The sequence below is a fragment of the Spermophilus citellus genome, assembly GCF_964194105.1.
Source record: "Spermophilus citellus genome assembly, chromosome: 17".
Lineage (NCBI taxonomy): Eukaryota > Metazoa > Chordata > Mammalia > Rodentia > Sciuridae > Spermophilus > Spermophilus citellus.
In genome coordinates, this window is record NC_138199.1 from 2,206,673 (window position 1) to 2,328,568 (window position 121,896).

Sequence of the window (121,896 nt, forward strand, 5' to 3'; positions counted from 1 at the left end):
TTGCCCATTTTTTAAATCAGATTATTTGATTCTTGTTTACCATTGTAGGAGTTCTTTGTCTATTTTTCCACAAGAGCCCTTTATCTGATACATGAGTTGCAAATATCTCACCCATCCTGCAGAACGCCACTGGGCGTATATGTACCCCAAATTTAACCCCATCATGCTCTTGGTGCCAAACATTCTTATCCATCCTCACTTTCAGATTGGCTACTTGAGCCCCGTCACGGTCATCAGGTTGATAAATCTCCCCCAGTTTACAAACCAACTCCCTTCTCTGCCTGCGGATCCCTTATCAAGAAAAACTCAAAGCCACCTGGTGGTCATCGTGGCACCAAGTTCAGTGTCAACCTGCTGCCCTATCTGCTAGCAGAACCATCTACTTCCCACTCCCAAACGGGGCATCCTGACTCCGCTCGGTGGCACCTCCGATTATGAGAACAGGGTGCGCACAATAAACGGGTGGCTCCGTGGGCATCACAGTGAGAGGAACTGGCTTTATCTCCATCCATTGGTTTTTGGAACGTTGCATTCCAACATTGGGAGGCCGAGTACCATAATCCACAGCACCGTTTTTTACACCTGAGGCTGTGGGACTGAAGCGTCTGAGACCTTGAGCCGAAACAGATCTCCCCTCCACGTGGACCTCCTTAGGTGACGGAAATCTCACCCAACATTATCTTTTTGCCTCCTTTGCCAGAGGACTGATAGATCAAGTCTCCATTAGTGATGGCCCTGTGGTCAGAGGCTTCCAGCCCTGGTTTGCTGGAGAGGAGCATCTGGCTGACATCCGCAGGACAAATCGTCCTGTCCACCAGCTTGCCCAGGGCCTCCCCAGCAGCGAAGGCTTTGGGCTGGGTCTCTGTGGGTGAGACCCACACTTAGTGCCCACTCCTGTAGGTCCAGCTCCTGTTGTTACGTGGAATACGGGGCTAGTACTGGTGACTGGGGATTTGGTTTTGTTTTTAAGAAGCTGGAAATTGAAGGGTTTTTTTTTTTTTTTTTTTTTTGGTAAAAATCTATTTGTTTAAAACTGTCTCAGCCAAATAGTACGTGCCTTTGACCTGGCTTAATGACCTCTGGACTTTGCCCTGCTTAGGGCTGTACCCGAATCTCCAGTGACACTCACCAACTGGCTGTCCAAATCAGGTTGAGGAATGTAAGTGTGGCTCAGTGATAGAGCCTAACCTGCCCAAGGCCCTGGGTTCGGTCCCATCTCAGGACCAGAATGCCAGCAATAACACCAAAAAAAAAAAAAAAATGTAATGCTCTTGGGGCTGAGGTTGTGGCTCAGTGGTAGAGCGCTTGCCTTGCATGCGTGGGGCACTGGGTTCAATCCTCAGCACCACATAAGTAGATAAAATAAAAGTATTTTTAAAAAAAGCTTAATGCAAAAAAAATTTTAAAAAATAAGAAAAATAAAAAGCTTAATGTTCTTTTCTGTAATTGGAACTATTTTTCTCTAAAACTTACTTTTGCTCATAATAAATCCCTTCCCCACTCTTTCTCCCTCGGCCTGTTGGACCCCAGTTTCCCATTTTAAAACTTAAAATTTGAGTTTTATGCGGTAGCCCAACTTTTGGGAAACTGTTTTGGAATTCTAATGGCTTGTTTTTGTTTTGGAAATCCAGAAAGAAAAAAAAAACAAAACACAAAACTGTGCCCTTTGATGTGATTTCTAATCTTCCTTTCCTTGTATGTGGCTGTGTGTTTAGTCTGTAAACTCACCTGGTAGGAAGGGTGCTTGAGTTTCTGTTTTGGACAGTGCACGAAATGCCCTTCAAAGTCCTGCCAATTGCCAGGGAACGTAAACACAACTGTGACTGTAGCCAGGGAGAGGTAGAGGAGGGTGGTATCCCTTTCCAGTGTGTAGGGGGGTAGTGGGGATTTAACCCAGGGGCACTCAATCCGCGAGTCACATCCCCAACCCTTGTTATTTTTTTTATTTCAAGACAGGGTCTCCCTAAGTTGCTTGGGGGCCTCGCTAAATTGCCGAGGCTGGCCTCGAATTTGCAATCCTCCTCCCTCAGCCTCCAGAGTCACTGGGATTACGGGTGTGTGCCCTGGCACCCGGCTCCAGGGACTTCTTGGGATGATACCACATTGCCTACTGGTTGTTTAGTGTAGAAGAAAGAGTATTAAACAAGGACCGGTCTAGTTCCTACTTCTGCACAACAGAAGCCGGTCAGACAGGAAGGCAACATGAAGGGGCAGCCCCTTCTTTCTGTGCATGCCCCTTCCCACTGACCAATGGCACGGAGCCCCCCCCCCCCCCAGGTTGGCCGTGCTGAAGGTCTCACCAGCAGCAACTCTCAGCCGAGGTGGGTGTGGCACAACGTGTGCCTGAGTGTATAGGCAGCTGCAGTTAATTTTGAAAATTGAATGCCTTTTCCTTTTGGCAAAACAGAGATGGCTAAGATAGTGAATAAGTCTTCCTTTTTAGAAAGTTTAGGGGACCTCAAATGAGATTGCAGACAACTCGAAAACTAGGAATCCCACAGGGCGTACTGGCCCAGCCTCTGAAGTCCTGGCTGCCCTAGAGGCTGGGACCGGAGGACCCCTTGAGGCCAGGTGTTCAGGGCCAGCCTTGGGGAACATAGTGAGACAAATCCCACAGGAAGTGAGAAAAGGCTTCATTTCAACTCTAAAAATAATCCTTGAGGGATATTTACTTAGAAATTGGATATTTTTAATCTTTGACTTTGTTGAAGTTCCTGCTTTTTATTGAGAACCATTTTGTAAATAAATATGAATCTACATTCTCAGCAAAGTATTAAAGAGAGATTAATGGAAATCTGTAAGAGCTTATGATGAAGCACAATGATCCCAAATTTGCCTTAAAATCACATAAACATCTAAAATGTAGAAGATAGACAGCAAATGTTAGACACTGATACTTGTAGTTGGTAAAGAAAGTTCTTATTTTCTTTAGTGTGCTTTTTTTTACACTTTTTTCTTTTCTTTTCTTTTCTTGGTACCAGGGATTGAACTCAGGGGCACTCAACCACTGAGCCACATCCCCAGCCCTATTTTGTATTTTATTTAGAGACAGGGTCTCATTGAGTTGCTTAGCACTTCATCATTGCTGAGGCTGGCTTTGAACTTGAGATCCTCCTGCCTCAGCCTCCCTAGCTGCTGAGATTACAAATGTGCACCACGGTACCCAGCTTTTTCTGCACTTTCTTAAAAAAATAATAATGATAATCCTATGTTGATCATGTGGAGATTTTTTTGGTACATCGACTTAAAATAACAAATATCATTTTTATAAGTTAAATGAATTATTGAGGACACCTCTCACTCCCTTCTGTAATCCTTCAGGAAATTATTAAAGATGCATTTGAGGGCTAACAATAGAAGGGGCCTTTTCTCACTTAATAAGCTGAGAATCTGGCCGGGGTGACTCTTTAATAATGCTGTTAAGAGACTCCAGTTTTTTCTCTAATTCTATCTTGCCCCTTCTGCACACTTCTGTGGCCTCGTGGTCTCAAAATGGCTGTGCATCTCCGATCATCACATTCACAATCCATCAAGAAAGAAAGGAGGAGGTAGCAGCCCCAGCCATGCTCTTTTTTTTTTTTTGTTTCCTACAAGAATGAAAGTTTTTCTTCATTCAACACATTTCTGCTATCGTTGGCTAGATCTTCTGGCCACTTCTAGCTAGAGCAGTCGCTAGCCAAGGTGAAGGCTAGGATCATGTTCCGCTCGGTCACATTTCATTTCCTAAGGCTGGAGTGAAGTTTGGGTAGGCAAACAATGACATTTGAAATCTAAAATTTAAAGAGTCAGAAATGTCCCGATGGCACTATAGATTATTTCTATCTCGGCTCCCATCTGCTCCCCCGCCCCCATGCCAACGTGTCTCATGAATGCCCCCGTGCCGGCTGATTTTGGGGGGAAGGATTACTGAACAGCAACTATCTCTGCCTGCAATTTGCTTTTTTAGAGATTTTACTGTGGGGTGGTGGGACCCATCTGGATCTCTGGTTGGCTGCTGGAGGACTTTGTTTGGTCTCCCTGTGAGACATGCAGCGGGTGGGACAGTCACCTTGGCTAAACCAGCAAGTCTCACCATTCGTGCAACGTTATGCTCTTCCCACGAGGATGCAAAGCTTCCCAAGTCCAACCACTCCTTCTACCCCTCGCATCCTCCGGACACCTAATAACACAGCCTCGCCCAGCACAGGGCTCTGCAAATAGTTATTACCGTCTTCACCTTCCATCCTAGAACAGGGTCAAGACTGACGACGGTGGCATGGTGAGTCCGATCGCATACGACACCAAAACAAGATGCAAAACTGATTCCTCTTTGCTGGAACTTAGCTCTGACGGTCTCTCTGGCTAATTTGGAACCGCGTGTGGGGACAACTCCAAGATGTGGGAAACACCAGACATAGGAGGAAAGGATGAGAAGCCGCCTGAGGGAATGAGCAGAATTCACACCTTTAACTCAGTAACCAGATGGCACCTGGTGCTGCCCAAACAAGCCCTGTGGTCCCTGCGGAGGACCCTGAGCTGGGAGTAGAATCAACCCGGTTTGGTTGCTCAGGTACTTAGGTATAAGGTCACTGCTATGGTTTGCAGCTTAAATGTCCCCCAGAGGCTCACGGGCTATAGGCTTGGTCACCAGCCTGTGGAAATATTAGAAGATGGTGGAACTTGCAGGAGGTGGAGCCTGTTGGGAAGAAATTAGGTCAAGGGGATACTGGGACCCCTGGCTCCTCTTCTTCCTCTCTGTTTGCATCTGCTCCCATCATGAAGTTTGGTGCCAACAAAGGCAATTTGCCCAAGTGACCATGGACTGAAACCTCTGAAACCGTGAGCCACAATCAATCTCTTCTTTTTTTATTCCTTATTTTTTATTAGTACATTATAATTATGCATAACAATGGGATTCGTTTTTATCAATCTCTCCTTCTTCTAAGTTGATTTTTCTCAGCTAAAATGTTATAGTCACGCCAAGCTGACTGTGCCGTCACAGAGCTGGCACATGGCAGATGTATACGGTGCACTTCTCCCAGTCGGTCCCTTAGGGATAGGATTCAAGGCAGAGGTCAAGTGATGAGGGGCCACCCCGTTACTGGTTTCACTGTGTGACTTTGGGGCTTCCTCCTACTGCTTCTGGGTGACATTGAACCTTTACTCCTTCCCCAGACAGATACTATGAAAAAACTTCGACGCATACCTACAAAACTACTGTCTGGGTCCCTTTGTTCTGCTACAACAAAAGGCCACGCACTGGGCGGCTTATCAACAATGGAAATTTATTGCTCACGGTCTGAAGGCTGGAAGTCCAAGATCAAGAATGAGCCTGACTCCTGGTTCAAAGACCTGCCTTGTCACTGTGTCCTGGGAGAAGGGACAAAAGAGCTTCCTTGGGCCTGTTTTACAGGGACATCAATTCAGTCTTAGAAGTGGAACCCGCATGACCCAATCACCTCCTAAAGTCCCTTCCCCTAATGCCATCACCTCGAGGATCAGGATTGCAACACACGAATTTGCAAGGGAGGCATAAATATTCCGACCATAAGCAACTAGCAGGGCTCCAATGCACAGACTCAGGCCAACTTGGAGGTTGCTACTGTCTCCTGGGAGCACTGGGCCGGCTGCTGGCTTTTCCCTCTCTTTGCTTCTGGGTGACCATTAGTTGGAGGCGGTCACCACAGAGCCACAAGCTTGACTGCCAGAGAGTTTTCGAAAGAAGCCCATGAATTTCCCTCCAGGAAGCTCCTCATTCCCTCTGCGGGGGACGGCTCTTCCCACACTTTTTTCTCTCCCTAGACTTGCAGCCATCCCCCCCCCCCCCCCCGTCAGCCTGCAAGTTACATAAGCAGTCCCCTTGCCAACTGTCACCAAGGCCACCTGGAAAATCGAGACACATGCAGACCCATAATAGCTTGCTGGCCGCTCGGCTGAAGCTTGCTTTGAGCCCTGTCATTACTCCCAGGGTTGGATTTTTCCAAAACAGGAAAAATAGCAACATGTATTCTCTGCAAAATTTAAAACAATTTGAGAGGCTCGAGGAGGGTTGGCATACAGGGTAGAACAACAACGTTACCCTGAACTGGCCTGCCCCCGCTGGATCTCGGGTTTCTCCCTAAGGTCAGGATCAGGGGCTTCTTTCCTGTTTCCACACCCCAACTCTTCCATCAGCCCTGGGGGAGGGCTTAGCCTTCTGAAGTCTGCTGTTTTCTCATCTGCAAAATACGGGAGACATCACCAGTGACACATCCTCCTGAAATGATAATCTGGAATGCAGGGGGTACCTTCCCAAGCCCCCCAAATTCTAGCTAAATCCTTTATGGATTAGTTCTTGGTCTAATTCCCTTGCAGTGTCCCCAGGAGAGGAGCAAGAAGGTGTCAGTATCCTCAGATCTGGAGGGGAGAAAAGTGCATCGTTAAGAGAAGTGACGTGGCCTAGTATTGCAGTGTCCTGGATCGGGACAAGGGGTTTCCTCCACTCAACACACTTGAAGGAAGGGGTATGAGGCCGGGCACCTGCTTCTGCACCACTCCATCAGCTGATGCCTGGGTTCACCCTCTTAGACCAACACCTCTGCTCCAGACACCCCAGTTGCCAGGAAGCTGAGCTGCTCCCAATCCTGGTGTCTGTCCCCACACCTCCAAGCTACCTGGATCCACCTAGAGAGAGAGAGAGAGAAGAGGGCAGGCAGCACTCCTGCCCGAAAGCTGAGAAGACCAGTGAGTGTGCAAGGAAAGGCCCAGGACTCGGTGGCTCAGATCTGAGAACACAGGCACGTGCCATCGAGAGAGGGGGTCCACCTGCGTCTCAGGGTCCTCCTCTGCCAGGCAGGGTAGTAGATATTTCAGAGTTGTATAGGAAGGATGTGAGCCTATGCAAAACGTCCTCCACAAGGCTGGGCTGTAAGCAACCATCGCTCTCTCTGCGCTCCTCTGACATTCAGGATGTAGACAGGAGCCTTGTCCCAGTGAGCCATAACCCCAGCCCCAGAGGGCAGAGTCTTTCCAAGTTACTGAGAATCCTGCAAAGATTGCCGAGGCTGGGCCTTGAACTTGCAATCCTCTCACCTCAGCCTCCTGAGTCACTGGGGTTAAAGGCGTACCCCACGACCCCTGCCTTCATTTTTATTTTTATTTATTCATTTATTTAGGTATCAGGGATCAAATCCAGGAGGACCTCATGCATCCTAAGCATGTTCTACCACTGAGTTGCATTCCCCAGCTCTATCATTTTTAGCTCTAATTTTGAGACTGGGGTTCATAAACAAGAGTGGAAAGATTTACAATAAATCTAATAAGGTAAAGCCGAGTAACTTCTAGAAAAGCTGAAGAGTGAGGGCGGGGGGGGGGGGGAGAAACAATGGGGTAAAGGGAATTTCTGAAGAAGGATTAACAGAAGGGGTGAGGGTCCAAGGCTTGTAGGAAACAGCTGGTAGACAGAAAAAAAAATTTTTAAAAAAAACCCTAACAAATAATTTGAATGAAGATTACTTGGTAAAGACATCAGAAAGAATATATGGTGTTGGATCAGTCACGAGCCATCTGAGACCAACGCTGTTTCCTAGAAAGGATGGCCTCTCACTTGTATTATATCAAAAGCTGTTTGGTGATTGAAAGGGTAGCTGGTGGCAGTCTGGTTTAAAAAAAAAAAAACACACAGAAAGAAGGAATGAGGACTCAAAGAAAATCCTCTGTGTCTGAAAGAAATATATATATATATATATATGGTCTTGATTTGTATCTGAAATGCCCCAGAATGAGTGCTTCTGAGAAATGAGTCCACGAACAGGGAGTTGAGAAATTGGGCATAATGGAGTCTCTTTCAGCAAGGAGAGGGCGATTGAAAGGGGGAAGAAAAAAAAAGAAAAGAAAAATCAAATGGAATTCAGAGAGAGAAGAAAGGCTGGGTAGAAGGGAGAAAAGGGCTTTTGTCTGAGGTTGAAGCCACGAATGTGGCTTAGGAGGCTGACTCCTGGTGTACAGTGCGCTGTGTTTAGCTTGAACAGCAGTGGCTGCCTTTTTCTTTATTATTTTTTTTTTAACTCACAAAAAAATCAAAGTATTGTATAGCTTTTCCAACCTGCCTGAGGCTCTAGGTGATAAAAAAGAAAAAGGATGAATCATATGTTAAGAATATAGCTTGGATGAAAAAAAAAATATCCCCCAATGACACAATGACATGATTGGTTTAACAAGTCCCCAGTGTTTGTCTCACGGAGAAATGACTATTTTTGGAATTTCACGAAGCAGAAATAAATCACAAGCCTGTTCAGGGATTTGTGATGTGGGGTCCGCTTTGAACATCTGAAAGCTGGATTCTTGGATGTCGTCTTGTGTTTGTGTTTGTTCTCCGTGGAGCAGTTTAAAACTGAAATCGTGTTTACTGGGTGCCTGGCCCTGTTCAGAGCCTTTATGTGCATCCACGCCAGTGATCCTTAGGGCAGCCCTAAGAGGTGGGTTCTATTATTACTCTATATTTCAGATGAGGAAACCGAGGTGCAGAGAGGTTAAATAATTTGCCCAAGGTCATGCAGCCAGAAATGGGCAGAGCCTGGAATCCATGTACTAATTCCCCTTGCACTTACCTCTGTGTGCAGCAATGGTCCAAATTTGTCCTAGGCACTTCTTCCTTAAGAAAGAAAACACCACATAGAAAGTTCCTATGCCTGTTGTATTTCGATTCTGTGTTCCATCCCCTGTCCCATGGATGCAGGGTGCACCCTCTAATTCCTTTTTCAAATGTAAGTCCTTTTATCTTCTTCTCTTCGGCTTTCTGGCCATGAGGAGAGCAGTTCTGCTATACCTTGCATTTCTTACCATGATGTGCTACCTCATCACAGGCCCAAAAGCCACAGGTCAACCAGCCAGAGACTGAAAACTCAAAAACTGTAAGCCAAAAGAAGAACTTTCCTCCTGTTGATTATGTCAGGTAATTTGTTACAGTAATGGAAAGCTAACACATGTAAGTTATATTACTTTAAAATAGTTCCCTTTGGGCCACTTGTTTTTTCTCTCCATTTCTGCCACAACAATTGTGAACACCTGTGTTGACATGTATTTTTTTTATTTATTTTTTGGTGGACACAACATCTTTATTTTTATTTTTATGTGGTGCTGAGGATTGAACCCAGCGCCCCACGCATGCCAGGCAAGCGCGCTACCGCTTGAGCCACATCCCCAGACCTGTTGACTTGTATTGATCTCTTTTAACTCACAAAGTGGTTGTGTAGCCACTGGCCACATTTGGTTCCTAAGCACTTGAAATGTGGCTAGTTGAAATGGAGATGGCTCTGCTGTAAGTGTAAAAAACACATCAGATTTCAGAGACAGTTTGAAAAAGTTAATCAGTTAATGATTTTGAGTGTTGATTACATGTTGAAATGACAATCTTTTGAATATATTGGGTTAAAATATTAAAATTAACTTCTCTTGTTTTTTTATTTTGTTAATGTGACCACTAGAAAACTGAACATGGCTTGTGGCTCAGTTTTATGGCTAATATTGTATTTCTATTGGAAAGAGATCCTTCTTTTTAAAATGATATTCTAGTTTAATAATAATAATCTTTAAGATGATGTTTTAGTTTCATTAATTGAAGATGTACTTTTTAAATGGCTGTCGGCCTATTTGTTAATTGATGAAGGGGGAAACCCTAAATCTGAATAATAAAAATTGATATTTATGGATCATAAATTGATATTCATTGATTATTATTATTTTTTAATTTTTTAGTTGTAGATGGACACAATATCTTTATTTATTTTTATGTGGTGCTGAGGATTGAACCCAGGGCTTTGCACGTGCTAGGCAAGTGCCCTACCGCTGAGCCACAACCCCAGCCCTTCATTGATTCTTGATACTCACTTATTCTGGGTGACATGCTTCTTAGTCCAGTGTGTGATCTGTAACAGGATGCTGCAGATTGGGTAATCTGTAATTCACAAATTAATACGATTCACAGTTTCAGAGGCTGGGAAGGCCAAGGTCATCTGGTGAGGCCCTTCTTGCTCTGTCATAACCTGGTAGAGGCATCACATGAAAGAGGTGAGAAAGCCCAACTTGCTTTCACAACACACTCACCCTCTGGATCCCTAATCCACTCCTGTGATAACATCAATCCATTCATGAGGACAGATCCCTGGTGACTAATCACCACCTAAATGTCCCACCTCTCAACCTTGGGGGATTAAGCTTCTAATACATGAAGTTTACCAATTACAATATGTAATAATCCATTCCGTCCTTCCCTGAGGTCGCGCAGGGCTGCACAAAGCGAGGTGAGGCAATTGTCTAACATCACAACGACTTCAAAGAGGCTGAGTTGGGACCCAAGTCAGGCTGGCTGGCTTCAGAGCCACCCTTTTAACCACTAATTCCACAGGACAAAGCCTTACAAGGAATAGTGTAAATCCATCTGAGAAAGCAATGGCCAAATCATTTCAGTTGGTGAAATCTCTAGTACATTCTTACATATCAATGAAGCATCTGGCTTTTTTTTTTTTTTTTTTGACTTTTAAAGAGCGGCTATAAACAGACATGCATTTTTTTGCAGCAATTTCAGCTTTAATGAAACCAGCACAGGCAGTGTTTTTCTGACATCTGCTTGCAATGTTATGAAGTTAGCTTTTACTCTTTGCCACTAATTATATTAACTATTTTTAGGGCAAATTGTCAACGCACCATACTTATTCATGCTGCCTACGTTTCCAATTTGTTTTTCTTTAGCCATGACTATTTATACCTGAAGTGTTGTGTTGTGTTTTTTATTTTTGTTTTGTTTTTTTTTTTTAGAGACATTCTCATTATTCTGTCAATGGTAAAGTTGGGGCTTGTAATTAAGTTATAAAACAGACTGGGAGGGGAAAGATGACGTGTGGTTGCCATGGGGATATTATTGATAACTATTGGATTGCTTCTCAAGTGGTGAATAAAAGCCCACTTTAACGTTTCAAATCATACAGTTGAAGAGGAGGGAGGAATCTGAGGTCACCTAAGGGTCTGTTGAGAAACAAGCACAGGGTGTCAGGCAAGCTTCATAACCATGTGACCCTGTGGCCAGTCTTGTAGCCATCGTAAGCCTCAGTTTCCCCATCTATGATATGGGGATACTAACATCCACCTTCCCTGGTGAATTAAATGAGATAGTGATTGTAACTTCGATCTTTAAAGCTACTTGTATCGCATGGTAGTTTGGGTAATGACTATCATTATTCTCCAGATGCCTCCAAGGCTGTACAGTGTATTCGAGCACCATCTGGCCCTATTCCAACAGGCATTTTTCTCTTCCAATCTCTACCATGACTCTTGACTCTTCACTTACATGAAGGGGTACAAGGATAGAAAGAAGGAAAAACCGTGAAGTCCCCTCCTTCTATGTGCTCTCTTTCTCTCTCTCTCTGGGTCACTTTGGGCAGCTCTGGCTATAGAAAGGTGTGCTGAGGCTCATAATGAAAGATCTCTACAGCACACCTCCAACATCCACTTCCCCAAGGATCTGTGTGTCCACACGCCCCTCCCACTGCACCTGAAAGTATCGACATCCATTCCCTCCTTGAAATCATCCATCTTGGATGTAAGTGCAGCTGTTCACCCTGCTTCCTGAATGGAAGGTTTCTTACCTCCCTTTCCTTCCATGATGGTGGATGAGGAAGGATGGACTCCAGTTGATAGCTTTCCTAGCTCAAGTTCTCATCATCCAACAATGTTTTTTAATGCAGCCCCCATATATCATACTTGTATGGAGAAGAATAAACCCAAACCTATCAGCTATCCCCCCTCTTGGGCTCAGGAGGGAGGCTTCTCATGCAAAGAAAACTTCTCAGGGTCAACCACATAGGTGAAGCTAGAATTTAGTTGGGCCCCTGCCGTGTTTCTGGACCAAATAAGATTTTAGAGGGAGGGCAACTGGGACCTAGTGCTTAAGGAGCTGGCCCAAAGGTACTGACAGTATCTGAGGCAGCCTTTCTTCCAGGTTATATTTTTTTCCTTGGGATGAATATGTCTGCCTTGTATTGAAAGTCTGGACAGACTTCCTCAACTACATACACCCACAGCCAGCAGGTCCAGGCGCATACTTAATGTCTATTGAGTTGAATTATTAGTGTCTCTCTCAGCAGCCATGAGAAGGGACCACAATTTCTTTGCTTCTGCATCCTTTGTTCTTTGCATGGGGGCAGGCACAGTGGGTTCAGTCCCCAGGTTTCTGCTCCTCCTCTCGGAGGTGTGCATGGTGTAGGCGCTTAGGTCCTTCCTTTCTGGACTTTGTGTGAGCCCAGGCCTCATCTAGATGCTCCCCTAGGAGCTCTTCCTGCTGTTCCAATTGGTTCCTGGAGAGACCCAAGGGCTAAACCAAGCTGAGCCTTTATTTCTGGGCTTCCTGTGTTTTTGCTTTTGTGCCCACTTCGTCATATAGATAGGACTATAGGCCATTATTTCTGAAATGCATCTCCTATTCCCTAAATTATTCCTTCAATCATTCAGCTATTGAGTCACAAGCACATCCAGGCCACCCCAGACCCGCCCACGCCGGCCTCCTAGCAACAGTCTGCCCCGCCCCCCGTGCCTTTGCTCCGCCCCGTTTCCAGTGCGCACGCTCAGAGCCTCCCTCAGAGCCCCGCCCTGGCCGGGTGCACAAGAGTGACGTAACAGTCCGCGACGCTCTCGGAAGGTAGATTCCTGGGGGGGCGGGGGGTTCCTACCGATTGTTACTTCCTGACCCAGCCGCGCCGCTATGGCTTCCGCCGGGGTGGCCGCGGGGCGACAAACCGAGGATGCGTTACCGCCCCCGTCCGAGCCGCAGCTGCCTGAGACCAAGCCGCTGCCGCCTCCTCAGCCGCCGCCTCCGGTCGCTGCGCCCCAGACGCAGCCGTCGCCGGCACCGCGGCCTCAGTCACCCGCGGGCGTGAAGGAGGAGAACTACTCCTTTTTGCCTTTGGTGCACAACATCATCAAATGGTAAGGGCCTAGGAGAGGACGAGCCCCCCGCACTCCCTCTCGCGTCCGGTCTCGCCTGTTCAGAGCTGCGAGAGGCCTGGGCGCGCTGGGTGGCCTCTGTGTCCAGAGATGAGGAAACCGCGACCCCGGACCGGAAGCGGCCTTCGCTGAGACCACCCAGAGTTACTGCAGAGTTGAGCGATGGGCTTAGAAAGAAGCCGACTTATTGACTCAGTGCACAGGCTCTGGGGTCCAGGTGCTCAAGTTTGCCCCTTTGCCATCTTGAGCAAGTTAAGCTCTCAGCCCTAACACGGTTCATACAGGTTGCAGATCCCTTATCCGAAATGCTAGGGATCAGAAGTGTTTCCTACTTTGCATATTTTAAGGATGATGAAGTGTTTGCATATACCTCATGAGATATTTGGGGGGGATGGGACCCAAGTTCCCAAAAGTAATATATAAATATATATTATATAAGTATAAAAAGTAATTTTATATGATATTTTTTAGTTCACCTGTGTTTTGATTGCAACCTGCCACAAGAATTCGAGTGTGGAATTTTCCGCTTGTGGCATCGTGGAGGCAGCCAATTTTTTGCATTTTGATGCATTTCGGATTTGGGGCTTTTGGATTCTCCATTTGGTTCCTGTTTTCAACATATACACATCATCTCACCCCAAATTCTATGAGTATACACAGTAAAAGGGACCAACTTTTTAACTCCACAGGGCTTACCATTAGAAGGAAAGATATGAATGTGGATAACCTATAATTTAAAAAAAATGAGAGAGGAAGAGTGTCACAGGAAACATTATAGAAAAAAGAGACACATACCTTGCCCTAAATGATTAGATTCCTGTACTAACTTTGTTCTAAGATGGTACCAAAGGATGCGGTCATTATCCTTTTGATCAAAAAATCTCTCTTATCCCCATGTTTGCCTAGGTTATTTTTTACGTCATTCTTTTGCACTTCATTTAAAAAAATATGTATTTTTTTAGTTGTTGATGAACCTTTATTTTATTTATTTGTATGTGGTGCTGAGAATTGAACTCAGTGCCTCACTCATGCTAGGCAAGCACGCTACCAATGAGCCACAACCCCAGCCCTAAAAAATATGTATTTTTTTAGTTGTAGGTGGACACAATACCTTTATTTTGTTTTTATGTAGTGCTGAGGATCAAACCCAGTTCCTCACACGTGCCAGGTGAGTGCTCCACCGCTGAGCCCCAGCCAGAAGACTTCACATACAGTCTTGTTGCTTAAGGATGGGGACATATTCAGAGGACATAACATGCACTTTGATATTTTGCTGAAATGGAATTGCCTTTTGCCACCTGAAAATCTTGAGTGTTAATGCGCCAGCTTCTTTAAGGTTTAGGTAGCCTGGATTCACTTGCTGTGAGATGGCCTGATGCTCTCCCCCCACAACTGTAAAGCCTTTGTTTTCACATACATCCTCACTTTATTTGGCTTCACTTGGAGTGAAAATATCCATAGGGTAAGGCAGACTGTTCTGTTTTCATCAACATGTGGCAGTGAAGTAGCATTTCTCAGCAGCAGTGAGTTCGAAGCAGAGTACAGATGCAAACCCACCAGTCTCAGATCAGTGCTGTATTATCCAGCCAGAGACTATAGTGCATACCTGTCATCCCAGCTATTGAGGAGGCTGAGGCGGGAGGATTGCAAGTTCAAGGTCAGCCTTGACAACTTAATGAAACCCTATCTCAAAATATAAAGTGCTGGGGATGTAGCTCAGTGGTAGAGTGCTTGGGTCCAACCCCAAAGAGGGGGGTTATCCAGATTAACCTAAATACACTGGTTAAGAAAAATATGGAAAAACAGAAGCACAAAAGCTATGCATTTACAGAGATAGCTCTTGGGCCCCCTAAGCATATATATATATATATATATATATATTTTTTTTTTTTTTTTTTGAGACAGGGTCTTGCTAACAGGGTCTCATTAAATTGCTGAGGCTGGCTTTGAACTTGCAGTTCTCCTGCCTCAGCCTCCCCAGTTGCTGGGATGACAGGCATATGCCACCACAACCAGCCCTAAGTGTGTATTCTTGAGCTCAGGTAGAGCAGTTGAGTTGGACTGACATTAAAAAGGGAGCAGTAAAATATACTAGAGAGAGCAGATTTTGAAGTTAGATAGTCCTGGAGTCAAGTCTGTGTGCTGACACTTGCTTGCCTGATCATCTTGGTAAATAATCTTCCCAGGCTAAAATTTTTCTATCTTTAATATGTCAATAATGGATTTCAAACAGTGGATTCAAATTAATAGCTCTGTAATGTACTATGTGGGTTACTTTCAGCAGACAACTCCTCTGATCCCCTTTTTTGCCTGTGAAATAGGAACAGTAATACTTAAGTCATAGAATTGTTGTAAGATATACTCAAGAGTGTACCTGGGAAAGATGGTGGGTTCGTCACATGTCGTTTTGTGTAAAAGGACAGTAAAGGGACTTTTTTAAAAAGCATAAAATCAAAAAGAACAGGACAGGAGGTGATTGCCACAAAACAGATGGTTAAGGGCTAACTCACCTACAATTCTGAAGCAGCTGTCTTTGACCATGGCTTTCTCCCAGATCCCAGAAACTGACTGTGCCAGCAGTCTCTGGAAATTGGACATTAAGGAGGAGACTAAGGATAGGAGGATTACTTAGGAGTCTAGAATATTCGGCCACCCCAAGCAGCCAAGAGACTACTTCCCATCTTGGCAGACAATTAAAAGGATTGCTTTTCCCCAAGATTTATTCTCCAGAAGGAATAACACAGGAGTACCTGGATTGAGAGGCATCTGGCATATTGCAGGGGTAGGGAGTAGCGAGCCATCCTGAAAATAGAGAAAGTTCACCCCCTCAATAGTAACACATCGCTACCCTTTTTCTCTAAACCTGGCTTTTAGCTTGGACAGCCAAAGAGAAAGAGGTTCCTCCTATGAGATGTCTGACCAGCCCCAGTGAAAAGACATTGCAGAAGAAAAACACAGAGGAAAAGACTCTTTCTCCCACCAAAAAGCCGATCAGTTCATTTGAAGAAAGAGACTGTCACTATGGGAAGAAACTAGGATTCAGTCTGGAAGCCTTTGGTGTGTTACGTATTTGAGTTTATGGGCTAATGAGGGAAGGGGATGTGAACTGTGGTGAGGGCAGGGGAGCCAGGGCCAGGAGACCTCAGAAAGCCTGGAGGAGCCAGAGGCTTACAGAGGATGATGCCAATGATAAGTCTGAAATGAGAGGGAGGAAGGGTGGCATAGGAAGAGCGTGGAGGTGGGAAATGAGGCCAAGAAATAGCGTGGACTCTTGGAGCTGACTCTCCAATTTGGTGGCACTGAACATAATCCAAGCTAGAAGGGAGTCAGGATGGAGAGCTGAAAAAGAGGGAGGAGCCAGGGTATACTATAGCACATCTTCTGTAGGAAGCAGGACTTTGTCCTATGAGGTTTGCTTGGAAGCCAGGTGGGACATGGGCCTGGCAGGCCTGGCCCTAGGTGATGAGGGCTGGGACCAGACCTAGTCACCCAGGGTGGCTCTCCAAGGTCCTTCAACTCTTCGTTTTTCAAACTTCCCCAACAGTCCATTCTTGAGGGATGAATAAGGAAGTAAACAAAGTAGCAAATATAGCCTTTCCTGTTCTTCTAAAGAATTCAGCTGATTATATCAGTCTTTTCTTTTAATTATTTCCTAAGTCACAGTTGCACAGTCAGAAGCACAGACAGATATAACTGCTATGAATACTTAAGCTTCCTTCCAGGGATTATATGTGTTTGCCTTTTCAAATATGTACACAAATGGAGACCATGTGCTTTGTACTGTGCCTTTTCACTCATTAGTCTGCTGTGGGCACCTTTCTGTACTGCATATAGAGATCTGCCTCATTACGGCCACTGCAGAGAATTCCGTCTCATGGATGTACCATAACTTATGTAACTAGTCTGCATGTCTGCTTTTAGGTGCTTTCTAATTTTTGCTGTTGCCAGCATTTCTGGGGTAAGTAAGCGTCCTTTTGTTTCTCTACGTTTATGGTGAGGTAAATCCTGAGCAGTGGAATTGCTAGAGCAGAGAAGGGCACATGCATTTTTTATTTTGATAGCTACTACTTGGTTTACAGTGCTACATCATTTAGCTTAACTCCTCCAAAGCTCAGTCCTGTAGACGGGGCTGCTTCAATTAACTTAAGAATTCTTTTAACCAAAAGTGGCCCATAAATCTGCCACCCCAAAAGCATTAAAAAAAAAAATTAAAGTGGTAGATGGATTCCAAGAGTACATATAGATACGAGATGAAAGTGATCCTTCCCCTCGGCTCCACCCAGCTTCCTCCCTCATCCCCAAACTCATACTGGTCCATCTTATGAACATGCCATCACTTGTTAACCTGTTCTTCCCTCAAGGACACTCGTTGTGCCCGGGCTTGTGTGTTGGCCTCCAGTACTGCAGTTGGCCTCTTTGTCATCCTGTGATCCTCAGGAGTCTCTGCAGGGGAAAGTTCTAGCAATGGGATATACAAATTTAAAATTTGATCACTATTAGGAAATTCAGAAACATTGTGTCAGTTTGTGCTTCCAAACTGTACTTGTGTCTTCTCCCACACCACTGCTGTCACCATCCAACTTTTAACTTTAGCTGATTTGACAGGTCAGAAATTATAGACTGATCTCTTTCTTATGTTAATTTAGAAAAAAATCTTTTAATATGCAATTTTATGTATCATTTGTACTTTCCCCTCTTTTTGACTTTTGTACAGTAAGGAAGTGATGCCTTTGTCAGATATTACAGATGCCTTTGTCAAGTTGTTGCTTCTTTTTCCATCTTTGTTCACAATCTTTTTTTTTTCTTGTGTTTTATTTCATTCATGTTGCATAATTTCATGTAGTCAGAGTTGTTAAGCTTTTCCTTTCTGGCTTCTGATTTTGGCCTTCTTAGGCCTTAAGTCTAGGGATGTGGTTGGTGGTAGAGCTTGCCTGGCATGCATGAGATCCTGGGTCTGATCCTCAGCACCACAAAAAAAAAAAAAAAAAAAAAGGAAAAGGAAAAAGATAAAAGGCCTTGACACTCTAAAATGATAAATATTAATTCCCTTTTCCTAAGACTTTTATGATTGTGGTATATACTTTGAATTTTTGGTGCTTCTGGAACTTGTTTTGGTGGAGAGTAGGGAGCCAGCTCGTCACCTCTTCCCACAGCCATTTAGTGGATATTCCTTATTGTGCCTGCTGGGGCTGCTGCCCTTATTATATATTGATTTCCCATATGTTTTCTGGTGTACTTCTCAACACTCTGTTCTCTAGTACCAAACTGTTTTAGTCCTAAAATCCTCATGGTACCTTTACTTCCCATTTAAGGTGTACTTGTCCCCCCCCCCCTTGTTCTTGCCTGGTTTCCCCTACAACGTCTCTTACCTTCCCAGCCCAGTTTCCTAGTAATGTATCGAGATGGCAATTCTTTTGATTTTGTGGACCATTTTTGTCTTGAACCTGCTCACTTACTCTCAAACCTGTTGAGACCATTCATCAGCTAGACCTAATCTGATTTTTTAGATCTAATAATCACTTCTTAATTAATCTCTTTGCCTTTAAACTCTCTTCTCTAATTCATCCTGTGCATGCTATCAAGTTAGTTTTTCTCTACTCAGAATCCCCTAGGTTCTCCCTCCTCATCCCAAATGGAGCCCAGACCTTTAGCCCTCCACTCAGGGATCCCAGAAGACCACCTCACTTGTCGTGCCTGGACCACCCATTGCAAAACCCAGAACAGGGACTTTTCCGCTGCAACTGCCTTTAGGGGGATGAAGTCCTCATGGGAATGCTGCATGTTCTTTAGGGGCTTTCTCAGAGGCCACCTCCTGTGCTTGGAGAACTCTGTAAGCCAGACCTCCCCTGTACCCCAGGACCCTGCCTGGCTCCCAGCATCTCCACCTGGGACCACCCTGCTTGGAGTGGGAACTCTTGTTCCACCTGGCATCTTCCCATAGTTGAATGAACAACTGAAACTCTACATTTATTTCATTTTTAAAGAATAAGGAGCCAGAATCAGTGGCACATGCCAGTAATCCCAGCAGTTCAGGAGGCTGAGGCAGGAGAGTCCCAACTTCAGCAATTTAGTGAGACCCTGTGTCAAAATAAAAATTTAAAAAGGCTCTATCCCTATAAGACAGTGCTAGAATGCCCAAGTTCAGTCCCCAAAAATAGATAAAAAGAAAAGAATAATGCGTGTAAGAAATATAAATACCAAGTCTTTTGAGACCTTTCTCTGTATATATAAAAGCTCTATAATAAAAGGAGATAACATAGTAAAAGAAGCAAGAAATGAGATAAGTGAGACCAGGGAAAGATACAATGACTTTTCCTTTAAATTTACCAAATCTCATCTGAGTCTGGAACTGTGTGTCCCAGCCTAGAATTCTGAGTTGTGCTGGTCCTGCCTGCCTGCGGGTTCAGCCCACCCGGTTAGAGTAGTCTGTCGTTAGGGGTACTTTCAAACATTTTCCTTTAAAATGTCTGAGGTTGCTAGGTGGGTACAGGGGAGCCATCCTTGGCCCCATAGAGGGCATTCAAGTGATGGCACACCAAGCTGTCCCTCCCAGCTGACCAAGCTTTTGAAACAAGTCCTCTTGGAGTGGCAGGTCACCGAGACCTCAGAGCCCCAGCAGAACCTCCTCCATGGGAACACGGTGTTATTGACCTGCCTCTTCCCACACAAGGTCTGTTTTGATCCTCCCGCCCTCCACACCAGCTGAGGCCTGCTCCAGGGCTGAGCCATGGCCCCTCCACACTTCTGCAGAGGAGCAGGGCACGCCCACACCAGCGAGGTCTGGGCGCAGCTCCTGCAGCCTGTGCTTCACACCCTTGTCCTTCAGCCCTGTCCCAGGGAAGAGGATGAGTGCTCAGACAGAAAGGGTTGGGTCCTGCTTGGAAGAGTCGCTTCCTGGCCAGCTTGAAGCCTCTTCACTCCTCTGCCACTTCATTTCTGTCCCTTTGATATCACTGACCCAGAAGACCGCAGGCCCCCTGAAGTCAGCCCTCCTGGCCAGCGCTTACTTAGCACAGTGGGAGAAATGCTGGGGGCGAAGGGGAGGGGCAGTTCTGGGAAGAGTGGGAAGCCGAGCCTTGAGCCTTGAAGGCTAGAAGCACTTGTGGGTAGCAGTGGTGGTCCCCTCACAGTTCAAACTTGCCCAGCGGGTGTTTTCTGGGAGCTGAGGGCAGCTGGAATTTTTAATCAGCAGTGATCTATGCAGGCAGGTGAGGCAGAGGGCCTGGAGGGGAGGACTCAGTGTCCAGGAAGGCAGTGGCAGTGGGCAGTCTGCAGGGTCTCTGGAAGGTAGAGTGGGGGGACACAGAGCAAGTCTGAGAGGACAGCCTCGAGTTCACCAGTGGCATGGGTGTGGCCCACTTTGGATGTTATGGGTTCCCAGACTCCAGGGAGGAGATCATCAATGACAACGGGAAGGAGGAAGCTAGAGGCAGGTAGGAGGGCTGGCGGGGAGGTGCTCTCCGCATCCACAGAGCTGGGAGTGGCTATCAAGTCCAAGGGCATTTGGTAGAGCAGCTTTTTTTTCCAAAAAAACCTTTTTCAGCAGCACAACCTTTTGTTGTTACTCCCTGAAGAGAATGCAACATGAAGCAGGAGTGTGAGGCTCCCGGGCTGTTTGGGGGCTGGCCAAACTGGGGCAGAGGAACACAGCTGCTAGGGAAGGAACAGCCAGCACACCAGGAGGATGGTGTGCAGGGAGTGTACTCATTACAGCTTTTCTGGGGGTTGTTTTGTTATATTTTTTTCTTTGACATGGAGTCCAAGTTGCCCAGGCTGGTCTTGAACTTTCCATCCTCCAGGTCAGTCCCCTACCCCCAGTAGCGGGGATTACCGGTATACCACCTCACCCAGCTGAGAGGGCAGTTTGGTGATATTTGTCAAAAATCACAGAACTTTTGACCCAGGTTTTTCACTGGTGGGAAATTATCTTACCAAAATACTTGCACAATACATAAAGGTGTAGGTATAAAGTGCTCATTGCCATTCTGATAAATTGCAGGCATTCCAAACACATCAACAAATAGTTAGCTGTATGATTTATATATGTTAATACAGAAAGATCTCCAAAGGTGCATTGTTAAGTGGGGGGGAAATTAGAACCAACTATGGCCACATTTCTGTCAAAGTACAGAAGAAGGGTATGCATGTATTTTTATACTGTGTTTTAAAGTGATCTGAAATAGTATGCATTACCTACCAACACAGGTTCCCTCTGGGACCTGAGATTAAAGGGGTTTCCTTTTTCTAAGTCTTTGTGCCTATCACTTTTGAATTTTTTCCTTCAAGCACTTATTAATATTAAAAAATAAATAAAAGTTTTGGAAGGATGAAGCTACCGAAGTTAACGTAGTAGGAGGAGAGGCTGGAGCAGAAGAGAGCTCAGGACACTGGTCTACAGTGGAGCCACTGGAACAAGGCAGGGTTGCGTAGCTGAGAGTGATGGAGGTTTTGAAGGAGGATAGGAGAAACCAGGTCACATGCCACCCAGAGGTCAAAAGAAGTGACCATCAAGTTTGAGAGGAGGTTGGCTTCAGTTGATCCCATGGATTTCTTTTGCTTCTAACTTGCCAGTGGACACACTATCCTGTTGTTGTTCTTTTGCATCTGTGCTATAAAAGAAATCAAAGAACAAAGAAAATGAAGTTGTGATTCTTAGAAGTGTCCACCTAAACCTGTGGTTTTTATGAGTTTGGAGATACATATCCAGATAGCTCTGTGGCCTGCTGGAAGGACACTCCGAGTACCACCTCAGCAGTAATATTTTTGTCCACTCTTTTAAAAAGCATAGTAGGTGGGACCAAAGTGCCCCTACTTTGCCCTTGTTTGTGTGATTATTATCCTTCTTGACCTAGTCTCGCTCTCTCTTTTTTTTAACCTTCTAAAGTTGGATGATGACTAACATTGAGGACAAAGGCAGGCCCACTTAGAGCTTTCTGCTTTTATTCACTCGATATTTGGGCCTGCTCCTTTTCTTTGGGCCTGGGTATTTCACAGTCATTCTGGCTTGGCAGGTTCCCACTTGGTTCGAGCCAGTTCTCGAATAATAGCATGTGAATAGCGTGTTTTCCTCGCCCCGGGACTTGTGTGCTATTTACTGCACCAACTAGGGCAGGTGAGCAGCTCACAGAGGGGCCCTCTTTCAGCTCCACTCCCCTCTAGGCAGCTTTTTCTGAAGACCTTCTCCTCTCCTATAAGTTTACTGGATAAAAAATGGGAAACCCTGGAGATTTGGGGGTTTTCAGAAATAAGCATCTTAAACATGGCCCACTTCAGAATTTTCTTTTGGGCCAGATTAGGCCCTAAAGCTTAGTTTTGCTTCAACAACTGGATTACCATGACTTTCTTCCACATTTTAATCTCATGTATTTTTAATTTGTTTTGTTTTTACTGTTTTGGAAAGTTTTATGTGATATGAATCAGTTTTCTTAAAGCTGAATTTTAATTTCCAAAATTTCCTTGGGACTTAAATTCGTAACAGTGTGTTAGCTCACATGCCATCCAAGTATAATGCTTTCAAGATTCCGGATGGTTTCTATCTGGATTGTGGATTTGAGCTGAGAGTTAAAAGATGCTCCCTGGCTGGGAGTATAGTTGAGTGGTAGAGTGCTTGCCTAGCTTGCAGGAGGCCCTGGATTCCATCCCCAGCACCACAGAAGAGTATTGCTCCCTGTTTGCTTCCTTCCAAACCATTTGCGGTCCTGATGAGCTCCAGTTACCCCTCCCTAGCAGCTGAATTAAGGTCTAGGAGCAGGGGAGAGCTTAGGACACTAGCTCTAAATTTCTAAACTGAGGGCATCTAACCACAGCAAGAAACATTGGCTTGGCCACTCATTCCCTAATAGAGATGATTGATTCTCTAAGTTTCACCTGAATTTAGACCTGTTGATAAATAATGAGCAGATCCTGGGGGCCATCTGATTCGCAAGGTGTGAGAAGTAGCTGGTGGATCTGCAGGAAAGATAGGTATTCTGTCTGCGTAAGCAGAGAAATGATGAATAATAAACATGAATTAGCACCATCTGGGTTGAAATTCCCCACCAGGGATGAATGTTTATTAAAAAATACATGATCATTGACAGTTTCCCCCACGCGTCTGTGTCTTCCTTTTAGAGAACAGCTTATGGAATTGGCGTTTCGTTTTTAGTCTCAATTGCTTTTGCCAAAACTCATCCACTAACTTCTGGGAAATGCATAGGTGCCACTGGTGGGCCATTTCTCTGATGTAAGTTGAGGGTTTTCATCCTTGTTTTGCTTTAATTTGGTAGTGACAGGGAAGGTGGGTCTCTGTGCAACCAATAATAGCTGGGAGATGAAGTGAACGATCAGCCTTCACAATGAGCTTGACCCTGAGGGCCAGGAGTTTGCATTGCTGTGGTAGGAGAAAGCCTGAATCTGCTGAAAATTTCCAGTATTTGTAACTGATGTAAAATTTATGAATAGCTCTGTGGAAATTAGTCTTTATATTAACAGGTTCAAGTGAGCATCAAACCTTGGCTAACATTAGCTGTTGCTAGCTGCAAAGTCTCCGATTGGCTAGAAATGGCTCAAGTTAGACAAAATGTGGTATATCAGCATTTTGGTTTGACATGAATCAGTCGATGATTGGTAATGGTTTATTTGTTCAACATAAATTTATGAACTTATTTGCCAAGCACGCATTTCAACAAATACTTCTTGAGAGCCTGTGAGGTCCAGTGGTCAGGGATGGGGAGACAACTGTGGATGAGGCAGACGCATTCCCTGACCTCAGAGGGCTGGTGGTGGACTGAAGAGCAGGATTCAGCATCTGACTTTGGGAGTGTGCTGGACAAGGGGGTGTTGTAAGAGAGAACTGGTCCCTGCCTTCTGGGGTGCTCGGCCTCATTGGGTCAACAGACACATCACACACGTGTTCAAAAAAATATCATAGGATGCAGCCCAGGGAAGCCAGGTGTGGGTGTGAACTGTGAGTGCTAATGACTGTCTTCTGCCCTCCACAGCATGGACAAGGACAGCCCAGATGTGCACCAGGACCTGAATGCCCTCAAAACCAAGTTCCAGGAGATGCGGAAGCTCATCAGCACCATGCCGGGCATCCACCTGAGCCCTGAGCAGCAGCAGCAGCAGCTGCACAGCCTCCGGGAGCAGGTCAGGACCAAGAACGAGCTCCTGCAGAAGTACAAGAGCCTCTGCATGTTCGAGATCCCCAAGGAGTAGAGGCCGCCAGTGTCCAGGACCCAGGGGAAGGCAGGGGAGGCAGCCGGCTTCCTTACCCACATTTCCCCTGGACTCCGGCTCTGAGCCCGGCCTCACCAGCCACAAGCTGTACATACCCATGTGGCTAAGGCATGCCGACTTGAGCGTCTGCCACTGGAAGCCAGAGGATTCCTGAGGCAGGGGGGAAGGGCTGCCCTGCACTGGGGAGGGGCCATCTGCTGTGTGTCTGGGTCCCTCTTGCAGATCTGAAGAGCACAGTAGGAAAGGAGGCGGCTCCTCCTTGCTTCCTGCCCTCCCGCTCCTCCCACCTCCGATACAATCAGCATGTACCAGGTACATATTGTTCCAGTTAGCAGCCTTTTGGTGAAACATTTGCATAGAATTCACTGGACAAATTAGGCCTGGACTCATATGGCATGGGTTTAATATAATTAAAGAAGACTGTGAGAGAAGGAGCCTTGTTCTCAAAGGCCAGAGGGTGGGTGGCTTTCTCTCCCCTCTCCAAAACAGTTTGGTTCCTTTTATGTTTGAGCCAGTGAGCGGGGGTGTCCCCTCAGAGCCCCCCCACCCCAGGCTGCCCCTGACTCCAGGCTCCCTCTTCCTTTCCATTTGGCTCTTGCTGCCATGTCTTCTGTCACCTTCAGTCAGTGATGGAGAAGAGCCAACTTTCCACAGCCACAGTGCCTCTTCAGGGATGGAGAGGGCCGGACCTTGGCTTGCAGGCTCAAATAGAGTTTTAGATCCCAGAGCAGATCTCCCTGTGATACCCATTGACCCAGCTCAAACCATTATTTCCCCTCTGGGCTTCTCACCACAGACAGCCCTGTTGGCTGTCCCGCAAACAAAAGGGTTCACAGTGCACTTTTTGTTGAGAGGGGGGCTCTCAGTGGCAATGGGGATGTCCCCTCAGCCAGGTGTGACAAGGGAGCTCGGGATCGGTTCTGATGGGATGGGCGGGCTAGGTCTAGAGTTACAAGGCCAAGTTCTAGTTCTTACATGTTTATAAACAGCCCTCACCCCCCCAGCTCCATGATTTTTTTCTGATGGGCACTATGTGTGCTCTCCCCTTCTCCGCAGGGGGTATGACAGCAGCTCTTCCCCTGACTCTTAAGAGTGAGGTGAGAAGTAACTGAATATTGATTGCATCTCGAAATGGGCACACAATCTGCTGACCAGCTCAGGGGCTTAGCAGGTGCCCGTTGACTGGCCTCGTTGGCAGAAGTACTGGTTGGAGATGCTTTTAGCAGGGGCTCTAGTGGTGTCAGCCTGCAGCCATCTGTCAGAAGATGGCTGGCCTATTGGGAACCTGGGACTGTGCAGAGGAGGATATCAGGTTTCAAAGACAGGCTTTGGCCAGAAGAGTAGGCTCTGAGTTTAAGTGGGTGGCCACCTATTGGACCAGTTCTATCTTGGGACTGTTATTTAACTGAATCAGTTATTCTTAAAGTTTCAAAGTAGCAGGTGGGCCAATTTTAAGGCTCTGACCAAATACCTTGAAACATGAAGCACGTAAAAATACAAGACCTTCAGGGCCTTTCTGGAGTCTGAAATGGAGATGGTGTGTGTGGGGGGGAAATGAACTTCTCTGTTTTCCATGATTTGACTTGTGATATTTTTCCAATGTATGATTAAAAGTACTTATTGCTCTATTGCCGGGACACCCCGTTTTTTTGTGTTTCTTTTGCAGTGCTGGGGGGTCAAACCCAGGGGATCATGGTTTTTTATGCCCAGGAATTCATGGTGTATCTTGCATAGTTGAGAGGAAAGTATTCACTTTGCTGAGACAAAGAATAAAATGTGAACACCCTGTGCTCCTTGCCCCTCTCCTTGTAGTGCAGTTAAACAACATGGAAACAGTAATTGCTGGGCACAGTGGTACTTGCCTGTAACCCCAATTACTCTGGAGGCTGAGAGACAGATGGCCATCCAGGGCAACTTCGTAAGACCTGTCTCAAGATAAATGAAAAAAGATCTGGGGATGTAGCTCAGTGGTAAGGTACCCTGGTTTCAATCTCCAGTACCAAAAAAAAAAAAAAAAAAAGAAGAAGAAGAAGAACTCTTCCTCAAGAGCAGCATCTGTCCCACAGGTGAATGGGCCTGTGTGAGCCACCTCTGGGCCATCCCTCCTCCCAGGGAGGTGGGCGGGGGGGGGGGTTGTTTGGTAACTTTTGGTAATTTGAGGAGGTCTAGTACTGGCAGGGAGTGGCCCTCACCAGAGCAGGGCTCAAGTCCCTTCCCTAGGACAGTTTTGAGTCTCCTTCACAGGGAGCTGAGCACCCTCTAAGAAGCCACCAGTTGTGTGGTTACTGGGTGGCAGGCACTTGTACTACTTGTGTCCAATTGAATCCCCACAGCTACTCCATGTGGAGGGCCTTCTCTGTATTTCTCAGGTGATGAATCTGAGCTTTAGCAGGTGTCACTTGCTTCAAGCTTACACAGAGCTGGGTCACGAGTTACAAGCAGATGGCCTTAACCACTGAGGGACACAGCAAGATGCAGAGGTCTGCTGGACCCCACCCAGGGCAGCAAGTGCCTTTGGAAGCTACAGGGGCAGCTGGAGGCGGTGGGGATCTTAACTATCTCTAGTCATGTAACCCTGGGGCAAGAGGACAAGGGTCCAGCACAAGCCTGCTCCCCATGGGTCTCTCTGGTTCCATTTCTTATTTGTGACAGCCAGGCCCGAGGTCAAACAGTCTGCATTTCAAGTTTGACCAGCTTCTGTAGCTTGGGTCTGCCCTGTGATGAGTGAGAAATCAGAGTGTTCACTCAGAACACCAGGCCCAAGGTGACCGGGCCAAAGGAGAATAAGCAGGTAGATGGCTAGAAAGATTTTTTAGGGGGATCCCTGAAATCCTTGTCTGTCCTGATTTTCTAGAAGCCCCTTCAAATGGAAGTTTTCTTGGTTTCCTCCCCCATGAGGCTTGAAGCTGTTTCCAGAAGGGCAGGGTTATTTTCCTGTTCTGGAGAAGGTGATGTCCAAAGTCATGGCAGCCAAAACCCAGCCTCCTCCCTTCTCCCCCAACCCCTTCTAGAAGCAAAGAAAGCCACGTTTTCCATGTTAAATTATTTTATTTTATATTAAAAAACAACAACAATAACTTTAGAGTTTCACACACACAGTATAAACACCTGGATAGGATTTTGTTCATGTCCATGTTGACAGCGGAACTACTATTAAAGTGCAAGTTTTCTGTTTTGTTTTTCCTTTGTGCAACTTCACACACACACATGTAAACAAGTCTCTTGGCTATGACTTGACCCACGCACCCCCGACAGTTTTTTCTGGAGGACAGAGGCCTTTGCCAGCTGTTACCAGCGATGGGGAATCACAGACAAGATAATGCCCCCAGGGTCCTGACCCTCAGGCCAAAGCCAGGCAGGACCGGTTACTTGATGCCCAACAGTGGCTGGGGAACTTCACCCCCTCCCTACTCTCTGGTCTCTGATTAAAAAAAAAAAAAAAAAGACAAATGCCCCCTCTGCTGGGCCACCATCCACGTTGTGAGGGTGGGAGACGCCAACAGAGAGGCTCAAAGGTGGGGGAGTCCAGGTCTTTGCCAGTTCTCCTTCCTTCCGGAGCCGATGACCGTCCCTTCTCTGTTTGGTGGCGCCTTCACAGTGCGCCAGGCCGGGTTTCGCGGAGGGAAGACACCAGTCCGCATGCACTCGCGGCCCGGGGCGCGCCCAGGCTGGCCCAGGCGTCGAATTTGACTTACACAAAAAAAGTCCTCCTTGGATTGTGTCGCCGGCGCGGTGGGGGGCTCCTAGCTAATGACGCAGCGCTCCTTGTCCTTGGCCTGGCCGCCGCCGCTGGCCTTCTCGCGGATGTACATGAGGTCGCTGTGCACGCTGGGCCTGCGCGCGAAGGGCGCCACGATGCCGAAGGCGTCCCCCGGGTCGCCGCCGCCCCCGCTGCCGGCCCGCAGCAGCTTCTTGTTCCGCAGCGCCTTTTTGTGCAGCACGTCGCAGTACTGCACCGACACCTTGCGGTGCAGGTCGGGGCTCATCTCGCTCGGCAGCTTGGCCATGGCGAAGAGCGCGCGGAACATCTGGTCTAGGCTGCTGTTCTTCTTGGCTGAAATCTCGAAGTAGGCGCAGCGCTGGGGGTCGTCGCCCACCAGCTGCTCGATCTCGCGCTGCTCCACCTCGCGGTAGAAGTCCCGGTCCCCCTTGTTCCCGCAGATGACCAGAGGCACGTCCACGTTCTCCTTAGTTTTGTTCTTGAGGCAAGACTTGGTGTCCAAGATCTGCTGCTTGAGCCTCTGCACCTCCTCGAAGGAGTCGCGGTTGTCCAGGCTGAACACCAGGATGAAAACGTCTCCTGCAGAGCGGGGACAAGGGACGGAGAGGTGAGGGCGGCTGCCAAGGGGCTCCCGCAGCCGCGCGAGGCGCGCGGTGCGCTTAAGCGCCAAGCTCAGCGCGCAGAAGTGGGACCCGCCCGCCCGCGCCACCAGCCCGCCCTCGCAGGTTAGCCTGGACCGGTCTCCACGCCCTCCCGCCCGCGCCCGCGCCCGCCGTCCGCTCCGGCTCCCCGCAGCTCACCTGTGAGGATGGAGAGGCGCCGCATGGCTGGGAACGGGTGGTTGCCGGACGTGTCCAGGATGTCGAGCTGGTAGACCTCGCCGCGGATGGAGTAGAACTTGCGGTGGAAGTCCTCGATCGTGGGTGTGTAGGCATCCTCGAAGCGCCCGGTGAGGAAGCGCGACACGATGGCCGTCTTGCCCACCTTGGACGAACCGAGGATGACCATGCGGTAGCAGTTCTTGGCCGGGATACTCAGCTCCGAGTCGGTCGGACACATCTTCTTGATCATCGCCGCCAGTTTCATTGGGTGGAGGGGCCGCAGGGCGGATGCGGGGCCGAGAGAAGTGCTGAGGGCTACCGAGGGCGCGAGGGTGGACACGCCGGAGCGGCAGGGGACTCTGCTCGGGCTCAACTCGCCTGCAGATCGTCTCTGGCTCAGGATAGGGCTCTGGACAGGGCTCGGACTCAGGCTAACTCTGGAACACAGGCAGCTCGCACTGGCTCTGCTCGTCCCGCCGCCGCCTTTATATGCAGCCGGTGGGGGCCGCCCCGCCCCGCGCCACCCTGCGCCCTCCCAGCCTCAGTGCGTCACGCCCCGCGGGCGCCCTCCTCTGCTTCCCCGCACCCGCTCCTGCCCGCGACCTCAGCAGCTGCACTGCTGCTTGCTGCCCAGTGGGCGCGCGAAGGAAACCGAGTCCCGGCTGGGGGCTAAGGGCGCGCGAACCCACCGCACAGGGCACAGCGGCTGCAAGGGGCGTCCTGGTCCTGGTCCTGGCTGTGCCTGACTTGGTGACTTCGGGCTAGGACCCCCAACACCCCCGCCCTACTTAGTTTTTCTTTAGGCCTCAGTTTCCCCAGAAAATAACGACAATAATCCAGCAAGAGCAGCGTTTTCGGGCTTCGGGTGAGAGCCCCTAACGCCAGACCCTTCCCCTTGGGCGAGCGCTTGTTCCTTGTGGGTAGTGGCCCAGCGGTGGTGGCTTTTGCAGGCTTCCTGAGCTGAGGCCCGCGCTGTACTCTCCGGCCGCCAGAGGGCAGCAGAGGACCCCGCCCGCAGCACGGGGAGCCGGCAGGTGGGTCGCAGGGCTGTAGAGCCTACGAGGGGCTGTAGGTGGGGACCGAAGGGAGCAAGGGGGCGCGAAAATTGGGGCGCAGTGCTGAGGCCCAGCAAGAGCCGACCCTACTCCAGCGCTCTACTGAAGATCTCAGCCTGTTCCTTTCTCCCAACCAGAGACACTCTGTGGCCTGGAGGGGGTCCTCAGCCAGGGGCAGTCCCCACCGTTTTCTGGTCCTTGACCCCAAAGATCCAGACTCACCTTTCCTTGGTCCGCCCTAGGTCAGCGTCGTAGCCCCTACCCCATGGCACTTTGGGCTTTTGCAGTCCTGCAGACTAACATTCCCTTTTGGTAGTGGAGGGACCCGGGGCACAAAGCCACAGAAGCGGCCTCCGAGCACTGCCAACCTCCTGTCCTCTCTGGGCCTCAGTTTCCTCTTGTGGAAGATGGTGGTTCTGACTGGGGGGCGGGTGGGGGGCATGCAAACACTCCAGGAGGGCAGGACCCGATCAAAACAATAACAATGTGTAGTCAATGGCCCGTGAGTCCCGGTGAGTGGAGACTGGCAGCTTCTGGCAGGTTGATCAGTAACCAGAAGTGGGCTGGCTCTCCTGCAAGGCCCAGAGCAGGCTGTCTTGGGCCAACTGCAGCCCGGAGATCCTGGAGGGACGGCCACTCTGGCTAAGATAGGTGAGGCTGCGCTCTTTCAGTCTTGCATCTGATTTGGGAGAGACCCAGGAAGTATCAACCATCCCAGCACCCAACAATGGGGCTCTGGGTGCCAGCCCCACGCGCCCAGCTCTTCACCGAGTGCCAGTGGAGGGGCTTTCAAAGGCCATCGCGCAGACCCACGCCCTCCTCTGCTGAACCAGGATTCCATTCCCATCTCACCATCTCTGCGGAATGGTGCAGGACGTCCACCCCCAGGGCTTACGCAGAGCCTGGAGTGTTTCTTCGGGGTCCAGCCCTGTTCTAAATGATGCTGCCCTTCCTCCGAGCAGCCTTGAGTGGTAGGACTATTAATCTCTCCATTTCACAGGAGAAGTGAGATGCTCAGTCCCAAAGCTACTAACTATGGCGGGCTTACACCCACCAGCGCAGAGGCCTGTCGCTCTGCCCGTCCCTGTTCCTCCGCAATGGCTCCAGCTCCAGGGCTACTACCAATGTCCAGTCAGTTCTCAGCCCAGCAGGGTACCCACCCTCAGAGAATCCCCAGGCTTCCCTCCCAGGTCTCACTTTTGACGTCAGATGTTTCCAGCAGACACCACAAAGTGGACACCCACCCACGGACTCGTCAGCCAGATCTAGGGAACGTCCACAGCCCCTGGCCTGGGTCTGATGCCTGGTGCCGTCTATGCAGGAGGTGGCTGACTGGCCAGCTGGGGCTGGTTCCCCACCACGATTCTTAGTTCTTGTCCCTGTTGGGGCTTCCTCTTCCTCCACCCCCCCCCATCTGGAGTGTGTCCTCTCAAGCTTGTGAGAAGGAGCCGCACCCGTGCCGAGCTGCAGGACGTTCACTGCAAAAAGGGGCTCGTTGAGGTGCGAGTGGGAACTGTCCTCTGCTGGTCCCTGACTCAGGATGACTGGCCAGGGTTTGGAGCCATTTTCCCGAGTCTCCAGTCCTAGGAGTGTCCATTTGATAAGAGCGGAGGGTCCAAGAGGGGCAGGACCCAGGATCTGACCCAGCTGCCACCACGGAGACCCAGGAAGCAGGGCCCAACCTAGATCTAGAGCCTCCCTCCCTTCCCTGTGACAAGGCTGAGCCTGAGGGCAGGCCCCCCCAGTCCCTTCTAACTGGAAAGGACCGTGGTGGGTCCTGAGCAATCATGTGATTCTTGGTGGCTTTTGGACCCAACACCCCACCCCCCGTGGTGCTCAGTTATGGGGGGCCCCTTCCTCTAGATGAGCGAGTTCCCCCAGCGGAGCCCTCTGCCCCTCCCCTTCCGAGTGCCCAGAGCCCCCGTCCCACTCCCCAGAAGCAGGTGGGCACAGACGGCTCCTTTCCTTTTTTTAAAAAAAAGACGATCTCTCCCAAACCATTTCAGAGAGAACCAGAGAGGGACAGGAAAGGCAAGGCCCCTTGTGCCACACTCCAGGGAACCCATCTGTCAAAGTCACTTACTGGCACTACAGCCACTTTCCTGCTCTGAATGGAAGGGGAACTGTTAGCCTACCACCAGAATGTTGGGGGTGGCCATGGGGGTGAGATGGCCCTCCAGGCAGGAAATGTTGGCCACACAGCCTGATCTGTTAGTGCCTCAGGGGCCCCAAACCCTGGCCTCTCCCCCCAAGGGACCAGGTGCACAGTGGTTGACACCCCTTAATAGCTCAGAGCTGTTGCTTTGGGGCACCCCAAAGCAATTCTCACCTCAGGGCCTTTGCACTTGCCATTTCCAGAAGCCTGGAGAGCTCTCCCTTCAGTTTGCTGCCTCTGGCTTTTAGGTGTTAGGTCAAATGTCACCTCCTCCTCAGGGAGACCCGGCCTGAGCACCATGGCTAAAGCAACACCTCCACTATCTTAGGTTGGGGGTGCGGTGTACTCTGCTGTCTGATCATTCTTTTTTTCTTTCTTGGTCAGTTACTATTCAGTCTGTCCAATTTTCTCTCACAGATTTGAAGTCTTAGTTTGAATCATATGATAATACTGTCTATTAGACACGGCCTAATGTGGGCAATTCTGCAGGGTTCCACTTGACATGACTTAACAGAACTCTGACGTCAGTGGCTTCAAGACAGCCCGCTGACCCGGGAGCTGTGACTCCGCCACGTCTTGTGCTCCCACCAGACAACCCGGCTCCCAGCTAAGCTGGCTCTGCCCATCACAGGACATGCATCCATCCACACGTCAGCCACATGTTCCTCGGAGCGTCCCTCGTTACTCCTGGATCTGGAATGTCCCTCAAAGATCCACGTGTTGAAGGCTCGGTCTCCATCTGGCCCAAGGTGCTATTAGGAGGTAGTCGGACCTTTAGGAGGTGGGTCCTGGTGGAGGTTGGGTCCCTGGGAATGTGTCTTTGAAGGGGATATTGGGTCCCTGGTCTCCTCTTCACAGGCTCCTGCCATGACACACTGGGCCACCCCGTAGTACAGACAAGTGAGATCATGAATCAAAATAAACCTTTTCTTCTTTTAGAATGATCACCTCAGGTACTTTGCTACAGTGACGGAGAGCTGATTAACACAACCCCCACTGATTGTGCCAAGCGCAAAGTTAGTCCCAATGAAACCCCTCATGATAGGAGAGGTTGAAGGCTCGGTCTCCATCCAGCCTTTTAAAGAAGTTATCACTGAGGGAGGGAGGAAGTGCTGGGGAGTGATATTTGCCAAATTATTTTGTTCTCTTGTGTGCGTGTCTGAATACGTAACAACAAATCCTATCATTATGCACCAATAAAAAATTCCCACTGAGATGGAAATGTAGAGTGACTCAGACAACTATGAGAAACAGTCTAGAAGTTAATCAGATTGTCAGAGTTACTGTATTATCCAGAAATTCCATCCCTAGGTATAAACCCAGGAGAAATGAAAACATACATCCGTATGAAACTGGACACTAATGTTCAGTGTTATTTATGTGGCTTACAGGTGCGTACAGCCCAAGTGTCCATCAACCCATGCATGGATAGACAAAATGTCTGTCCACAGAATGAAATATGTTCAGAAATTAAAAGGAAAGAGGTATCAGTACAGTTAGAATGCCACATCAAAGACTTGCTGAAATTTAATCCGTATTGGGGGGTATTGAGGGCAGAAACTTAATTCAACTAGGTTCATGGACTAGAACCTCCAAAACTGTGAGCCACAATCAACCTTTTCTCTTTATAAGTTGATTATCTTGTGTATTCTATTACAGTGATGGAAAGCTGGCTAGTACACCATCCAATATTGAGCTTCCCAGCCTGAGCCACATAAATCTTCATTCTTTATAAATTAGTCTGTGGTATTCAGATTTAGCAATTTTAAAAAACCATACACAAAGACAAATAATGACACATGAGACAACATAGACAGACTTCAAAGTCAGACACAAAAGGACAAATCTTGTGATTCATTTGTATGAAATGTCCAAAAGAAGCAAATCCAGACAGAGAAAGCACATGGGTGCTTCACTGATGCAGAAGAGCACCCTGGGCTGACAGCGAAGGGCACAGGGGCTTCTTCTTGGAGTGATGAAATGTTTCACAGTGACTGTGGCCAGGGTTTGCACAACCCTGTGTGTAAACTAAAAGCCATCGAATAGCCCACACTGAACAGGTGAGCTGTCCGTATGTACAGGAATCCTGTCCATCAGGAGGCTAGGGTCGGCCATGGATGGCCTCCTCCTCACCCTGTAGACCTGCTCCCACCCAGCAGCCAGAGGGACCCTGCCACCTGCTATTCAAACCCCCCTGTGTGGCTGCAGAACCTGAGCCCCCCGCCCCCAGGCTTTGGGGCCTTGGCACACACTGTTCCCAGGGCTGGGAAGCTCCTGGCCCCTCACCCAACTTCCCCGCCCTCAGACCTCACCCCACCCGCAAGAGGGCTCCCCAGAGATTGAGGATGTGGTAGCAATGAGTGTCCCCAGGGGAAGCATGCCCCGCAGGGCAGGGCCTACAAACTGTCCCTTGCCTGGTTCATAGAGAAGCTCCTATTACTGGATGGGTGTGTGGGAGGGGGTACCAGGGCAGGGGTGGCGGTGACCTGGGAGCTGAGGGACTCTGTGGAGGGGAAGGGCTGCAGCAGGCTGGGCCCTGGCCCAGGACTCCTGCCAAGGGGAGGCCCTGCACCCACCCTGACCCTGGGGAGGAGGCCCAGGCCTCCTGGAGGGTGTCCACTGCGGCCCTGTGTGCACGGTGGGATTCTGGGTCCCTCGCACTTTCTAAGTGCCCAACCAAGCCATGACCTCGGGGCCTGGAGGACAGTAACTGGGGATGTCAGGAAAGGACAGCCCTTAGACCCTGTCCCGTGCAGTCCCTGAGCCTGACAGAGGGCCTGAGGTCACAGATGGAGGGTGGGGGTGAACAGCCACAGGCCCCCTCAGAGCCCTGATCCCACCAGCCCTTCTGGGGCCCTCACGGGGGCCAACAGAGACCCTGCAGAGGAACGGATGTCGGTTTCATGCTGAAGGGCTGAGGGTGTCCGGCACCCTGGGATGTTCACCTGTTGGGTCTGGGTCCTGATGTCCAGGGGGCCAGCTGTAGGACAGGAGGTGGCCACACTGGTGCCAGGAGGGGTGGAGGAGGAGGGTTCCCCTGTGGCCACCTCTGTAGTCCTTGCAGCCACTCCTGACCCCACACTCAGGGTCACCTGAGCCCTACCTGGCACCTGCCCCACCCTTACAGGGCCTGCCGGTCACCCGTTTGGTTGGCAGCTCATGTGGACACCCCCTGTGGACACTGCGTGTCCAGTGGCTAGGTGGCAACTCTGGGGGATGGCAATGTCTTCTCCCCAACCAGACTGGGGTGGCCAGGGGCACGCCCACACAGCACCACCCTCAGGTCTGCAGACTCCGGCTGGACCCAGCAGAGGGAAGGGACAGCGAGGAGTGTCCTGGGAGTGCGGGGATCGGGGGAGGTGCCCAGGGGGAGGCTGTGGCCACAGCCGGAGAACCACTGAGTGCCTTTCCCGCGAGGCCTGGACAGCGGTGGACCTCAGCACTGGGACGAGCCAGAGGAAGGGCCTGCCTGGCCGGGATCCTCAAGGGATATCCAGGCCCCGCCCCGCCCTCCAGGAGCCCGGAGCCTGCTCCTTCCCCATGAGGACGAGGATGAGGGTGGAAAGAGACCTGGAGGGGTGCTGGGGCCAGGGAGTCTTTATTGGTGAGTGTGGGCACAGTGGGGACGGAGGGGCGGGGGCTCAGTGGCCACACGGCAGCATGTCCAGGGCCCCCGGGGCAGTGTTTCCAAGGCACTGAAGCAGCCCACACTGGGCACAGCAGGAGCAGGGGCCCAGCACCACGCTCCCAGAGCGGGCTGTGTCCTCGCAGTGGGCAGGCCCTTGGCAAAGCTGCTGGGGACCGTCAGCTCCTCCGGTGAGACCTGGAGGCCTTCTGCCGGTAGATCTCCGCGGTGAACGGCCTGTGGAGCAGGGAGGGCTTCAGTCGGCCGGCCAGGTCGAGGACCCCGCGCCAGGCACCGGAGCCCTGCCCCAGCCTGCCCCAGCAGAGCTGGAACTGCCCTGCCCCCATGCCCATGGGACCCGGTCCTTACTGTCACCCAGAGCTGCTGGGAGCCTTCAGAGTGAGGGAGAAGCCACATGGGGCCAGAGTCGCCTGCCCATGTGCCTGGGTCTCGCCGGCCCTGGACCTGTCCCCTGAGCTTCCCAACCTGTGACTGGCGTGGCCCAGGGGGCAGAAGCTGCAGAGCTTGCCTGGCCACAGGGAAAGGCCGATCACACTGACCCCTGCCCTGCCGGCCCCGACTCACTCCTCATACAGGACGGCCACCACGTAGACGAGGGCCACCATCACCGTCAGCAGCAGACCCGTGGGACTGGCGTGTCTGTGGGGACAGAGGCGTGGTCAGTGGGGGCTGACACTGGGACAATCAAGCTGAGCTATTTCTGAGCCCAGCTTTCTGAGCTGGACTTCCCAGTGCCCCATCCTCAGTGTCCTGAGTCCTGACCGAGTCTCCATCGGCCTGTCCTGGATGGCTGGGTCCTCCTGGGGCGGAGCCGGCACCCCTTCCTTGTCTCAGGCCAGGCTGGAGCTCAGGACACCGGGGGAGCCTCTCTCCTGTGCCCAGGAGACTCTTCTGGGGGAGAAAATGCCCCCCTGCCTACCAGGGTCAATGTTCTTAAGAAAGAATTTTCTAGAAAGCTTTGGTGCTTCATTGATACAATGCAATTGATCATTAATATGCTGAGTCTTCTTTAAAATGTTGGCTCAGCACCAAAATAAATGAAAATTCACTTCTCAAAAAATAAAGAAAGAAAGCCAGTCTGGGCCCTCCAGAACACACAGCCCCTGGGCAGTTCCTGCCACCTGAGCCCCAGGCCCTGCCCACAGGTGCAGCCCCCACAGCCACCGCCCTGAATGCTCTGGCTATGGGGGGGGAGTCTCCACTTCCTCCCCACCCCGAGCCCTGGCCAGGCCGCCTGGGTGGTGGGTACGCAGCCTTGCCCGCTCAGGCCCAGCTGAAGCCCTCCACCCTGGCCCAGAGGTTGTAAAGCCCCAGGCAACGCGTGCAGTGGGCCCAGGCCTGGCCAGAGCATCTGTCACGGGCTCTCTGCTGGTGACCAGCCTCTGACCTTGCTGTGCCGGCCCGCGCTGGCAGCTTGTTAGTGACGACATTGCGGAGCCTCTGAGCATCTGCCTCAGGTTTCCAGAAATAGCTGGTGTCAAGCTGTCCCCCAGGCTATTTCTACAGTTCCCTCTGATCCCACCAGCTCCCCCAGGGGCCGGACTGCTGCGTCCAGATCAGCGGGAGAGAGATGAGGGCTTGCTGGTGGGGCACAGTCGGGGCCCAGGAGGAGGCGGCGGGCAACACGAGCCAGGCCTCAGGCTCTCCTTGGCTGCCCTCCAGCCAGCCAACATGGGCTCCCTGGGCAGGGGCAGCCCCAAAGCAGAGGTCCCTGCAGGGACCCTCTGCCCTTCCCACTCCCTGGCACCTGGACCTCACAAGTCTGTCCGTCTGGGAGCTCTGGGAGGAGACAGAGCAGATGCAGATACAACAAAATCCTGAGCCCAGGGTCCAGCGGCCTTGCACAACATGGAATGAGAAGCCTGCCTGACCCCACAGCTCAGCCCCCACCTCTGCCATTATCCCTAGAGTGGGCTCACTGCCACATGGAGATGTGACACCAGAGACATTTTCGGGGTAGACATGGAGTCTGCCCACCTGGGCTTCCCTCCACGCCCCACTACGGTCTTCTAGAACCAACAGAGCCTTTCAGCAGGCACCAGGCATCCCGGGGAAGGGGGAGGCTGGCAGGAGCAGGCTGGCCGGCCCCAGGGCACACCTCTGGTGGCCCTAAGCTTGTGGTATCCCCAGTGACCGAGAGTGGATGTGGCCTGGCAGCTCCTGTGAGCAGCGGGTCCCTGAGCTGAACTCTCTAATCTCAGCTTGTGTCTTCCCAGAGAACCAGGTCCCCAGAGGTCAGCTGGGCTCTAAGCTGGGACACTTCGTCTCCTCTGCCCCACCACTCACAGAGGACGTTTTTGGGGTTCAGACTTGGAACTTGGAATGGTGGAAGGCCCAGGGGCTAGAGTTCAGCCCTCCTCATCCTAGCAGGGGTGGCTTTTCGGCCTCTCTGGCACTGTGAGAGGGCCACAGGGAGCCCTGTGATGGTCACCTGCTCCTCCTGGCTGAAGAGCCACTGTCTCCTGCTAGGCTCAGGGAGAAACCTGGTCCTGGGCCATGGTCCCCATCTCAGGGGGTCCTACAGGCCGTGATTGACTCTGGAGGGGAGGGCCAGCTGGCTGGTATGACCCCAGGTGGACCTGCCTTGGCCAAGTCTCCTTGCCTGTGGACAAGCCCAGGCTCATTCACATGAGTCACCCGTTTGGGGCTCAGCCCACAGGAAAGCTCTCCCCTGCCCACCAGCTGGCTGCAAGCCACCACAGGAGGGTCCACGGTTCCCTCCTGTTGCTCTGTGGCCAGGGCCGGGCCTGCCCTCGGTCTGTCTCCCCACCTGTTGTGGGAGGGGCTGGACTGATCCATCTTCACTTCCTTCCATGACTCCAAAATGAAACAGACCCCAGTACCCAAAGGAGTCACTGGAGTGGCCCCAGGGAGGGACTTGGAAAGCCCTTTAAGAGCCTTCCCCAGCCTCAAGACCCTGGGGAGAAGGTCCCCCGGCAGCCACTGCACCCAGCACAGAGGCAGGTGGGACACCCCGACTCTGCACCTCAGACCTGCAGTGTGAGCAGGATGCCACCCCTCCTCAGACCTCAGCCAGCACCCCAAAACACGCCCCCACCACCCCCAGGGCAGAGATCTGATGGCCCCAGGGCCTGTGGGTGGAGTGGGGAAGGGTGTGGTGGGATTTGGAGGGTGGGACAGTCCCGTTAGCCCAGATGGAGAAAGATATGCACTCTTAAACCCCTTCTTCTTCTCATCAACACCAAACTTTCCCATCGGAGGCCACCTAGGTCCAGCTTGGCCTCGTGACACCGTAACGTGGAGATCATCCTGCTCTGCAGATGAGGACACACAGGGCGCAGAGGAACCCAGCCCCTGCTGGAGGGTGCTGAGATGGCGGCCTGGAGAGAACAGGGGCTCTACACCATGTCCAGCCTCTCGTCCCTCAGGAACCCCTCATCCTGGTCCACCAGGTGCCATGCCTGGGTGCTCAGCCATGGGGCCCTGGTGGAGGGAGGGGCTGTGGGCGTCCTGGAAGCGGCCCTGCTGGGCCCTCGTCTGCAGATGGGTAATGGCTCGTCTCTGATGAGCCCTTGCCTCTCCTCAAGGCGGTGTGGCCAGCGTCCTTGGAGGCAGCTCTCAGGTGTCCTGTTCCAGGGTGACTTTCACTCTGGGCCCCAGACAGCTGGGGACATGCATGGGTGCTTCCCCTGGAGAGAGGGGCCACTGAGTGCTAACTCCAGCACAGGGGGTCTGGAGAACAGAGGGGGCCCCACGGGCCAGGAGGTCTCCCTAGCAGAGGGAGCACCTTAAGGTGGGTTTGGAAGGCCTGACCAGGGGTGGAGTGGGGGATCTGGGCAGGAGCGGCAGTGTGTGTGTGTGCACGCGCGCTGGCCCTAGAGGGGTGTCGGTGTGCCAGGGAATCGGGAGGCTGCCAGCAGGACCCGGGGAAGAGGGCCTGTCTCACTCTGAGCCCTCCCTCAGGGTCCTTGGATCCTCTGTGTGCTGAGTGAGTCTGGAGACAGGCACATCTGCCCCTGATCAAAGTCCACTGCCCGGGGCCAGGCAAGAGGGGCTGTGCTGAAGGCAAGTGGGAGGGACGGTCCTCAGGTGCGCTTATAGGGCTGGGGACCCTGTGGTCTGGGTGTGGGTCAGGGCAGGGTGGCTCCCAGCCAGACCCGCAAGCCCCTTCTAGCTTCTCGTCACTGACCCCAGCGGCTGTGATCTCAGGAGGGAACATCTTGCTCCTGACATCCACTCTGCGAGATCTAATCTTTTGGGGTCCTTCTGGTTTCTGAGAACACCTACAACATTCTAGACAAATAATTTTCAAATGTTAAATAAAAGCAGAAAAGATGCTTCCTACAAAAAACTCTCCTACAGAAAAAAATGGACTGATCTGAGCTGCTAGGCAGGAGCGGGGAGGGCATGGTTTGCAGAAGCAGGCAGAGGGCCCACAGTACAGCCTCCTTCACCACAGGTCTTGTTAGTGCCCACACTGACCACAGCAGACCGAGGTCCTGGGCCCACTTGCACTGGCACAAGGTGGCTCTCTGTGGGAGGAGGGCATCTGACCGCACAGGTTCGGACCAGCTCCCCTGTCAGGAGCGCCCTGGAGGACATAGGGGTCTCGCTCAGCCAGGGCTGGCTCTGGGCCCCTGGGCAGCTCCCATGGCCCCTCTGGCATGTGGGACCAGCACATTGCTTGGGGATTTCTCAGCCCTAACGTGCTAATTCATGGCTCAGCAAACACCAGCCCCAAGACAGAGGACACTTCTTACATTTTCAAACAGGTGAAAGAATCCAAAGAATATTTCATGACACATGAAAATGACCTGAAATTCCAACTTCAGTGTCCACACATGAAGCTGCGTGGCCCACACCACACTGCGCCCACGTCTCTGCACGCACTTGTGCTACAGGGCACAGCTGAGTGGCTAGGCCCTGCCTGTGGCCCTGAACTCCCGGGCCCTTTAAAAGAAAGCTCACCAAACCCTGTTCAGGGAGGTCGTTCCTGTTGTCACAGATAAGAAACTCCTAAGAAATTAGAACCAGATGCCCGGGGCTCCCGCGAATGACCCCCCTCTCCGGGGCCCAGCGGGCGGGGCAGGCAGGCTGGTACTCACAGGACGGCCCAGCCCAGGTAGTTGGCGGTGCTCCCCCAGTACATGGGGTTGTCCACGATGTTGAAGGGGAATGTGGTCACTCTTGCCTCCTTGAGGATCCCAAAGTAATCACCTGTGGATGAGCAAGGCAGGACGGGAGGGTCACCGGGCCATTTACGTCCCCTGGACTTACCATTCCTGAGGAAGGTAAGACAGGGCCCTGCCATCAGGGGGACAGGTCCGGCACACACAGTATCAGAGGGCCCCCCACCAGCCGCAGATGCTGGGAGGGTGCGAGTCCCCAGGGTCTGGGTTGCTGAGCCCCACCCCACATCAGCACCTGCTCACCCCTCTGTCTCCGAGCTCCCCCATACTGGCCTGGCCCTTCTTCCTGCCTCTGTGACTTGGCACGTGCTGTCCCCTCTCTTGGGAACATGCCTGTCCCTGCTCTTGGTATTAAGCCTGGGGCATTTCTTTTCATAGCTCCAACCCCCCCCCCCAACCCTGGCCAACTGCTCTCCCTCAGGGGAAGTCCCAGGCCACCTCAGGCTTCTTGCAGGACTGCTCTGGGCAGGAAGAAGTGACCAGGGATCACAGGCACAACAGTCATCACAGGCCCCGTCCTGCGGTTCAATAAAGGACGCCCCGCGCCCTCCCCGCCTCCTCTCAGACATCCTGCCTTTGTTTCCTGTCAGTCTGGGGAGACAGAGCTTCATCTCCGCCAGAAAGTAGGGCAGCAGCATGACAAGGAGAAGCCACCTGGAGGAGGGGCCTGGGAGGCACAGCGCAGCCCATTGTTGGGGACAAAGAGTGCAGGGGGCCTGAGGAGCCACCAGAAGACCGCTGGGAGCCTCTTTCTTCCCAGGAAGTGGGAAGCGGGGCAGTGGGGCCTGGGGGCAGGTGGCGGGGAGAGGCTCTTCGGTTCCTTCCTGGGGAAGTGACCGCCTTGGCCTACATCCAGCGCCTGTTGGGTCCCTCTAGCATTTCTAGGCCACATCTTCTGGGGAGGTCCGTCCCAAAGCTGCAGTCACCCGGCACTCTGCCTGGCTCTTCTAACTGTCCACCCACGGCAGCCTCAGGGTGTCCTTCCTCCCTCCCCAGGACTCCACCAGCCCTCGGTCTGCAGCCATCGTATCCATACCCACCCAAGCCTCAACCGCTGCGGGGTGCTGACCTCTGAACAGAGCTGCACCCCTCCTCCAGGAGCCCCAGGCGCTCCCTACCCCCAGATCCAGGCAGAGCCCTCCTGGTCTTCTGGCCCCCAGCACTGCGAGGGCCACTTCCTGACCCAGGGTTCCCAACCTCCAGTCTCAGTCCCACCAGTCCCTGCTCCTCCAGATGGGTCCCCTTCCCTGCTCCGAGCTCCCTCAGAATGACCAGGTCCTCTGCCTGACCTCCAGTCCTGCCCTGGCTGTGCCCCTCTGCAGCTGTATCCTGCTGCCCTGTCAGTCCCCCATTCCTCTGTCCTCAGGCCTGGTCTTCTCCTGCCCGCACCTGCAGACCCAGGTGCACGGCTCCCCTCTCCCAGGGTTCCCATCTCTGCTCTTCTGGGCGGCTCCCTGCAGCTCCTGCCTGGGTAGGAAGCGCAGAACCAAGGGCAGTGCTGCCCACTCCCGCTGCCCCAGCAAGGCCCTGCCTAGGCAATCAGAAAAGCAGGACTCAGGGCCACCTGATCCCTTTGGACCTAGCTGGTCCTGAACACATAAACAGTCACACAGAGTTTGGGGCTGGCTCCTGGGGACAAGGCCAAGGTGGATGGGGCACTCTGCACAGGGCAGGACCCCATGGACTGCCACGGGGCCCTGCAGAAGGCTGAGGCCCAGAGTCTGCATCTGGAGAGGGAGGAAGGACCACGTTAGGTAGAGCCTGCGGTGGGAGGAGCTCCCTGTATGGACGGGCAGCTGCCAGCCTCCCTCTGCCCCTGCCCCAGCCTCCTCCTGCTGGTTTTCCCCTCAGCTCCCAGGTTTCCAAGGAGCTGGAAGCTGCTGTTATCATGGCAGGGAGTGGATGTCTGGCCAGGCCAGCACTGGGCACCCATTCCCAAAGTACAAGAGCCATAGGGACTGGAGAAAGAAGAAGGGACACTGCCCCTCCACCCTGCACCCCACCCTAGACCTGTGCCAGCCCTACTGCTGGCCCAAACACAACAAGCCAAGACCCCATCTGGCCTGGCAGCCGAGCATTCTGGGAGCTCCCCAGGGCTAGCCGGGCATGGCTGTGACCGTGCACCCGGGAAGAGTCACCACTGCTGCTGTCCATGCCAACAGGACCCCAGGGAGAGCACAAGGTCACTGACCAGGAGTCAGATGAGACGGTAGAGCCCACCCCCACCCCCCATTTTAACCATGGACAGGCCAAACCCAGAGTTGGTGGTGGAGCTGGGAGCCAGCTGGGTCCCTGGTGCTGGGTCCCACTCATCCTTGGACCCCAGTGTACCTGCTCAAGCTCACCCAGCCCTGAGTCTTACCTAGAAAGGTTCCGGTGAATCCAAGTGCAAAGAAGCTGGACAGCACAAACAAGGTGCCCACACCCAGGAGCACCAGGCCCAAGCAGAAGGCGGCGGGGTTATCCAGGCCCTCCATCTTGGGTTGGCGCAGCATGGCCTGTGTGAAGCTGCAGGGCAGGGGACAGAGAGCACGTCACAGCACTGGGACAGGTTCCCTGACATTCTTGATTCTGCTCCATGACTCTCAGAAGGTAGTCAGCCTGGGAGTCACACACTCAGTGCCTGCTGCAGGTGGGGTCCACGCCAATTTTGAGAGTCCTGACTGCCACAAGGAGGGGACAGGAACAGGGGCCCAGGCTGTCAGAGATTTTGATTTTTCTAGAAGCCAGAAATCCTGACTTGCATATGAAATAGCCCACATTTTAGAAATAGGTCATTCATGACAACCATCTGGGACTCTGTGTGCAGACAGCTGGTTCAACCCCAGGACCACTGGTTTGCAAGCTCTGGTCCTGTCCCTGAGCAGCTTGTACTCTGGAGGAAGGTGAGACTCAAAAAAGAAAAGGTGCACGTGCCAAGCAGGTGGCCCAGCAGGCCCAGCACCTGACTGCCCTCTCCTGGCACAGGCCACATGAGGTCTTGGGCACCATTCTCCCAGCACCCACGTGCACTGAGCTGGGGTGGGCTCTGCACTGCCATTTGACTCCAAGACCGCTGCATAGGCCAGGCCACCCCCAGGCGGCTAACTTGAATTTTAGGGCACCTCAATGGCTTCTTAATGTCCTCTTCCACCCCCCCCCCCCACCCAGTTCTCCCTGTTGGCCTTCCTTTGGAGCTTACACTATTGAAGGCCTCACACAAAGGCTGTGGGATAACCAGAAAGGGGGTGGCTGTGATGGCCTGTCAGTGGGTTAGGGTGGGTTCTTCAGTTGGCCTCTCCTTTCCTGGAATGGAAGACCTGGAGCTGTGGGGAACAGGCCCCAATAGGAAGGAGTGGGCACTGGTGAGACAGAGGCACTGGACGTTAGACCAGAGGCACACCCAAAGGAAAGGATGCGTGTGGACATCCAAGTGTGGGATCCAAACCAGCATTTCCTGTTTCCCCATGATCATGACATCCAGGACAGACACGAAGATCTGCTGCTCACCCACAGCAACTTACACTCACTCTGTGCTGGACACCTTCCAGCAAGGGCAGCTCACCCCCCACCCCCATCCCTGATCCATCCATCCATCAACCACCCACCTAACCCTTCAACATCCACCCTTCCACCTAATCATATATCCACCCACCCACCCATTGACCATCCATCCATCCATCCATCCATCCATCCATCCATCCGTCCGTCAATCATCCATCCATCCATCACCCATCTATCCGCATACCTACCCACCCGTGCACTCACCCACCTACCCATCCCCCTCTGCACCCAAGCACCCATCTGTGCACTCTCGTTCACACATCACTGAGTGTCTTGCTTGCCAGGCTCTTTCGGCAGAACACATTTGCTGTCACTCACTCCAGCAGTGACAGCAGACTGCTGTGGCACTATCCTTAGGCTGCACTGCCCGCTGTCTCCCTAGACTTCTTTCCTCAGCTAGACTTTCTGGGCCCTTCTCCTTCCCTATGTCTTCTTGGCACCCAGCACAAGAAGGCACAGTAGGTGGGCCAGAGAAGAAGGGCCTGGCACCCACACCATAGCAGAGGCCTGCAGTGACCTGTGAGCAGCAGCACACGGTCAGGACAGACCCAGCCTGGTCACGCTGCCCACACCCTCACTTCTCCACCCACCACCCTTCCTCAGCCCTTCTGCTGCCCGGGCTCAGGGTCACCCTGCAGCTCCAGGCTGAGCCACCGGAATTGGTGCAGGGTCAGAGCTGCCATGGAGCCAGGAAGCATCACCCACACCCAAGGTTGTGAGGGGAGGCCTCACCCATGCCCCCCACCCTCTGGGCAGCCCTGGGACCCAGGCCCACCCTCAGCCTGCAGGCCTAGCTTCTGAGGCCACCAGGTTTTGTCACCACCAGCCTTGGCATCCCCCACATTCTCCAAGCAGACAGGAAGGGCACGGAGAAGACCAGGCACCAGCAGGACTGAGCCCTGCCTGGGTCTCCATAGGCACCCATGGGGGCCGTGGGTGATGCTAAGGGTAGGGGTTGCTCTGACCATCCAGCCTCCAGGCTCAGTCCACCCGAGCCCAGGGGCAGTGAGGCTCGTAGGGTTCGCTCTGGGCAGCCCTGGGCTGCGCGCCTTGAGTCTCTGGGGGTCACCAGTGGGCTCCTGAGAGAAGAGGGGGTGGGGCTCCAGACAGGGGAGTCCCAGCCTCTGCCTTCTCCTCTGAGACCTGGTGACCCCTCCCCTGCGTCCTGTATGACTGCCAGGGGACCGGTGAGGAGTGCTGGGAAGTTTAAGTTGCCAGAGGGCCGCGCCAGCTTGGGGCAGTGGTGTAGGGTGCAGGAGGGAAGGGACCCTGCAGCCCAGCTATGAAGGAGAAGGGGTCCCGGGGAAGAGGGTGGGCAGGGGAGCACTCCAGAGAAAGGACTGGCCGGCCGGTGCCTGGGGCTGGAGCAGACACAGGGTGGGACACGCAGAGGGGTGAGGGCCTAGTGCTGTCTGGAATGGATTCTGGACACGTGTGGTGGGAAGAGCAGCACAGACAGCAGTCAGACCACGCCACAGTGGGTGAGTCACCAGGGCAGAGTCCAGGGGGCCAGGAGGCCAGAGGGGCACTCTGGAGGGGGACCTTTCTGTGACCGTCTCCTTTCTGCCCAGGGGCAGAGAAGGAGGCCACTCACTGCTGGGCCTGCTTCACACTCTTTGTGGGTCATCTTGAAGGTCCCTCTGCCAGAACTCATCCAGGGGAAGCTTCTGAGCCAATGAATGGGCAGTGACGGGCTGCCCCAGTCCCCTCCTGAGCTGGCTAATGGTTCCTGGGCCCGTGGTTGCAGCCCAGGGCTGCCAGCAGGAAGATCAACCTCCCTTCAGATGCTGGGATGAGGCCAGAGCTCCCCACAGAGTGCCCTGGGATCACCACTCCAAGAGTCCTCAGAGCACCTGGCAGGGCCTCCCCTCAGGGGTCTAACCTTGGCTCAGCCAGCCTTGAACACACTGTGACACAAGTGGCAGGCTTACTGGAATCGATGCCCAATTAGGCGAGCGGTGTTCCAGCCCCTCCAGTAAGCCAGGAAAGCACAGTCCATCCCACCCATAGAATTAACAGAGGGACAAGGAGCTCGGTGGCTGTGCGCTCTGCGGCAGAATGGGGTAATAGGAGCAATTTCCTTTGGAAATATTCTGCACAGGGATGAGGGTGAACAGAGATTTATTCATGTGCCTTGGGTTCTATTTTTAAAACATGGATTGGGCTTCTGGTCACCAATGTGACCTGAGGCTGACTGTATTCTGCTTCCCTGAAATCCCGGAAACCTGGGGTATACATGGGAGAGGGGCATCGGGAGCCCAGGGGATCATACCAGGTCACAGGCACCTGGCCACCTAGCGTGCACAGCCCCAAGGCAGACCTGTCTCCTGTTCCCATCTGAAACTCACAAAAAACACTTCCCTAACCTCAGTCATGAAGTGGGTCTCCGTGTTCGCGTTGCCGGGTGGCATAAACTGGCACTTACTTCATATTCTCCTTTATCTCAGGGCGAGATGAACTTGCTCTTCATCCTTAGCCTAAGCAAGACTATCCATGAAATGAGCAATCTAATGCACTCATTTTCCTAAGATGTACTAAAACAAAAATGGATTTGAACATGTGGTCCCCACAAAACCACCCAGGGACTTGAATTTAAGGCCAACGTGCTACACATCTACAGATCTGAGTGACAGGGCAGCTTTTCAAAGTGTTTCCAAAACCCGCAGCAGCCCTCAGAGACTCTCATGTTACAAAAAAAGAAACAGATGGGTCGGGGCCTGGATGGCAGGAGCCCAGGTGAACGGCTTCCTCCTTCTGCCTCCCCAGACCTTCGGACAGTGCAGAACACCGGCTGCCTAGGGGTGGAGGGCAGTCCCCAGGGTGTGGGGGGCTCTCCTTCCCACCATTCCAGCTGCAGAAGGCAGGCTCTCCCTGCATCCCGGGCCCCACCTGACCCTGTCCAGGCTGGGACGCACACCCTCTTCTTTCCTGAGACCCAGGAGGTCTGACCCAGATCCCCTGTTCTCCAGCTGCCTGCAAGGAAGTCCACTGGTGACTGCCAGAAGACCCCCTGAGCTTCCTGATGCTTTAACAACACGGCTACATCTCCTCCCAAGGCCACTGGCTGCCAGGCAAGACAGGCAGGAGGAGAGGCTGCAGACTCAGCCCTGCGAAGCCAGCTGTCCACACCACCCGGACCCCACAGGCCTTCCTCAGGAGCAACACGGTGGCCCCATAGAAGGCAGTGGCTCCAGGCTACTCAGGTCTGGCTGAGGCTGGCTAACAGGGGGGAGGCCAGGGGGAAGGGGCTTCAACAGATGCCCTGAGCCCATCAGGCCTCCCTCCCGATCACGCTCCACAGCCAGAGCAAACAAACCTGCACTAATTGCCCACTTGGGTCTGGACTTAGCACCATTAGCCTCCAGATAACAAGCCAGCTCACCCTGCCCCAGCCCTCCCCAGACCACCAGCTGGTGCAGACCAGCTGACAAAGTGGCCCCTTGGGACCCACTAGCAACTACAGGGCCCTGGCCTCCCTCTGGGCGGGCAGGCAGCCGAGCTGACTGCAGAGTGCCCCTCCAGACCTCCCTGGCTGTGACCTGGAGTCAGTTCAAGTGCATGTGCGTTCTCCTCAACTCTGCGCAGCCCCCCGGAGAACAACACACCGAGAGTGTCCAGAAAAGGCCGATCCATGGAGACAGGAGGAGGATGAGCAGGGGACTGGGCAGAGGGGGCGGGTACCTGCTCATGACAATGGGGCTTTCTTTTTTTTTTTTTTTTTTTAAATATTTATTCTCAAGCTTTTAGGTGGATACAATATCTTTATTTTACATTTATGTGGTGCTGAGGATCGAACCCGGTGCCTTGTGCTTGGTAGGTGAGCACTCTACCACTGAGCCACAACCCCAGCCCTGACAATGGGGCTTTCATTCTGGAACTGTACTAAAAGAGGTGGTTGCACAATGCTGGGGACTAGTAAATGCCACCGAGCCATGTACCTTAATACGGCAAACTGTCACGAGTGCTTTACCATATATCAGAACGCATACCTCTGGGTATGGGCCAAAGTGAGGCACTGGGAGGAGCGTTGCGGGATGCAAGGGGGCAGGAGGGATCCTGAGCAGAGTTCCTCCCCAAAGCCCCCTTCCCACCCCTGCGCCACACACCAGCCAGTGTGGGGAGGGAGGAGCTGGCTGTCAATTAATGCAGCAGTGGCCAAGGAGGGGAGCAAGCAGGGTGGAAGGACAACGGGATGCTGGGTCCCACAGAAGCTGAGGGTCTTAGTGAAGATGGGGGCCTACAGCAAATGCCTGGAGGAAAACACAGAACGGAGCAAGATCCAGTGCTTCCGCTGTCTTTTGACCCAGAAAATCGGAAGAGAAAACCAGTCTGTGGCTGCTCATGCACATCTTCTCCCCTGAAATTTTCCTGGGTCCGTCGGACCAACCAGGAGAATAGTATGGACCTACCAGATGGGGACCCCAGGTTCAGCGGATGCTGACATGGAGAGGTCTGGAGAAAAGGGGGCCACAGTCTGCAAGAAACTGGATACCAAATGCCTCCTTCCCAAGAGCCCAAGTCCAAGAAAAAGGCAGACAGTCCCTGCCGGAACTTGCACGTCAGAGCTGGGCTCATGCGGGCTTCTAGCTCTCCAAGTACACACGGTGCTGTGGGGTCCTGGAGGAGGAAGGAGGATCCCAGCCGGGGGACCGGCGAAGAGGGGGTCCTTCCAGGTCTCTGCTAGCATCCCATGCTGGGAAGAAGGTGCCACATCCAGACACAGCAGTGCCCCTCCACCCACTCCTCCACGGGGACCTGCTCACATGGAGGTCACTGCACTATTTGTTGTTGTTGTTTTGATCTGTTTGTGGGTTTTTGATAGGATCTCACTATGTTGCCAGCCTCTGAGTAGCTGGGACTACAGGGGTGCACCGTGGCACTCAGCTCACTGCGCCATCAGCTGGCCCCCTCCTCGAAAGCCACTGCACACGTCTCCACCATGGCTCTCCTCAGCTTCACTGGGGGTCAGCTCCAGCCAGCTCCAAGGCCACTTCCCCAGCACCTGTGAGGTGGGACAGCCCTAGGTCCCGTATGGGCGCATGTGCACGTGTCACACTCTTTCCCATCTGGATCCTTCCTGGAAGCAACTATTCCATTTCACAGATGAGTAAACCAAGGCTCAGAGAGGTGGCATGACCTACCTGGGCCCACTAGTTCATCGAGGGCAGAGCTGAGGCTGTCTGGGCACCTGTCTCTTCCTCAGGCTGGCTCTGACTCAGCCAAGTGTGGCATCTAAACCAGGAACAGTCAGAACGGTTCAAGAAATGCACAAACCGCAGTGAGATGCCACCTCACACTCATTAGGATGGCCATGATCGAAAAGGCAGAGTAACCGTCTCGGCAAGAGTGTGGTGAAAGCTGGAATGCTTGTGGAACGTACGATGGTGCAGCCACTAGGGAAAACTAGCAGTTCCTCAAAAAAAAACTAAGCATAGTTTTACTGTATGATCCAGCACTTCCACTCCTAGGAACCGACCCAGAAGAACTTAAAATGGACCTCAAAGGTAGAAGTGACCCAAGCGTCCATCCACAGGCGAACAGAATGTGATCTATCATGATGCTGAATGCTGTTCAGACTTAAATGGAAGGAAATTCTGACGCACATTACAACACGGATACAACTTGAGGACATCAACGAAACAAGCCGCCGCTTCCACCAGGGTGGCACGACTCAGAACAGAAAGCGGAATGCAGGCGGTATTGGGTACAACTCTGTGAATATACTTAATGTCACTGAATTGCACCCTTAAAAATTTTAAAGTAAGCTGCCACCAAGGGTTGGCTGCACTCTGTCCCCTGCACACCCCGAGCCAACTGGTCCCAAAGCCATCTGTCATTGCTGAGGGATGACCAAGAGAGGCTAGAGTCAAGCACCTGGAGGTCACACTGCTGCCCTTCCCGGGCTTCTTCCTGACCCTGCTGGTGCCCCACCTGACTCAGGAACTCCTTCCTTCTCTGCCTCTGAGTCCAACTCCCATTTTGGAGCCAAGACGCCAAGATCTTATAAGTCTAGGACTCGGAATGATCCATCACTTCCTGGGTCCTGGGCAGTAGTTTGCAAAATTTGTTTAGCTACTACCAGAGAGAAGGAGCCACTAGGGTGCACCTCCTCCTTCCCTCACTCCCTCACCGAGGGCCTGGGTGTCTGCATACCCATGGGAGAGGCTTGTTTGTGGAAGAAAAGAAAGGGCAGAAACATTAAGTAGTTTTGCTGGACTTGGGCGGGCCCTCTGTGGCAGCTGGCTTCCTGAACCAGGCATCAGGTGGGGAAGGGGAGGGGGGAGGGAGCAGGTCACCGTGGTCTCCCCACCAGCAGAGCTTTCAGGGAGCAATGGGCCCCACTGGGGGAGGAGGGTCATTTGCAGCCCAGACAGCCCAAACCAGCTTGGCTGCCAGCCTGAACTGAGGACTCCCTCACCCAGGGAGCAGACACAGAGGGCCTCTGTCTGGGGTCAGCCGCTGAACTGTCCACAGCTGTCCTGGGCCCCACGGGCAGCCAGCCAGCTCCTACCCCTTCCTGTTCTCTCCCTCCCTGGCACCCTAGCAAGGCCTCCTGCAGAAGTGGGAGCACCCAACTGAAGAGTGCGGATGAGTGAGGTTCGCTCAGGGAGGCAAGGAAGCCCTTGCACACCCCAAAACCAACCGGGGCCGCCTGCTCCCAAACCTCCCACAGCTCTCTGTTCCCCACCACACTGAGGTGTAAACAGATCCCACCTTACTCACCCCAGCTCCCCCCACTCTTGGCTCAGACCACCCCCACCGAGGAACTTGGGTGAACATATGCTATGCTGTGGCATTCAGTGGACATTAACCTTCAGAGTGGCAGAGGCCTGGGAAGAACTCAAGGGACACGGGCAAAGCTGGGTGATGTTAAAGATGGCACAACCTCGCTGGGAGTGGTATGCGGAGAAGAATGAGAAGGACCTGCACGTGTTGCTATGGCACGGTCTCCACCAAGTTCTGCCCTGTGAAGCCAGCTACATGCAGGACAGCACACAGGGGTTCCAGAGGGAAGCAGATATCACCTCCTAAAGGGCAGCCAAGGCAAGGGGCCAGGATCCCTGGACAGGGAGGGGTCCGTGCTGTGCATCCCCTAGTGCTGTGGTATCAGATGGGCTGTTCTAGTACGCGGTTTCTGTTTGGCTGAGAGGCACACCCAAGGGCTGTTCATTCTTGTCCCAGCAGCAGGAAGGGACTCCATGTTCACTGCAAAACTTCTGCACTTCTAACCATGTCCTACTCCTGGGCCTCTGTGACTCCCCAGCTGTCCGGGGGTGGGGGTGGGGGGGGTCCTGGGGGTCTGCAGCGGCTGAGAGCAGTATCGTGGCAGCATTAGACCAGGATGCAGGACCGTGTTAAGCGCCTGCCGGGTGTACTGACATCAGCTACATGTCCCTAGGCTCTGCAGGGGAGGGGGCTCTCCTCCCAGGCAGCTGAGATGCAGTCGCTGTGGGAGGCAAGGCAGACTCAGGCCTGTCAGAGACTGGGCCTCTCCCCCTCGAGCTCCAGGCAGTCTCTTCCCCGGGGACCCCTGCGCCAGGGGAGGGAAAGCTGGACCCATCCAAACCCCGGTGCTAGGCACAGCTGGAGTGAGACCCAGGGGAGAGAAGGCCAGACCAGAGCAGCCAGGTAACTAGTTTACCTGTTGGGAGGTTTTAGAGAGGGTAGACCTCCAAGAGGTCACAGGTCAGCTAGGCTCAAGCCCCAGGCTTCCATACTCGCAGTGCAGGTTCCTCCACTCTGCATTTAATCTCCACTACTTCAGGATCACCTGCAGGTGAGTCCCTGGAGACACACTAGCCAACAAGAGAGGTTTGATCTTAACAGTCTGTCAAACAGGGCATTAGGTATGAAAACACATTAAAGGGACTGAGCAGGGCGTCACGGACCTGCAGGGGCTGAGCTCTGTTCAGGTAGGGTCTCTATCGTGTGCCATTGGGGACCAGTTCTCTGGCAGGTACCACAAGCCAAACCACGTGAAACCAGACAAGGCAGGGGAGTGCGGAGAGAGCCTGGCAGAGGTCCTGCCCTGGCAATGGGGCAGAGGTGGCCTGGAGTTGCAGTGCCGTGGGCAAAGAGAGCCTGTTAGGTGGGCAGGGTGTTGATGTGGTATGGGAAGGCCAGATGGGGACTGGAGTGCTATTCTTAGTGCCATGGGGGTGTTACCCAGGATGATACAGTGTGATGTTCATCCTAACCAAGTCACTCTTACAGCCATGTGGAGGCCTGGACTGAAGGCCAGGAGCCACCAAGGATACAGCTGTGTCATCCACAGAGAGGGAGGCGGTAGGAGGGTGGACAACGAGGCGTGGATCTCCAGGGCAGATCCAGGGCTGTGCAGCCACACTGAGCAGGGAGATGGTGGGAGACCATTTGGGATGTGTCCAACATTTACGGTTGGAGTAAGTTTCTCTGTACCATGATAGGGCTCAGCAGGAAGTCAGAGTTGAGCAGGACGCAGAGCACTTCCTGGGGACAGGGCTGGGTGGACAGGGCTGGGCTTGCTCCCAGCGCACCACATGCCAGCCTTGGGGCTCTTCATCTCATGAACAGGCTTAGCTGACACCACAGTTGATCATCCAGTGCCCTAGGGAGAGTTTAGCATGGCTGCCCATTCCTGGTGCTCGGTGATGACGGCTGATCTGTGGCACTGACCAGTGTTTCTGGACAGTCACACAGTCTGGCCAGCGGGCAGTGGGGTTATGTGGCCCAGGGGGCTCGGCCCACTCATGAGGAGTGCCTGATCCTAAACTGTTTCCCTAGGCTCCTTCAGCCCAATGTACTTCTCAGCCTCAGTGTCCCCGTGGGGGCTCCGTGTAGCCAATGGTGACAGTCTCCTCCCACACACCATCTGCTGGGATCTGGAGGGCCCAGGTCCCCACCATCCTGCAGATGCAGCCCATCCTCTGTACGTAGGGACACTCTGTGGGCAACCTCCCAGGTGGCAGGGCTGGGAAGAGGCCCATCTCCCTCTCCTCCTGTGAGCCCAACCCAGTGGCACCCGGCTTGCGACTGCCCCTTTCCTCTGACCTGAGTGGATCAGACCTTTGCTCACAGAGCTGTGAGACCCACTACATCTTGCCAAGCCCCACTTTCCCCACCTGCACAGTGGGCCCCCTCCCGCCTAGGGACCACAAATGTGAACGTGCTGTGGTCGGTGAGTATGCAGGCTGAGCGGGACGGAGGCCTAGAGGAGGTGTGGCCAACCCAGCCCTTGCCCTGTCACAGGGTGAGCAAGGTTTCCCTGGAGAAGCTTTTCCATGCTCAAACCAGGGCGGGTGCCATGGGACCCACTTCTTCTGAGCACCAAGACCCTTGAGATACTCACATGACTTGGAGACCATGGACACTTCAGGCCAAAGCCAGGAGGCACCAGCCAGGAGCCAAAGCAGCGGTAGAGGCTGACCCAGCAGGACCCTCCCCACCCACCCTTGTGCTCCTGGATCACAGAACAGCCCAGCCCACAACAATGGAGAGAAGACATGCAGGGTTTGCAGCTAGGGTGCCCTGCCAGCAGAGAGGGAGCCCTGGGTGACACACTCACGGTGCGTGAGTGTGAGGAGCCTGACTTGACGCCCATGCCCACTGCCCAGCTCCCTCACGCCAGTCGTGGAGCACAGAGCAGGCTGCTTCATGTGTGTGCCCTATGCCTGCAGAGCCACAGGGATAAGAAGAGTGGGAAGGACTGGGCAGCCCATGGCCTGTCTAAGCAGCTATAACTAAGCCCCCAGTGACCGGTTCCTCTGGAAATGTGGCCAGGGTCACCAGAGCTTCTGAACTGCTCTGAGTCAGACATGGGGATTCTTAGGCCACTTCCTCGTGTTTTTAAAGCACCACAGGGGCCACATTCAGCCCCTGAGCCACCAGGGTGGCTCTCGCAGAGCCCAGAAATAGGACCCCAGGCCCAGAGGCAGGGCCATGCTCCACTCAGCACAGTCCCAGTGACTCAGTCCCACCATCATCCCTGCACAGCCTGCATCCCCAGGGTACCCACAGGACAGGCACATTCAGGGATAGCAGAGAGTGGGGTGGCCTCGTGTCTGGGAGGAAGCCTTCAGTCCTGGGCCCACTGGGCTGACCTTCATCATCTAAATTCGGCTCACCCACTCTTGCCTTTCTCTTTCAAGGCAGGAGGGTAACATGTCCCAAGCCCACAGATAGACTGAGTGCTTCCGTGTGTGTGTGTGTGTGTGTGTGTGTGTGTGTGTGTGTGTGGTAACCGGGATTGAACCTAGGGCCCTCTACCACTGAGCCATATCCCCAGCCCTTTCTATTTTGAGACAGGGTCTTGCTAAGTCTCTGAAGCTGGCCTGGAGCTTGTGACCGACCCTTCTACATCAACCTTCCCGAGCCACTGGGATCACAGGCAGCTGCCACAAAACCTGGCTCTGGGTGGCCTCCTGACACGGATTCACACCTAGGCCTGGGAAAGGTCAGACTCGGACCCCTGGGGGCTCCCAGCCTGGGCATCTGCCCCCTGCCCAGCAGTTCTTGGACGGGACTCTGGGGCTACAAGCCTGGGGACCACCTGGTATGTCTCCCTCTGTTTCCCCATGTCCCAGACATGAAAATCAGACAGTGAAACAGTCTGATTCACAGTGTCTCCTTCCTGAGGTCCCTAGGATCCCTCTGCTGGCAGAGGCTGTGCTGGGGCACGAGGCCCTGGAGAGCCGAGCTCCCTGTGTGTTCAGATACAAGAGTCCCCACGTCGTAGCAGCCCCCTCCGACACAGCCCTCCAACGCTGGGGCCATGGGTTTTCACAGTGACAGTGACCTGCACAAGGCGGGCCAGCCTGGGTGGCTTACCAGTGTGAGCGCAGGACATTCAAGAGCAGGATGACGCCACCTAGGGAGTAGCAGGCCAGGTAGGGGGATCCAAAGGCCCTGCTCAGCTGGCGGGTTTTCTGTTCCCATCTTGCAACCTACATGACAGGCAGAAAGAAGGGGAACAAAGTGTGAGGGGTTTATCAGGGAGAATTCAGGGCAAGAGCATGGGGTGGGGGGCAAGTCCCCCTCTATATTCCCAGGTTCCCGAATCCCCAGTGTCAAGGAAGGAGAAGCGCGGAGGAGCACCTGCCCCCTGCCTCAGCCAGCCAGCTAGGCCTCAGCGCCAGTTTTGCAGGGTTTCTACACTCCCTTGGTCCCATTATGTACAATTCCCAAAAGGCCCAGCAGACAAGAGAAGCCAGAAGAGCCAGAGGAAGTTCTCGGAACAGTGGAAGCACCCTGGGTCCTGCTCCTGCCCTGGAGACTCCCCTGGAGTCCATCCGAGGAAGGAATGGGAAGCCCTTCCCCACCCCCCTGTGCTCTCCTGAAGGCACCGGTCCCGACTTGTGATTCTTAGCCACAGAATCCTTTTGCTTCTTCCAACCAATCACGTCTGCAACCTCAACATTCAGAAACTGACAGGGCAGGGAAGCAAGCACGGGGTTCCCCTGCCTTTCCCAGGGCCTCGCTGCTTGCCTTCCCCAAATGTCAAGGCACAGATGCTTGCTGCCCCACCTGGGCTTCTGCTGCCCGGCCACCCCAGTGCCCGGATGAATGCACAGGGTAGAAGGGAAGACCAGGGGGGGAGGTACATAGAACATGCAGAAGGGCAAATGTGCAGTCTGGGGTTCTAATTAGGTGAGAAGTCCCTTCTCTGGGTGGGGCATGAATCTCAACCCATACGTATGTGCATGTGCATGTGAAGAGGGTCCCCGGCTTGTGACACTTCAACTTAGCAATTTTCAAACTTTATGATGGTATAAAAGGGATAGTCTGTGTCTTTTCTTGGGCTATCAATGTGTGATCTGATCCTTCCTCCCGACACTGGGCAGTGGCAGTGAGCTGCAGCTCCTAGTCAGCTCTGCGATCACCAGGGGGAACAAGTGGTACCCTACGGTATTCTGTGTGACAGTCTTTTGTGGATACAGTAAATGACACAAGCTATTCAACACTTTATGATAAAATAGGTTTTGTGTGTTGGGTGATGTTGCTGACTGTAGGCTGACTGAGTGGTGGGAGCATGTTTAAGGCTGGAGAGACGGTGAGGCTGTTCGGTAGCCTAAATGCATCTTTGCCTTAACAATGTTTTCAATTTGCAATAGGTTTATCAGCACATAGCCCCTTTGTTAAGTCCAGGAACATCCATTAGGAAGGATCAAAGTCTCTGGCTGCTGATACTGCCGCCCTGGGGCGCTGTGGGCTGTGACACACCAGGGCCAGCCATCTATCACTATCCTGGCCCCACGGTGAGTCTGTTTGCTGCCTAGCTCAGCTTCCCAGATGGACCTGCCTTTCCCAGAAGCCAATCAGTTGGCAAGTGATGACTAGCTCAAGGCCCTGCCCATGAGCTGGCCCAAGGCCATGACTCCCTCTCCAGGAGGCAGCTCTAGTCCTGGGCCTGTCCTTGGAGCTCCTGGGCAGCAGGGCTGGCGGGAGGGGCATGGGCCCACATTTACGGGAAGGAGAGCGAGGTGGGAGGTTCCAGGGCCTGCCCCTCAGTCAGCTGTCAGCTCATCTGCAGTGTTCTAGAAGCTAGGCGGCCCTTTGTCCTGCCAGGGCAGAAGCCGCTGCTGAGCCAAGGGGAAGCTCAGTCCCCTCTCTAGAGGGGGTCGGGGAGATGCGCGGTGCTGGAGCGCACAGGGTGGGGGGAATGTCATAATACCTCGCAGCCGGCTGGGGCATCATGGTGCCTGGGGCCACCAATGTCACAGTCCTTAGGGCCACTTCATGTTTTCCCTTTTAGCCCCAACTGGCAACCACCACTGTGATCTCATTCCAGAACACTTCTGTCACCCCAAAGTGAACCCTGCACCCATCAGCAGTCCCTCCCATGTCCCTTCCCCATCCATCCCCTGGCAACCACCGGTCTGCTCCCCGTCTCCACAGACTTGCTGTCTGGACATTTCCTATACCACGGTCATACAACACATGGCCCTGAGTCTTGCTGCCCTTACTCGTTTTCAAGACTGACGCGTGTTACGGCACGCATGCGCACTGCATTCCTCTCAGTGGCTGAATATTATCCTGTTAAATAAAGACACCGTTTTCTGGCTATCATCAGTTGATAGACATTTGGATTTACGCTTTTTGGCTATTACAAATAATGCCACTGTGAACAAGGTTTGTGAGGGAGTGGGCTGTAGCTCAGTGGTAGAGCGTTTGCCTGGCATGTGTGAGGCACTGGGTTCGATCCTCACCACCACATAGAAATAAACAAACAAAATAAAGGCATTGTGTCCTTCTAGAACTACAAACATTAAAAAAAAAAAAAAAAAGGCTTTCGTGGACATGCGTTTTCCTTTCTTGGGTACGTAGTACCTAAGAGCAGCTTTTTATTTAGACAATCCACTTCATTTGCCTTTGAAGACTCAGCCCAACTCAATTAACCGGCAAGTGCCTACTGGTGTAGGCCAAGGTGCCAAGTGCTGTTGAAGCTCCAGAAATACATAAATGGGCCAGGCCTGCCTGGGGGAGCCGAGTCCACCGGCCAACAGAGACGAGTCTCTGCCTGTGTGTCTGCTCCTGCAGGCAGATGGCAGGACAGACAGGCCCTGAATCTGGAGGGGTGTCGGGGTAGTCTGACATCTGTGCACATGACGGGGTTCCTTCTGGAGGGCTGCGGGAGACGGGGCCACCTCCAAGGCCACAGCACGGGGGTACAGAGCAGCCCTTCCAGAGCGCCTGTCTTCACAGCATGAAGACCCTGCGAAGGGCCTGAAGTGCCCTCCCTGGGCCAGAGGAAGCAGCCTGGCTTCCAACTTGCACTGACTCAAGTCACAGTGGGAGACATGTCCAGAGAGAGGTCTGTAGGGAGCTCCAGGGAGGGGAGCAGTGTGTGCCCACCCAGGGTGAAATACCGCTAAACAATGCCACAATCACCATCAATCCAGCGTCACACAGCCAAAAAGAAGTGCAGCAGAAGAACTCTCCAGACCCCTGTCTAGACCCTTTCTATCCACCGAGGCCTGTGAGCCCATTTGCTTTTCAAATGAGTCACACTGGCACACGGTGTCCCCCTAGTACATGATCCTAAGACATGGTTTTTGAGTTCACTCGAGTTTTTCTCTCCCACAGAGAGGCCTGTGACCCTTCCTCAGGCCCTGGTGCCACAATAGTCAGGCCCTGGGTTTGGTGTCCAATTTATCCTCCACACTCTGGGAAGCCACTTTCTCTCTCAGGACTGTCATCTACAGATCAAGGAGGTGGAGGGTGGCAATCTGAGTTGCCAACTTACCATATCCAAGGAATGTGACTCCTGCCTTTCAGAAATGCAGCACCGGGAGCTGGGGTGTGGCTCAGTGGTGAAGGACCTTCCCCCCATGCAGGAGGCCCTGGGTCCCAACCCCAGTACCACCAAGAGGAAAGGACAAGGAAGGGCCTGCAGTGCCCTCCGTGACACCCCTGAAGGGATGCGCAAACTGTCCAGTGCTGGCTGGAGATGTGTGCCAGGAAGGGCCTGAGGGGACTTGTCAGGTTCACGGTGACACACGGGAACCTGCACAGGTAAAGTGTCCCTCCATAAAGCTAGTTGTTTGCAACTTTTGAAGGTGACCTCTAGGGCCAGATGAGAAGGGCTGCCAAGGTCATTTACCCCACAGGGCCACCCCTGTCCCCTGAAGGCAGGTCTTTTCTCCTGATTTAAGAGGCCTCCTAGATGTGTCCCAGGACACCCAACTGTGAAGGGGTGTGAGTGGGCAGGCCCTGGCCTGGAGCCCACAGTCCAGCACTGTGCCGACTCTCAAGTCACAGTGTCCTACAGGGCGGTGGGAGGGAAGCCTTCCTCCAGACTCAGCTCCAGGTTCCCAGGACTTTGTTCTGGTGACAAGGGCTAATCTGCTATTCTTAGCCTCGCCCCAGAGTGAGCCCCACTTTCTTCTCAGTCTAGGAAAGGGTGGGCGATGCTCTTGCAGAACAACCTAATGACAGTCAAAGACCACAAGGAAAGAGGAAGAGGAAGCGGTCAATTGGTGAATCGTGAATCCCATGAACAGCCGTCATCTGCCTCCCGGCTGGCCTGGCTGCCTTTTTATTCGATCACTATTATTTCAAGGCAATCAATAAATCACCAGCCAGTGCGACTCCTGGGTCTGAGGTTAATTTCCCTCCCTAGCCGGCAGCCCCACCATCCCCTCTTCGGACGCCCGGCTGCACACTTCATCCAATTAAGGGGCCGGAAGCAGGCAGAGAGCTGGAGACCAGAGCCAGTCATGAGGGTCGGGTGTGGGTGACGTAGGCGCTCTCAGCACGTGGCAGGAGGAGGAATGGTGGCAGGAGGAGGAATGGCGGGTGCTCTGCTGTCACTGCTCCTAGGTTTGCTCATCATCCCGATTTCCAGAACCCCATCCCATGTCCAAACTCCTTCCCTCTTTAGGACTGCCAGACAAAAACAAGCTGCCCCAGATAAATGAGAATTGCAGAAAAACAAGCAATTTTTCAGTGTGAGCTATTCTGAAAGTCACATGGAACTCATTTTGTCATACAAAAAAAAAAAATCATTTGTCGTCTACCCAAAATTTATATTTCTTGGAGATTCTAAATTTGTTTTTGCTATGGGCAGCCCTGACCAGGGGGTCCCCAGCTCAATTCCATCATGGATAAGACCCCCAGGATCTCCAAATGTGGATTCATTTTCTTTTTTCACTATTTTTCAAGTCTCTCCCACAAGCCAGGCATGGTGGCACATGCCTGTAATCCCAGCAAGTTGGGAGGCTGAGGCAAGAGTATTATAAGTTTGAGGCCAGCCTCAGCCACTTAGAAAGGTCCCAGCGGCTCAGGAGGCTGAGGCAGGAGAATAAAAACCAGCCAACTTAGTGAGGCCCCGTTTCAAAATTTAAAAAAATAAAATATAAAAAAGGGATGGGGATGTGGCTCAGTGTTTAAGCCCTGGTATCAAAACAGACAAACAAATAAAAGAATGGGGGAGGAAACTCGATGGTAAAGCACCACTGAACCAGGTTTAATCCCCAGCACAAAGGAGGAAACCTGGGATGCAGTAGAACCCAGGATACCATCCTAGTGGTGATGGCCACAGGCAGCTGAAAAGTCCACAGGCAGATCACCCAGCTGCCAGCTACTGCAAACAATTCAGGTGAAGATATGAAACACATCCTGCCCTCTTCCCAGTGTGGGGGGAGGATCAGAGCAGGCAATGGATAGAAGCACATCAGCATTTCATCCAGGCGCATGAGCATCCTGACTCTTCCTCGGTCTGTGGCTCCTAGACAGTGCCCTGTTGGCCTCTGGCCCCACTTCCATGGGGGGAGACCGTCCAGCCACGCTGATGATGCCAGCCTCAGTACCAAAAAAGGGGAGTGGGGCAGGTTGGGCGTCTTCAGTGGTAGAGCATGTGCCTCGCATGAATCAGGCCTGTGCTCCATCTCCAGCACCAGTTACGATGATGATCATAGGGCTGGGGGGTAGCTCAGTGGTAGAGCACTTGCCTAGCATACAAGAGGCCATGGGTTCAAACCCCAGCATCACAAATAATAATAATGATAAAGTCAATAAATAAATGATAAAGTCAGTAATAATGATAATGCCTGGGCACGGTGGCACACGCCTGTCATCCCAGTGGCTTGGGAGGCTGAGACAGGGGGATCGCAGGTTCAAAGCCAGCCCCAGCAATCGTGAGGCACTAAGCAACTCAGCGAGACCCTGTCTCTAAATGAAATACAAAATAGGGCTGGGGATGTGGCTCAGTGGCCAAGTGCCCCTGAGTTCAATCCCTGGTACCAATAATAATAATAAATTTTATCTAACAATTAAAACCCAGGCTTCCATCTTGTGGTGGAAATCTCTATGACAGGACCACGGTGGGCCTGCCACCCGCATGGCTGGGGATGGAGCAGAATCAGTGTCTCTGCTGTAGGGACTGTGCTCACTGCTGTAGTCTGCGACTTAAGTGTCCCTCAAAGGCCACTGTGTTCAAGGACTCGTCTGTGAAGTAGCGCTGTTGGAAGGTGGTGGAACCTTCACTAGGCGGGTGGTCTTCAGGTCACTGGAGTGTGCCCTTGAAGGAGCCCCTTCCTCTTTGGTTTCCCTGCCATGAGGGGAGTGGTTTGGCTCTGCCGCCTGTCCCTGCTGCGATGTGCCACAACAGGGACAGCTCATGGAATGAAACCTCTCAAACCGTGGGCCAAAACCAAACTTTTCTCTTTATAAGTTGATTGTCTCTTGAAGTCACAGGAAGCTGGCTGACACATTCACTGTGTGAACTGATGGGCTCATGGTGGCTCCTGAAGCTGCAGGCACATGAAGTGCCCACCAGGGAGCTGTGCCAGCCACTGCCCACACATGCCCAATGCAAACAGCACTTCAGCGGGCACAGCACAGTGACCGCACACTCCCGAGGCCTCCAGTGTGTAAGCCCTGCCTGCCATGTGCCTATCACCACACCCTGGCAGTGTGTCATTTCCCTCAGAGTCCACAGAGAAGGAGAAATCTGTCTCCAGGAAGTTGCTGGCAATGGGGGCTGGCTCTGTGATTCCCTGTGTTAGAGCCAGGAGCCGCCAGCATTGCAGGGAGACCCGCCCTTCCACAAGGACCGCTAGAGCTGCTGGTTTCATGGGAAAAGGCCCAAAGGCTACCTGTGTAAGCACAGAGTATCCTTGGATCTGGATACCCTTGGATCATGGAGCCAGTCTTTACAAATTAGGTGACCTTGGACTGTTTCCTCTGCTTGAATAACAATAACATCCATCACAGAGCGTTACCCTAGGATTACAGAAGGTGCAGAAGGTGCGCAGGATGTGCTCAGCCCAGGGCCAAGCAAGCCTCTGTAAAAGGAGCTGCTTCTATTATTCACATACTGTCGTGTCCCTGGGAGACCATTGCCCAGGGATGCTGACAACCCAGTGGTACATGGCAGAACCAGGTAGGTCTCGGGTCTGCAAGGCATCCTGTGATTTGGTGCTCACCGCCCAAAGACAAGAATCAGTCTCCAACTCAAGAAAACTGTAATAAGGATGCTCTTGTTTATATGTCATGTGTGTAATTAAATAATGATCATTAAAGCCCAAGTGTGCATCATTCATTGAAAATACCAACACCTCAGGTATCCATAAGACGCAGCAGGAACCAGGGGAGAGGCCTGGAGCTGACTTCTCCAATTCTTTGAGGGCGAGAAAAGCATCAGGGCAGCTACCTTCTGAGGACCAGCCCCTTTTCTGGAGACATCCTCTTAGTTGCTTCTCCATATCTTATATGTCCTTGAACTGAGAGCTGATGAGGGTGGATTTTTTTAAAGACCCCATTTGAAGGGAGAAAGAGTCTCCTTCACGTTCACTGAAGGAGTAACTTGAGCACCTACACTGGCACCCAGCAGGCAAGCATTTACTTCTGATTCCAAACACCTGCTCCTCTACTGTCCACACTGGGCAGCTGATCTGATCTCTCGTCCTCAGTTTCCTGGTCTGTGTAAAGTGAAGCTAACAATATACTGCCTCAGAGTGTCACCCTGAGGATAAAGGAATGACTGCATGTGTCTGGAATGTGACAGACAATCATGTGGGATAGGACCATGTTTTCATTTTAGTGTAGACAGATGAGTGGGAGCTGAAGCATGAAAAAGACCAGGCTATTGGCCAGTAACAAAAGTTTTGTGACCTAGGGTCACCAGGGAGATGACAGAAAGCCCAAGCCACACTGGGACACCAGGTGCATTCGGAGCCAGGTCCTCCCCCTTCCCAGCCACCCCTGAATGACCTCACAGAGCTCCTCCTCTCCCACTCTGCTTCCTTCTATTGCTAAATTGGCCCAAAGCCCAGCTCTAGTCCCAGGATCCCATCTGAACTCCTCAGAAAAAAGCCATGTTCCCCACAGCCAGCCTAGGGGTCCCAGCCGTGCACCTGGGGCATGCTGCACAGTCTGTGACCATCTCCAACTGAAGCCCTAGACTCCAGGCTGTGTGTCTGCAACTTTTGCTGGGGAAGAGTCTGGTCTTCATTAGCTTCGAAGCATCCATAAGAACCAAAGAGAGAGCCTGGTCCCTTCCATTCAGATGGTGCAGTCGGATTCAGCACCCCTGCTTGCTTTCTGCCTTCCTGCATTTGTCCCCAGCTCCTCCTGGCTGCAACTGGGCCTTCCCCCGTCCCCAATCCTATTCACTCACTTCCCATCCCTTGAGCTGTCCCTGAACATCCTAACAGCACCAGGCTCCAGCCAGTACCTGCTTACGCCTCTGAATGCCTGCCACACTCCCCTGGTGAATTGTGGCCATGGTTTCACAAATCAGACCCTGGTTGACACACCCTGCCTCTGTGTGCTGGAGCAGCAAATGAGGAGGGGCTTGGGGACACAGAGAGACCACAGGTTGCACATCCCAATGAGCCAGGCCTCTAGGGTGAGGTTGGCCAGGAGGAAGTGGAGACTGTTCAGGAGCCCTGAGGCCCCATGAAGAAGGGAGGGAGGAGGCCCCCAGGGAAAGGCACAGTGTGAGACTACAAGATCACAGTCCCTCCTGGGGGAGAGTGACACACAGGGGTCAGAGTGGGGGAGATCCCTTATGGGCACTTACCTGGGTCTTCTCTCTCCCACATCCCAACCCAAGCCCCCTGAAACACAGGCTCCTTTGGAGCAAGAAACTCAGGGCTCCTCTGGCAGCAGGAGGTGGGCTCTGGAGTCTGTTGGGGCCCACTGGAGGGACAGCCTAAGGCTGCCAAGGCCACCAGATGGTCCCACCAGCCCTAGAGGGCCCAGCAGCATGAGAACAGCTCATCTGAGGTGCACTTCCTGTCTCACCTGAAGCAAAGGTTGACATGACACCATCAAACACAGCAGGTGCACACAGCCAGGTGTGGGGCCCAGAGCCCGATCCCTACTGAGCTAGGTGAGCCCCTGGACTAGCAAATGAGCTCTTGCCCCATCCTCCCTCGACCACCTGCCCCCTCTCTGCTTCCACCCCAAGTAACCTCACTTCCACCTGCCCTTTCCCTGACGCCCAGGTGCACACCGTCCTTCCAGGTATACAAAAGCCGAGGCTCCCTCTCGAGGCCTGTCCCAATCTGGCCAGCATACCTCCTCCTCTTTGGAGCAGTGAGCCTGTGCCCAGCCCCCTCCAGTGCACAGTAACAGCAGCAGCCAGGACAGCATCAGTGACAATGTTCCCTGGCACACGGCTCAAGTGCCCTGTCACAGGACACAGCTCGCGAATCAATGTCCAGGTACACTCAAGGTGTCCCCCTGCAATACAGTCACATTTGCACTTGACTGCCTGAGAGAGGGTCCCAGATCACACTGGTGCAAACACCACTGCAGCAGGCACAGCACAGTGACCTCACACTCCCGAGGCCTCCAGTGTGTAAGCCCAGTGTGTCATCATTTATCTGACAAGAGACGCATATCCAGGAGATAGAAAGAATTCTTAAAACTCAATAATAACAAAATAAATGTGTTCCCACTAGAGTGGCTAAAAATAAAAAGACTAACCACACCAAGGCTGGGCAGGAGCAGAGCAACTGGAAGTCTCAGTCACTGCTGATCAAAAAGTAGAAAGGTCCAGCACTTTCAAAAGTAGTCTCTTAAAAAGCTAAACACACATCTACTAAATGGCCCAACCACTCCACTCCTGGTATTTTGCTGAAGAGTGAGGAAAGCAGCTGCCTACGCAAAGACTTGAACATGGATGTTTCCAGCAGTTTTATTCCAAACAGTCAAAAACTGGAAACAACCCAGGCGAAGGAGTAAACAAACTATACTGTATCCGTTCTGTGTATAGATACTTTGTATCCATATGATGCAACACTCTACAGAAATGAAAGGGAACTTTTTTTTTTTAAGAGAGAGAGAGAGAGAATTTTTTAATGTTTATTTTTTAGTTTTCAGCGGACACAACAACATGTTTGTATGTGGTGCTGAGGATCGAACCCGGGCCGCACACATGCCAGGGGAGCGCGCTACCACTTGAGCCACATCCCCAGCCCGAAAGGGAACTATTGATACAGTAACAGTCAATTGTTTATAAAAAGTAACAATGCAGGCCAGGCCAGATGGAGATTGCCTATAATGCCTGTGGGGAGGCTGAGGCAGGAGGATTGCAAGTTCAAAACCAGACTGGGCAATTCAGGGAGGCCCTAAGCAACTGTGTGAGACTCTGTTTCACAATACAAAACAAAAAAGGCTCAGTGGTTTAGTGCCCCTGGGTTCAATCCCTGGTTGAACATATACTGGATGATTCCATTTATAAAAAATACTTGCAAACGCAAACTACATCTATTGACAGAAAGCAGGTCAGTGGTAACTTAAGTAGGGGAGCAGGCAGGATGGAGCAAGAGGGAGGGACCACAAAGGGACTCAAAGACACTTGGGGGGCAATGAAAATGTTCACAACCCTCATGGAAAAGAGGTGGCTTCTTGGGTTAAACTCACTTCACATAGGTGCTATTTGTAATATTCTTCAACAAACCTGTTTAAAATGAAATCATTAATTTTTGAAATGTGGTAAAGTATCACAGTTGTGGTTTTTAAAGTCCTTATCTATTAGAAATTCTATATTTCAGGGCTGGGGTTGTGGCTCAGCGGTCCCTGCGCAAGGTGCTGGGTTTGATCCTCAGCACCACATAAAAACAAATAAAAAAATATAAAGGTGTTGTGTCCAACTACACACACAAATACACACACACACACACACACACACACACACACACACACACGAGGTGAAATAACATGGTGTCAGGATCTGCTTTAAAACACCCTGGCAAAAGAGAGGGGAGAGGAAGGGGGAGGAGAGAAGGGACGGTGGCCGGGGAGATGGTGCAGAGAACAGAGGAACAAGGGACACACAGCCCCAGCATGAGCTCATTCCTAACAGGCACAGTGGTGGAGGGGTCAAAATAAAAAGTGAAACAGCAATGTGGACCAGCTGTCCATTGACCACGTGAGCTTGGCCAGGTCCCCAGCTTCCTTCAGGTTAAGGTCCTCATTGAAGAGCCAGGGAGGGCTCCCCTCTTCCCTCAGGTTCTGTGTTTTATAGAAGAGCTTGCCCAAGGGCACACAGTGAGCAAATGGATTCAAACCAGGGTCTGGCTCCAGTAGTGGCCCCTCCTGGGCTTGGCCCCCAGCATTCCCAGGGACTTCTAGCTCTGAAAGGAGGGCTCTGCAGTGACCCCACCCCCACCCCCAGGACACCCTGCTGTCCACCCAGCCCCGCTTCACCTCTCAATACAGAGATGCCCACCCAGGAGGCCTGGCAGCAGCTGCACTCGGGCAGCGCCACATGACCCCAAAGCCTTCTGACGGACCAGCTGCCTGGAGGGAAGGATTGAGCAGGGACAAGCAGCCCAAGACCACACCTGATGAGCCCCATTTCCCTACCTGGTCCCAAGTCTCCGTCCTGGGCTTCACCCAACACACTCGGGCCCAGGTCAAAGGCCTCCGACACCAGCCCCCGGTACCTCAGAAGCGCCAGTGCCTCGGGTCCAAAGCACAGACAGGTGCTTCCCAACCTTTCCTCCTGGGGCTAGGAGGGCCTCAGGGTCCCACTGTCACCTCCACCAAAAATCCACACTCCACTGCTGAGGACAGAGCAGAAAGGGAGTATTCGTGGAAGCACCCCCCAACCCTGCAGTGGGCTCCTGGGATTGGGTAGAGGGATGATGGCGAGGGGCCACCCCTTCCTGACCTGGCAGGAAGTTCTCAGGGCTCACTTCCCACCACCCTCCCCTCAAGAGAGCTCTTCACCCCTGGGGGCTTCTCCTCTAGATGAGGCTCTGTCCTACAGTCTCCCTGTGGGCTGCTATAGGCCATTGCCTTGTGGGACCCAGTGTGGCTGTAGGACTCCCCTGCAGGCCAGGGAGGGCACGAACAGACAGGACGTCAGCGTGTGAGAGATGGAGGGCAGTGACGATGCACGGGACCCCTTTCCTGCTTATAAAGATACCAGTCCCTAACATTGGGCCAGTGCTGCCCTGCAAAGAAGGGAGAGAGGAGGGCACCCCGCAGACCGCCCAGACACAGAGCCCCACAGCTACCTGCCTTGCCTCCATAAAGGAACCCGTTCTGGGCCTTGGCCCTTTCCTTAATGCTGAGATCCCCCCACGAGGGCAGATCCTGTCCTTAAATGTCCCCAGGCCCACCACTACAAGAGAATCAGTGGCCCAGCGATGGCAGAAGGCTGCAGCTCCTCCCGACCACAGTCCTGGGCCCCAGAAGCCTGCAGCGAGCTCCTCCAACACTGGCCTCAGACAGGGTCACACTGTGTGGCCTGCTCTCCTGTCCACTAGCCATGCTCCACCTTGTGGCCTCTCCTCTGTTCCTGATATTTATCTTTTGGGGGAAACAGGAGGAAAGACAAGACAGGGAGGGGGAAGAGGAGAGCCAAGGGCCACACATGCCTCCAGGGACCAAAGGCCCCGCCCCAGGGCCTGGCAAGGCAGGTGAGCCTCTGACGCGTCCCCAAGCTCGGCCCTGGAGCTGGTAGAGTGGGGCGGGCAGACAGCCGGATCTAGACTGTGGTTCTGCCCCTTCCCGTGGGTGGCCTTAGATGAGTCCCTTATTCTCTCTCACTGAGTCTGGATCTCCTGGGAGGGGAATTGAGGTGGGGGTGGTGCCTGGCCCAGGCCGGCATGGGCCATTAGACAATTTGGTATCCTTCAACCACCTCACCTTCCAGAGGACTCAGGGAGCGTTGGTTGACTTTGACCTGAGTTGGGCCTTATCCTGGGTCCATCCTGCCACCTGCAGGGGATACCCAGACAGAAAGGAACCCGGAGTGGTCAGCTGGTCAACAACCTCAGGAGGGGACAGCATAGCTGCTAGAACCATGGCGTGGCCCATCCTGATTTCTGATTCCCAGCATTCAGGGACCCTCAAGTCCCCAGTGGTAGATGAAGGGTGCTAAAGAGACGGGTGCCTGTGCACACCTTGACAAGGAAGCCGTGAAGCCACCTAGAGACTCTGCCACTCCACTGATGCACTGTGGCTTCTCCAAAGCGGACAGTCTCGAGCACCCAGAGAGCCCCAGGCTAGGACAAAGGGAGGCTGGGCACGTGAGACACAGTCCTCACTGAGGCAGATCAAATAGACACTAGAAATTTCCTTAATAAATACAGTGAAGAGGACAAGAGAGATCACTGCTTTATCAAAGGATTCGCTCAGATCCATTGAAATCTGAGGGCTTTTCTACTGCGTTTATCCAGTTTGGTTTCTATGTGGCTTTTTTAGACTTTTTATTTTAAATAAAAGAAGGCCCACCTGTTCAAAGGTACTGGAAAAATAACCCAGGAGTGACTCTTCAACTATTAACCACGTGCAGGGCAAACCCCGGGTTGCCTTCTTTGGTCAATATTTACATGGACTTCAGCCTGCCTTGGAAAGGAAATTTGAAAGTATCTGGTGAGCGACAGGCTGGTTGTCTGGATACGCAGGGTCCCGATAAGCAGCCAGCAGGTTTCCAAGCAGGGCTTTATGAGCATCCCGGGGGCTCGGGCAGCAGCAGACAGTGGTCATATCAACATCATCATGCTGAGAGTGTCTACTGTCGGCAAAATGGTTTTTTTGCCCCTGAAGAAAGATTTTATTTTAGAAGAAGGGATTTTAAAATCTTTAGATCAATCCAGGCAAGGTGGCACACACCTGTAATCCCAGTGGCTCAGGAGGCTGAGACAGGAGGATCATGAGTTCAAAGCCAGCCTCAGCAAAAGCGAGGCACTGAGCAACTCAGTGAGACTGGAGCATGGGGCTCAGGGCTCAGTCTCTAAATGAAATACAAAATAGGGCGGGGATGTAGCTCAGTGGTCAAGTGACCCTGAGTTCAATCCCAGTACAAAAAAATAAAATAAAATAAAAAAATAAACTTTAGGTCAGATTTTGAGGCAAAATTTACATACAGTAAAAGTGTATGTAAGGGTGGCTGCTACCTCCCAGAACCCTGCAAAGATGTTCTTCACACATCCTTTTAAGTGTACAGTTCTGTGATTTGGACAGATTAATACCATCACATAGACAACATGATCAATACAGGGATGGATTCATCCAACCCTTTAAAAATCCCCTACACCTGAGCAGCCAGGCCCGCCCCACCCTGCCCCTGTCCTCTGTCACCACCACCCCCCTTTTTCTTTTCCAGCATGCCCAGGAAATAGAGTCATACATTCTTGACCCCTTTCCATTGCACGGTGCCCCTGCACTGTGTCCAGGGTGTGGTGTGGATCCATGGCTTTGTCCTCTAGGGGGCCATGGAAGGCCCTGTGGTGCGCATGCACCATGGTCGGCTGGGGTGGGGTTGAACACTTTGCAGGAAAGTCCACAGATGGGTTTGCACGTGGCCTCGAGTTTTCATTTCTCCCAGTGGGTGGCTGGCTGCCAGCTAATCCATGTCCAGCCCTCCACCCAAATGGCCATAGGGTGTGAGCTACTCAGAGGATTGCTGAGCAGGGCAGCTGCTGCCCTCCTTCTGGAGCTCAGAGGATGGGGCACAGCTTCATGAGGAGAAGTAGGGCACCACCTAAAGGACTGGGGGCAGGAGCGGGCACTGGGGCGTGAGGTGGGGATGAGGATGGTGGCAGGAGGCCTGGAGGGACCAGGTGGGGAGGAGAGCAGATGACCTCCCCCTCGCCAGCGAGGATGGGCAGCATGGGGGCCCATGAGGCAGACTCAAGGGAGGGTGTCCCAGGTGAGCTGTGGGTCTGCTCTAGCACCTGCCCCCGCAGCTCTGCCCGGAGCATGGGGCTCGGACACTGAATGCAGGTGGCACACATGATGTACAGCAGGAGGAGGGGTGGGTGCTTGATTGAGCCAGGACCCCCAAACCAGCAACTGAGGCCACAGCCACCTGCTGATACCAAGCAGATCCTGTCACCTGTGGTGTCTGGGCAGAGCAGGAGCTAGGGGACATTCAGAAGAGGTCCCACATCCAAGAGGGTATAGAACAAGAGGACGTGAGGCCTGGTCCCACCCTCCCCATGCCACCCCCTCACCACCTCCCTCAACAGCCCCCGCCAGCACAGCCCCTTCCCCCAGGACTCAGAAGATACAGGTGAGAGTACACCTGGAGAGCACCTCCCACCAGGAGGGCACCTGGCACAGCAAACACTCATCACTGGCAAGCAGATGAGTCTCCCCAAGTGTCCTCCTCTGAGCACCTGGAAGCATACAGGAGGCACTCGGTATATGTTCACTGATTATAAATATGAATGGGCAGGGAGAGAATCCACTGCCTTGTACTTATCTACCCACTTCCCTCTTTCCAACCCACACCTGCTGTGCCCAGATACCTGGGCAGCTGAGGAGCAGGCTCCACTGAGTCGGACAGGCCCACCGAGGGGCTTGGAGGCTGATGGTATAACTGAGTGATTATTCCAACTGACAGGATTGCTGCTGATGTCAGCAGAGCCGTGCTCAGCCTGCTGTTGTCTGGAGTGTCACGTGAGGCAGGTGCCAGGCACCAGGCTCCAGGCTGGCTGCTCCCTCCCAGAACCCTGCAAAGACGTTCTTCACACATCTGCAAGTGTGATGGCTTCCCAAGGTCACCTGGGATTGGTCAAGGCCCCTGATCCAGAGCTTGGGCTCTGCTTGCTCCCCTAGCTTCATGCATCCCCACGACCCAGGCTGCTCATCCTCTGGGGCGAGAGCAGCATGGAACCCTTTGTGGTTCACCAGGGCCTGGGCATGTGGCCGTGGAAATGCAGCTGTCTCTACTCAGCCAGGCAAGGGAAATCCAGCTCCCAGGAAAGAAGGCACAGGAGGCCCCAGGATCATCAGCCGTGGGGGTAGAGACACTCAGATGCCACAGGGCTTCATCCTCAGGGCTTGGTCCCCAGCCCCAACTTCCACAAGCCAGCAGCCACTCCCTGAGCTTGGAGTCTGGCCTGCCTGGACTGCTACATGGTGCGCACAGAGGGCTCAGGGCCTCCAGAACTAAATAGCGTGGTCTTCATTGTCCTGACAAGAACTCTCGGCTTCAGAGATGAAGCTCAAGAACGTGCAGCTACTGAGACAGGAAGGCGACTGTGCCCAGGGCACCTGCAGCAGGAAGTCCAGCTTGGTCTGCCACTGCAGAAAGTTTCCCCCCAATTCCTTCCCAGAGGAGCAAGCTGCTGGGCCTGACTCCAAGGCCAACCAGAGAGGCCATGGTCACCTGGTGCAGCCCCTGTGTACCGCCTGCCCGGCACTGCCTCCAAAAGGTCCTATGGGGCCAGCAAAGCTCCCTGGGTGTTAGCATGGGGCCCGGAGGGCACAGCTAATCTTGTTATTCTTTAAGATAAGCACTGTGCTGAGGAAAAGTGGCTGGCCTAATTGAGAGCTCTTGCAATTAATCCAGAAAGAGGCGCTAGAGCAGTGTCTGCGGGCCGCTGTCACACCAGTTCGTGGGATCCTGGCCTGGAATGGCCGGTGCCAGCTCAGGTGAGCCCGCATAAGTGCACCATGTGCTCGCAGCTTACTGCAGCCTCCTGGGATCACCTCTGGGACCTGGCCTCAGTGCCACCTCCACCCACCTGCCTGGCTGATGCTTCCCGCACTGGGCGCCCATGGGAATATCCTTGGCCTTCCAGGGGGAGCAAGCTGAGCCACAGCAAGGGCACCAAGGTCCAGAGCAGGGGCTGCCTGTGTTTTGGAAGGTTTTCTGTCATGTAAGACAGGATAGCTTGGATCTTCCAGAAAGGACGGCAACCACAATCCCAGTATCCCAGTGCTTCTCTCACTGCTGGGGCTTCTGGAACTTCTTCATATGCACAAGGCTCTGCAAGGTAGTGGGCTCAGAGCTCCCACCTCATCTCGTTGAGAAGCACACAGGCCACACAAGGGCCTGCAGGGCTGGGCCCCTCTGCTGCACCACGCAGCTGCGCTGTCAGGGTGCAGGCCGGAGGCCACCCCACAGGATGACAGGAGTGACCCCTCAGTCTCTGAGAGGCCACCTCATCTTGTGCATCCTAACACTGGAAAGAGCTTAAGATACAGTTCTGCTCTATTTTGCTGCTTCCATGGCCAGAAAGCTCTTCCAAAGAATTCCTGCTGTGGCTCTAACCTGGAGTGTCCCTTCACTCCCCAGCCCTCTGCCTCCCCTCTAGTGCCTTTCTCAGGCCCGTGGCTGCTGTGTGAGCACATTTCCGTTCTGCGAATTGAACAAGTTGAGATGACAGGGTCAGTATAGGACCTGTCCTTCCACAGTGCCCCATAGTGCCAGCCAGAGCTGCCTATGGCCCTGAAGGGGCTCACACTACCTGGAACCAGAGTGGGAGATGACTGCAAGGCCAGTTCACATGGAAAGGACAAAATCAGACCCCCAAACACAACCTGAGCTTGATCGTGCAAATGATTTTTGAGATATGACCCTAGTGACTCAGTTACCCATGTTAATGAAAATCTTTGTCAAAGAATTCCTAGATTGAGCTCCTGTTTTGAGGCATCTCAATAATACAGTCTTGCTGGAAGAAGTCTCTGTACCTCCTACGGTGACCGTTGAGGGCACAGGCATGGCTGGCGATGGGGAGCAGGGTTGGGGTCAGGATGGCTGACTTCAGTGGGTATAGAGTACTTCCCAAAATCCTCCTGGCTGCTACAAGGAAGGGACTTTCTCTTATACACAAGTGGGAGACAAAGGCACACAGAGGTTAAGTAACAAAAGCCACACAGCTGGGGCGTGGGAACACTGTGCCTGCCCCCTTTCTGCTGGCTCTTCCCAGGTCCCACACAGAGGGCTAGGGAGCTGGAAGAGCTGCCCTCACAACTGAACCAGCTCTGACTCCCCAGAGCTCCCTGAACAGAAAAGACACTTATTTCAAAACCACAGCAAAATAGGGCCTCCTCCTCCAATTCCTGACTCCATCCATGGGTGAAATTGGGGCTGAAACACCAGCATTTTAGCTACCACGCTCGTCCCAAAGCTTCCCTAGCTACAGTGCATCCACCAAGGGACTCAAGGATGGGTTTGGGGAAAGAAGGAGCAAAGATGTGTCCCAGCCATGAAAGGTGAGCCACTCCTGGCTGTCCTACTGCAGGACGAGGCCAGCGTGGGCCCCTGGCCCTCATGACCCAGACCTGGCATTTCCTGTTCCAACAGGCCACTCAGTCCCAGCTTCCCACATGGGCAGCCATTATGAGGCTGTGCGGCCTAGGGGTCCCTGTGTCTTTGCCAGGATGAACCCCTGTTGTGTCAGTCAGCTCTGAATCACAATCACAAATATCAACCACGATCGACTTACAAAGAGAAAAGGCGCTTGCTTGGTTCACAGTTTTAGGGTTTGGGGCATAGTCAGTTGCCCCATTGCTTGGGTCTGTGGTGGGACCTCATGGTGGGAGCAGGAGAAAGGTCAAAACCGCTCCTCCCATGACCAGGTAATGAAGGGGAGAGAAGGGGCTGGCGTCCTATAATACCCTCAAGGACATGCCCCCTCAGCCTGAAGACCTACCCCCTCTAAAGGCCCCACGACTTCCCAAAAGCACCAAGCTGGAGACAAAGCCTTTAACACATATGTGTTGGGGGCCACTTTTCCTGGACCTCTCCAGGGCAAATCCAGGAACTGGGGTTGTTGGGCAGGGCTGGAGCCAGGATCTCAGAGATGGAATCAGCCCACATGACATGGTGCACAACAGAGTGGGGCCATTCAGAAGCATTCTGAGGGACCCACCCACCCACGTGGTCCCCATATAAGGCCTAACAACAAACAGACCAGCCACCCCGAGCCTCCTACCATCTAGCATCCAAGCCCACCTCTGACTTGGTTTTGCTCCCCTGTGCAGCCTGGGCACCAGGCACCTCATGGTCTCGGGAACATTCCACCCACAGGAACCTGCTGCCTACCCTCTGCCTGCCTGCATCGTGCTGTGCTGCCAGGTCGGGACACCCTGCATCCACCCACCCTGGAGATCCCAGCCCCAGGACCATTTCTTGGATCAGATACTGTACACACAACCCGGCTCTTCTGTTCTGAGCCCCAGTCTCAGTTCCATTTCCTCCTCCAGACAGTGTACCTCTTGACAACAGACCCAGAGTGACTCCTCGTGTCCCTCTGAGGGCCTGGTACATCCATGACTCACTCATTCCTTCCATTCCAGAACAACCCCTACTCTTGCTGGCTTCCAAACTTTTGCTCAAAATGTTCTCTTTTGAGATAATGAAGTTGTGCTGAAGTAGGAAATGTCCTTAGTTGTAGGAATACTACACTGAAATGTTGAGGAAGGACATGTCCAGGGGTCTATGATGTCAGCAAACACAAGATGTTCTAGAAGCCCAGTGCGTAGTTTATTTTTTTCTACTTTTCTATGTGCTTCAGATCTGCCAGTTAAACCCCCCTCTGCCTGAAAAGTCATTCTTTCCCTTGCCTGGTCCTTCCTGCTTCAATCTCTCTGTCCCTCAGGGTGCCTGTCTCCTTCTATCTCTCTCTGCATCCCCCTGGCCACCCTGCCTGGGCCTCACTCCCAGCATGCCAGCTTCCGAGCTCTGCGTTCTCTGTACCCATCTCACCTCCTCAGCAGCCTGTGACCTCACTGGGAGAGGCCAGGCCTCTCACCACCTTTCTGGAAGTCTGCAGCAGTATTGACTGAATCCCTGACAAGTGAGGTGCTCAAAGCCAGTCCACTCCTGCATTTGCAAAGGACTATGATGACAGTGTTACCCGAGGCCACCAAAGTCATTACCAATGGAGTAAAACAGGAGATTTCAGCACCAGTGAAGAGCACATGCCCAGCCAGGTGGGGCATGGCCTACTATTACCACCCTGGCCTGGCAGGGCTCACCTCTTCACCACATCCCGGGGGGATGGCCAGCAGCCCTGACCCACCAGGTACAGACTCACAAGGCCTGGGCTCCCTTCCAGGGGTCCTCTCCACCCCATATTCAGAAGCAGACTTCAAACCAAAGTGAGCTTCACCTAGCCCATCCAAGGGATCAGGGCGTGACAGGATCTGAACAACCCTCAGTGCTTCTGTCTGCTAAGACCACTGAGGCCGAGGCCACCAGAGGAGGAGACAGCACCCGCAGGGCTCTGAGCCCCAGTGTGAAGCTTCTGGAAGTTGGCTTTGCCTCCCCACAACCTGACCGGCCAGCAGCCTCCCCCACGGTTCGCCCTGGAGGGAACCTGGCCTCCCCGCTCCTGCTCCATGAGCACTCTCCAGGCAGAGAAGAAGCACAGCAGGAGACGAGGGACTGGCAGGTCCTCAGTAGCCCCCCAGGGCTCTCAGCTTGGAGGCAGTCCGCCAATTTCCAATGAGCTCTGCATAATTGCTCAGATTATATGCCCAGGAAGGCGCCTCATTATCCTCACAGCTGCAGTCCCAGAGTCGCTGGGACAAGTTATTCCGTTCGCTGAGTGCTGACCCAGTCCCCTGCCCGTGGGTTTCCTTTTCCTATTATTTTAAGAGGACAGAAAAGAAAGAAGTGGCCGGGGACTAGGTTCTGCTTAAGTCCAAGTGACTGAAGGACAAACCTGCAACCAGCTAAGGACATGCCTTTCTGAAGTGCCAAGTGGCCTCCCACCCTCCACCCTTCAAGCACCCTCTTGAGCAAGGTGCCACTCCTCCTCAGGGCACCCAGTGTTCCCTATTAGCAGCTTCACTGTTGATGCAGGATAATTAAGTCAATGAGAAGTGATTCCACAGGCAAGGAGGTCCGACCTGCTATTTCACACCTGCCAAGGCAAAGCAAGACATCTGCAAACCAGTCCAGACCTGTCCATGAGCATCATGCTGTGGCCTAGGTCTTCCACACTGCAGAGCCCCCAACCCTGCACACACCTGTTCTTCGGGCCACCAGGCAGCAGCTGCCATGGGACAAACTGGGGCACTAAGGAGAACAGGCCAGGTGCCCTTGGGAGACCTCTTGTCTGCAGGGCACAGAGGCCACATTACGACCAGGGATGGGGTAATGGGAGAAAGAATAACTTGGGGTTGAGGCTGTCATGGGGGGCGATCTTCATACTCAGTCCCAATGAGTGAAAAGGAGACATCATGTAGAATACAGAAGGGCCTTCCAGGCACAGAAATGTTATAATTATGAAATGCAAAAGTCCTGGTGCAGATGGGCATGGTAGCACACACCCATTATCCCATCGACTCAGGAGGATCATAAGTTCCAGGCCAGCCTGGGTAACCTAGCAAGAAGCTGTCTCAAAATAAAAAATAAAAAGGGGTAGGGATGGGGCTCAGTGTAGAGCACACCTGGGTTCCATCCCCACACTGCAAAAAAGAAAAGAAAAAAAAAAAGTCCTGGTGCATGATGGCTGGTCCCCTACATGGTTCCCATAGCCCAGCCTGTGATCTGTGCTGGCTGGAAGGTGACACCCCCTGCCCAGTGACTCCTCCCCTGGGCGCCTGGCCTCCGGTGACCACCAGTGCAAGGGAGAGAAACTGAGAGCGGGTATCTCAGACCTCATATTTAGGGAGCAGGTGTCTCCCCATGACAGAAGCCAGAGCCCAAAGGAAGGCACCTGAGAAATCAAAATCACCCTATGGTCCACAGGGGAACTCTGAGGAAACAGAGTCACACGTGGCTCAATGACAGGGATAAATTCTGAGATGCATCAGTGGCCAATTTCTTGTGGGAACATCCCAGGTGAGATGGTACAACCTGGAACACATCTTGGCTACATGGGCTAGCCCACTGCTCCTCGGTGACGACAAACCTGAGCATCGCGTTAGTGAACTGAACCCCGAAGACCACTGAAATACCATGGTCTCTATGTCCCTAAATACATCTAAACGGTTTAGGAAAGGTGCTGCAAAAACAGCCAGCAATAAAAATTTTTTCAGCTCCATTAAAATATCATGTCGCTCTATATATGACAAAAATGTTACTGTGTGGTGCATTTCACAGTGTGACAAAGGAAAATGGGGTGTGGGGGTGGAGAGGCAGAAGGAAGGAACACGGCCGCTGAGAGCTGGGACTGGGCCAGGAGTGGGCCAGGTGGTAAGAGGCAGTTTACAGAGGGTCTCCCCTAGTCCCTCCAGGGATGAGCATGTCACGCCAGAGTCCCTGAGGGCTTTATAGTGGGTACAGGCCTTAATGAGTCAGAGGCAGGGCCTGTCTGGTCAGCAGGCTGGGGGACCACCTGGGCCATAAGATGCCCAAGCCCTGTGCCTATGTCCAGGGGCACACTCATCAGGACTCCTGCATCGGGTCTCCACCTGGGTAGTGGTGCAGACCTTGCATGGGGACAAGCAGCCACAGCAATTTTTTGAAATAATCTTTTATTCTGGAAAACTTTGAGATTTCCAGAAAAGCTGCAAAGACAACACAGGGCGCTCTCCATATGCCCCTGCCCAGTGCCCTGAGGCTAATGACTCACAACCAAGGGTCAACAGCTAGAGTCCACCGCAGAGACAATCTGCCCAGCCCAGCAGATGGGAGGCAGGTCCTCCTCAGGGCCATATGACCATTCTGAGCCCACAAGCCCAGTGGGCACCTGCACATCCACAGCACGCCCCATGCTCCCTTCCAGAGACCGTGCTGGCTGGAGAGGGAGAGGGGGCACGGGCACGGCAGAGGGCCACACACCCTGCCCGTCTTCAGAAAGAACAGAAAAGACAGCCTGCTCACAGAAACCCAATCCTCCCACCTCCTTCACACAGTGGTGCGACTGTCCCTGAAAACCCATCTGACAGGGAGAGGACAGCACAACTGGGCACAGGGACTTTCTCTCCCCTCTAGGGACAGCCTGGGTTCAAAATACCATGTTCTATGCTAATGAGGCCCCCGCACGCCCGCCGACGTCTCCCGTGACTCTGGGAGCACAGGGGTGCTCACAGTTCTCTGTCGCCCAAAGGGAGGGACAAGACAGAACAACATGATCCTCGACTGTCCCAGGGGCTGCTGAAGCTTGGGCTCCTGGGGTGGCCCTGTACGACTCCCGCGCCACCGATCAAATTGAGTTTGGAACAAGAGACCTGCATTGGCTTTGCAGATACAGGGCTGAGCCCTAATTGGGAGACTCCTGTGGCACTCGGGGGTCAAAGATCTCATGCACAAACCCCACCGGGACAGTCTGCTTCGGAATCCAGGGTCTTGCTCCTTCACAAACACACTCCTTCCCTGCAACAATCATGCCCAGAGCAATTCCAGACTAGAGGTAGGCGCTGCATGTTTCTACCCACGTGGGCTCACAGGTAAAATAAAGAGGTTTACTTTGGCACTGTTTATAGTAGTCAAAGTTGAAATCAAATGGCCATCAGTGGGAGTATGGGTACATAGATTATACCTGCATGATGGAGTATTACACAGCCATGTAAAGAGTTAAACAGATCAGTAGATGCTAAAGTGAACAACCTCTAAAAACCACTGAGAGGTGGGATGACGTTAAGGATTAGTGAAAACATCCATTAATTAGAACACTTTGGAAGCACTAATGTCAGTCACCACTATTGTTAGAAGATCATCCCAAAGGAAAATCCAGAGAATGCCATGCTGCCACTCAGGGAGGGTAAAGGACAGTTGTCTGTACAGAGATGCTTCCTACAGAGACTTCTCAGGAAGGGTCTCCTGGAAAAGGGGCTCAGGAGAAAGAGAACTGAGGGAGCCACTTGGCTATCCACCTTCTGGCACTATTGGATTTTTATCGTGCACACTTATTATCTACTTTAATATTTTAAGCATAATGACTGCGGAGATCATTAAGAACAATAGATGAACTCCACTGGTGAGAAGATGGCCGTGTGTGGCGGCAAGCGAGGTTGGGGGGGGGTGGGTGTTGACGGTGCAGCTTGAGGCCCAGCAATCCTGGTTCAGGTTCATGTGGATCATGCTAGGTCTACACCAAGGGTGCCAGTGAGAGCCGGTGCAGAGGTGGGCAGCATCACCCTGCCTTGGGTCACAATGCCTTCACTTCACACGAGTCTGACAACCCAACCGCGTGCCCAGGGCACTCACTGCACCTGAAGCCAGAGTCAGGAGGGGGTAGGGCTGCACTGGGTCCAGACGCTGGGACACTGTGGCCAACAGAGCCGGCAGACACGCAGCACACACACACAGGGTCCTGAAGGACAGCAGCACCAGGGCCACCAGCAGGGGCACGAGGGTGTGTGTCCCAGCGGAGCCCAACCAAGCTCTGGACAGCACCAGGGAGCTGCTGGAGACCTCTGTCAACATGGAATGGTTGGACCAAGGAGGCGGGGAACCTCCATGTGATTTAGAAAGACTATCAACTAGGAAAAGAACCAAACATCCGGGGGCATCGGAATTCCCACTAAAAGCTAAGAGAATTCTCTGATGCAAAACTGGGTCAACGGTGGTCTCATGTGCTGGCTGGGCTTCTGGTCTCACCCTAAACAGCTGCCACCGTCCTCTCCTACTCCCCCAACCCCGCACTCTGCCCCTGTGGGGAGACAGCTCTTCTCTGGGGACAGCACAGCCCCTCATCTGCAGGGACCTGAGGCCAATTCAGGGTGGTCACAGAGCCACACCTGGGCCCAGGCGGCCAAGGGGCCCAGTGCCACAGAGGCCACCTCAGGCAGAAAGGCAGTCATGGCCACCCTGCCTAGGGATGTGCTCTCCCACCCCATGGAATGCCTTGACTGTGGTCAACGGGGGTCAAGGCCATGCAGTCGGTTTTCTTTTTGATTATCTTGCTGCCATTTTGACATGGAGACCCAAGGTCTAAAATTAGGCCACTGGATCTCACACCTGACTTTCCAAGCTCCTGGTGGCAGAGGTGCAAATCCACACTTGGGGACAGTGCCTTCTGAACACTCTGCTCCCCTACCCTTCACCTGGTCCCCTTCCCGCCCCGGCCAAGAGCCTTGCAGGGGACCCCTGCTCACAGTGCACTTGGGGAAATGCCGACGGGCTCCCATCCATGGGGTCCCAGTGCCTCTCTCACCTCCCCAAAAGACCCAATGTCCACCTTTCCATGGAAACTGAGAACACAGGTGCCATCAAGGTGTGAAGATGCCCAGCAGGCCAGGGGATTAGAAAGGCTTTGATGTCCCCACACACAGTGTTCTTTGCAGACCCAGTACCCTGGGCCAGCAAGGAGTTAATGTCACCGCCTCCTCCATCCAGGCCAGAGTCAGAGGCAGAGTCAAGGTCAAGGTCTCCATCAAAGCTCCAGCAGCCCTCAGACTTGCACCCTCACCTCCATGTCAGTATCCCGGCTTGGGGCAGAACACCTGGGCTTGGCTGTGGAAATGCAGGGGTGCTCGCATGCCCTGGACTCCCCATTTCCCCTCCCACCCATACTATCCCTTTTCCCTGGGGAGGCACACCTGTGTTGACAGCCACCTCGCTCTCAGTGGGGCTGCTCACACCTTTGTCCTACCTGACCTCTCAAATGAAACCACACCCTGGCCCCTTGTTCTGGACACCCCTGATTCTGCCCACTTTAAGCCCACAGGTGTCCCCAGGACCCTGAAGCACCTCGTGTCATGATCACCTGACCACTAGTAGCAGGCTGCCCCAGATGTGTCCTGGCTTCTCCTCACCCCCCAGTGTGGCTGTTCCCTGGAGAGCCACTTGCAGGGACTTTCTCTCGGGTCCTTCATCCACAGCCACTCAAAATCAAGTGAGGCCTGAGGTTCCTTGCGACTCTGTGCCCAGAGAGCCAAGCAATATCTAGAGACTTCTGTGGATGACTCCCTTCAGTTCCCCATGATCTCCTGCCTGTCTGGGAGGACACCAGATTCCAGCCACAGCAGGTGAGTGTGTGGCTCTGGGGGACTACTCCTTCCCTCCACCTGCCAGCAAGTCACAGCCACTCCCTCCCAGCACAGGCAGTAGGTGGGGCTACTCTGGATTGAAGGTCCAGAAGCTTCTCTGGGAGTGGGTCTGGGGTCTGCAACCTGGCCCACAAGCAGGGGCCAGCCTTGGGAAGAGCTGGAAGAGGCAGACAGAAGCCACCCTGGGGGCCTCCTGGCTAGGATCCTGCGGCTGATGTCAGCGGTGTTCTCAGGGCCTCTCGGTTCCCTCCTCATCTGTTTCTCTCACTGACACACCTTGTGCACAAAGGTTCAGCTCTCAGTATAAAGGAGATGGCAGTATTGGGAGCTGTGGTGTCAAGTCAGGTCTCTGTCCTTGGTAAACAGGGGTGAGATGCTTGCAGAGCCATGAAGGCACAAAAGGTGACAACACTCCAAAAACATTTATGCCCCCCCGGACACCCCCCCCCAATACCCTGCTTTTGAGCCAACTGTCAGCTTCAGAGGCGTACATGTCACATCTGAGCATGCTCCCCCGCTGCTGGCAGGGGTGGGCACCGAGCCTCGCTGGCTCTGGCCACATTCAAAGCTAGCAAACCAGGGCTGTGAGCTGTGCCGGCCTCAGCAAACGGAGCCCTTGATTGCAGGGCTTCATCAGTAACAACCAGTGGCATTTTCAACAGGTTTTTAAAATACCTACAGCACAAAAGTGAAAGAGGGAGAGAGAATGATACCTGTCCAGTCACTCACTCAACCAACCAACCAACCTGCATGGCTCCATGCTCTCTAAGGAGGGACATGAATCCCACACACATGTGCGTGAGTGTTAAATCCCGCACAGGAACCAGCTTCCTGGATTCTCACCACGACCGACAAGCACTACAACCCTTCAGAATCTCTGCAGAATCGGTTCCAGGATTTTCTACGGAGTATCAAAATCCCCAGTGCTAAAGTCCCTTCTATAAAATGGCGCAGTGTTTGCAGAGAACCTATGCACACCCTCCTATATGATTTATATCATCTCTAGATGACCTATACTACCCCATACAATGTCAACGGTAGGTAAATAGTTGCATTGTTAGGAAACAGGTAGAAGCAAGAAAATCCAATTTCTTTTAGAATTTTTTGATACAAGTTCGGTTGAATCTGAGGGTGTACAGCCCAAGACTGCAGAGGGCCAGCTTTATTCCCACTGTGCCCATTTCACAGAAGAAACTGGACCACAGCTGTAAGGTACCTCCCCAAAGTCTCCCAGCTGGTAGGTGGTAGAATTCTGCCCAGTACAAGGTACTCCACCCACCCCCAGGAGGAAAGGGGCTGTCTTGGCAGAAGGCAGAAAAAGGGACATGCCAGGCTGACCGGGAAAAGAGAGGCCACATACTCTCTCCTGCCTCTGGGAAGCAGAGGAGGCCAATTCTCACCAGTTCCATCACAGTCCAGCGCCCCCAGTGCCCGAGCAGACCAGCATCAACAGAGACAGAGAAGAGCCAGAAGAGCCAGGCATGGTGGTGTCTATCTGTGTCCCCGCTACTCAGGAGGCCAAGGCAGGAGAAGAACTTGAGCCCAGGAGTCTGAGGCCAGCCTGGGCAACATAGTGAGACTCAATAAAGAAGAAAGAAGAACCAAAGCACATCTCAGCAGGACAAGGGCCCAGGTCAGCACGAAAGGGTGTTAGGTGACATGCAGGCCTGGGGACAGCAACAAGCTATGCTACCAACTTCTGGCAGAGACAACTTCTGCCCTGGTGAGGCTGTGATGGGGACAGGGTGAAGTGAGCAGCGTCCCCCAGGGCCTGGGGAACTAGGAAAGGCAGTCCTTAGGAAAGCATTGGCTCCTGGGCCCTAAGGTTTGTAAGGACATCTGTGAGCTCAGGGCCAGGGAGGGGCAGGGATCGGCCAGGTCAGCCACCAGCTGCACACAACAGAATGGTGTGACCCTACTCTGGGTACAACCAGAGAAGTCAAAAATCGTGCTCTATTTGTGTACAATGAATTGAAGAGAATTCTGCTGTCATGTATAAATGATTAGAACAAATAAATGAATTAGGAAATAAAAAAGGTCCACCTGTCCAAGGCTCCAGGCCACCCCAGCGACAGGTATGGTCTGTCCATCTCTCCAACTCCGACCACCCCACCCTTCCCAGGCACTGCCCTTAACCACCCTTTGGCTGCTTATCTCCCTGTGCCCTGAATCCCAGCCTGGCGCATGTAGGGGACTCAGTGACAGTGTGTCACAAAGCCAGGGAAGGCCAGGACACACTGTTGGTGCCCTCTTCTGCCCTTTATCTCCCCTTCCTCTTCCCTCCACAGCCCTTCCCGCCTCCCCCCCTCCTCTGGACCCTACCGGCAAATCCCATAGGTGCCTGGAACCCAGGAGACCTTGCGCGATGGCCAGGACCCATGTGCACCCCGGTCACCAAACATCACTGGGCACCAGTGGGACGGGACCCGAGGACAACAGCCCCTCGCACGTCACCCTTGCCGAAACTGCACTCTGCCTGCTGCTGCCCACAGAGTATTCCACTGACCCTCGCCACAGCTGCGGCAAGGGGAGCTATGGCTAACCTGTTTCACAAGTGAGGAAACCCAGGCACGGAGCTTGGGTTCAGCGCCCTGCATTGCCCCGCGGTCACTATTAGCCAGAATCAAGGCAGGCAGGTCCCGAGCAGGGTGAGAGCAAGCCCTCAGGCCCACCCCACAGGGAAGCAGACGGTGAGGCGACAAGGGAAAAGAGCCCGACGTGATGGCTGCTGCGCAGGCTCCAGCAAGGTTCTCATTACCGTCTGCCCACGGCAACAACCTGCCAGGCAACTGAGACGGAGCCTATTTACAGATGAGAAAACCGAGGCTCGGAGAAGCCAAGCATCTCATCCAGGTCCCCCCACTAAGAGGTGGTGGTGGCAGGAGAGATGGTGTGCTCAGAGGCCAGATGAGATGTGGGGACACCGCTCTGCCAGGATCCTGAGGACGGCAAGGGCAGGACTTGGGCTGGAGGACGCAGAGGCACCTCCACGCGCAGCCTCACGTGGCTGCTCCACATGCAGCCCTGCCTACAGGAAGCCCCAAGTGCAGTCAAAATATTGACACAGGCGAGGCTCACGAGCCTGGAAGTCAAGCCGCTGAGAGTCAGAGCCAGGCACGTGCGGCCCCCAGGCTCCAGCGGGGAGAGGACAACCGGGCTCCTCTTCCCGCCTTCAGGGCCCCAGTGTTCGGCTCCATCTGGGTCAGGCCATGCTGCCACTTGGAGCCATGATTCCGCCTTTGCCCAATTTGACTTGACTGTGCCCCAGGGGTGCAGGGGTGTGTGTGCATTCAGGTGTAGGGGTGTGTGCAAGAGGTAGGTGGGAGGGGGAGCACAAGAACAGGATCCCCACTGGCAGGCCCATCTCTGGGCTCACAGCTGTGTGAACAAGCCAAGTCAAGGAACCTCTCTGATCCTCAGTGGCTGCTTCTGCAAAATCAGGGGTTGACCCCTCAAGGGCCAGCCAAAACAGCGGCAGTGGCAGCAATGGTAGCGGTGGCACTTACGATCATGACATTCACAACAGCAGCAACTGCCATTACAGAAAAAGCACTGTCCCCGTCCCTATCACAAGCTGCTCTGCCCTCCACTACAGGCTCAAATCCCCATCTCACCCTCAGAGGCTAGAGAGGAAGGGACATCTGAGAACAGAGGAGCAGACCCTGACTCAAGCCAGTCCCTCCCCAGCCCTACCCCCACCCCAGCCCCTCAGGAGACCCCCTGGGCCTTCAGCCACCTCACTATGGCCAAGCCCAGAGTCCCCGCCTGTCTGACAGGAAGTGGAGGAACCTGTGCAGGACACCTGTCGTCGTCACTCCTGTCCTCATTTCCCGAAGGGGAGCCCCTGTGGGTGCCAGTGAGGACCCCTGTCCTGAACGCCCTGGACAGGAGGACAGCCTGGTGAGGGAGCCAGAGGGAGACACAGGGCGGGCACCAGGCGGGGATCCTCCACACAGGGCCCCACCGCGGGGCTCCCCTCCACCTCTGCAGACCCCACCAGGGCGAGTGCTGCCTCTGCCCTCAGAGCCCTGCCTCCCACCCTCTCCGGGACTCCCAGAGCCAGCAGGCCACCCCCCACTGGGGAAAATATCCGACATCACTCGGGCTCCATTCCCCAAGGGGACCGCCTCCAAATGAGAGGGGAGGTGTCAGGAGGCAGTGCCAGGAGATGGCAGGAAGGAGCAGAGAGGGAAGGCCAGGAAAGAGACTGAAACCTCGCTGGCAGTGGCTGGGATGTGGCTCAGTGGTACAGCTGTAGCTTAGGATGCCAGGCCCTGGGTTCCAGCCTCAGCATTACCCACCCACACACACACACAAACAAACAAACAAACAAAACAACACCAGAAATCAACCCGATTAACAGTGACAGTCACAGGACCCCTTCCTCACCTCATTCGCCTGGTGCCAACCCGACACAGCACTGTCTGTGGCTAGGGTGGGCAGGAGAGGGAGAAACTGAGGCTGTCGGTGGCCTGCGGGGAGCTGGGGTTGGGCCCACGCTTCCCGTGCTGAGCGCCTCACCAGGGCTGCACCAAGAGGCTGGAGAAGCTGGTCCTGCTCTTTCAGAACGTGAGTCTTTGGAGGTAAGGAGGTAGAGAGCAGGGAACAGACCTGCCGAAGACATGCGTGGCCAGGTCTGTGCCACACACACCTGGGCTCAGGCCCCACCCATCAGGGCAGCGTCCCTGGGCCCAGGTGTTATCACTGCTCTCACTGCCAGCCCCTCTCCCACGAGCACAGCCCTCAGAGCGGGACCAGCTCTGCCCAGGCGCTGGCATCTCCCCAGCCTCCCTGGAGGGCACGGGTTCCTGGACAGGGGAATCCCTGGCTCACAACCTGTGCAGGGCCTGAGACCTGAGCCCTGGGCCAGAGTTCGTAAAGCCTGGCTGTCAGATGCTCTTCTGCGTGGGTCTTGATTGCAGGTTCTGGAAACATTCCTCACTGGCTCAGACTCAGCTCTCAAGATGGACAGATAAGACACTTTGGAACCAGGGGAATGGGAGGGGACCAGGAGGCACCATCAGGAGAAAATGTCACCTAATACCCATCCTAGGGCTCCAGAAGTGGGACTGGCCGTGTAGCTAGCTGCAGCTGACTTTTCACTGGGCACTGGATAGAGGGGCCACTTGCCCACTGCTGGCAGAGACAGGGTGCAGCTGGACTATCACGGGGACTTCAAGCTGCTTCTCCATCTGCCACAATGGAATCTCCACCCCTGCCTCCATCTGTGTCCATGCCCTTTCCCATCTTCTTTGGATGGATGGGGGTCCAAATGTTTAGAATTGGAAGGATATTGAGAGATAATTTAGCTCGTTTACCTTTTTTTTAAACCCAGGAAACCACAAGCAGACCAGGCCAACAGAACTGGCCCAAATTCACAGCAAGGTGATGCAGAACAAATTACACATGGCAGAGGCATCAAGACCATGGGCACAGAAATCCTTCAGGAACATCTGGCCAGCACCTGGCCAGCGCCTAACTGCTCACCTGGTCCCCACAGAAATGCCAAGGTGGGTAGACCTGTCCCCATGTGACCCCCACAGGCAGCAGCTCACCCTGGGAACACAGCTACTCGGGCACCTCCACCCATTACCCCTTGCTTCCACCTCCCACCCCAGGACCTCCAAAGAGGCATGTGCACCTTGCTGTTCCTGCCATTCAGACCAGGACCGTACGTCAGCCGCGAAGGCAGGGACTTGGAGGATATGGTGTTTCAGGGACAGTGAGGGCCATATGTCGTGGGGGCTCCAGCCATAGCCCTCTGCACTGCACACAGTGGGGCTGCCTCCCCAGAGTGCAGGAGGGCTCCACCTGGGGTCCCTTTCAAAAGTCCTTCCAGGCAGGATGGCCCTGTGGCTGCCTCTGAGTCACCTGTGGAGCCTCACACCTGCTCAGAGGGCTGGGCCAGCAACAGGCACCTGATTTTGAAAAGGGCAGATGGAGAATTTTTGCAGACTCCACCTACCACCCCTCTATACCAATTCCCAGGCCTCTCCGGATTTCCCTTTCCCATCAAGGGCCTGGATTCTCCCCACACACTTAGAGCTAGGCTGGAAGCTGACTCCAGCTCCTCCTGAGGCCTCTGCCCACTGCCCAGACACACCCCCCAGCCTGTAGGTCACGCAGGCTCCACAACAGGCCCAAGCACCCAACATTGTGCCAGAGTCCCCTCTTTTGAACAAACTATTGGAATTGTCTCGGGGTCTTGCAGCATCACATAGTGCCACACTGTGTTGAGGGTAAATTCCTCAATGGGGCAGTGTTGGGAGGTGGCAGTGTTGGGAGGTGGTGCCTCGGGAGAGGGTGAGGTTTCTTGATCTAATTAGTAGAAAGTTAATGATATTTCGTGGAAGTGCGATTGCTGCATCTCACCAGAGGATGAGCTACCACGAGACTGGGTTGGTATAAAACAAGGTGACCCCTCAGGTTTCGCCTCTTCCCCACAAGGTCACCTGCCCTTCCACATCCCACCAGGAGTCAAACAGGAAGTGACCCTGATGCTGAGCAGCTGCAGGCGCCTGCTCCTGGACTTCCCATCTCCAGACCATGAACCCTGTAGCTCCCCAGCTCAGCTATCCGGTCACAGCCACAGATGATAGATGAGGACACGAGGGACCTTCCCTGGAATGCAACTGGGGTCTCGGGGGCTCCAGTCCTGAGGAGGCCCTGCCCCTCCCAGCCGAGTCTCCTCGTGCCAGCCTGGCAGGGAATGAAAAGAGCAGGCAGTCAGGGACAAGGGGGCAGGAACAGGGATGCCACCTGGGCATGATGAACCCAACAGCAGCCAGTCACTGTGCAGCCCCATTGCGTGGCCATGAACACACACATGCGTCCCCTCCTGGCTGACTCTAGAGAAGTGTGGTGACTTGTCCCAAGTCACAGCATCAGTCAGCAGTGAAGTGAAACAACCAACACCTTGGAAATTTCCTGGGATGGATTATTTTCAGACAGGGTCTCACTATATTGCTGATGCTGGCTTTGAACTTGTGTTCCTCCTGCCTCAGCCTCCGGAGCTGCTGGTATTACAGGGGTGAGCCACTGCACCCAGGGAATGCAAACTGGTATAGCCATGGTGGAAGATGAGGTTCCTCAAAAAGGGCAAGGGTTCTACAGCACAGGAAGGTGACTACAGATTACACAGTTTATAAGTCACTAGAGAGAAGAACTGGAAAGATCCCAACCCAAAGAAATGGCCTGTGTTTAAGGAGAAGGGAGCATTCACTACACTGATCCGATCAGTATGCACTGTCTACCAAATTACCACACTACACCCCATAGATGTGCATAATTATCATGTATCAACTAAAAGAAGACCCAAGAGTGGAATAAAGCAAAAAACACAGCCATAGCCGGGTGTGGTGGCTCATGTCTGCAATCCCAGCACCTCGGGAGGCTGAGGCAGGAGGATCCCAAGTTCAAAGCCAGCCTCAGCAACTTAGCAAGGTCGTAAGCAACTCAGCAAGACCCTGACTCTAAATTTAATATTAAAAAGGGTTCAGGGGCTGGGGTTGTGGCTCAAAGGTAGAACACTCGCCTAGCACAGGTGAGGCACTGGGATCAATCCTCAGTACCACATAAAATAAAGCTATTGTGTCCACATATAACCAAAATAAATAAATAAAATTTGTTTTTTAAAAAAAGCGTTGGGGGGGCTGGGGATGTGGCTCAAGCCGTAGCGCGCTCGCCTGGCATGGGTGCGCCCCGGGTTCGATCCTCAGCACCACATACCAACAAAGATGTTGTGCCTGTCGAAAACTAAAATGTAAATAAAAATATTAAAAATAAATAAATAAATAAAAATCAAAAAAGCGTTGGGGGTACTGGGGTTGTGGCTCAGTGGTAGCACACTTGCCTGGCGTGCATGAGGCGCTGGGTTCGATTCTCAGCACCACATATAAATAAATAAAAATAAAGGTCCATCAACAAAGAAAAAAAAAAGCATTGGGGATGTGGCTCAGTGGTTAAGTGCCCCTGGGTTCAATCCCTGGTAACAAACAACAACAACAACAACAAACAAACAAAAACCAAGTCAGGATCCCTGACTCCTAAGATGATTCTGGCTGCATCTCCTTGGTTCCTGCCAGTGCACTCATGAAGTCCACAGAGGACTTACTAGCGCCTTTTAAAGATGGAGAAAGAAGGCACAAGGAAGTGGGAGAGGACCCACTGTGATCCAGGTGCTCCCAGCAGAGTTGGGAGCAACCATGCCCAGCTCTATCACTCCCCAGGGCCACCTGGGGCTCACCCTCCAGGAGGGAGCACCCTTCAACCGTCCACCCCCTCCAACACCGGGCGCGGCCCCAACATCCACCTGTGCCTCACACTGGAACAGACCAGTGCTGATAACAGTTCCCAGCTCATCACTGCGGGGGACAAAGACACAAGGGCAGAGCCAGCACTGCTTTGAGTCAAGGCTCAGGGAAGCCTGGCTAAAGAAGGGGCAGAGGCAGCCAAGTGGGGAAGGAGGGGACGGGTCTTTTAGGAAGTAGGATCAGAAGGTGCAAAGGCAGAGGAATGAGAGGAGACCAGGCCTGCGGGATGGCAGGGAGTTACGTGGCCAGAGCTCTGCAAGATGACACAGGGGGTGTGCCTGTGGGAGGGGTCCAGGTCGTGAGTGCACCTCAAGCCATGCCACCTAATCTGAAGGCAGCCAAAATCTACAAAGGGTTGGGGGTGGCGTGCCTCAGTGGTAGAGCACTTCCTAGCAAGTGTGACCCTGGGTTCTATCCCCAGCAACTCCCCCTGCCCCAAAAAACAAAAGATTCAAATTGAGGGGCCAGATCTGCTGGAAATCACAGGAGAAAATCATAAAATTCTGCCCAGTCCCCTGGCCCCCATCCCCACCCCACCGCCCATGTGAGAAGAACCCAAAGTGATCAACACCAAATCCCACAGTGAAGTGCCCTGTCTACTGCCTCCTGGGGACACCCATTCTACCCATAGTAAGATGTGCAACACCCCTGTAATGCCAGAACCAAAAACCATCCTGGAGGAAAGATGGACCCCACCCCCACCCACCAAGAAATTCCTAAGAAAACCCCCAAACTGCAGGTCTGGGACGTGGGGGCAGGGGGGAGCTGACGGAGGACACCCAGCTCAGTGGGTCAGCCCCAGCCGGTGGGGAGCTCGTTCCCGCCTCCCTCTCTCCCACTTCATTTCCTTCTGTTGTTCTACCAGGTCATTCCCGAGCCATCCTGGCAAAGGCTGTGAGCTGACCCAGTTCGAGACACCTAGTCTGTACACATCACCACATTATCACCACGTTACCACCACGTTGCTCGGACACTGCAGTTCTAAAGTCAGCCCTGGCTCCTGGCACCCTTGTGGCTCTCCATTCAGAGGAGATATGGCCTGCGGGGTGGTGGGCAGGGCTGTTTGCACCTGGCTCAAAAAAGATCACACACTTGTATGCCCTGGATATCTCGCACTTGAACCAACATCCAGGGTTAGGGGGCAAGGCTGGGACTCTTCTGACAGAGTGGCCAGTCCCCAGCAATTGAGGTCGATGCTAGATCTGCCATTAGTTCTGGAACAATTCAGCAGGGAGCGAGACTCAGGTAGGGATCCAGGACATTTGGGCATGCCTCGGTGCCTTAGGTGACATCAGTGTGAAGGGATAAATGGCTGGCTAACTAGTGTTCCCAGAGCCAAGTTCTCAAGCTCAGCGAGCCAGCTGGCCACACTCAGGGAAAAATCTTCCCACTGCTGCAGGCCACCCCAGCCAGCCAGCCAGCAAGACGTGCCCTGGCCCAGGAGCACATCTTCCCGAAACACAGGATCCGAGCCCAGTGGGTAATGGCCATGCCCAGGAGCCAGGTTTCCAAGCCAGATGGGAGCAAGGATCCTGACAGTCTGGTTCACGCCCCCTCCAAATTCCACTGCCCATCTGAGTGAGACACACTCGTACATGTGCGCGGAGCACACACACACACACACACCACCACCAGCACCACCAGCACCACCTCCAGTCTCAGACACACAACCCGTTTGCAGACCAGCATTCAGTGTCTTCCTTCACCTGCCAACCTCACACATTCCCCTTCTGTTGTTTCTGTTGTTTCCTGGACTCTTATCTACCCTTCTCTCCTCTAGAAAGCTTGGGTCAACTTAATCCAAGGCCAAGAAGCACCATCCCCTCTACAAACCCCATGTCCCTCGCCCCCAACTTAGGACCTGGATACAACCTCTCCTGAACTCCTCCAGTGAGCTCCAAACAAATCCTGACTTTCCTGTTCCACTTTGGATGTCCCATCTTACCAGTTCCAGGAGGGCAGAGTAACATCCCAGCCCAGGGTACCCCAGCCTGGATGGGCCTCAGTAAAGCAGGGGATCACAGTGTTTCAAAGCTGGAGGGTCTCGCTTTACAAATGGAAGGGTCTTACTTTTACAAATGGAGAGGGCAAGGCCAGGAGAGGGGATATGAACAACAAGGGGTCTTGGGCTGACACCCACAGACTGCAGGCTGGCGTCTGGGGTCATAAATGCAGGCGGCAGCAGCAGAGGCACAATGAAGGTGGAGGTGGGGTGGGGGGAAAGGCAGGGCCAGGGCAGACAGGGACACGGCCCAGGACCACACCCCACCTCCTTGTCCCTGCTGTCACCGCCTCTACTATCACTGCGACCTCCATCGTTGTCACCTCCTCCTTGCGGGCACCCTTTCCCTGATGTCACCTCCTCTTACCTCACTGTCACTTCTTCCCCACTCCTGGGAACCAGGGAAAGCATACCTCCCCTGGCCCACAGCGCCACCTGCCGTCCAGCCACCCCAAAGCTCCCCCAAAGCCCCTGCCACCTGCTCAGGACCACAGGAACCAGGGGGCCAGACAACCCACGGTGGAGACCCTGTCCATCAGCCCAGCAGAGCAAGCTCCGCAACTTCTTGGAGGAAAAGGACACCTCTTCCCAAACTAGCTCTCCATCAAGTGTGACCCTGGGTCCTGATTGGCCCAACTGTCGGGGCTCTGGGGACGCAGGACTCTTGAGCTGCACTGAGGAGCACCTCTGGCCAGCAGGCAGGTTGGCCATCCTGAAGCAGGCACAGGACCCGCCACCCTTACAGGGCCTCACCTGCAGGACCATGGCAGCCATGCCAGCCAACACTCCCCTGCGAGCACCCCTCAGAGAGACCCAAGGCGGGGGCATGGTGGGAGGGAGGGAGCTTCGCCCTCGAGGCAGGGGCTGCAGGCCGACCCTGAGACAGGGCTGGTCCTGCTAGGAGGAGCCACGCAGGCATGGAGGGACACAAGCAAAGCTCTTTAAGAGGACGTTCCACAGTCGGGGGAGCCTCTCGGTCCTCTCCACACCTGTGGTCCAGGCAGAAGTCTTAATCGGCACCGCTACCCCCCCCCCCCGGGGTCCTAATATAGCAGGTAAAGTACACCCAGCGCTGCCCTCTCCAAACCTCCATCACAGTTCGCCATGGTGGCCTGACGTGCCGTCCCCATTGGCGGGATGTCTGTGGTAAGCCAACCTCTGATGAAGACCAAGACACGTGCGACTTACTCTCACAAACATCAGGAGCCCAAGAACACTACTCAGACCCCAGGCGCTAGCTCCCAGGGGTTCGGACTCCGGGAGGAGCTTGGGGGCTGGCCTGGCAGGGCCGTCCTGGCTGACTCTCCTGGGTGCCAGACTGTGCCTATTACAAACCACTGCCGAGCTTCCCTTCCCTGCAATCCCAACTCTTTTGACAAAGCCAGGGGGTGCACAGGCAAATGTCCCAAATGGAGGTGGACCTTGGCACAGGATGCCAGAGGCATGCCTCGACTCCCTCCCTCCCCTGGTTAGGAGCCCAGGATAGGTTCGTGAAGCCAGTAACTCGGCCTGAGCGTTGTTTGTGCCAGGCACGGTACTGGGCACTAGGTGCCCAGGCTAGGCAGTGAAGGGCCCTCCCTGACAAAAGGTCAGGTAGCAGTTGCTACCCAGGGCACAGCACACCCAAAGGGGGACACGAGGTAGAGTAGGAACTTTGGGACACTCTTGGGGTTGGTGAGGAGTTAACTGTGGCACCAGGCATGGCAGCTGTGCCATGGGACGTACGTGGTGGGCACTCAGATCACCTGAGCCACCATGCCCTGGGAGGAGACCTGGTGATGTCTGGAGGCAGTGCTACTGACCCCTGGTGGACAGAAACCAGGCACACGGCTGAGAATCCTACAGTGCAAGAGGTAGGGTCTGCGACCTTGACCCAGAGGGCAGGGTGGAGAGAGGACACCTGATAAAGGCTACCATAGGTCTCCAAGGAGCCCTGGATGAGAAAGGACAGGTCGCCCGGGAGGAGGCTGGGACCCAGCATGACTGAGGGAACAGGTAAGGGCAGAGGGGCTTCCCTGACCAGGCAAAGAACTGACCCCTCCTCCTAGGAGGCAGGGGACCTTTGAGCGTTGGACACTCGGGGCGACTAGAGGGAGACGGGCTGGAGGGTGCCCAGACCTGGCTGATGGGTGCAGGGCCTGAAGCAGGTGATGGCATCTCTTGATAGGTGGAGTCTGTGAGGGCAGACTGAGGGGACCGGGGAGAGGAGGGAGTTAAGGCGTCCCCCTGGCACCCAGAAAGGTGGCTTTTGTGGAGACAGAGAAAGGACAGCATATCAGGGGGTTCATGGCCAAGGTCCCTGTGGGGCCTGGAGAATCCCAGACACAGCCACAGAGCCTGGACCTGGGCTGGGTGACAGACCAGGCAACAGAAGGAGAAGTTCCCCCTGGCCCCTCGGCAGCACGCTGGCCACAGCTTGCCCTCCATGTGTCTTTGTACCCGGGGAGGAGAGACGGCTCACTGTCCTGGGAAGCCAGCCAAGGACACACAAGGCCTGGCGCACAGCGGGGCCTCAGCGAGTAACTGCCCACGTGGGGCCGTCAGGCAGAGGCACAGGAGGTAGCAAGGGACCCAGATGTTAAGGACAGCAAGGCTACAGTGAGAAACTGTCCCCAAAGATCCAGCCAAAGACAGGCTGAAAAGCCCCCTTGGTGTAGCGTTTGCCCTCTGAAGGCCTTGGGGGTAAGAGAGCAGAGGACACAGCCTGGCCATGGTGCAGTGAGGAGGGCACAAGGAGAGGCCTGGCGGGGACAGAGCAGGACTGGCGCTGGGCACGGGTGAGAGACTGCCCGTGTCAGGGTGCTGCAGCTGAATAGGGCAGCCCACCCTGCCCAAGGCTGTGTCCTAGAACAGGAGCCCTGGTCCCCAGCACCTGGGCCTCAACTGCTGGTCCAGCCCCCAGCTCCACTCCAGTGCCCAGAGGACACTGCTGCCGAGTGTGGCTTTCAGCTCAAGTCCACCCCACAGTCTCCCGCAGCCTACTGTCACCTACTGTCACCTCTCCAACCTGCTCTCCACCCTCCCTCTGTCTGAGGCCGGTGGGTGTGGACGCTCTTGCCCCTCCACTTTGCATTGCTATCTCCTCTGACCAGAAGGCTCTTCCTCAGGCACCTGGGGGACCCTCCCATGGAAGTCCAGTTTCAGGTCAAAAGTCATCCCTTTGAAGGGCCTTTCCTGACGACCCCTCCTATCCTTCTGTCTCTTGCCTGCTATGTCCCCAAATAGCAGGGATGTATGTGTATTTACTTACTGCCCCTTCAGAATGCCACTGTATAAGGTCAGAAAGGTGCACCCCAATGCCTGGGACAGTGCCTGGCCCTCAAGTAGGTCCTCAAGAAATATCTAAAGAACAAATGAACCTCTGTGCTATGGCTTGGCTATGACTGGATTTTGTTCCCCGAAGGTTAATGGGCTAGAAGCTTGGTCCTCAGTGTGGGGAAGTGAGGAGCCTTTGTAAGGTGGCGTCTAGTGGAAGGCAGGTCCCCAGGTCATTGGGGAATGCCCTGAAAAGGGACTGATATAGTTAGTTAGATCAAGAGCAGGCTGTAAAAAATAAGGCCACCCTCAGGCTTGGCCCCTTCAGCACAAAGCCCTTTCCTTTTCTGTGGCCAGAGGGCGCTCAGCAGGATGCTGACACCAAGCTGTTTTGAACCCTCCACCACAATTGTGAGCCAAATAAACCTCCTTATAAAGTACCCAGCCTCAAGGTATTTTGTTATAGCAACAAAAAAATGGACTAAGGGGCTGGGGCTGGGGCTCAGTGGTAGAGCACTTGCCCAGCACATGTGAGGCACTGGTTTCAATCCTTAGCACCACATAAAAAAATAAAATAATATAAAGGCATCTGTCCATCTATAAATGACAAAAGTGTTTGTTTGTTTGTTTTTTTAAACTGACTAACATCCTTCTCAAACCCCACCCTCCAAAGGGGATATCACGGCAGTGCTGTGAAAGTCCACTGAGATCCTACATGAAATGCAGCAAGTGGGATGCCTGTCTGTGACAAGGCCTCTGGACATGGCCATCATTAGAATTTAGTAATGATTCAGGCTGGAAGCTCAGTGGTAGTGTACACCTAAAATGCATGGGCCCTGGGTTCCATTCCATACCACAAAATAAACAAATAGTTCTTCCAGTGCTTCCGCAACCAGACTCCTTTATTTCTCAAGGTAGATTTTCAATCACCACCTCATCACAGAGACAGGCTTCAGCCCCTCCCCAGCTCCTCTTTGTGCTTTTTTGGTTTGGTTTGGTTTGGTTTGATTTTTTTGTACTAAGGATTGAACCCAGAGGTGCTTACCACTGAACACATCCCCAGCCCTTTTTTATATTTAATTTAGAGACAGAGTCTCACTGAGTTGCTTAGGGCCTCACTAAGTTGCTGAGGCTGGCTTTGAACTTGCCATCCTCCTGCCTCAGCCTCCTGAGCTGCTGGGATCACAGGCGTGCGCCACCAGGCCCTGCTCATCCCAGCTCCTCTTGCCTCCAGATTTCATTCCATGGCTCTCCCAGGGGAGCAGCCCACTGAACCGCAACATTATGTCGCTTTCTCATTCTGAAACAACTCTGAAGAGTTTGCTCTTTCTACCACTAATGACCACAATCTGTTCCAGTGAATAATTTTTTCAAAAAAATGAGGCAAATCAAAAACGTATGACCAAAAGTGGGGGGAAAAAATCCACCTATGACAAACACACAGACAGGAAACTGCCTCAAATCTTACTGCACCTTGACCCCTTACTACGTTGGATGTCCCTGGGGGCCATGACACAGCTTCAGAATGAAGTGTGCAAGAGCACACAGTTGGGAGGGCCAGCAGAAAATGGCCAAGTACACCCCAAGACCCACTGGACATTTGGCTGCCCAAGTCCCCAGGGTGAGGAGACCAGCACACACTCAAACAACTGCTGGTCAGCCAGGCCTTGTAGGAGCAGAGGACAGGGAGGCCGGGCAGCTGTTGAAACCCAGCAGTCTTCTCCTGAGAGAGGCTGTGGACAGGAAGGAGCATGCACACACCCACCCACCCCTACACCCACACCCCCCCCCGTTACTTAGGGCCATGGTATCTTCTAGGTGGGATCAGCAGCCTGTTGACCCTGCATTCATTTCCTGTACCTGCTACAACAGATGGACACAAACACAGTGGCTAAAATGACAGAAGGGTCTTCTCGCACACTTCTAGTGGCCAGAAGCCTGATCTTTACCCTCCAGGGTCTCACACTCTGGCCATGCGCACACAGGTTGAGAGCGAGCACAGGGGGTGAGGGACAGCAGGGACAAGGCTAAGGTGCCAGGCCCCACAGACACCCACCCTGGCTGGGGAGGCCACATCCGGAGATTAGGACCAACTCTGGCACATCCAGCCACACGCTCGGAGACCAAGGCTTCTCAAAAGGAAGGGGAGATCTCACTCTTCTCGCTGGCCTTGACCCCACCTCCAGACCTCCCTCTCTGAACCCTCTCCTGAAGCAGGGCCAGTGCGTTCAGGACAACAGGGACAGCACATTCAGGATGTGGCCACTCTAAGATGACTGGCCCTGCCCCCACACACTGCCACTCTCCCCAGATGGAGAAGAGGCCCAAGTCATAAACCAGATGCAAAGCATGTCGTGCTCTGCCCTGGGACCAAGGGCTCACCTTAAATGAAAACAACTGGGAACAGTGTGTTGCTGACGCGGATCTTGGCCTTCTGTAGATTAGCCTCAAGGGTGATCACAGGGTGTCCACAGCTCTGCATCAGCAGGCCAAGCACTGGCTGAGCCCCGGGACCATCAGCTCGGCAATATGGGACAGGACAGCCCTCCAGAGATGGCCACAGGAGAGAGGGCCACACACCCCAAAAGCTTAATCTGCAATCTTGGGGGGGACACTGCAGGAGCCAATGGCCTGCCCCACCCACACCTTGCTCCAAGGGCCCAGAACTCACTGCCCACACACCCTGGCCCTGCCACAGAGCCCTCAGGCCTCTGGATGGGTCCCCTGGTGCCCACAAATGAACAGGGTGCAGCCAGCTCTGTCTTCTGATTTCAGTCCCGGTCGGCTTGTCCTTGCCACCCACACCTCCACCCCAGCGGTGCAAGCTACTTCACAGGAAGCCACGTGTGGGAACAGCAATGTTTATGGAGCCCACCAGGAGGAGGGGGATTCACAAGAAAATGGCTTGATAGTGGGACAAGGCAGGGAGGGAAGGGAGCCCTACAGCCCCAGCAATCGACTCCCTGAATATGACGGCTACTAAGGAAAGGGGGGGTGCACGTGAAGTCCTACTCGCCAGGCAGCTCTCTGCTGCAGGGCCTGTGGTGCTAAGAGGGCCAGTCCTGCTGCCCTCGGCCACCTTGACGTCAGCCCAGGGCAGGCCTGGCGGCTGAGTTACTGCTTGGGCCTGCGAGGCAAGGAGCTTCCCAGTGTACCTTCACGGGGTGCTGACCATTGGTAGAGGAGGGCAGAGCAGAGCCATCCAGTCACCCCGGACAACAGTGATCCTCTCCGTGCGAGGTCACCCTGCTGGACGGGGTCAGGCACAAGATACATACCACATTCCAGAAGAGCGGATTGAAAGCGATGGTGAGGGCGGCCGCCACAAGGCTGGAATCCCAGGGGTTCATGTAGCCCAGCAGCCAGGTCATAACGCAGAGGTCTGCCTGCAGGGACAGAGCCGGCGTCAGCAGGAGGCCCGCCCAGCACCGCCCAGAGAATGCCAGGACCCAGGAGCCCCCAGAACTCAGAGACAAAGTTATCCTCTGGGAACACGCTGGGAGGCTTGGGAACATCCAGCCCAGCCAAGGTTACCACGCTGCAGTCTCATAAAACAAGATAAAAAGCCGAAACCTAATCAACTGTGTCGTGCCCTGTCGGGAGGGCAGCCAGACTGGCAGCTGCAGAGGTGTGCATGGGTGCTGAGGAGCACATGAGTGACTCTGAAGCTTCCTCAAAGGAAGAGACACCAGAACTGGATGCCACCTGGACCCTCCGGGATGAGGGCTCTCAGAGGCCCCAGAAACACTCGAGTGCCCAACATACATGAGGAGAAATGCTCATCCTTACTAGAAATCAAGGAAAAGGAAGTTAGAACTATTGCAATGTGTGCACATTTATAATCCCAGCTGCCCAAGAGGCTGAGGCAGGAGGATTGCAAGTTTGAGGCCAGCCTCAGCAACTTAGCAAGACTATCTCAAATAACATTTAAAAGAAAAAAAGTGCTGAGGGTGTGTGGCTCAATGCTAGAGCACTTGCCTACCACGAGCAAAGCACTGGGTCCAATCCCCAGTACTTTGGGGAAAAATAGGAAAGACTTAATGAGAGACCACCTCAAGTCTTGCTGAGGGCACAAGAGAGGTCTTGCAAGCCACAGAGGCATGTCCCCACATCCCAGGAATTCCACACACAGCGCAAAGAGCATGTGCAAGAATGTTTCTGGCAGCTTCCAGCAAAAATGACCAGGAACAGTCAGAGACAATCTAAGCGGGGTGGGGGCTGTGGCTCTGTGGTAGGCCCTGGGTTTCATTCTCAGAACAGCAAAAAAATAATAATAATAATTATAAAAATAATCTCAGTGCCTATCAGCAGAAGAATGAAGAAATAAAACATGACCCATGTATAAAGTAGCTAAGCCACAGAAGTTAAATAGGATACATCTACATGTGACAGCATGCTCTTTCTCAGAAACATAAAGCCAAGTAAAAAGAGTTGCAGCATTCAGAGCAGATACAAATTTTTAGAATTTTTTAGAAAACAACACAATATAGTATTAAATATTCTTTCTGTGTGTGTGCTTTAAAAAAAGATCAGAACACGGTGCACTAACTTCATGATACTGGCTGCCTCTGAAGCAGGGCTTCTCCACCTCTGCATTGTTGGCATTTAGGGCCAGGTCATTCCAGTGTGGGGGTGCTGCGCTCCTCCCCCATGTGACAACCAAATGTCCCCTGGCAGCAATGATCCCCTGCAGTTGAGACCCTGGGACCCAGAAGCAAGATGAGGGAATGGTAAGACACTTTCAATATCGATTTCTGGTTGTCATCATGACCTTCTCCATGATGTCTATAATGTTTTATTTTAGGAGTATATTCTCCGTGGCCTCCTGCCTTTCCCCCAGAGCCTTCCCTGATGGAGCCTCCTCACCTACCCATGGCTCCCACATTCCAGCATTCACCAGAAGGAAGGGTCGTGCCTCCTGAGATTATGTTTATAATTTATTATTATTATTCTGAGAATGACAAACCCCTCTGGACTCAGACCTTCCACAGCCTGGCTGATCCCACCTGCCACCCCAATCACCCAGGCAGACTCTTTCGCAATGACCTCTGCACATGCCTGGAATGCCCTCTGTCCCTCTGGACCCCATTCACAAATTCCTACCCATCCCTCAATGCCCACCTCTCTCCTCTACCTCTCACCCAGGACACCCTCTCTTATGTCTTTATTGCACGTGCATCACAATTATTTAATCATCATCCCTGATGTAGAAGCTCCAACTGTGTGTGTGTGTGTGTGTGTGTGTGTGTGTTAGTTACTGGGCTCTCAACAACTCAGGGTGCTCTACCACTAAGCTACTTCCCCAGTTCTTTTTTTTTTTTTTTTAAGGCAGGGTCTCACTAAGTTGCCTGGGATGGCTTTGAACTTGCCATCTTCCTGCCTCAACCACTCAAGTCACTGGGATGTAGTAGATGCAGTAGCATGCACTACTACATCTGCATGGACTATTCTTTTATTGATTATAAAAATCAAAAAAAAAAGAGAGAATAAAATCATGGCATCTGAAGGTCAATGGATGGCGTTGGAGAAGATAATGCTAAGTGAAGTTAGCCAATCCCAAAAAACCAAATGCCAAATGTTCTCTCTGATGTGAGGAGGCTGATTCATAGTGGGGTAGGCGGGGGACCGTGGGAGGAACAGATGAACTCTAGATAGGGCAGAGTGGTGGGAGGGTAGGGGAGGAGGCAGGGGATTAGCAAGGATGGTGGAATGTGATAGACATCATCATCCAAAGTACATGTATGAAGACACGAACTGGGTGTCAACATACTTTATATACAAACAAGAGATATTAAAAATTGTGGTATATATGTATAATAAGAATTGCAAAGAAAAACAAAGTACATGTATAAAGACATGAATTGGTATAAACATACTTTATATACAAAGATATGAAAAATTGTGCTCTACGTGTAATAAGAATTGTAATGCTTTTGAATATCAAGGGCTGGGGTTGTAGCTCAGTGGTAGAGCGCTTGCCTAGCATGTGTGAGGCACTGGGTCCCATCCTCAGCACCACATAAAAATAAATAAATAAACATTAAAAAAAAACATAAAAAATTAAAGAATAAAAATGTGTCCACCTAAAACTAAAATAAATATTTAAAAATAAAATAAAAGTGTTGTGCCCATCTACAACTAAAAAAGAAATTTTTTTAAATCAATATTAGCCCACCCACTGACTGATGCAAAGAGTAAATTTTTGGTGACCAGTGGCCCTCAGTTCACCATCAGTAAGACTTGAGAGCTAAGCCATCTCTAAGGGACTCACCAGCTCAGTGGCCCTATGGTCCGCTCCCATCTGTCTTTGGAAGGAGATAAGACATGGCCAGGGCAGCCCCTGTGGGGATTCTGCAAGTAGGTGGACAGCCAGGCAGGCAGTAACAAGGAACAAATCCCTCTGGACTCAGGGGGTGGCCTCTTTAAGGCCACAGGACCTGGATTCACCCATCTCCCAAACACTGTGCTTCATAAAGACTCATTCTGGGGCTGCTGGCGGGGTGGGATGGCAGGGGTGGGATGTGGGGTGGGATGGCCGGGGTGGGATGTGGGGTGGGATGGCCGGGGTGGGATGTGGGGTGGGATGGCCGGGGTGGGATGTGGGGTGGGATGGCAGGGGTGGGATGTGGGGTGGGATGGCAGGGGTGGGATGTGGGGTGGGATGGCCGGGGCCTCTTGAAGTTGCTGGAATCCCAGGGGCTAAAGTTCTTCAAGGCCACCCTAGGGCCTTGTTGAGGCCTGTCTATCCCTAGGTGTACAGCTGGGTAGCAGGTGACTGAGCAGAGCAGCAGGGTGCAGGGAGGTGGCTAGGGCTGCGTCCTGAAGACCCAGGTCCACCATGAAGCCTACCGCCCACGCTCCCCTGCCAACGCCACTCTCCCCAGTTGTCCCCTCCATGCGTCTCCATGCACTGGCCTCCCTGCCGCTCCCCACAGACAGACAACTAGGGTCTGTGCCCTGGGCTCCAAGGTCCTCAGAGACCCGGACCCGCCCTCTGCATCATCACAAGCACAGAAGCTCACAGGCAGCATGAGTGGCCACTAGCGGTACTGAGGATGGAACCCAGGGTATTCTGTCACTGAGCGACCTCCCAGCTCGCGCTCTCTCTCTCTCTTTCTCTTACACAATGCCTTTATTTTATTTATTTATTTTTATGTGGTGCTGAGGATCAAACCCAGGGCCTTACACATGCCAGGCGACCTCCCAGCTCTTGTTAATTTTTGAGACCAGGTCTCACCAAGTTGCCCAGGCTGGCCTCCAAAGCCCCCTGAGTCACTTGGATTGCAGATGTGCATCACAAAACCACAGCTCAGGCCAGGGGCACAGCTCAGTGATACAGTGCTTGCCTAGCACATACAACGTCCTGGGTTCCAGCACCAGCATCATTAGGGAAAAAAAAAAACAATAAAAATAATAACCCACAGGAGTTTACTTAATAACTCTATGGATGAAGATTTGATTATTAGCCAGAATGCACTTTATTTTTTATTTTTTTAAGAGAAAGAGAGAGAGAGAGAGAGAGAGAGAGAGAGAGAGAGAGAGAGAGAGAGAGAGAATTTTTAATATTTATTTTTTAGTTCTCGGGGGACACAACATCTTTGTTGGTATGTGGTGCTGAGGATCGAATCCGGGCCGCACACACGCCAGGCGAGCGCGCTACCGCTTGAGCCACATCCCCAGCCCCAGAATGCACTTTAAAAGGTGAGTTCTCTAAAGAACCACTGCTCTTCTAAGCCAGAATTCTCTACTCCTCTGTTCTCCCAGGCTTTGGTGAAAAGCAGTCCCCCACAGGGAAGATCTGCAGGGGGCTGCAGTCACTTCTCACTAAGCAGAGAGAAGAGAGGAAAATGTGTTCCCTCCCATCCCCTATGAGGCAGATGCCCTCCTCCTGGTCCTCCTTCCAAGAGAGGCAGAGGGAGGGAAGCAGCCCAGGTTCCAGGCAATACGCCTCCCAGGGGGACCCTTGGGGACGCCCTGGTAGCTGATTAACTATGCCAGGCTCCAGCTGAGCACGCGGCGTGCTCGCGCTATCACAGCAGCTTCTCAGGCACCCTTGGAGCTGATGGCAGCCGAAAGAATGTACACTGGGGGGCTGGGGATGTGGCTCAAGCGGCAGCGCGCTCGCCTGGCATGCGTGCGGCCCGGGTTCGATCCTCAGCACCACAGACCAACAAAGATGTTGTGTCCGCCGAGAACTAAAAAAAAATAAATATTAAAAATTCTCTCTCTCTCTCTCTCTCTCTCTCTCTCTCTCTCTTAAAAAAAAAAGTTTAAAAAAAAAAAAAGAATGTACACTTGGGCCAAGATAACCAGTTCACCCGGTTGGCACAAGGTGGCCGTGACAGAGATTGCAGTGCCAGCAGCCTGATCTATGCCCTGGGCACTGGGCTTCATGCCCCCTGGGGTTTCCCTGAGCCACAGAGCCAGAATACCCTTACACAAGCCCAAGAGAAATGAGGGGACAGTGCAGAGTCCCGGGGCAGAGTCCCACCCAGCTGGGTGAAAGGGGACAGCAGGAAAGGTCTGGGGACACGGAGCCAGGGCATGGGAAGGCTTCCGTTCCTCACCAGTGACAGCCTGAGAAACAGCAGGGGGAAGAGGAGAACGTGACAGGAGAGGGGCACACGGGCCTCTCTCTCCAGGGCTAGGGAACTTCCCTCCCCTCCCTCCTCAGCAGCAGAAGTAGGAACCCTCCCCCTTCCCCAACAGGCCCTGGGGACAAATTGCTCTTGCAAATCTAACTCAACGCCTTCAGCCCAACACTGAGTTTCCACAAAGGAGACCCTCACTTACTCTGGGGGGATCAAAGATAAAATGATCCCACCTGTGGGGGTCACTAATGCCATTGGCAGCCAGTAAGCTGAGCACATACATATTTCTTGCAACCCATAACCACCTAAAAGAAAAGTCCTGTTGTTTACATTCCCACTGCAGATAAGAGTGTTAGAGGCTTGGAGAAGCCTCTAACCCTCCAGGTAGGGGCAGAGCCAGCCCCACAGAAGCTCCATAGGTGTGGGTCTCAGCAACTAGGGGAGGCCCTGGCCCCACCCCAGCCCAGCAAGTCTGTTTCTTGGTCCCAAGCACTCACAGAAGATGAGGTGAGCAAGGAGAAATACGCTTCTTTTGACTTCTGTGGGAACCCAGGTAAAGGAGGGAAACTAAGGCACTCAAGTAACGCGGCTGATCCCATAGCAACTGGCATCTGCCCAGGTTTTCCAATTAAGGTCACACTGGTCCAAACTAGCATATGGCTTCACCCCTCCCTCCTCCACCCAGGTCCCATGCCCCTGGTCAACCTGCCCCTGGAAGGAGGGACTCCATCTGGTAACCTGGGTTACCTTGAGAATTTGTGTTGCTAAGAGAAGCACCTGCTTAGCAGGAAAGAATGACTAATGGTTGGGAGTGGAATTCAGGCAGAAGGGACAGACCAAGATCCCTTCCTTATTACTGTCACTTCCCAAAGTCCACTCTGAAGGGTGGACCTCCCTCCTGAAATTGGATTAGCAGGAAGAAAATCCCCGTCAGATATGAGCAGAGCAGGTGTGTGCCGGGACTCTGCCTCCCAGCAAGTGTCAGAGGCCCCCTGGGTGGCCCCCCGGGTGGCCCCCTGGGCAGCCCCCAAGCCCGTGGGCCACCTCATTCCTGGGCCACCTCATTCAAGCAGCCCAAGTCCCAGCTTTCTGCTACCCAGTAACTCCCCCTCAAGGTCACAGGCTGCAAGGACATCAGAGGTTGACTAAAGGAGAGGAATGACCTACCAGAGCCAGGAGGAAATGTCAGGTGAGCTCCAGGGATAACTCAGGTCACCAGGGTCACTGATGAATGGGCTCAGTGATGGAAACCCTGCAGGTCTGTAAGGAAGAAGCTCATAGCAATTTCACTTCATTGAGGGCCCTGGGGACTCTTCAGAGCAATGTCCTGCTGTCAGGAAATTATTTGCAGTGGGTCAACAGCACCTGAGGTACAAGCCACATTGTGACATCCAAACAAACAGCAGGGGCCCAGGAGAGTCAAAGTCACATCGATCTCATGCAAGCAAACAACTGACTACTCTGTTGCATGTGCCATATACATCAAAGGACAGGAGGAAGGTGGGGACTGCCCAGAAAGGGGCAGGGGCCTCAAACAGGACCCATCCATACTGCAAAACATGCCTGTGGAGTCACAGCCTCTTCTGCCCCTCCTCACGCTGCAGGCATACCTCTTCCATCGTCACGTCACGTCACGTCATGTCATGTCACACCGCTGTCTGTCAGCAGACTCAGGCCATGTTTATTGGGCAGCCTTAGGTTCAAGTCCCACTCCTGACACAGACCTGAGACGGTGCCAGAGTCTTTCTCCAGGCCTACACCTGGAGAAGTGGGGGACGATGTCTGGTCTGAAGTCAACACCCAGACCCTTTTCTCTACACTGGGGACCACCCACCTGGCTGAGGAAGGACTCTGGGTCCTGGCACCTACAGCCTGGGCTGGGAGCAGGGCTCCACCCATCCCCGTTCCCCAGAGGGACCACCCATGGCCAATATGAGCCCAGGTTTCCCTAGAGTGAAACGGGGTGCTGAGACTGGCCACCCAGGATCATGTTCTGGAAGAGGCAAGAGCAGGTGGGAAAGTGCTGGGTGCCTGAGGGTGCTCTGGTGCCAAGGTCAGTCTGTTCCCTTCATCTGTTTGCTTCACCTTAACACACATGTCACCTTCCTCGCTTTCTAGGGGGACCCTCTGAAAAGACACACATCCTAAAGCAGAGCCAGAGAAAGGAAATGGACCCGAGGCATGTCGATACAAGGCTGGAATTTGAGGGCAAGCAAGCCCTGGACGGCAAAGACCATCACAACAGGGGAAGTTTAGGTCGGCTTGTGAGAAGGTCAAAGTGTGAGAGCGATCTCCAACAGTACCAGTCAACTGCGGATGGTTCTGGGAAGAACCATCGCTTTGAGGTGTTCCTGAATCCCACCATAAAAGAAAAAAAAAAAAAAAAAGAATGGCCCCAACACTACCTTAAATCCAAAGAAAAAAGTTTTAGGCCTGTGGGTGAAGGTGAGTGACACAGTCTGGCCCAGCACAGAAAGGCAGAAGAGGCTGTGACTCCTCAGGCACATTTTGCAGTCCTGGTGGGCCCTGCAGCATTGATGGTTTGATCCCCAGCCCCACAAAAAATGAAAAGCAATAGCAACAAAAAATCTGAAATGGTTGCAGATGCACCCAACCCCACAAATCCATAACTCCTTTCAGGAAGGTGGAGATACTGATTGATTGGTTAAGTCATTCTTCATTCATCAAGATGTCCTGGGCCAGGCGCTGTTGGTTCATGCCCTTATCACCTTATCAAGGGTCCACATGGGTTCCTTTCCTGGTGTAGGAACCAGGAGAGACCTGATCTCCTCTACCTCTTCCCAGCTCCTCTCCTGCATTGTGAGCTTCAGGCCCCTTTTCTATAATGTACCTTCCAGGGCCCAGGACAGAAACTAGCAGGTTGGTGGTACTGCATACAGTTGCCCAACTACAAGTTGGAGACCACAAGAAAAAGCCAGCAGCCTTCACTGGGAAGTTAACAGCATGACAACCCCAGCAAGGGGCTTCAGCGAGGCTCAGGACAGATGGACAGGAAACAGAGCGCCCCGGCAGGGAACCCTGGGCAAACCTCATGAGCTTTGGTTCCTATCTGACGTGGAAATGAGAGCAGAACCTTCATCATGAGACTGTCAAGGAGATCAGACAGACAACACGAGGAAAGTATATGGCATGGCGTCCGGCACATTCAAGCTTGATTGATGTGAGCTATTACCACTATGTGCCCACACGTGAGCCAGGGAGGTTTGCCTACTTTTCAGATTAAAGTAGGTGAAACCTAGACAGGAGGGGGCCGAGGTAGGAGAATCACTTGAATCCTGGAGTTCAAGGCCAACCTGGGCAACACAGCCAGACCCTACCACCTTAAAATTTTTTTAAGTTAAAAATTTAACAGCATTAGCAGGTGAAATAGACAGATCTCATAATTTTAGTTGAGGACCAACACTCCTCTCTCAGTGATGGATAAAATAAGTAGGCAGAAAATAGACAAAAGAACAATGCCACTGGATTAAATCCACCTTGGTGGAGAGGAAACAGCTTATATTAGTAAAGAAATATCCCAAATCAGCAATGTGAACTTTGCCCCTAAGAAATTAGAGAGTGGTGCAGTGTGGCACAGGCCTATAATCCCAGCAGCTCAAAGGCTGAGGCAGGAGGATCATGAGTTCAAAGCCAGCCTCGGCAAAAGCGAGGCACTAAGCAACTCAGTGAGACCCTGTCTCTAAATAAAATATAAAATAGGGCTGGGGATGTGGCTTAGTGGTCAAGTGCCCCTGAGTTCAATCCCTGGTACAAAAAAAAAAAAAAAAAAGAAAGAAATTAGAGAAAGAGAAGTAAGTTAAATCCAGAAAAATAAAAAAGAAGAGCAAATACCAATCCAACTGAAAAATAGAATAAATACAGGGGGGAAAAAAGTCAAACTCAGAGCTGGGTCTTTTAGGGAGGGAGGTTTGGGGGTTTTTTGGATTTTTTTTTTTTCAGTAAAATCAGTAAACCTCTAGGCAGACTGATCAAAAGAGAGAGAAGACATAAATTACCAAATCAGAAATCAAAAGGGGCCTCCCTACTGACCTCATAAATATGAAAATGATAAGAGAAAATTATGAACAACTTTATGCCCATAAACTCAATAATGCAGATAAAGATGAAATGAACCAATCCTTGAAAGACATCAACTACCAAGATTCTTTCAAGAAGAAATAGCCCTCCATCTATGAAAGGAACTGAATTCATCCTTAAAAACCTTGACACACCCACACCAAAAATGTGCCAGGCCCCAGTGGTTTCAAGTACCCATGGTTTCACTGGATGAATTCGACTGAACATTTTAGGAAGAAATAACAGCAATTCCAACAACCTCTTCCAGAATATGGAAGAGGAGCGAACGCTTCCCCATTCGCTTGATGAGGCCAGCATTATCTTAACACCAAAACCAGATAATGACATTACAAGAAAACTGCGACTGATACTGGAAGGATAACATGGCAGGACCCCGTGGGGGTCACCCCAGGAATTCAGAGCTAGTCCAACACCCAAAACATCCATTGAATTCCCCATGTTAACAGCCTAATGATGAAAAACCATACCACCATCTCAACAGCAGCAGGGGATACAGGAGCTGAGAGTTTAACTTCAGGTGACTTGCCCAACTCCAAAGAGCAAAGGAAGGCTTCAACCCTGGTCTGTCCTGACCGATTCAAAGAATCCGCAGGTGTGTATATATGTAAAGGCAAACTGTATGTCCTTGGAAATACCACAAAACAAGCCATCTAATATAATTTTAACTAAAGTGATAAAAGCAAAAGATTTTTTAAACAACTGTGTAACAGGCAAACATCTTTCCTTGAGAGGACTTTCAATGGCCCATGAAGGAAGGCCGGGTCACCAGCCTACAGCATTATTGGGAGGTGATGGAGCTTTTGGGAAGTGGGGCCTAGTGGAAGTGAATCAAGTCCCTGGGAGTGTGCCTTGAAGGGAACATGGGGATCCAGACCCTCCTGTCTGTCCTGGCTTCCTGGCCTTAATGAGGAAAGTGGGCCTCCTCTGCCACGGGCTCCCACCATAAGGTACTGTGCTACTCCAGGTCCAAGGCAACGGGGACAAGCAACCATCAACTGAACTCTGACTCTGTGAGCCAAGATCAACCTTTCCTCCTTTTAAATTGATTATTTCGGGTATTTTGTCACAATGACGGGAAGCTGGCTGACACTGTAGTCAAGACACCCCGTATCTGCCAAAGGGATTGGTCTCCAATGGTGCACCCAACTGAGCCTAATGCGAAGGGGGGCTGTGCAGGTGGCAGGATCTCTCAGCTCCCTGCATTCAAGGCCTTTGCCTTCTGAAGACCACCCTCAAATCGTGCTGCACTTTATAATTTATAATGCTTCTCCAGACCCCTTATCTCATTTTGGACTTTGCTGTAGCACTGTTCCTACCGGCATCAAACAGATCCAAGAAATTAAAGTGCACTTGGGCTGGGGATGTGGCTCAAGCTGTAGCGCGCTCGCCTGGCATGCGTGCGGCCCGGGTTCGATCCTCAGCACCACATACCAACAAAGATGTTGTGTCCGCCGAGAACTAAAAAAATAAATAAATAAATATTAAAAAAAAATCTCTCTCTCCTCTCTCACTCTCTTTAAAAAAAAAAGAAATTAAAGTGCACTTTGTGACACCTGAATTCATGACATCATCATCCACCTGCTCCCATGGGCAGAGGAGCCCTGATGGCTAAGCCTGAAACAGGACCACATGGACCATGCCCTGGCTCTGAGAAGCTCAGGGTGCTCTGCCAGCCTCGGTACCCCAGGAAGCCAGCCCCTGCATCCCCCTCTGGGGCCATCCTCTGAGTCCTAGAGGTGCCCTTGCTTGTGAACAACAAATGGGCAGGTCTTCCTCCCAGCTACCTGCGGGTCAGCTTGCTGCATGTAGCTGACAGGTTGAAAAGCAGGCTCTGGGATCTCACAGCAGGGAGGGCAAAAAGAAGGCCCTGGGGGCTGGGGCTGGGGCTCAGCGGTAGAGCACTCCCTAGCACATTCTTGGGGCGCTGGGTTTGATCCTCAGCACCACATAAAAATAAAATAAAGGGGGCTGGGATTGTGCCTCAGCGGTAGAGCCCTCGCCTAGCATAGGCGGGTCCCGGGTCCCGGGTCCCGGGTTCGATCCTCAGCACCACATAAAAATAAAGGCATTGTGTTGTGTCCATCTACACCTAAAAAATAAATATTAAAAAAATAAATAAATAATAAATAAAATAAAATAAGGTATTTTGTCAAACTACAACTAAAACAAAAATATTTTTTTAAAAAAGGCCTCAGTCAATGAGTCTGCAGTGGACAGACACACTCCTTACTCCAATGGGTGACTTTCTTACATTAAAAACAAACCAAGGGCTGGGAGAGTGGCTCAGTAACTAGAGCACTTGCCTAGAATGTGTGAGGCGCTAGGATCCATCTTTAGCACTGATCACTAATTAATAATGAATTAATTAATTGCAAACTAAGATTACAATGCCAGCTGACACCTGGTTAAGGGATGGAAGTTCCCAAACAGGTGCACTGGGCACTAGTGTAGTGGCCACCAGCTACATGTGACTATGGAGTGCTTATAGTGCCACATGATGAAGCATATATATTTTAACAGCAGTAAAATACAGCTGTCCCTCAATATTGACAGAAAATTGGTTCCAGCATCACTAAAGCCACCCAAATATGCAGGTGCTCAAGTCCCTTATACATAGTGGTTATATATAACCTACAAGCATCGTCCCACATACTTTACATCATCATCACTAGATGACTTATAAAACCTAACACAATTAAATGCCACTTAGTTAGTATGTGGATTGTTTAGGGAATCATGACAAGAAAGAAGTCTGTATGTGTTTAATGCAGATGAGATTTTTACTTTTTAATCAGTGGTTGATAGAATCCTTGAGTGCAGAAACTGCGGATCCAGGAGGTAGATTGTATCTTGGTAAAATTATTTTTCTTCTATTTCTTTTTACATAACGTGGCTGCTTTAAAAAAGAACATTGTTGTTTTACAGTACTGGGGATCAAACCCAGGGCAGACCTCATTCATGCTAAGCCAGGGCTCTTCCACTGAGCTAGCTAACCCGCTGGGACACATGATGTTTCCATTGACAGCACTGAGAACCTACAGCTCAGATGCTCACAGGGTTCAGAAAATTATTGAAAGTCTTCTCAGGCCAGGAACTGGCATATTTTAAACCCAGAGACTATGATTGAAGGAAAGCAACCACAGAACACATACATAATGTTATATAAGTTGTTGCTGTTTCTTTAAGAAAAAAAAAATCCCTTGGCAACAGGAAGCTTAAGTGAACCAAAAGCTCAGCGGTGGAAAAAACAGAATGTTAGCCAACGAGGGTCACCCTGACCTGTCCCCCTAATGCGCCCAGTCTCCAGCCACACAGCCCTGTCAGCCTTCCCCTCTGGAGGGAAGGAAAAAGGGCAGAAAAGCCCTCCTCACACACGCCAGGTAATCGTCACCACCTACCCCTGCACCTCTGGCCTTTCGAGGGCTACAACACAGGCCAGTAACCACCACCTAGCATTCCACCCTGAAGATGATAGCCCCCTTTCCAACCAGTGCCCTTTCTATCTGTGATGTATTAGGGTAGAAAACACGAATCATAGAGGATGGGGATGTAGTTCAGTGGTAGAGCACTTGCCCAACATGTGCAAGGCCCTGGAACTGATCCCCAGCATTGCAATAGAAAGAAAGATGAATCACAGCCCTGTGAGTCTCTAATGGCCATTGATGGTAGAAGACTCTTAAGGATTCCATCAAACATGACATCAGTCTTCCCCAGGGAGGATCCTGAGGGTACTTCCTGGGGCTGGTGATGACCTCTTGCTCTGGGTGGTCACAATAAATAGGTTCACCTCGTGAAGATACAGAAGGTGTACACATACAACCTGCCACTCACCCACCTGGATATGATGCTTAAATGACAAATTTACTAAAACAAGAAAACTCGTCTTCTCCCTGTCTTCTGTTGCTCTCCTTTCCTGTCCACATCAACTGTCCTGAACACCCTCAGGGCCAACTACCAGCTTTCTCTTATTCCCCCAAGGCCTGTCCACCTGCTAGCCTCCAGCAGGAAATCCTACCCCACTGGCTTATCACTCCTGCTGGGATCCCAATCACCTCACTACAGATAGGGACTCTCCACCAGGTGCTCTCTCCATTGACCAGTTTTATCTCCTTCAGAGAACAGTTCTTTTGTTTCCAGGCCTAAAAACCCGTCCTTGCTGTCCTAGAACAAGACACTCAAGAAATGCTAGCTGTATCAGTGAAGGAATGAATAAGAACACAGGTGAGGAATGCAAGAAGGGAGCAAATAAACTAGATAAGATCTTACAGCTTCCATAAAGAGTTGGAAGATAACCATAAAGAGTTGGTTAGGGTTGTGGCTCTGTGGTAGAGCGCTTGCCTAGCATGTGAAAGGCACTGGATTTGAGTCTCAGCACCACATATAACTAAATGAATAAAATAAAGATCCATCAACATCTAACAACAACAATAAAAAAAAGGAGTGGTTGGTTTTAAAAAAAAAAAAGTGAATGAACAATCTAATAGGAAGCAAAGATTTTGCAGGAAAGCAAAATCCATTGAACCAGGAGCTTGGAAAGACGACAGAAAAGGCAAACTCTCCCATGACTTTGCAGAGGGGCAAGCAAGTCCCCAGGCTCCAGGACCCATTCCCCCATCCCCATCCCAATACAACACTGTCCCCCCCTCCAGGAAAGTATCACTCTGCGGTCCCTTCAGGGCCAGTGCTTGTGGAGGGGTCAGGATTCCAAACACTTCTTGGTGGCTGCTGAGATGGAAGGGGAGCAGGGATCCTCACAGTTCCCAAATATCCACATGCTCTCGCCGTCCACACAGCATGCCCCCAAGACACACAGGCTCAGTCTCCTTCACAGTTACACACTCGTTGATACAGCCTCAGTCATGCATGCACTCCCAGGCACACACTCAGAGTAACTCTGCCCCTACAATTCCAAAGATTTACATAATCTCAGAGACATCCTTGCATACACACAACCTCCGGAACTCCCCACCCTCTGAGACACGAAATCTGGGGCTGATGCACAACTGGCACACTCACGCACACACGTGCCCGCCCACCAGCCAACTTTCCGGGATCCAGCTGCCACGCCCAACACGTCCCGCCCCCGTTGCCTGGTAACAGCGTGGCCCCGCCCAGCAAGCGTTGGAGGCGGCGCCCGCCCGCACTCCGCAGGCCTTGCCAGTTCTTGGGCGGGTGTTCGTGGCCGCCGGGTTAGACCAGTACCTGCCTAAAATCAATATTGCCGAGGCCTCCGCAGCAGTCCGGCCCCGCCACCGAACTGCTCATAGTCTCGGCTCCCCGGCTCGCGATTCCTTTAACCCGCGGGCCGCCTCACGAGGGAGAACGCGCGGGGCCTCGCACGGCCACTAGCTCCTGCAAGCGGCCCCATCGCACCTGGAAGGCGCCACCAGCCGGAGCGCTTTCTCGGTAACCCCAACTTCTCCCGGCCTTGTGGGAAATGTAGTTCCCGTTCGCGTCTTGGCGGAACTCAACGACGGCGTCCCCAGGAGCCGCGGACTACAAGTCCCAGGGACGGTGGCTGCTGAGCTGGCAGGTTCCGAGGGGGCCACGCGGCAGTTTCCCTCGGATTCGGCTAACAGCCTTGTCTCTTTGGTCCCCGGCACCGGCATCAGACCCGCCAGCTGACCTGGCCTACCTTTCCTTGGCTGGCGGCGGTGGGTCTAGAGGCCAGGGGCCGCCGGATGTAGGTATAAGTTGCAGCTCGGGTCAGCCACTTGCTGAGCTGACTTTGGCCAGCTCGTGCTCCCACTCCTCCGCCTGTCTTCGGAGATTCACTTGTCCCGGGTCGTGTAGGCCGAGCACAGCTTCCTGCCATCAAAGTAGATCCTCCTGACTCGGGACTCCCGCCCTCGTGGCCCCCAGAATCTTTGCTCAACCAGAGACCCCCCTGTGGCACTCCTTCGTTCCTTCATTCATTCCCTCGTTCAAGTCTGTGTGCTGAGAATACTGTGGGGAGCAATGCAATTCCAGTCCTCGTCGTCTCCTGCCAATATGAAGGGTCTCCAGTGCAGCCTCTGAGCTGTGGGTTCTGTTAACACAGGTGGTTGGAGACTTTGCAACATAACTAGGATGAGGCAGGCAGACCAAGGAGACAGGAAGGACACTGGCCTTGCACTTGCTTTGTGACTGAGTGCTGCTTGCCCTTTCCTCTGAAGATGGAAATAGGTACAGGTAAAACTCATACAGGAACTGACCCAGGACCAGTGCTTCATAAGCACTGGTCATGGACAGGACTGGGTACACAGGGCTCAAGGACTGAATGACCACTGTTAAAAGGATCAGGAGCCTTACCTTGCTCAGGGTATCCAAACAGGGCCTCCTAGGGTCAGAACCATGTCTAGGGAGCTCCCCACCCCAGCAGAATGACTAAATCCCCTATGTCCACCACATGTCCACTAAAGCCCCAGTTCTCTGACCTATAGACACTCTTTTCTTTTTTTCCTTTTTTATTTTTTAATTTTGTTTTGTTTTGATTTTTGTTTTGTTGTTTTTTTTTTTTTTAAGCTTTTATCTGGGAACAAAGAAAGCTAATTGCCAGGTCACATCCTCTACTCCCAACCCCACCCCACCCCCACCCCCACCAGTCTCCCTTTGTGAAAAGTAAACACCTCCTAAAAAGCCGGACTTGGATCTTAAAATGTGATTGGGATTTTCTAAGTAAAAACCTCCTGCCAGATACTTATGGTCAGAAATCCTTGCCTGGACCCTTTGAAAGCAACCAGATCTCAGAGCTTTCAGAGGAAATCCAGGCCAACTTTTCTTGCTTGCTGGAATTTCTTCTGCACCTTCCCTGGCAAATGGAAAAGCCACATCTACTTACAGGCCCCAAGTGATGGGGGTTTACCATCTATGGAGGTAGCCTGCACCACTCTTACCCAAGTTACCATATGAGAAGCCACTGTATCAGGAATATCTCCAGTGGGCTCCAGGGTAAACCTCCAGATGGCTTCTCTGGCACTATCCCTTGGCACTGGATGTGGTTGTATTCGATCCCAGAAGTCATTAAAAGGGGCTTTTATTGCTAAAATTAACATATGCTGATAGGTGGCTTTGGGTAAAACCTGAAGATTTCCTTACTCAGAATCTATTTTCTGTCCATAATAGATATCATAGTGTTTTGGTTTTGTTTAAAACTGGGGATTGAACCCAGGGATGCTCTGCCACTGAGCTACATCCCTGAAGCCAGATTTAAAGAAAAAAAAATTGGGTCTAATAACGAGTACAATAAAGAAAATGGAGACCTTAGAGAGAAAGGAGTCCGGAAACCAGAACACCTGGGAAATTGACATGTGAATGTCCCCAAGGCCCGGAACCCATCCTAAAGAACTGTTAATGAAGTAGCTCCCAGCAAACAAGGAGGTGCTAATCAAACCACCTCAGGCCCTTCCTGCCCAGATTACTGCAGACGGCCCCATCAGTCCACCAATCTCCCACCTTTGGGCCTTCCCACCTGCATTCTATCACTGCAGGATAGAGGGAAACAAAGGACAGGAAAGTGGGAGGACAAAAGACCTAGATATAAAAAGGGAAGACCTCCCCTTTCCACGAATTCCACCTTTCTGTTCCCCTTCTTCCTCAAGTCTTTTCTGCTATCCTTTAATAAAGCCTTCCACTTTCCACTCTACACTTGCCTGGGCATGCTTCTCTGGTGTTATACTTCAGCATTTGGGGAGGCAGTAACACCCCTAGCCCTTGTTTTATTTTGAGGCAGGGTCTCACTAAATTGCCAAGGCTGGCCTAGTACTTGTGATCCTCAGTCTCCCAAGTCATAGGGTCTATTGGTATGCACCACTCAATTTACAGTCTCTTGAATGCATTTTTTCCAGGTACCAGGCAGCAAGTTCAGCAGGAAGCAGGGTGGGAGCTGGGCAGGACAGTGGCATCTGAAGATGTTTGCCCTGTTACTGATTCGCCATACATACGCCTTTCCACACTGGGCTCCAAAGGAGCCTCTTCCCCAGCCCCTCCTCCTACAGGTTGGCAACAAAGTGTCACAGTGGTCCACTTTATGCTTTGAATGTAGCCCTTGCTGCTCTGCCACTGCAACTTATTTTAAAAATGGACCATTTCTTTCTCTTCCTCTCTAATCTCTCCCCCTGCCTAATCTTAGGGAAACAGGATTACCTTTCTTCCCCATTTTTGGCACATTTATCTGTCTGTCCCTGAGTACACACCCACCATAGGAAAGAAGTAATCCAGACTTTGGGGATGGTACCAGAAGATCTCAGAAAGGACTGTTTCCCAAATTAACAAGTGAGTTACAACTCCAACAGAGAACACATAACGTGGAATGTAGCCTTTGCATCACCTCTTTAAAAGTCCCCAGTTCCTGCTGATGGGACACAGTCCCCTGTGTTTTTCCTTTGCAAGCAAAGCAATAAACCTTTTTTTCCCCCTTTTTCTCAAAACTGTGTCCTTTGAAAAGACCCCCCAGACCCTCAAATCCCCCGTCCAAAAGAACTAGCGTCACATTGGCTGCAAAAGCAAGAGGCAAGTTTATTAATACACAGGCGCCTGCGGGTGCACAGCAAAACCTCAGCCGAAGCTTTGGTGAACTGGCACACCGGGCTTTGGGGTACAGATCTTTTATAGGAAAAAGGAGTTGTTTCCCGCCTAGCACAGTAACAGGTGTCTCATTGGTCCCTTTGAATCCAACGTACAGGTCACTTAAAGGGTAAACTTGTTTTTCACTATGATAAACTTGTTTTTCACTATAGATTCCTGAAAAACTCATCAATCTCACAGGTTTACATTGTGTTTCCTCCCTGTTCCCGCTTATGATCCCAGTTTGCTCAAGCATGTCCTGTGATGTGGGCAGGGTGCCCTTTTTAACAGGTCATGTGGTGAGCTCACCTGTTTACTGCATACTTTCTACTTTTCATAATCAAGCCTTAGGTTATGGGGCTGGGGTCTTTCACTTGTTATTGGATTGACATTGAGAACAAGGACTGAGCTTTCAGAAACAAATGCACAGGAAGTCACCTGATGCCAGTCCAGGGAACCTCACAAACCCACTGATGCTGGTGGGACTTCTCTGGCCCTCAGCATCTATAGTGCACAAACCCCAGCTTTCTTGCTGTTTTCCTTGCTGCTTCTGGAATACCCCAGACATAGGTTCACCCAAGGGCCTTTGCACATGCTGTTTATTCTCTCTGCCTAGGATGCTCTTCCCCAGATATCATCACAGCTCCCTGACTCTGCTCAGATATCACCTTTCCATCCTGGAGTCCATTCTGGACTCCCCACCTCCATACACATCCTCTCCCACTTCCCAACTTATCCCCACACCTCTTCTTGCCGTTTAGCAAACCTGTTTTATGTGCTTATTTATTTTGAGCAGTCTCAGTCTCCCCGACTAGAATGCAAGCTTCATGAGGGTGGGATGTCTTATGCAACTCTGTCCAGGTACCTGGCCTCCTGCCTGACACAAAGCAAACAGTCAACAACCCAGGAATGAATGGTTCTGCCACACCCATCGTAGGTGACCTAGGCAAGTCACATATTGGCCTCAGTGACCCCCAAATAGATCAAAGCCACCTCTTGCAGTTGAAGTTCCTAACCCTACTAATTCCTGGCAGTGTGGCCTTGGGTGCCGCAGTCTGGCTGGGCACAGAATCACGAGCCACTCACAGCTTTGTAGATTCAAACAGCAATTCTTTATTCCCGAACTCACACCGGCCCTCTACAAACACGTTCTGGGGGAATCCACGTTCTCGCCAAATTCCACGTACTCCACCAGGCTCCGAATCCCAAATACTTTCTGAATCCCACGAGAACTCCACGGGAACTCAAGGATCCGGCTGCCTGAGGCAGCAGGATACGCCCTATTCCCGGCAGGGTAGCCTTAAACCTGGAACCGCCCTAAACCCAAGGAGGGGATACTCCCTAAAACCTGATCCGCTCATTGAAGCAAAAAAGCAAAATTAAATTTAATAAAAATAAACTACAGTTATATGAACAAAAAAAAAAAAAAAAAAAAAACCTGATCCGCCCTAAACCCGGATCCGCCCTGGTCGTTGAGCAAGGTCACCTTACTCAAGAAGACATGCAATGTCACAGCGAATGTCCAAGGCAAGTCCATTTCCACGAGTCCTTCCTCTAAGCAACATGGGGTACCCTGGCAAGGAAATTTCTCGATGCGTCATTCCTACTTGGCAATGGCTCTCAGCACTTGGGAAAATAACTTGTCCTTGCCCTCTGTCACAGAGTAGAAGAGAAAGTTGGCCTTTCACTATTGCTTGATCCTCCCTCCAGAGCACTAGATGACACAATACACCCAGCTCTTACGTGGTAGTCAAAACCCATCATGTTTCTGCTCCCTTTTTTTTTTTTTTAAGAGAGTGAGAGAGGAGGGAGGGAGGGAGAGAGAGAGAGAGAGAGAGAGAGAGAAAAGAGAATTTTTAATATTTATTTTTTAGTTCTCGGCGGACACAACATCTTTGTTGGTATGTGGTGCTGAGGATCGAACCCGGGCCGCACGCATACCAGGCGAGCGCACTACCGCTTGAGCCACATCCCCAGCCCCCTTTTTTTTTAAGATACCTTTTTTTAATATTTATTTTTTTAGTTATAGATGGACACAACACAATGCCTTTATTTTTATGTGGTGCTGAGGATGGAACCCGGGTCCCACCCCTGCTAGGGGATCGCTCTACCGCGGAGCCACAATCCCAGTCCTCTCTGCTTCTTTTTGTTGCAGAAAGCTCAGTACTTTTCACCAAAGCTAACCCAATAATAGAGACACCGTTTTGAGAAAAAGGAAAAAGAAGGCTTATTGCTTTGCTTGCAAAGGAGAAACACAGGGGCCTCCTGTCCCAGAGGCTGTGATTCTGTCCATTGGCAGGAACAGGGGGCTTTTATAGAGATGACTGATGCAAAGGTACATTCCACGTTATGTGTTCTCTATTGGACTTGTAACTCACTTGTTAGTTTGGGAAACAGTCCTTTCTGAGATCTTCTGGTACCATCCCCAAAGTCTGGATTACTTCCTTCCTGTGGTGGGTGTATACTCAGGGACAGAGAAATGTGCCAAAAATGGGGAAGAAAGGTAATCCTGTTTCCCCTCAGATTAGGCAGAGGGAGAGATTAGAAAGGAGCAGGGTAACAGGAAGAGAAAGAAACACGTCCATTTTTAAAATAAATTGCAGTGGCAGAACAGCAAGAGTTATATTCAAAGCATAAAGTGGACCACTGTTACTTTTCTCCACTGTCAATTTCTGTATTTCATTTCTATGGAAAAATGGGAGACATCTCCAAGCTGTTTCCTCCTGAAAGTTGGGGGAAGTAACCCAAAGTCCTTGTTCTCTATCTGGTGGAGTGAGGATCGATCGTTAAGGGTATTCAGCCACAGTGGCAGATGGCTGGGCAAGACATACATAGGGCAGGGATCATGCCAAGACAACAATAAGACAGCAAAGCATTGCTTTTTTGTAAATGATTAGCACAAAGGCAATTAGTATTCCAGCCAGTCTCTGAAAACCAGGAGGACAGTAACTCATAATTAAGTGAAAAAACAGATTGAGTTCATCAATGTAGTTTAGAAGATTTGTAGGTCTGTGATCAGATTCTAATCAACTCAGGACAAATTTACAACTCTAGAGTCCAAGCCTTCTTTTACACCTCCAGCTTTACTTACTTTTGGTTGGGCTGACATAAGTTACATTTAAAAAAAATGGTTTTCCTTTTAAGTGTCCATGTAGGACGCTGCTTAGGCTATATACTATCTGCCAGGTATTTAAGACTAAGTTGGTCAAAACTGACCTTGTTGTTATCTACACTTAAGGGTCAGCCGAGATTCCTCAGAGATCACTCTTAGGGACATATGGGAAGCCTCTTGGATCTTTTAGCTTTTCTCTACCAGTGGTACCATCTGGGGATGAGCCACATCCCCAGCCCCAATGAGCCACATCCCCAGCCCCTCACCAGTCTTAAAGAGGGAATAAGAGGTTATAACTTCAATATCTATAATTTCACAAATACCCTTTCATTTAATTGGGGTTAGTATTAGTACTGGAAGTCAGCATTATATACTATCTGTGGGCTTATTATCTCACATTAACCCAGGTTGTGTTTTGATTTAGAAACCATACCTCCGCAAAGCACTGACAGGCAACAGTTTATATATAAAGTTTGCAAGGAAAATGAAATAAATTAACAGAGCAAAAACATATTTAGTTTGTGTAATAGCTATGAACAGAGAAAAATGACTTTTATAATCTTGAACCTTTACTTATACATTATATCCCAAGTTTGAGATCACAGTAATCTTTACAACAAAAATCAATCTTTTGAACACAACTTCAAATAAGCTAAAGTCTAGCCTATTTTGGAGCCATTTTAACATGGAGTAAGGTGGGAGGCAGAGCCTTATCTCAGGTAAGGTGGGTCTCTTCCCAATTAACACAGTACAATGTTACACTTGACGCTTGAATCAAAGACAGGCTAAGAGAGCTTTTAACTTTCTTTTTGTGGAAAAAGTGGCAGAATGCTTCCATGTTATACAATGTCACCTTTAAACAGCTCAGACTCTCCTTAATACCTTCCAAAAGTACATTTAACTTCCAATTCCAGTGTGAAGAGTAACGCAAAATTGTATATATAACTTATTGACAACGGGTTACTTTATCCAGCTATAAATCAAATACACGAATAAATACCAACCAAATTTGTTATTTTCATACAAACCCGAGACTTTTGTTACAACTGGTTTTCAGTTTGGAGAACACCAACTTGGCAAAGTGCTCTCCTAAGCTTCACATTTAACTAATTTAACTTTTAAAGTACAATTTAGAATTCAGAGTGCACAGTAACAATAATCACAGGTCTGAATGGGTTAACAAAAATCAAAGGGTAGCCTTAAATCACTAGGAAACAGTATTAATGAGCAGGAATTGGCTTAGTCAAAGCAAACAGATATAAGACAGGTCTTAAAATGACAGAGTTGAAGCCAGAATTAGACAAGCAATCAGTGTAGATAGGTAAATCAAGTCAGGTCGGATCAAGGAGGCCAATTTTGAGTGAGTCTGGGAAGTTGGAGACCGTCCCCTGAGGGATTGAAATGTTAATTCCTTCTGAGCCCTTCCCACACCCTCATCAAGAACCTGCCCCTGCTCTAACCATCCCAGGAATCGCCCCCTCCCTATAGGGAGCGATAATGTTGTTAATGTGTCCTGGTCTACTCCATCCTGCCCTTCCCCCTTCAGCCCACCTGTTCCCCACTTTTGGGCCCTCCCACAGAGCATTCCTGGGCCTAGTCACTTACCAGGAAGGAGAAAAATAAGGGGGGACAGGCAGGAGAACAAAGGAAGCCTAGGACATATAAAAAGGGCAGAACACCTAGCCTCCTGGTTTACCCCCCCCCCCCCCGGAGAAGTCTATGTTACCCCTTTTTCTATAAACCCTGCTTCATATGCTTGCCTCAGCGTGCTTCTCTAATGTTCAAACTTCAACATGTGGGGAAGCACCGGTCAGACACAACGTATAAAAGAAAGGCCCTGGGTTCAATCCCCAGCACCACACAAACACACACACACATAAGAAGAAAAACAAATATAAATACAAGTTACCTTGATAGATAAGAGCAGATCCATGTTTCTGACTTTTTGAAATATTTTTTTAGTTGTGGTTGGACACAATACCTTTATTTTATTTATTTATTTTTATGTGGTGCTGAGGATTGAACCCAGGGCCTCACACGTGCTAGGCAAGCGCTCTAACCGCTAAGCGGCAGCCCCAGCCCTAAAGTTCCAAGTAATTTTGACTGTGCTAATTATAGCCGATTTAATCACAAACACAAACTTTTTGAGATTCATTCACCTTCCACAACTTCTGAAACTTACTTAGACATTCACAACTTTACATCCTTAGTTTTTGTCCTCTTTCATCTTGGACTTTTAGTTCCAGAATATTACTTTACCACACAAAATACCTTCTCATCCAGAAACACTTTCTTTTTCACCTTCTAATTTTTTATACTAAAATATACTTCCATACCTGTAACCCTCTTTTATCTTTTCTAGTTTTGGACCCATTCTTAAATTCACATTCTGAAACAGTCCTTATGAATGTGATTTGTGCATTCAATTTATTTTTTATTTTATATTTAATATTTATTTTTCAGTTTTCGGTGGACACAACATCTTTATTTTATTTTTATGTGGTGCTGAGGATCGAACCCAGCGTCTCGCACACGCCAGGCAAAAGCACGCTACTGCTTGAGCCACATCCCCAGCCCAGGTGCATTCGATTTACACAACAAATTTCATTCCAGGAGAGGGTTGGACAATCCAGCAATGCAACACACAAAAACTGCCTTCATCTTTTTTCTCACAGATGGCATTCAAAGGGTGGGAGAACCGGGTCTTTCTAAGCCTGACCTGTCTGGGTTATCATTCTCACAATGCCATCAACTTTGAGTGAGTTCCCCGCGGTCTGTTGGTTATCCCCAGAGGCTCCGTTAGGGCCTTTTTCTGACACTAGGCATACTGATGTGCTATAGAGAAGACCTCTGCGTCCTTTTCTTTAAAGACTTTCTAGAAGATCTCTTTGCAGGGGCTGCCTAGGAAACACAGGTGGGCCTCAGTTTCTGTCTTTTTTCTTTTCTGGGTGAAGTTGTTTATTCTGCCAGTCTCTCCCTGCCTTTAGCTCGATGGGCTACTATTATAGTAAGAATTGCATTGTCCCAGGGATGAATATCCCCTGGCCAAATGGGGTGTCCTGTCAGATCTTAAAAGGGGACACTCTTCCCGTCCCCAGTGCTGGAACCGACTGCTACGTGTTTTGCAGCCCCCTCCATGAGCAAAAGGGCCTAGGA

General features: G+C 52.3%; 3 protein-coding genes across 5 annotated transcripts; 1 reads left to right on the top strand and 2 right to left on the bottom strand.

Annotated features, from left to right (window-relative positions):
* The first annotated feature begins 12,636 nt into the window (after positions 1-12,636).
* MED9 (mediator complex subunit 9) lies at positions 12,637-24,788 on the top strand. Its single transcript, XM_081272454.1, has 2 exons — positions 12,637-12,936; positions 23,934-24,788. Exons 1-2 carry the CDS (start codon positions 12,713-12,715, stop codon positions 24,148-24,150), a joined length of 441 nt encoding a protein of 146 aa, XP_081128580.1. The 5' UTR covers positions 12,637-12,712; the 3' UTR covers positions 24,151-24,788.
* Positions 24,789-27,226: 2,438 nt separating this feature from the next.
* Positions 27,227-29,471, bottom strand: RASD1 (ras related dexamethasone induced 1). The gene is made up of 2 exons (XM_081272540.1): positions 28,693-29,471; positions 27,227-28,471 (listed from the first exon to the last, which is right to left on the bottom strand). The coding sequence occupies exons 1-2, from the start codon at positions 28,976-28,978 to the stop codon at positions 27,915-27,917; spliced, it is 843 nt and encodes a 280-aa protein (XP_081128666.1). The 5' UTR covers positions 28,979-29,471; the 3' UTR covers positions 27,227-27,914.
* A 6,031-nt stretch (positions 29,472-35,502) lies between these two features.
* Positions 35,503-112,478, bottom strand: PEMT (phosphatidylethanolamine N-methyltransferase). Of its 3 annotated transcripts, none has more exons than XM_081270812.1 (7): positions 112,287-112,478; positions 97,674-97,781; positions 55,069-55,184; positions 43,082-43,227; positions 40,636-40,747; positions 36,134-36,208; positions 35,503-35,785 (listed from the first exon to the last, which is right to left on the bottom strand). In XM_081270812.1, exons 1-7 carry the CDS (start codon positions 112,347-112,349, stop codon positions 35,728-35,730), a joined length of 678 nt encoding a protein of 225 aa, XP_081126938.1. In that variant the 5' UTR covers positions 112,350-112,478; the 3' UTR covers positions 35,503-35,727. The 3 variants fall into 3 exon arrangements, with proteins under 3 accessions (XP_081126938.1, XP_081126939.1, XP_081126940.1); XM_081270813.1 differs by having other exon boundaries at positions 97,674-97,777; positions 112,287-112,445; XM_081270814.1 differs by lacking the exon at positions 112,287-112,478 and adding an exon at positions 104,154-104,174.
* Between the last annotated feature and the right edge of the window lie 9,418 nt (positions 112,479-121,896).

What these genes read in the sequence shown, in the direction of transcription:
- MED9 (XM_081272454.1), top strand. Translation starts at nt 12,713, where the DNA reads ATGGCTTCCGCCGGGGTGGCCGCGGGGCGACAAACCGAGGATGCGTTA. An exon ending in GTGCACAACATCATCAAATG is followed by an intron (nt 12,937 to 23,933) that starts GTAAGGGCCTAG and finishes TGCCCTCCACAG; the next exon opens with CATGGACAAGGACAGCCCAG.
- RASD1 (XM_081272540.1), bottom strand. Translation starts at nt 28,978, where the DNA reads ATGAAACTGGCGGCGATGATCAAGAAGATGTGTCCGACCGACTCGGAG. An exon ending in GCGCCTCTCCATCCTCACAG is followed by an intron (nt 28,472 to 28,692) that starts GTGAGCTGCGGG and finishes CCCGCTCTGCAG; the next exon opens with GAGACGTTTTCATCCTGGTG.
- PEMT (XM_081270812.1), bottom strand. Translation starts at nt 112,349, where the DNA reads ATGAGCAGTTCGGTGGCGGGGCCGGACTGCTGCGGAGGCCTCGGCAAT. An exon ending in AATGTCCTGCGCTCACACTG is followed by an intron (nt 43,228 to 55,068) that starts GTAAGCCACCCA and finishes CCTGCCCTGCAG; the next exon opens with CTTCACACAGGCCATGCTGC. An exon ending in GTGGCCGTCCTGTATGAGGA is followed by an intron (nt 35,786 to 36,133) that starts GTGAGTCGGGGC and finishes CCTGCTCCACAG; the next exon opens with GCCGTTCACCGCGGAGATCT.